The sequence below is a fragment of the Electrona antarctica genome, assembly GCF_951216825.1.
Source record: "Electrona antarctica genome assembly, chromosome: 9".
NCBI classification, from domain to species: Eukaryota; Metazoa; Chordata; class Actinopteri; order Myctophiformes; family Myctophidae; genus Electrona; species Electrona antarctica.
This window is the reverse complement of record NC_136790.1, coordinates 41,840,059-41,984,237: the sequence shown is the minus strand read 5'-3', so window position 1 is coordinate 41,984,237 and position 144,179 is coordinate 41,840,059. Positions and strand designations below refer to the sequence as shown.

Here is a 144,179-nt window from a genome sequence, read left to right as displayed (position 1 = left end):
AGTCAAAGTGATTAATCGCCTCTCGCCCACCCTAAACAACGTACTCTCAAGTCTCAAAGATAATCTCACACACGCACGCACGCACACAAGACACGCACGCACGCACACAAGACACGCACGCACGCACACAAGACACGCACGCACGCACACAAGACACGCACGCACGCATACAAGACACGCGCACACACACAACGCACGCATACACACACACACACACACACACACGCATACAAAACACGCACGCACACACACACTTGCTTATGGTTGTCCATCGAATCCGATGATGACGTCCACTTCTATCGGTGACTGAAAAGTCCTATCCTGGACCCACAAGTCCTGTTGCATGTAGGACATGGATATGTGGTGGTAGTGGCAGCAGCAACTGTAGGTGTCTTCCTTTTGTTTCTCCTCTCCTGCCTCCTGGCTGTCCTTTCCTCCTCCAGCATGTTGGTGCCATCTCGGCACAGCTGACGCCAGGTGTTACGGTCAGTAGCCACATCCTCCAGGGCCTCAGGTCTGATCTTGCACTTCCTTAATGCAGTCTTCATCTGGTCTTTGTACCGCTTCTTGGGTCCTCCAGCAGAGCGCCGACCATGGTGTAGTTCAGGGGTTCTCAACGTTTTTGGCCGGGGACCCCCGGACATGCTTTGGCAATGTCTCGGGACCCCCGCCCCGCCCCCTCCCGACCCCCAATATAAATTGACTGCTACAATAACCTTAAACCATTTTGGGCGGGAACCCCTTTTGGTGTTTTAAGCATTGTTATAATTTAGCTATTGAAAAATAGCAGATCTACAAGCTCATAGCGCGCCACCGAGTGGCGCGCTACGAGCTTGTAGGTCTGCTATTTTTGAAAAATCGCGAAAACCCCTTTTTTTTTTTTTTTTTTTTAATAATTTGGGGACCCCCTAAAATAATTTGGCGACCCCCCGAGGGGTCGCGACCCACGGGTTGAGAACCCCTGGTGTAGTTGACCATAGAGCACTCTGCGAGGCAGGCGGTTTGAGGGCATCCTTACTACATGGCCCAGCCATCGTAGCTGGTGCTGGGTGATCGTGGCCTCAATACTCCTGCAGTTGGACTTTGCGAGTATGTCAGAATGAGGCACACGATCACGCCATGTAATGCCTAGGATGCGCTGAAGGCAGCGTATATGGAACTGCTCCAGGGCCTTGATGTGGCGGCTGTAAGTTACCCAGGCTTCGCAGCTGTAGAGGAGGGTAGTGATACAGATGGCTTGGTACACAGAGACCTTTGTGGAGAGATGGAGGTTCTTGTTTTGGAAGACCCGTCGCCGGAGTCTCCCAAAAGCAACCGCTGCCTGCTTGATCCTGTTCTGGACCTCATTGTCAATGGTGGTATCTTCAGAGAGAATACTCCCCAGGTATCTGAAAGATGGTACAACTGATAGTTGTTCTCCAGAAACAGCAAAGGTAGGTGGTGTAGATTGGATGTTGGAGCTCCACTGGCAAACTACTTCCGTCTTGGTGGTGTTGACGGTCAGTCCCATCCTGCTGTACGCTCTCACCGCAGCAGCAAGAACAGACTGGAGGTCCTGTGGACTGTGAGCTACGAGAGCACAGTCGTCTGCATACTGTAGCTCAATAACTCTCTCTCTCTGTAGTTTGGTGGTAGCCTGAAGCCTCCTTATATTAAAGAGGTTGCCATCTAGCCGAAAGACGACTGCCACACCGCTGCTGTCCTCAATCTCCTTGTGGAGAAGCTGGGTGACACATAGCAAGAATATGTTAAAGAGCACTGGTGCTAGTACACACCCCTGCCTTACCCCTGTATGTACAGGGAAGGGGGCAGACTCTTGTCCTCCTATGGTCACCCGAGCAGTCATTCCATCATGAAACTGGCGGAGGATGTTGACGAACTTCCTGGGACAGCCAAACCTGAGAAGGATTTCCCATAGAAGTGCTCTCTGGACTGTGTCGAAGGCTTTGGAGAGGTCGACAAAGGCCATGAACAGGTCCTGGTGTTGCTCTCTGCACTTTTCCTGCAGCTGTCTAGCTGTGAAAATCATATCCACCGTGCCCCTGTTCTTTCTGAACCTTGCGATTCAGGCAGTATCGACTCAGTAACGTTGTTGATCAGCCTCTGGAGCATCACCTTTGCCAGGACTTTACCAGCGACAGCAAGAAGCGAAATACCCCTGCAGTTGCCACAGACAGCCCTGTCCCCCTTGTGCTTATAAATGGTGACAACATTGGCGTCTCTCCATTGTTGTGGGACGTACTCATCAGTCCAGACCTTGGTGATGTACTTATGCACTGTTCTTGTGCATATGTACCCCCATTTTTCAACAGCTCAGCCGGGATGTTGTCATTACCAGGGGACTTGTTGTTTTTGAGCGAACGGATAGCTGATCGGACCTCCAGGAAGGTTGGGGGCTGGTCTAACTCGTGCATAGGAGGAAGTGTAGGCAGTTCATCCAGAACGGTGGGGTCTACATCAGAGTCCTGATTAAGCAGGGTGCCAAAGTGTTCATCTTAGCAGAATGCTAGGCTGGTCCTTCAGGATTGTCAGACCGTCTGCGGATTTCAGGGGAGTGACGCAGCGGTTTATTGGGCCGTAGATCTTCTTGACAGCATTGTAAAAGTTGTGCATGTCATTCTTATCGGCAAAAGACTGGATTTCGTGTGCCTTTTTTGTCCACCACTCATTCTGCATGACCCGAGTAGCCCTTTGCACTTCCCGACGAGCTCCCTGCCATTTCTGCCTGATGCTGCTGGACGAGGGGTTCGTTAACGCTGCACGATGTGCTCTGTGCATGTCCTTCAGCAAGTCATGGATGGTAGTCGAGTTTTCATCAAACCAGTCTTGGTGGTTTTTGCTCTTATAGCCGATTGTTTGGGCTGCTGCCTCGTAGAGAGCCGAGCTGATAGTGTTCCAATTCTGGTCCATGGTGTTCTCGGATGAACTCAAAGAAACCTCCATCCCCCCTAGTTTCTCAGCCAGGGAGTGACGAAAGTCATTTCTTGCATCAGAGTTTTCCAGGCGGGTGCAATCTAGTCGCCTCCTTTTGGGTCCTCGCAGCCGCAAGGGGGGGGCGCACTTGCATGTGGACCTTGGCCATGATCAGACGATGGTCTGTCCAGCACTCTGCACCTCTCATGGCACGTGTGATGTAGACGTCTTTGATGTCACTACGCCTCACTATGATATAGTTTATCAGGTGCCAGTGTTTGGAACGAGGGTGCATCTATGAAGTCTTATACTTCGTCTTCTGCTGGAAGATGGTGTTGGTTATGGTCAGGTTATGCTCAGAGCAGAGAGTAAGTAATCTCATCCCATTAGCATTAACCTGCCAACTCCATGCCTGCCAATCACTCCACTCCATATCCTGCTGTTCTGTCCCACTCTGGCATTAAAATCCCAGAGCAAGAAGATCTTGTCATTCTTGGGGATCCGTCGAAGAGCCTCGTCCAGTGACTGGTAGAAGGAATCCTTGACCTCACTCTCGGATGGCAGGGTTGGTGCATATGCACTGAGAAGTGTGGCAAAGCGGTTCTTAACCAGCGGGATACGGAGGGTCATTAGTCTCTCACTAATGCCAACCGGTGTTTCAGTGAGTCTTGGTAGTAGTGTGTTTTTGATGGCTAGTCCCACACCATGCAGATGTCCTCCTGACGGGTAGCCCCTCCAAAAGAACGTGTAGCCCATCCCTTCCTCTGTTAGAGAGCCTTCCTCCAGCATTCTGGTCTCACTCAGAGCAGCAATGTCGATGTTGTAGCGACTCAGCTCAGCAGCAACCAAGGCCGTTTTCCTATGAGGTCTGTCAGAACTGCCATACGAGTCCAGGAGAGTCCTTACATTCCATGTTGCCAGTCTTAAGTTACATGCATTTCTTTGTATCCGTCCGTTTAATTTCTTTTTATTTCGACCGCGGTAATGGAATGGCCCGATAGGTGCGGTATCCTATCCAGGCAGCGTTGAGTGGACAATTTTTAGGCCACCTTTTCTAGGCCCTTCCCCACTTGGGGTGAGCAGTGTGGCCCCTAAATAGGGCTGCTCAAACACACAGGGGTCTGCCAAAAACAGCTTCCACTCAATCCACGCTGTTAGCGACCCATACCCTGTGTTGCTGACGTGCAGGGTTCTTAGCTAAGAGCTTCCAGGTCATTACCCTGTGTTGCTGACGTGCAGGGTTCTTAGCTAAGAGCTTCCAGGTCATTACCCTGTGTTGCTGACGTGCAGGGTTCTTAGCTAAGAGCTTCCAGTTCATTACCCTGTGTTGCTGACGTGCAGGGTTCTTAGCTAAGAGCTTCCAGTTCATTACCCTGTGTTGCTGACGTGCAGGGTTCTTAGCTAAGAGCTTCCAGTTCATTACCCTGTGTTGCTGACGTGCAGGGTTCTTAGCTAAGAGCTTCCAGTTCATTACCCTGTGTTGCTGACGTGCAGGGTTCTTAGCTAAGAGCTTCCAGTTCATTCGTACCTGCTCCCGTCACCAGAACCCCAACGCCGCCAGACTTCAACGCGTTGTAGGTCCAGGTACTGTTCACCGTGGTCAGAGGTGGATACCTGCGCAAGGAAGTTTTTTAAGTGCCATAGGGGGTGCGCCCTTCCCAGTAGCACTATCTTCACCACGATGGGGTAAACCCGGTGGCGTGGGAGAGCCCATGACGACCAGTTCCCCATCATGGCTGCAGGAGGCTGCCGGGTCCTTGGTCTTTCAAGGCCCGCCTGTTGCGCACCGCCAGCACATTGCTTTTCTGTCAGGGTGTGCTCCCTTAGCCTTTGCCTAAATAAGCTTACCCACAAGGCAGTGGGGCTATTTACCCATAGCTGGGGCAGGGTTGACGGGCGTCAGGGCGTGTCCACACGATGGTGGGCCTATACGCTGCTTCTCTGGGGCCCACTGCTGCTCCGAGATCTCCTCCAGTTTAGCCTGGGTCCGCAGAGACCCAGTTACCATGCGTGGCCACGAGGAGGCACTACAGGAGTCTTGGTGGTGGAGAGGCTATGTACCAGCAGGAGGAGACTTACATACTCGGCTCCTCTTTTCACCCCCCAAGGGGGGCTAGCTGGCGGCGGCAGCTGTAAGCAGAGAGTAGCAAGCAGAAAGCAGCATGCAACATGCACTATCTACAAACATCTCTATGCTACTATACTACCGCACTAGACGCGTCACACGCACCCTGTGTTCACACACACACACACACACACACACACACACACACACACACACACACACACACACACACACACACACACACACACACACACACACACACACACACACACACACACACACACACACACACGCTAATCACTTTAGTTTCCGCCAGCAGTTCCGCTGAGCTCTGCAACACTTCAGCTTCCTTCCTGTTTCTGGTCACCATGGCGACGGTGAGTGGAGAAACATTCTCTCATTGGTCAACTGGATTATTGGGCCACGCATTATTTTTACCCTCACTTCCCTCTGCATGCCTCCTATACCAGTGTTGTTTTTGCAGCAAATTTTGATTTTAGTCATAGTCTCTTGAGTAGTTTATTTAGTTTCAGTCACATTTTAGTCACCTGGAAGGTTTTTGTGTTAGTCTAGTTTTAGTCGACTAAATATACGATTTTAGTCGACTAAATCTACAGTTGATTTAGTCGAACAAAATGTATTTTGGTGGGCCTTGATGCCGTCGTAATTTTTTTCACTTGCTGAAAATAGCCGATCTACAAGCCCACAACGCGTGGGCTTTTTGACCATCGGCTTTTCGACCATCGGATTTTAGACCATCGGCTTACTTTTTAGATTTGGCCCGGGATTAATTAATAACATGCCAGGATATCGCCCCGGTCAACCCTTATTTTGAAGATCCAAAACACCGCGACCGGATGCTGTGTCAGCTTAATGGTGTGTGTTCGTTGTCGGATCGATTGTTATTGTTTCAGAAGCCGAGGAGAAGTACAGGCCAGCGCCATTACTGCGTCCGCTATGCTCCATACAATAAGGGTTGTTTTGACCTGAAATGCCGCCTGGGAGGGGGATTTGGAGTCTAAAGTGACTGAAAGCATGTGTGCGCGTGCAAAACCAAGATGGCGCAGTCCAGTGTCTAAGCTAACAACAGATAGCCATCCGAAGCTAATGCGAGTAGCCTTTCCACTAGATCGGATCAAACACATTTATACAACTGAATAAACGTATAGGCTACATATTTTGGCAGCGTCGCTTCCCGACACATAACGCATGCTACATTTTTTTGGCGGGCAAATGGTCAATCAAGTGGGTAAAGACAGTGTGCGGGATCTCCTTTTGTCTCATTATTCGCACTGGTTGCCTGTCCCTGTAGATTGACTTTTTTTCCGTATAGGCTTAAAGGGATATTTAACTTTCATCGTCTACTCAGGCTTATGTGATTGTGAACACCCCAGACAGTTTTTAAGTTGTTTCAGTCAGTATTTAGATATGTGATATTCATTTTAGCTGCCCCGCCCCCTTCCATTATAACTTAAAACTCTGCATGATAGATTCATCGAAAACACCCAACCTATTTTCTGTTGACTGATAATGTCCTTCTAATAATTTTTATCCCAAGATTTTGTAACCCATTTTTCACCCCTGTGTCAATTATCTAATGTGATCCTGGGCTCTACACACCCTCCGCCAACCTAGTCCCCATATATGGGGGACATGGGGAGAGCAACGGACTTGAACTCATGCTTCCTTCATGCCTGACTGTCCAAGTTGCTCCTTTACACCTGACAGGGGGGAGTTTCCCTGGTTGGACATAGCGCATGGAAGGAACACGTTATTCCAACCAGTTCCTTTCCCCTCCATCAGGCGCCCTGGCTGGCCAGGGGGAGGCAGTTTAGAGACCAGGATTACTGCATGTTTTTTGTGAGGGTACCTACCCTATAGGGACACGGGGAGAACATGCAAACTCCACACAGAAAGGCCCTTTCGCCAACCCCGCCTCGGGTATGGGCACTGATGACGCGGAGGAGCAAACACGCCGCCAGCACCCACAGCGCCCCGAGCGGGATTTCGAACCCAGGACCTTCTAGCTGTGAGGCGACAGCACTACCAACTGTGCCACCGTGCCCACGCCGATAATGTCCTTCTAATACGTTGGACACTATTCTAATACGTTAGGGGGGCGTGGTTTGTCATTTACTGTTTTAATTTATTTGTAATAATTATTTTGGATTCTGTGAGGAATGACAAACCACGGCCCCCTCACGTATTAGAAGGACAATATCAGTCAACAAAAAATAGTTCGTTTTTGATGAATCTATCATGGTTAAAATTGAGTTTTAAGTTATAATGGGTTTGTATAGGAAGGGGGCAGTTAAAATGAATATAAAATATCTAATTACTGACTGAAGCAACTTAAGAACTGCCCGGGGTGTTCACATAAGCCTGAGTAGACATTAAAATGACCAAAAGTTTTTTTGAAAGTGAAATATCCCTTTAAATTTTGAATTCCGGATTGCAGTATTTTGCGAACTTTACTTTTTTAATTAAAAAAACAGCTGATCTACAAGCTCAATAAGAGTAAAAAACAAAACAAAAAAACAGCGTTACACAATACACAACGACAATGTGTATTTCACAAGCGATTTACAAAACAGCGGGTCTACAACTCTACCCTCACAACAAGTTGCTTTGTGTAGATCTCTTTCAACACTATAGCCGGTCTACAGCTGTGCAAGTTCACATCACAACACATCACAATCGGATGCGTTGCAAAGCTTGTAGATCAGCTGCCTTTGCCCGAATCTTCCCCTATTATTCCATATACCCATATGGACAACATTAGGGATGCTTGGGTTGATGTGTTAAAATCGGGGCAGCTGTGTTGGGACCAAAGTTATAGTTAAAACTATTTTAATGACGTGTCCGTGTGCATGTGGAATATGTGCATGCGTATGAATGTGAGTGCAGGGTGTCCGATGTCACATTATGCGCATGAGCAGCTGTGTGTGCATACTAATGTTGCATGTTTGACTTTGATCTCCTGTGCTTTAAGCAAACACATTCAGTCTGTTCTTATCTGCTGCTCTTTGCCCCCCTGATGTGAACACAGCCAAGAGGGACACACTTATTAATCCTGCATGTTGTCATAGTGTCCAAAGTATTTCACACCGAGCGACACTTGTGTTTATCAGAAGGTCATGTTGGTTGGTGGTGTGCAGGCAATAACGCAAATGGATTTAACCCATGAAGAACTGCATTCTATACACAAATGCCTTCTACATCCTAGTAGTTTTCTGAAAACTAGTGGTTCTTCTCACACGTTTCCAAAATCACGGCACTCCATCTTTAATAAAGAATATAACAATTTGACAAAACTTTGGCTGCAAGGTTGTCCACTCGGTAAAATGTGGACAGTAGCCTAGTAGGTGAGGCACTGGATATGATGATGATGATGATGATGATGATGATGATGATGATGATGATGATGATGATGCCAACAAAATGTGGAACGCCCTACCAACAGTCATTAAGACATGCAAATCCCTTGACTCCTTCAAAACCGCTCTCAAAGGGCACCTACGGACGGCCGCAATTCGAAACTGGCCCCGTAAAACCTGAATCCCCCACCCACCCTTTTTTCCCCTCACTGGATGCGTTTGTTTCTTTCCTTTTTTTACCTCCTCTATGATGATTTCCAGTTTTTTTTTTTTGCTATATAGAGTATATTTGTACGTCTCTAATTGTTATGATGAATTGAACATGGTGCGCCCTCTTGTAAACAAGTGTAATGCTCTATGGTGTCGTCCACAGTTAACAGTTTTGTTTTGAGTTGTGCTTGAAATGTACTGTAATTCTGCAATCTGTTAATAAATTCACCAATCAATCAATCAAAATTACATATTAATCTTAATTGTCCTTTCCCCTCATTATTCTTTTCCTCCTTTTTGTCTTTTACAAAGTAAATTATTTCAGACACAACTGTCCGTTTATACTATCACTATCGCGCTGCGACGCGTTGTGAGCTTGCAGATCGCCATTTTCAGCATGCAACTAATTGTAAAATGACTTATACTGGATCAGATCTCTTGTCCACTAGTCCCCTTCCTAACATTTTAGTCTAGTTTTTATTTGTTGACGAAATTGTCAGCATATTTAGTTTTAGTTTTAGTCATCACAGCTTAGTTTTCATGTAGTTTGTCAGTGAAAAAAGGTATAGTCGGCGAACATTTTTCGTCTTAGTTTTAGTCGACGAAAACAACAGTAGGCTACAGGTCACATGCTGTCCCAGGATCCAGTGATTAGTGCCCAGTCCATATAGGCATCATGAATTTATTATAAACCAAACATGTATACGGTCAATTCTCCCCGGGTTGGATTAGCAAACCATTAGCAGGTTTGGCTCCATTAAAGTCCCAGACTCCCCCAGGAGCACCCGGCCTCTGTCTGCGGTCAGAGCAGTGGTTCCCGTGTGACCCAAAAGAGAAATATGATGTCTCCCAGAGACCCAAACTATAGTGAACATTTTCACTACTATGTACTTAAACATTTTGTTTTCAAATGTATGGAATTTCTTACCAGAAACGAGGAACTTACTTACTTACTTACTTAGTAGGGGTGGGACGATATGGGTTCCTCACGATACGATATATATCGCGATATTAGGCCCTCTATAACGATAATATCACGATATTCGATATATTGCGATATTTGCGATATATCGATATATTGTATGAACGATATATCACGATATCTAAAATACTTGGAACTGAAAAAATGCAGCATTTTGTATTCCCACAAAACTGTTTGGAGACTTTGGACAAATCACCATCCAGTAATTCAGTACTTCTGGTTGCTGTGGAATCTGAGTGGGATTTGCTTTATTTTAGCTGTCATTTAATTTCTTCCTTTTCTAAACATGTTGTTCATCACTTCATTATGAACGATATCGATATTTTAATAATCAATATCGATTATTTATCGCGGGAGGACGTATCGATATATATCGCCATATCGATATTTCAGCACACCCCTATTACTTAGGCCCGTCGCTCCCAGTGGAGCATATAGGCCATCAACGACTCTTCTCCATCCAACGCGGTTTTGGGCTGTCCTTTCCGCCTCTCCCCAGCGGATTCCCTGTCTCTTCAGCTCCGCCTCAGTGTCCCGCCGCGGCCTACAGGTGTTCTTAGGCCGCCCTCTCTTCCGCTTCCCCTGGGGGTTCCAAGTCAGTGCCTGGCGCGTTGTACTAGCTGCCGGTTTCCTCAGGGTGTGGCCAATCCATCCCCACTTTCTCCTTAGGATCTGTTTCTCCACTGGCTCCTGACTCCCTTTCCTCCAGAGTTCTTCACTTCTGATTTTGTTTGGCCACCAGATCTTGAAAATGCGCTTCAGACAGCTGTTAATAAATGTCTGGATCCTTTGCAATGTCCTCTTAGTCATCCTCCACGTCTCAGAACCGTAGAGAAGTATGGATTCGACGTTGGAATTGAAGATCCGCACTTTGGTTGTCAAGGCTATTTGTTTAGAGGACCAGATGTTCTTCAGGATGATGAAGGCTGCTCTAGCTTTACCTACTCTAGCTGTGACGTCACTCTCTGTTCCGCCCTGCTTATCTAAAATGCTGCCGAGGTAGGTGAAGGAGTCGACTGCGACTGCCTGAATTGGTTCGTCGCCTATACTGTAATTGGGTTATTGTTCTGTGTGTTGATTGACATTATGTTGGTCTTCTTCTGGTTGATTCTTAAGCCTATACCCAGGGATGTATTTGCCAGCCTGGTTGTCTTGTCCTGCATCTGCTGGTGATTGTGTGACAAGAGAGCCAGGTCATCGGCAAAGTCCAGGTCATCCAGTTGTGTCCATAGGGTCCACTGTATGCCGTTTTTCTTACCTGCCGTGGTGGTCTTCATGATCCAGTCAATGACAATTAGGAACATGAACGGCGATAGGAGGCATCCCTGCCGGACTCCAGTCTGGACCTCAAAACTGTCTGACATTTGGCCTGCATGTAGCACCTTGCATGACATTCCTTGGTAGGTTTTTTTGATTAGGCTGATGATTTTCTCTGGTATGCCGTAATGCCGCAGAAGTTTCCACAGTGTCTCTCTGTCTATGCTGTCAAAAGCTTTTTCATAGTTTATGAAATGTATGTATAAGGGAGAGTTCCATTCTATTGATTGTTCTATAATGATGCGCAGAGTGCCAATCTGGTCTGTACATGATCTATTACTCCGAAATCCTGCCTGTTGGTCTCGAAGCAGGGGGTCAACTGCTGAACTCATCCTGTCCAGTAGGATTCTGTTGAGAACTTTACCAGGTATTGAGAGAAGCATTATTCCTCTGTAGTTATTGTTAGCCACCGCTCACTAACACAACAACACCAAGTAGGACAGTGGCCGCGGCCATTTTGAAAATGCGCGTGCATCCACTTCCATTCTAAGCCCTGCATTCAAAGCCCTGTATCTCAGAAACGACATTGAGGGGCCGTTTCTCTGGCCCAGACAAGCGTTTTCAACGGCCTGTAGCAGACGCTGTGATACTCGCAGTCGGGTTTTTCCACCACAGACCGAGAGAACAACAACCGGTCAAGACACCACACACACAGCAGTTTGTCACTGTAACATGCGATTACGGATATTTGATTTGGATCTTTAAAGTAAGTGTTACGCGCGATAAAACCTTGGCAGTATGCTATTAATTAATGGTGGGGGGGGGGGGGGGGGGGATTTAATTTGTTTTGAATACATGCAAAAAAAATGTGGAAATGTTTTCAGAAATGTTTTGAAATAATAATAATTAAAAGCAAAATGTGGGGGGACAAAAAAATAAAGGGACCCATAACAATGTGTCCGCGACCCACAAATGGGTCCCGACCCACTGTTTGGGAACCAGTGGTCTATACAGCAGGGGTCCCCAAACTTTTCCATGTCAAGGACCCCCTGACACTAATGAGCCCACGTACTTATTTCTAGTGTACTTATACTTGCTTGTTAGTTTAATCCTATACTGTGCCTGCAAATAGACTAAACAGAACCATGGGAGAAAAGCAACCTATAAGGCCTCATACACACGGATCAAACGGATGTTCTGTGTTCTGTATGTGTTTGATGGCCGCCTCAATGCTTTTCCAGTGGGAGTCACATGCATGGTTTGACCAAACATTTGTGTTTGATTGCTGATTCATTGCTGCTCCCCCCCCATCAAACACAAATATTTGGTCAAACCCTGTGACTCCCATTGGAAAAGCATTGAGGCGGCCAGCCATAAAACACAGACAGAACACATGCTATTCATTTCAATAGAAGTTGCTCAGTGGCGTTTTGAAGCACCCGGAAGACTGCCTGGAAGTGCAATTATAACTCAATGGCTAGAGCGAGCGGAAGTTTAGCCTAGCCTAGCAGGTCCGGTGCTGACGCACGTGATGTCATGAACGTCCGTCGTCCGTCCACCTCCATGAATGTGCTACAGTTCCTCTTTTCGCCAGTAGGTAGTGGCAGCTTCAACGTTGGATAGCCTTACTGGGGGCTTGGAGTGGAGTCACAGAAGAATTATGCAGGAAGTGAGTGGTGGCGAAAAAGAAGATGACGACGACGACGACGATGAAGATGATGGTGGTCTCGTGATGCTGAATCATGATGTAACATGAAAACGTTTGAGCACCGTGCACTGTTCTATATGCATCAGTCTATTGGCCTTCTGCCAGCCTCCACACTTTCACTTTACACTAGGAATGCAAGCCATGACAGGATGAAACACGAAAATGCATGTGTGTCTGTATCTCTCTCTCTCTCTCCCCCCCCCCCCCTCTCTATCCCTCTCTCTCTCTCTCTCTCTCGCTCTCTCCCGCCCTCCCCTTCCAGCCGGTCCCTCCTCTCTCCTCCAACCTCTCACCTAAACCCTTCGAACCTCCCTCGTTCTTTTTCATCCCCCCACCCCCCACTCACTTCTCTCTCGTTATTCTCTTGGTGTTGAGTGCTGCCCGAGAGAGAGAGAAAGAGAGGGAGAGCTCTGCGCTGGTTCTTTATATAACTGAGAGTGAGAGAGAGTGAGAGAGAGACAGAGACAGAGAGAGAGAGAGAGTTGAAAGAGTACAGTACCACTCACAGTGGGAGGACAGTGCTTGCCTAAGTACTGCAGCAGAGCACCGCCAGTGGCAGCCATACCAACCATTTACTGTAATTACAGTCCATTAAACTCCACTCCGCCACCTCTGTATTTAACCCATTTAGACCTGAGGACGATTCTACAAATGTCTTCTAAATCCTGACAGTTTTCTGAAAAACCTCATGTTTCCATGTCAAGGACCCCCAGAATTATATGTAATTGGCCGCCGACCCCCATCTGAAAATATGTTGTTCCAGGGACCTTCCAGAAGCAAAGATTTGAGTTCAAAACGTTCGCTCTGAAAGAATATATATTCAAAGATTTGCGCCACATTTTTACAAAAGTAGCAGACCTACAAGCTCATAAAAAAGCTTGTAGATCTGCTATTTTTCAACAGCTAAAGTATAACATAATGCTTAAAACACCAGAAGGGGTTCCCGTCCAGAATAGGATAAGGGACCTGAGCCTCTAGCGTGTGTTGTTTTCATCGACTAATACTGTGACGGAAAATGTCTGTAGACTACCTTTTTTCACTGATGAAAACTACAAAAAAACTAAATAAAAATGATGACTAAAACTATGACTAAATATACTGACAATTTCGTCAACAAATAAAAACTAGACAACAATGTTAGGAAGGGACTAGTGGACAAGAGCTCCAGTATAAGTCATTTTACACTTTGCGTTGCATGCTGAAAATAGCCGATCTACAAGCGTAAAGTGTAAAAACAGTCGCCATCAACGCCCACCAAAATACATTTTAGTCGACCAAATCAACTGTAAATTTAGTCAACAAAAATCTCATGATATTTAGTCGACTAAAACTAGACTAACAAATGTGACTGAAACTAAATGAAAACTATTGAAGAGACTATGACTAAAACTAAAATCAAAACGTGCTGCCAAAAACAACACATCAAACAACACGAAACATCGTGTTTCAAATGTTTCACTGGTGTGTCAGGCTGACAGGGACGTACCCCAAAGGAACGGCCGAGATGCACCGTGTTACTCTGAGAGCCTTACTTTATGAATTAAGTGTTCTATAGAGCAGTGGTAACCAACCTTTTCAAGCCCAAGAGCCTATTTTATTCCCAATTGTAAGCCATGATCTACCACTAAAATATGTTTTAAAAAAACACTTGTTTTTGGCGATTTCTGACAGGCTCAATGCATGTGCACACATCCAGACAAAGACTATAGTTTAAGAATACATTCTGATAGTTATATAATTAATGCCTAAATATTAAGACAAATGTATTAGAAATATACATAATTTATACAATAAACATATTTGTTATTTTGTTTTTAATAAAACAAAACAAAAAGGACATGAAATAAATTGCTTATACAGCACAATATTTAGTTTCTCAGTTTGATGAATATTCACATTTACAGATGTTCAAATGACAAATGCATACATGACCATATATTTGAACAGATATGGTGACAGATACAATACTCTCAGGGTCAGCCCACCTTTAATGAGACTGCTGTGACTGCACATTATCTGCAAGTGTTTTGAAATCTGGTTCATAGTTAGTGATTGCCAGTCTGAGGGTGTCATTAAGATGTGAGTCAGATCGTCAGTCATACGAGTTCTAATAATGTTATTATTTTCATTTGTAAAAAGGCCATTTCACATAAGTAAGTGGAGCCAAAGTAGGCATGCAGCTTGAGTGCACACGACACAATCAGGGGATACTTGTCTCTGCTCACAATGAAATGAAATGAAATGATTACTATATTTACCCAGGGTATCTGGGCTAAGCTCAAGAACTTGTTTCCAGCCAGGCCCTGCTCATAGAACACATTTCATCGTAGTGGTTCAATGCCTTGTTCAAGGGCACTTCAGCGGTGGTAATTTTAACGTGTCGGACCGCTGATTCGAACTGGCGACCTTCCGGTATCAAGACCGCTCCGCTATCCGTTCGGCCACCGCTGCCACCAATTGACCTAAAGTCCTGGTCTGGCAGTGGGCAGTCATTTACTAGTTCAGAAATCTCCATTTCATCCGAAGTTTTGTCTGGGGCCATCACTGCAAGCTATTTAATTATAAATCCACGTTCTGTGTATTGGTAGAGATGGCTGGCTGCCTGTCAGTCTGACACCCGCTTACTCCGGGATCTACTTGAATGGCTCGTGCGAGCTACTGGTAGCTCGCGAACCCCTGGTTGGTTACCCCTGCTATAGAGCCTATACACGGGGTGGGCAACTGGCGGCCCGGGGGCCACATGCAGCCCCCACATTCACTTGATCCGCTTGTTAATATCAGAATACTTACAATTCCAAACCCGCTTTAATTACTTCATGACTAGTATTAAATGACTATAGTACTTAATGACTAGTATTAAAATGTTATTGTCTTTTTGTGTCCAATGTAGTTATGTTAACAGTTCATAAAGTTAACATAACTATAACTAAATGCATTTGAAATTCAATAAAAAGGTTACTTTTCCAATTCAAAAATAGCAAAAAATGATTCAGGTTTTCAATTCAAATATAGCAAAATATAGCAAATATAGCAAAAATAGCCGATCTACAAGCTCAAAACGCGTCGCAGTGCGACGCTTTTTGAGCTTGTAGATCGGCTATTTTTGCCACGACAGTAATATGCACTGTGGCCCTCTGGAGTGAGTGTGGAAATATATTGGCCCTCACCATCGTCAAAGTTGCCCATCCCTGACCTATACGGACAATACAGAGCTGCAGTGTTGGCTCAGGTCAAATGACTTCAAAGCAGCCTTATTTATGCTCCTTGGACTGCTGGTATAGAAATACATGTCCATTCGCCTTAACATTTTGCATGTGCAAGCGTGCATAGTCGCGCAGTCGCGCGCACACACACACACACACACACACACACACACACACACACACACACACACACACACACACACACACACACACACACACACACACACACACACACACACACACACACACACACACACACACACACACACACACACGCTTGTGAGGACATAATGTTTAGGACAGCATTTGGAAATATAACAGTTGCTTACAAATAGCAGATCTACAAGATTGTAGACTATTTTTTCCATCACTTTCGAGATGGAGCTAAGAATAGAAATAGGGCGGTAGTTGCCGGGGTCTAATTTGCACTTTCTTGTGCAGGGGGGTTACTTTGGCCAGTTTGAAATCTTGGGGGACCTGTCCCTGTTTGATGGAGAGGTGTATTATGTGGGTGATGATTGGAGCTATAGAGATGGCTGAGTCTCTGAGAAATTTGGAGGGAATATTGTCATGGCCAGTGGCCTTGTGGGGTTGAAGGGCACTCAGTTTTTTAAGTACCTCCTCAGTTGTTACCATTGTCAGCTTAAAATCATCTTTACAAACACCTAGGTTTTTGTAGAAGGCTTGGATGTGCTCTACACCGAAGCACCCAGAGTGGGAGGGCAGTTTGTTAACCAGCATTGTTGCAATGTTTGTAAAGAAGATGTTTAAGTAGTTGGCTACATCAAGTTTGTCAGTGATGAGGGTGTCGTTCGATTTGATGTTCATGTTTGTAAACCTGGTTTTTAGTTTCTGACCGCAGCCTAGCTGGTTGTTTAGTAGTTTCCAGAGCTCCCGAGGATTGTTTTTGTTTTCCTCAGCTTTAATCACTGATAAAGTTTTGTTTTGCGGATTTGGTCATGGCAGTTACGACATTTCTTAGCTTGTTTCGTTTGGGTTTTTAGGATGCCCAGTTGGGTTTGGAGATCACTGTCGAAGCGTTTGGCTAGCTTGGACTTGCATTTTAGAAGTTCAGAGCATTTTTTGTCACTGGCTTTCATTGCAGTCAGTATGTCCGAATTCATCCATGGCTCCGAGTGGGTTTTGACCCTGATGGTTCGCAAAGGAGCCATGGTGTTTAGTTTTGAAGCCAAGCCATGCTTCTTCGACTAGTGAGCTCCTGAGCTCATCGGACCAATCCAGACTCTCCAGTTCAATGCATGCAGTACTCCACAACTGTTATCCTCCAAATATGTCTTGGCAAGTGAGCGTACTTCATGACATTATTATTATTATTATTATCATTATTTTTTACTATGAATATTATTATTTATTGTCTCTTTGTCCTTTTTCGTTTTTTTGTTTGTATGTTTTGTTTTTGTCTTGTTTTTGTTTTGTTATGCTTGTTTTGTTTTTGTCTTGTTTTTGTTTTTGTCTTGTTTTTGTTTTTTGTTGGTATTTTTCATCCATTATAGTAGTTATTGAATATTAAAAGGGCTGGCATTATAAGCTGAGGCTTCTGCCAAACATTCCCTTTTGGTCAACAAAAAATATATATACCCTGAATACATTGTATAAGGTGTGTTTATTTTAAATGACCAATAAACTTGAACTTGAACTTGAACATGCACCTCACCCTGGCTGCTCATACTCTAAAAACATTTTAAATGAGTGCAGGAAATGGACCGTGTATGTAATGATGATACAATTCCTTTGTGTTCTTGCAGTGATAATGGACATGTGGGAAAACCCGATAGCACTTTGCCATGAGGGAAGCTTCTCAGAAAGTAGCCTAATCCGGCCAGACCCGTCAATCACCCCGTCCGTGCTCAAGTTCTTGCGAGGCCATTTCTACTTCTCCTTACACTCGCGCCAAGAGACTGCAATATCCTGTTTGACTCAATGGCTCACTCGAAGAGGAGGAGGGCGCGTGCAGGGCACAGCACTTGCGACATCGGGAAAAGTCACAGTGGTATCAAGGAGAGGCATTGTGGCGGGGGGGGGGGGGGACACGGGATGCAGGAGGAGAGAGAGGGGTAGACGTAGGCAAGAGAAGGAAAGGGAGAGAAAGAGAGAGAGGGAGAGCAGCACTAGAAGAGAAGAGGAGCAGAGAATAGAGGATATTTATAGTCAGCCAGCGCGGCTCAGCTCACACAGTGCTGTCTTTCAGATGTTCTCTTCACACCCCCCCCCCCCCCCCTCTCCCCCCCTCCACTCTCGCTTCCTCCCTCGTGTTCTCCGATACAGAAATGTTTCATGTGAAATTCCATTGCCTTGTTGTATATGAAAATTACATTACAAGCTTGGATGTAAAAAAAAAAAATGGGCAAGTTATGGTATAAGGTGTCATGGACGGTCATATCATGATGGCAGAATAATATATGAAATGGATAGTTTGAGGTGGAGAATATATGAATATTATATATTCATATAAAATACTGGCAGGATTCAAATATAAATTTTGAATCTGGGCTCTCTCTCGCATCTCGGATGATGATGTGTTCATTGGAGCTGTGTGTGTGACTCAAGATTCACTCCTATAACCTCGTCTCATTGTTGTGATGTTGCCTGGAGGCAGAGATCATGTTTTTTAGCCTCTGATTGTCTGTCTGCGTGTCTGTCTGTCTGCGTGTCTGTCTGCGTGTCTGTCTGTCTGTCTGCGTGTCTGTCTGCGTGTGTGTATTATCCTGGAAACTGCTGTACCTATCAGCATCAAATGTTTTCTGCACACTTCCAGTTTATCCAAATCAGCCTCATGGTGCCGCTTTACGCTTTGGCATACAACTCTTTAACTACAGTATACCGGTAGCCGCAATTTGCAACTTTTTTACAATGGGATGAATCTAGAGTTGCAATACCCTCCATTGACTCCCCACTCATCCAATTGCGTTTGCGATCTGCTTGTCTTAAACAACGTTAAACTCACCAACATTGCAGCTGTAGTCCAAGCTTGAATTATCCTCTTTCAATCTGCCGAGCTTGTTTTCATAAAAAATCCCCGTAGACATGTTATGAGCTACTTTCTGTCCAAAATATTCCACAAGTGATATTCCGAGCCGCCATTCTAGAGTTGCAAATTGCGGCTAAGTATACCGGTAGGTCATACAATCAAAATGTCCATTCCCCTGGATGTTTTTCCACACACACTCGCCACACACACATTCGCCACACATACTCTAGTATCATTGGTCTTTACCTTTCATCAGAAGCTTTTACATGGCAGCAGCGTCGCGGTACAAAGGCACAATAAATTAAGTCTGAAATGTGGATGGCAGAAAATCCACCAAGGACAGCGATTTTGGAGTCCGATTTATGGAGGGTTGAAAATCCTCCACTGGTTTGCACTGTGAATATAATCCCATAGTTGGAACGGTGGGGCGTTGCTATAGGAACCGGACCAATGTTAAAGGCTTCCGTATAGGCATCAACCATTATATAGACGGAGTCTACGTTGGGGTACGTATATATATACAGACTTGGGATATAACGCCATACCTAGCGTCGACGTACGTATATATACGGACTTGGGGGAAAAAAGAGTTAACAACATAGCAGGTCATATGCAGACAACAGGAGACACAGTAACACTGACTATAATCTGGCAAGGTAACACCATAGAGTATATAAAAGGATAGAGACTGAACTGGCGCGAAGCTCCGCCCCCCCCCCAGCTATTCATGTCAGTGGAAGTTGCTCAGTGGCGTTTTGAAGCACCCGGAAGACTGCCGGAAGTACCGTCTCAGAACGTCTACTTCCGCATTTGACCACCAAATTTTGGTGGTCAAATGCGGAAGTGCAACCGAGCGCTCAATGTTAAAGCCCAGCTGCACGGGGTTTCCCGGTCATGAATCCACGGGTCCGCCTGTAGTCCCTCCTCCTACCACTAGGGCCGAGCGCCTCAACGTTGAATAGCCTCACTGGCCCCTTGGGTAACACTGGTGGTTTAAATACACAAAGACTAACTAGACACAGGTGCAACAGAACTGCAGTCAACACATCATTGGCTGAGACTAAACAGGCAACAGGTGAAATACAATCTGTGAGACAATTAAGGCAGGCAACAACAAACAGAGCAGACAGGAAAACACTAGGGACATGTATACTACACAATAAAAGTACACAGTTCATGAAAATGCGTCTTGCAATTTTGCCCCTGCAGCTTAATTCCTCTGGTCCTTACACAACTCTACAGTAGGTATAGGCTGCTGAGCAGTGTTGTTTTTGGCATTTTGATTTTAGTTTTTGAATAGTATTCATTTAGTTTTAGTCACATTTTAGTCACCTGGAATGTTTTAGTGTTAGTCTAGTTTTAGTCGACTAAATGTCATAAGATTTTAGTCGACTAAATCTACAGTTGATTTAGACTAAAATGTATTTTGGCGGGCCTTGATGCCGTCGTAATGACTGATTTTACACTTGCTGAAAATACCCGATCTACAAGCTCACAGCGTGTGCTTGTAGATTGGCTATTTTCTGCATGCAACCAAGTGTAAAATGACTTATACTGCATCTCTTGTCCACTAGTCCCTTCCTAACATTTGAGTCTAGTTTGTATCTGTTGACGAAATTGTCAATACATTTAGTCTTAGTTTTAGTCATCATAGCTTAGTTTTCATTTCGTTTTCGTCAGTGGAAAAAGGTAGTCAACGAAGATTTTCCGTCTTAGTTTCAGTCGACAAAAACAACACTGTTGCTGAGCCTGGTAAACATTATGCTGTGAGTGTTACAGAACTCGGAATCTGCAGGTGTGTCCTTATGTGTTACTGTACCTCTGCAGGTGTGTCCTTATGTGTTACTGTACCTCTGCAGGTGTGTCCTCATGTGTTACTGTACCTCTGCAGGTGTGTCCTTATGTGTTACTGTACCTCTGCAGGTGTGTCCTCATGTGTTACTGTACCTCTGCAGGTGTGTCCTTATGTGTTACTGTACCTCTGCAGGTGTGTCCTCATGTGTTACTGTACCTCTGCAGGTGTGTCCTCATGTGTTACTGTACCTCTGCAGGTGTGTCCTTATGTGTTACTGTACCTCTGCAGGTAGTGTCCTTATGTGTTACTGTACCTCTGCAGGTGTGTCCTTATGTGTTACTGTACCTCTGCAGGTGTGTCCTCATGTGTTACTGTACCTCTGCAGGTGTGTCCTCATGTGTTACTGTACCTCTGCAGGTGTGTCCTCATGTGTTACTGTACCTCTGCAGGTGTGTCCTCATGTGTTACTGTACCTCTGCAGGTGTGTCCTTATGTGTTACTGTACCTCTGCAGGTGTGTCCTTATGTGTTACTGTACCTCTGCAGGTAGTGTCCTTATGTGTTACTGTACCTCTGCAGGTGTGTCCTTATGTGTTACTGTACCTCTGCAGGTGTGTCCTTATGTGTTACTGTACCTCTGCAGGTGTGTCCTCATGTGTTACTGTACCTCTGCAGGTAGTGTCCTTATGTGTTACTGTACCTCTGCAGGTGTGTCCTTATGTGTTACTGTACCTCTGCATGCAGGTGTGTCCTTATGTGTTACTGTAAGGTGGTAGAGGGTGGTGTCTATATCCTACTGTCTATGAACACGTAACGATTACAGCATGCAAATGATTAGTGGTGGAAGAAAGTATACTCAAATGTTTTACTTATGTAAAAGTATCATTATTGTAGAAATACAGGTATTCTAAATTGACCTGAATAAAAGTACAAAAGTATCATAATGTAAGAAGTGACCAAAATGTATATTGAAGTGGTTAATGTGTTAATTACATTGCAAATTACATTGCAAATTATAATGCATGTTTGTTTTGCAATAGTAATAATCATAATCAATAAAGTAACTAGTAACTAAAGTTTTCAAATAAATATAGTGGAGTTAAAGTACAACATTTGGACCCGAGGTGCAGTGGAGTAGAAGTTAACGTATTGGACATTGGAAATAGTAATAGTTTTTTTCAACCAAGGTTCATATTTTAGGTTGTTATTAGAGAAAGTAAAAGATGAGTGTTCATTTTTTTTTCATTTGCTACTGTCATTTCTTTCGTTTTAGGGATTTTAGCTCTTTTTGACAGGGGGGCGGGGGCATTCGAGCATGGGGCTAAATATGTATTGTTTTACAATTTTTTATGGTGATTTTTTATTTTATTTACTATAGTCCTAATAAACACCAGGAAATTACATCTGGCGACAGAAGATCACAGGATCTACTGAATGTGAAGGTAGCCTACTGGGGGAAGGCTTATACGGTGTGTGTATAGGCTCAATATGTCAGTTTGTCACATTCAATATATCATGCTATCTTTTGTGGCCAGATGTAATTTATTGGGGTCTAGTAGGACTATAGTAAATAATAACAAAAGAAATCGCCATAAGATTTTGTAAAAAAAATACATATTTACTTTATTTAGCCAAATGCTCGAATGCCCCCGCCCCCTGTCAAAAACTGCTAAAATCCCTAAAACGAAAGAAAGCAGCAAATGTAAGAAAACTAACACTCAACTTTTAGTTTCTCTAATAACAACCTAAAACATGAACCATGGTTGAAAAAAACTAAAGTTGTCCTTTAAGTAAATGTATACTTAGCTGCTTTACACCACCAAATGATTTACAGCATCCCTCTTGATTCTTGATCGCTGAAAATATATATAATTTGTGCTTGATTTCCCCACAACATATTATGTGTCTAAATAAATGACACACTATGACCACATGTTGAATGTACAGTAGGCTAGACAACTACACGGTACACACACGCACGGACGCACGCACGCACGGACGCATGCGCACACACACACACACGCACACACACACACGCGCACACACACACACACACACACACACACACACACACACACACACACACACACACACACACACACACACACACACAGTGTTCCACTCGTTGTGGTGTACAAAAAGGAAGGAAGAGGCAGAGTTGCAGTATGAGCAATGAAACGTGTTGTCAGGAGGTTTTGAAACCATAATGGTTCTTCTTCTGAAAGCCACGGAAAGACAAAAGCATAGTTTTCGCGCAAAAGTGACAGAGGAAGTCTTACTTACGTCTAACTTATAGCTAATGTAGGCTACTTTGTTGTAGAATACAACCACAACAGACTTATTTTGTTTGTTGGTTTTGACTATAACTCTTGTGCCTATTCGTTTACAGTGTATACTCCATCCAGTACTGTTATGATATTAGCCCATGCACAGTACATCTTAGTCTCTGCACTTGAACTTGAGATACAGTGTACTTGATATGTATTGTGTACTGCCGGTACTGTAGCATACTTTATAGATAGGCTACGAGAGACATCGCGGCGGCAGCAAGGTCAACCTTGCTGCAGTAGGCACGTTCTTCTGTCTCATATCTTATTGTCACGTCATTATGATCCAGCACTATATAGGTTCCCATCACGCTAAGTTCACAAAGTTTATTACACAAACAGGAAACATATATAGTGCTGGATCATAATGACGTGACAATAAGATATGAGACAGAAGAACGTGCCTACTGCAGCAAGGCTGACCTTGCTGCCGCCGCGATGTCTCTCGTAGCCTATCTATAAAGTATGCTACAGTACCGGCAGTACACAATACATATCAAGTACACTGTATCTCAAGTTCAAGTGCATAGACTAAGATGTACTGTGCATGGGCTAATATCATTAGTACCAAAATCAAATAAATGTAGTGTAACCTATAACCTGAATGCGCTGCAAAGCAACGTGCTGTCAGTGCAATAACCCCATGCAGCACGCTGATAATGCTGCGCTTCCTTGTCTATACTAATAATATAATCCTCCTGCAGCTGCGTCGGCAGCATCCATATAGCACTGACAGTTATGGTGATCATTTACTGAATGAATTCCACAGTCGTCTTGGTTGCAGCGTGTACGTAGGTAGGCCTACCCGTGGCTAAAGCCGTTTCATGTCCTCGTCGACGTAAAGCAGATATTACACATGTATAAACCTATTGATTACATCCACACACAACAGGTAGGCCTATGGGTGCATGGTGGCTGATTGGTGCAGTCAGTCACACATCAGTCACTGTTTAGACTCTGAGCTGGGTGTGTGAAGAATACACACCATGTTGGGCATCAATCTTTTCTATAACTTTTATCCCACGATTTTGTGACGCATTTTTTCAACCCAGTGTAAATGATCTAATGTAATCCTGGGCTCTATACACTCCCTCCGCCAACCTGGGGAGAGCAACGGACTGACATCATGCTTCCTTCTATGCATGAGGAGTCGCTTCTTTTCTCCTGACAGGGGGGGGGGGGAGTTTCCCCAGTTGGACGTAGCGCGTGGAAGGAACACGTTATTCCGACCAGTTCCTTTCCCCTCCATCAGGCGCCCCCGGCTGGCCAGGGGGAGGCAGTTTAGAGACAAGGATTACTGCATGTTTTTTGTGAGGGTACCTAACTACCTACCCTAGGGGACACGGGGAGAACATGCAAACTCCACACAGAAAGGCCCTTTCGCCAAACCTGCCACAGGTATGGGCAGTGCATGACGCGGAGGAGAGAACAAGCCCCCCAGTGTCCCCAGCGAGAATCGAACCCAGGACCTTCTAGCTGTGAGGCGACATGACGCGGCATCAATCTTTTCAATGCACAATAAGGCCCTGGATCTCAGAGGTCTTGCAAAGACCTGTAAGATGGCATGATGCAGCAAACTAACTGCATGGACTTGAGATTCATATTATATTCAAATGACATGTCATGTGTCTTTGTGAAATCAGCGTCGACTAAAACTAAGACGAAAATGTTTCGTCGACTACCTTTTTCCACTGACGAAAACTAAATGGAAACTAAATGGAAACTACATGAAAACTACATGAAAACTAAGCTATATGAAGACTAAAACTAAGACTAAATATACTGATGATTTCGTCAACAAATAAAAACTAGACTAAAATGTTAGGAAGCGACTAGTGGACAAGAGATCCAGTATGTCATTTTACACTTGGTGCATGGCATGTTGAAAATAGCAGATCTACAAGCTCACAAGCTCACGTTGTGGGCTTGTAGATCGGCTATTTTCAGCAAGTGAAAAAACCCAGTCATTACGACGGCATCAAGGCCCGCCAAAACACATTTTTGTTCGACTAAATCAACTGTAGATTTAGTCGACTAAAATATTTTGATATTTACCGGTAGTCGACTAAAACTAGACTAACACTAAAACATTCCAGGTGACTAAAATGTGACTAAAACTAAATGGAAACTATTCAAGAGACTATGACTAAAACTACAATCAAAATTTGCTGCCAAAAACAACACTGTGAAATCCCAGCTACTGCTGTATAGATGCTTCCACGGGGAGGGATGCCCTGGGCGGCGTGGGGCGGGCGCAGCCATTACTGAGGTGTCTGAGGTGTTGGCCGGCCTGCATGGCTAATAGAGGGTATGCGCGTGACATCATCATCATACCCGGAAGTTATGCGGGAACGCCTAGTGAGTGGAAAAAAACTACTTTTCTGGCCTTGACAGCCCATACATCCAAACAGAATCTGATTACATTAAACAACGTTAAACTCACTTTACCACTCACTTTGCCACTCGATTTGCCACTGGATCTGCCATTGACTTTATGCATGCGCATACCCTCTTTAAAAGGGTACTGCTCAACATTAAGTGGCCAGATGGGTTCAGGGCCAGGTGCATTTTTAAGAGCATGTTTGTTTATGTTAAGGGTCAAACAATTGATTGTGTTCAGTCTTGGATCAATGGAACTAACATACTTATTGGTTTCACAAAGATTTTTTTTTTTTATATATACTGTATTAATGTTATTTTTAGGGATGTCGATACCTCAATTTCTGTATTAGCCGATACCGAATACCAGTGTTCTAGCTATATATCCCGTGTTGTGTTTATAGCAGACTCCTCACTCAAATGTGCACTTGCAGTTTGGGCAACTCTAAAGCAAACTCCACATGCCCCACCGGGGCGGCGGTGGCTCAGGGGTAGAGTCTCCGGATGGTAACCACAAGGTCGCCAGTTCAAACCCGGGCTCCCCCAGACTTAGTGTCGAAGTGTCCTTGAGCAAGACACTGAACCCATAATTGCTCCTGATGTGCTGGTTGGTACCTTGCATGGTTTCTGCCGCCATCAGTGTATGAATGGGTGAATGTAATGCACAATCTATGTAAAGCGCCTTGGATAAAGGCGCTATATAAATGCACCATTTACCACCATTATATTTACCTGCCATAGTGTCAACCCCTTACCCCTGTGTCGGATCGGTGGTTAGTATTTGCCGATACCGATATGACCAAATAAGGGCCGATACCGATACTTTTCCCATACCGATACAGTATCGGGACATCTCTAGTTATTCTATCAATCATCAAAAGTGTTGCCCACAGGTTGAGAGCCTTACTGCAAAGCTCTTTGCCCACAAAGCCGATGAAAATACACACATTCATCTCCTTGGTATAAGAAATAATCATGATAGGCATTTTTTTTAAAGAAAAAATAATTCAATATTTATTTGCGGTATAAACAGGTCTTGTGTGGTTTCCATATACTGTACAATACATAGGGTCAATCATATATCCTTCAGCAGACAGAAAAGTGAACTGCCCCCTTTTAACGAGCCCCATTTTTTTATACACATTATGACAGATTGCATCTTTTAAAAACTCCTTTACAGCACAATACAAAACAGCTATTCAACGTGTGTTTGAAGCTGTAACATTGATGCAAGATGCATTGTCAAAAAATTCCCTGAAAAATTCCTCGGTGAGGTAACATTTTTAATCATTCACTTTTTCTTTTGCTCATGTTTTTTTTCCCCCCTCTTCCTTCCTACCCTCCTCACTCACTCTTTCCTCCCCTTCCTTCCTACCCTCCTCACTCACTCTTTCCTCCCCAAGCTCGCGAGCACATTCTTACCAAGATTTAGCTACAAACATTATGACACAGAAACCACCGTTCCTGCGATCTGGCAAATTTACAAACAGAGAAAAGGACTTTAAGTTTCTCTTTCATTTTTGTTACAAAGACACACACAAAACACAAGAAGAAAGCAGCTTGAAATCAACAATGTTTTCTTTTTTAAATAGAAAAGCTTCGTACTGAAATATATTTCAATCCTAGGGTGAAAAGTGATCGAGTCCTTAATAACATGTTCCGTATTGTGAGTGGGATACGACCTCAAACGAGGGAAGTCCATTCAAGCATGGTAACGTTATTCTCATCTCTTGATGCTGTAATAGGACAGGAACAACTTTGCATATAAACTCATAACATATATATTTAGATATATATTCATATTGAAAGGCCACAGGAATAGCATAATAGCACAATATATCAAAACAATACAGAAATTTTCAATGTAGTTATTTTTAAGTCCGGTGGCATAATCATGTATTTGTGAAACATAACTGGCATGCTAAAACACACAGCTCCGGCTGTGTGTGATGTGTATGTGTGTGTGTATGTGTGTGTGTGTGTGTGTGTGTGTGTTGTTTTCATCGACTAAAACTATGACGAAAAATGATCGTCGACTACCTTTTTCCACTGATGAAAATTAAATGGAAACTAAGCTACGATGACTAAAACTAAGACTACATGTATTGACAATTTCGTCAACAGCTAAAAACTAGACTAAAATGTTAGGAAGGGACTAGTGGACAAGAGATCCAGTATAAGTCATTTTACACTTGGTTGCATGCTGAAAATAGCAGATCTACAAGCTTGTAGATCGGCTATTTTCAGCAAGTGTAAAATCAGTCATTACGACGGCATCAAGGCCCACCAAAAACTAGACTAACACTAAAGCATTCAAGGTGACTAAAATGTGACTGAAAAGTGAAAACTATTCAAGAGACTATGACTATAAAACTAAAATCAAAATGTGCTGCCTAAAACAGTGTGTGTGTGTGTGTGTGTGCGTGTCTCTGGGCTGTTTCTCAGGTTGGTATTGGATATAGAGCCCTGTAGAGTTTAGACACCCCAGGTGAAATGTTATACTTCAGTCCACAAGCCATAGAGCATGGGTCTTGTATACAGAGTTATACAGAATAGATATAGTACAAAAAGAACAATTATAAATTCAGAAGTCTCAGATCTAATACAAAATACTGCAAAAAAAAAAGTGTTTGACATATTGCAGAGTAACAAAAAGGACCTCTTGTGACCCGTTACAGTAAAAAGACAGTTAACTGTCCCATTATTACTGTTTTTGATTCAAATAACAGTTAACAAACTTTTTTTCTTTTCTTTTTTTTAATACTCGGCTTTTTCTTTTCCAAAGTGAGATACAAAGAGTATTGAACAGTCAGCATTAGAAACAAGTTAGAAAGATTATATAAGGCCAACCTAAACCAAACCTGGTCAGAATCACCAGCTGTCCCCTCCCTGTGAGACTCGGTTCTTTGTTTCCGTCGTGCACCCTGTCCACACCGCTGCTTTGAAACCATATATCAGCACCTTTCCTCGAAGAAACTGTTATGTAAGCTTGCCAAGATATAGTTAAGGGCTCGCATTTCATCTGCTTGCCAAACAATCTGCACTTCTGTTACTACAGTACTAAAGCCCAGGATGGAATTGTTTGGAAACTCCCCATGGTGTTAATGTAGTATCGGTGCAGTGTCCCAGAGACATAAGAAAAACAATAAGGTTCCATCATTAACCCATTTAGGCCTGACGTTGAAATAAAAAAAATGTCAATTTTCTGAAAACCTCATGTTTCTATGTCAGTGGTTCTCAATATTCATGTCAAGGACCCCACAAATTATATGTATTTGGTCGCCGACCCCGATCTGAAAATATGTAGTTCCAGGGACCTCCCCAGAAGCAAAAATTTGAGTTAAAAACGTTTGCTCTGGAAGAATATATATTCAAAGATTTTCAAAAATAGCAGATCTATACAAGCTCGTAGCGTGGCACTCGGTGCCGTGCTATGAGATATCAGATGTCGATCTGCTATTTTTCTAAGTATAACATAATGCTTAAAACACCATGATTCCCGGCCCTGAATGGTTGAAAACATGACAGCTTTTCGAGGTAACATTTTCTTGTCAGGTTTTTCAAACACTGCTGATGTGGACAGAGTCCCAGACAGAAACCTCCCTGGCTACGTACTGATGTGGACAGAGTACCAGACAGAAACCTCCCTGGCTACTTACTGAATGCCACCAAAAGCTCGGCAGCAAAACAGTAGTTTAAAAAAACTACCCCTCGTCGTTCGTCTTTCAACTGGTAAAGCAACATCCAACCCCCTTTTTCGTCAGAGAGCACACAGTACCACAGCATGCTCAGGTATTTGAAAATAATAGATTTAATTTACACCCAAGGCTTAAAGGGTGAATCTACACAAATGTTTCTTTGACTTTGAGGAAATAGACGTTGATCCTCTTTCGTAGAAAAGATCTCCCCTTCCTTCCGTGTTCTCCGAATCTCCGATGCGTTTGAGGAAACAATAAGCTATTGAAGAAGCTAAGTGCATGTTTGCGTCTGTGGCATGCAGTCCCACCCCCCTCCCCCCCACCACCACCACCACGACACATTACAATCTGAGCCGACAGTATGTCTTCTGGGCCTCGATCTGCTTGACAACCCCACAACAGTCCTGGGGACCCATTATAGAACTGCTGCTTTTCATTAGGGCTTCGTCGATAGAATAATTTTTGAAATTTTGTTTCTGCTTTAAAATATTTTTTTCAAAAATGTTAAAAAAAAGAAAAACCTATTAGATCTACAAACATGCTCACAGCCAGTCGCATTTTTGCGACAGATTGTGAGCTTAATCAGACTAAATGTATTGATTGTGTCGATTATGAAACATCTATAAAAGATCTTTCATTGACATTATTTTAAAATGTTAAAAAATGATCGAAAGAAATGGGCTTTCCTCGATTGTTTGATTAATTTAAAAGTAATAAATATATAATAATCAATCATTAAAAATGATTAAATAGTTGCAGCCGTAATTTCCATGAATCTATAATGCGTGAATCTTCACCAGGTGACTGCAACCGACAGGTAGGGTAGAAAATGATCAGCTATGTGGTGGGTCTTCAGGACCAGTCGAGAACCTCATTACATATAACCATGGCCGAATACACTACAAGTGACATGTTTAGGTTGGTGGTCGTTCCGTTTTTGGTTAAACTGTGGCCGATTATTGTTGGCTAATCGCTGGCGACCATGTTGTGAAAGCAAGAATGCAGGAGAGGCCATGGTATATATCGTACACAACACCTGTAGCACGTTTATAATCAAAGAGAATCCATGTAAATCCATGGGGTTGTGACATACGGGGATAATTCTTTGGGCAAACTGTCTGGTTCTTCGGTTAATGCGAGCTGAAATCCCCCGTGGATAAAAAAAAGTTGCAATGGAGTCAAGAATTCTTTAGGCACTTCCTTGTCAAAATGTTCCTTGGCAATGCTACCCAAAATGTTGCACCAGATGAATAAAAACCATACCATTCCCAACCCAGGAGCAAAACAATACTAGCAACACTAGCTACTCATTCATAGCCCTGCTATTCAATCCAACCCTGGACATGCGGTGGCAGGGTTTTTCTCCCACACAAAAAAAATCTAAATTTTCTCGATCGACAAAGATTTGGCAAACCTGATTTCTATAAGCCTAATATGTTGAGATGGTATAGCCTCCGGGCAGAAGCTTTTTAATTATACATTCTTGACTGAAGAGGAGCTCAGAAGATTAAAGATGGCTGTTAAATAAACAACTGGCAATTCAAACATCAAGACAACTTCAAACTCCCTTCTTCACGGACATGCCATGGATGGTTAAGGGTGTTGGAGTGGGTGTCTCGCATCCAAGCTGCAAAGTCAACTATCTGTTGAACTCTTGTTTCATCCGAAGGCGCAACATCAAAAACTGTCCCCTCGAACCCATGTTCCAAGCAGTGTTGTTTTTGTCGAAAAATGTTCGTCGACTACCTTTTTTTCACTGACGAAAACTAAATGGAAACTAAATGAAAACTAAGCTATGGTGACTAAAACTAAGACTAAATGTATTGACAATTTTGTCAACGGATAAAAACTAGACTAAAATGTGCCAAAACACATTTTAGTCGACTAAATCGACTGTAGATTTAGTCGACTAAAATCTTATGACATTTAGTTGACTAAAACTAGACTAACACTAAAACATTCCAGGTGACTAAAATGTGACTAAATGAAAACTATTCAAAAGACTGACTAAAACTAAAAATCTAATTTTGATGCCAAAAACAACACTGATTCCAAGTCCCGTGCCAATGACCTCAGCCATAACCCATAACCCCCCCCCCCCCCCCCCCCCCCACTGGGCTGCTGTCCAGCTGCTGGGTCTCGTTACAGCCTGGGACTGGCCTCTCCTCTCCTCTCCTCTCCTCTCCTCTCCTCTCCTCTCCTCTCCTCTCCTCTCCTCTCCTCTCCTCTCCTCTCCTCTCCTCTCCCCTCCCCTCCCCTCCTCTCCTCTCCTCTCCCCTCCTCTCCCCTCCTCTCCCCTCCTCTCCTCTCCTCTCCCCTCCTCTCCTCTCCTCTGTGAATGTCTCTTTATCTGCCCTCAGCACTGGTTCCAAGTGCCAACAAGTCAATGGCTACACCACTGTGCAAACTGCATTAGGTCATTGCAAACCCTATGGGGGGGAAAAAAGAAAAAAAGAAAGAAAGAAAGAAAGAAAGAAAGAAAGACTACAAAAGAAAAAGACAAGTAGAAATATCGCAATACGTTCTCTTTTGTTGCCCTAGCGTCCGTCAACCCACATTTTCTTTAGTATTACAATCTCTTAAACCATTATTGGATTGGATTACTTTTGAGTTTTTTCTTCCTTTTTTTTTTTTGGACAAAGATTATTATGCGTACAGTATATAGGTATACATTTGTACGTAAATGTACACAAAATATACAAAATACATAATTGACATACTCACTTAATTAAGGACTGTCCGTACATTACACACGCACGCACGCACGCACGCACGCACGCACGCACGCACGCACGCACGCACGCACGCACGCACGCACGCACGCACGCACACACACACACACACACACACACACACACACACACACACACACACACACACACACACACACACACACACACACACACACACACACACACACACACACACACACACACACACACACACACACACACACACACACACACACACACACACACACACACACAGTGTGTCTGTGTTAATTCCTTGGTTTTTAAAACTCTACATTCAGTAGAGTGAGATTCGCCTCCTAGTAAATCCCAGATTCTCCACTTGGCACCAATCAGCTCAGCGTGAGAGCTGAGCGTCAAAGACAGCGAGGATGTTTGTTTGCCGTCTCCTAAAAAAAATCAAGCGCTGTCGAGATCCCACTACGTTCCTTATCTTTGTATGAAGCTGTCTGGCCTTCTGTCTGTTGTGCCTCGATTTATCTTCGGCCCCACGCGCACTGTGCCGCGCATCGTGGAAATAGCCGATCTGCAAGCTTTGCGCCGCGGCCTCTTCGTAGCTTGTAGATCTGCTATTTCCCCCATAATCCGATGTCGGATACCATACGTGTAAAATCAGGCTATAGCCTTCCATGTTTTGCAGTCAGTAACTCCCCCCCATTGTGACAGAGAAGGCCATTCCCAAAAGGTGGAGTCTGTCCGAGGTTCGTTCCAAAGCAGGACCCCCACCCCACCCCCCACCACCACCATCATCATCATCATCATCGTCGTCTGCGACATCCCCTGTCCTGTCACCACCACCACCGCGGCTGATCGGGGGGGGGGGGGGGGGGGGGTCGCTCTCTCAGACAACAAGCCTCGGGGGGGGGGGATAGAGAGAGACTAAAAACATTCATTAACAAAACGACTGCTTCCTCCATGAGCGCAGCTACCGCAGCTACCGTGGTAACCCGCCCCATCTCCTCCGCCACCAACCAACCAACCAACCAGGAGAGGTGGGGGGGGGAACGGACGGACGGACGGACCAATCCTCATGTGGAGTCCAGCGTGTCCAGCTGAAACACATTGTGATTGGTGGGCGTGGTGAAGAAGAGCTGCTCGTGGTGGCGGTGGTGGTGGTGGTGGTGTTGGTGGTGGCCGGTGGTGGGCGAGGAGGAGGAGTGGTTGTCGCAGGGGGGGCTGTGGAGGCCCAGCGTCCGCTCGAAGTCCAGCAGCTGGCCCATGAAATTGAAGTTGGGCGAGATGTTGGACTTCTTGCGCTTGACGAAGTCGTAGGCGTCGTTGAGGGACAGGTTGAGCTTCTGCATCAGGTACGCCACGGTGACGGTCACCGAGCGGCTGATGCCCGCCAGGCAGTGTACCAGGATGCCACACTTCTTAGAGCGGGCCTCGTCTGGAGAGAGAGAGAGAGAGAGAGAGGGAGAGAGAGAGGAAGAGTACAGATTACTGCCGTGGTTTTTTTCCCCCCTTAACCCATTTTGGGCGGGAACCCCTTTTGGTGTTTTAAAGCATTGTTTAATATGCTTTAGCTATTGAAAAATAGCAGATGTACAAGCTCATAGTGCGGCACCGAGTGCCGCGCTATGAGCTTGTAGGTCTGCTATTTTTGAAAAATCGTGAAAATGTGCCTCAAATTTTAACGATTTTAACTCAAATCTTCGCTTCTGGAGGAGGAGCCCCTGGAACAACATATTTTCAGATGGGGGTCGGCGGCCAATTCCATATATTTTTGGGGGTCCTTGACATGAAAATGTTTGAGAACGACTGATATGACATATATGTGTTTTTCAGAAAACTCATGATTTAGAAGATTTTGTAGAATCGTTCCCAGGTCTAAATGGGTTAAACATGATCATCAGGTACTATATGATTATACTATTTGTTTTTGATGTGGCTACACCCACCAGTTCATTAAGTATGCCTGGTTTTCACCTTACCCACTTGAACTTAAGCCTCGCCCACAGCTGTTGTTGTATGATAATGTGGGAGGAGTTATAGGGTTATGATGTCACTAAAATGGTGTTATTGCGATTGGGCCTTTTGACCCAAAGGCTTTCAGCTTTCAGGAAGGAACCAAAAATACACAGGGAAGACATATTTGAATATTATAACCACACCTGGGGGTCTATTAGAGTAATGTTAACTATAGACACATGCAAAACAGAAAAAGTACAAAAATCACGGCACTCCCTCTTTAAAAGAATGTCTTCTAAATCCTGACAGTTTAACAACATTTGTTTTTTCTATTTCAGTTGTTTTCAAACATTTTCATGTCAAGGACCCCCAAAAATATGTTCCAGGGGGTCCCATTCTCAAATTGTGTAGACTTCTTGTAAATTAAGCAATGCAGATGTTTAACAATAATGTAACTCTTGAGTGTTTACGCTCTCAAGAGTTAAAGATCTAATAAGGGTCCATTTGGTTACCAACTCTCCATCATTTAGCTGGGGACCACCTGGAACCGCCTCAAGGACCACTGGTTGAGAACCACTGCTATATAGTATCGTTTTATCTGTATCGCCCGATATTGGCCTTAAAAATCGGTATCGGATCGATATCGGTTTTAGCAGATATTTTATAATAATTATGTTGAAAATCAATGTTTTCTGGGGAAGCTTTCAAAAGAGTCAACAAGTTGGACTACATTCAAGCTGTTTATGTTGGGATACGGGCCAACATTTCAATAACGGTGTGCCCCTAGTTTTGGAATAAAGGGGCACTGCTATTTTCTAATTCAGTGTTTGTTAATAAGCCTTTTTTTTCAGAATGGACGAAATTATAATATTTTTGTTTAATACAGAATGAGATCATATCGACATCAGTTATATCGGTTATCGGCCATAACAGAAAATAATTATATTGGATATCGATATCGGGCCAAAATGTCTCACCGGTACATCCCTGTTTTGTTTCTTGTTTCTTTCTTTCTTTTTCATTTACATATTCATGTAAAAACTCAAAACATAAAGCTACATTTCTCGATGTGATCCAGAACTGAATAATGACCTTTCTCTCAATGACAGCAGAACGTCATGTGGACAGTTAGGCGCGATTCATACTCCTATTTTAGAGCCGAATAAAAGTCGGTTCGGCTCTGTAGAGCCTACAATGTGACGTCGTTTGAGGTTCGGGGGCGGGTACCGTCCTAAAGTCGGCTCTTCGGTGCTACTGAAAATTTCTTACGAGCCGAAATCATTTCGGGGCTACAGCGGTAAAATAATGAGTATGAATCGGCCCTTATTTCCAGGGGGATGTGGTCTGGTTCTTTCTGCTTCATAAGTCTTATACATCATGGACAGAATCCTCCTGCATTATTAACAGGCTACACATCCATGTGCCTTCTATCAGTTGCAAACCTCTGCACTATCACTTGAATAAGTGTTAAGCCACACACACTCTCTCTCTCTCTACGTCTATCTCTCTCTCTCAGCCCATCCGCACTCTCTGTAACCGCCTCTCTTCTCGCAGGATTGGGGTCAGTTGGCTCACAAACTCTTCATACTGCCATGAGGATGCCAAATTAATTTTACATGTGGTATGTGTGCTCACTCAGCAATATGAAAGGCATACGTAAAAAACACAAGTGCATCCGCATCCAAGTGAGGATGGCCAAAACACAGCTAAATACCTTGTTTCACTTGAAGAATCATGTTTTTTGAGTGGTGTAAACCACTCCTACAACTGGCTTTTGTGTGCAGAAAAAAATGAGCATGGTTGCTATGTTCAAAATAATTTCTGACGTAATTAAATCACACCCGGGTGAACTGGATGACTGTAGCAACCATGCTAATTTTTTCTGCACAAAAAAAGCCAGTTGTGAAATCACATCCGGGTGTGATTTCATTACGTCAGACATTACGTCAGACCACAGCTGATCATGCTATATAAAACCTTACACCACTCAGTTCACACGGGTGTGATTTTTTTCACAATATGCCACCTGGCTGTATTGTAAAACCTGTCTTTTTCTGATTCCAACTGCCAACTATGCTCTCTACGACACTGTATGGCACACACACACACACACACACACACACACACACACACACACACACACACACACACACACACACACACACACACACACACACACACACACACACACACACACACACACACACACAGCTTTGTGTATGTATGAGCACGGAATGTGTGTGTAGCACGGAATGTGATGATTTGATTGGCTGAGCACGGAATGCAATGTATGACGACGATGTATGATGATAAGAGCGCTTCTCACGAGTGTGATTTTTTGTTTAAACAAACATCTTATATGTTTCCAGTTAGCATAATATTTTAAGAGATCAACAACTTACAACAAAGCATAACTGTGCTCTGAGACTAACAATTGGGTCCCCGTTACTGTAAGGATATGGTACAGTATAATCTCTGTATATTACTGCACAAATAGCTACCGTAGATTGTAACATCAACCTTATATACAGCGCTGCCATGACCCGTCGCCCCCTCTTCCCTGACCCCTGCATGTCATTTTTACGCCCACCCAAACGGTGGCATTGCTCTTAACCCATTTAGACCTGAGGACGATTCTACGAATGTCTTCTAAATCCTGACAGTTTTCTGAAAAAACATATGTTTCTATGTCAGTGGTTCTCAAACATTTTCATGTCAAGGACCCCCAGAAATATATGTAATTGGCTACCGACCCCCAGAAGCTTTGACTTAAAAATGTTCGCTGTGAACAAAAATATATATACAAGCTCCTAGCCGCGCTATGAGCTTGTACATGTAGATCTGCTATTTTTCAATAGCTAAAGCATAACATAATGCTTACAACACCAAAAGGGTTTCCCGACCTGAATGGGTCAAAAACAAACAAGCATTCCAACGGTCTGGTCATTCCCCCCAAGAGCCAACTAAAGACCTTTGCGTTCCAGTGTGGACCCATTAAAAAAAGGAGGGGTTTCCCTTCTTCCCAGAGAACTTCCAACAGCAGGAATTATGGGAATCTATTAGAATACTGAAAATAGATTAGTGATTGACATGGAGATCAGGACTCAAAAGCAGAGCAGATTATTATTACTTAACTTGTGCAAGCAGAGCGTGCAAGTACTAGTTTCGCCCAGGACGATGCGTATGCACCGTCCCAGCAAATGACGTAATGACTACTTGTGCCTGATACGGCAGTGGTGCCAGACTACATACATGTATACATAGGAGCATTACCTCTAATCCTCTCAACACTAAAACATATCGTCATTACGTCACCATCGAAAACCAATTACACTCTGGCATTGGGACCTTTAATCCACATCTTTATTACGTCATCATTGAGAGCTAGTCATCATTGAGAGCTAGCATATGACGCCAGTTATACCCTGACGTCATATGCTGGGACGGTGCATACGCATCAAAAGTAACCACAGTATACCACTAATCAACTTACAAATTACATATACATATACATAGAGGCATTTCCTGTAATCCACCCGACATTGATCGAGATATACGCCACCATCGAAGGCATTGGGTCCTTTAATCCACATCTTTATTACGTCATCATTGAGAGCTAGTCATCATTGAGAGCTAGCTATTCCAGTTATACCCTGACGTCATATGCTGGGACGGTGCATAGTGCATACGCATCAAAAGTAACCACAGTATACCGCTAATCAACTTACAAATTACATATACATATACATAGAGGCATTTCCTTTAATCCACCCGACACTGATCGAGATATACGTCTGTCACCATCGAAGGCATTGGGTCCTTTAATCCACATCTTTATTGTCTCCACCAGGCCGAAGGCATGGGGAGAGAGTATGTTTTGCACTCCGTCCGTGTGTGTGTGTGTCCGTCCGTCCGTCCTTCCGTCCGTCTGTTACCAGCTAATCTCCGGCACCGTTAACCCGGTCGATGCCAAACTTTGCACACACACTCCCTGGAGGTCAACGATGAACCTCTGCCCCACATTTTCCAGAATGCCTGTTATAGCGCCACCATGAGGCAGCTTTTCACATTTTTTACCTAAAACTGCACCGATCTGCGTGAAACGTTGCATGCACACTCCCTAGAGGCCAAGGACAAACCTTTGACCTGCATTTTCCGCATCTGCCTTTTATAGCGCCACCAGGAGGCCAACTTTTGTAAAACACATTTTTTGATATTACTCCTCCAGATTCTGTCCAAAAAACTCACAAATCGTTACACAGTATCTCTAGTCATGTGCTCAAGTCGGATCTGTCCGATATTTCATATTCCATCCTAATTGGCTATAATTGGCTTTCACAGTTTGCAAGATTGCCCCGTTTTGAACAAAAGCCTCAAATCATGAACGCAGCATGCAATTTACGTGAAATCTTTCACACATTTTCTTACTAGGCTGAGGAATATATCCCACCCTTTTCACATTGGCCTGTTATAGCGCCACCAACAGGTTGATTTTTGCAAAACACATTTTTGGAACAAAATGCCTCAAATCATCCAATTGCCATCAAAGGCCTATGAAGAAATGGCACCCTTTTCACATTGGCCTATTATAGCGCCACCAGGAGGCCACAACCCGACCTGCCCTGGTGGAGACCTGTTCCCCGAGGGGCACTTTTTCTAGTTACGATATACTTCATAATACTACTTTTTTACGTGCAAGAAGTAGGTACGTAGCAAATAGCTAAACCTAATAATTCAATATTCCAATCGTTCTTTCAAAGAGAAGCTGATATTTGACAGTTTGTAGCGGTCGACAGTACTTGCGCGCTCTGCTTGCGCACTGGCCTACTTGTGTGCAACAAGCAAGTAGGCACTCGACAGAGTGCAGTTCTAGTTATTATTATTATTAGTGTGGTTGCCCAAAGGGTAAAGGGTATAGTTATTGTCACACTTAATTTATTTTCCTTTTTCCAGAGTAACCTACCTAACTTCCGCTGTGATTGGCCGAGCTTTGCATAACGTTTGTAGTAGCTAATTGGCTGTTGTTGGTTACGTAACCAATCTATGTTTTACAATCGTTTATAAAGACATGAATTCCCTTGCATGGAGCAGAAGACCAAACTATTCAAGCGTTATGGAAATGTTCAAATTAGGGAGGGGCCTATGTAAGCGACTGCGGCAACCACACTTTTCTAGTTATTATTATTTTTTTGTTATTCCCCAAATACTGCATGGTCTGGTGCATTTTACCAAAGGAAAAGGAAAATAATACCTACTCAGATTTGTGGTAATAATTACACATGACCCATATCATATCATCTAAATTCAAATAAAGGTCACTCAAATGTTGGTATAAAGGGGAATTCTCCCAAAGCTATTTCTTTGTCAAGACCAATTTCCACAAAACCTTTTGTATGTAAAGAGTAACAATTCCCCATGTTTGAAAAATGCAGGCTAGATGAGCTCTAGACAGTGTTGTTTGTCGACTAAAACTAAGAGGAAAAATGTTCGTCGACTACCTTTTTCCACTGACGTCAGCAAATAAAAACTAGACTAAAATGTTAGGAAGGGACTAGTGGACACGAGATCCAGTATAAGTAATTTTACACTTGGTTGCATGCTGAAAATAGCCGATCTACAAGCTGACAACGTGTCGCAGCGCGACGCGCTGTGAGCTTGTAGATCGGCTATTTTCAGCAAGTGTACAAACAGTCATTACGACGGCTAAACTAACTAACTAACTACAACTAAATGAAAACTATTGTGGGGGGGGGGGGGGGGGGGGGTAGACCACACATAAACACAGCTTTAACAAACACCCACATAACCATAATACTGAATCTACTCATATGGCTGGCGCACACACACACACACTTACCGGACACCCCCCCCCCCCCCCCCCCCCCCCCCCCGCCCCCCCCCCCCCCCCCCCCCCCCGCCCCCGATCGACTTACCGATGAACGAGATGGCCTCTGGGAAAAACTGAGACAGGTTCTGGCTCCAGTGGTCGGATATGGGGATCTGTTTGTACTTGAAGTCTCCGTCGTGCTCGAACATGTTGGGCAGGTTTGGCGTCACGTTGAGGATGTACTTGATGTTGTGCTTCCCCAGCATGTCCAGGTTGGTGGAGTCTTTGGCACAGCCCAGGAAGAGGTACGGCAGGATCTGGACGGGGAACGCCGGCTGGTTGCTCATGGGCAGCAGCGGGCTGCAGCCCTCCGACGACTCCGTGGCGCTGCCGGGCTCGCGGTCCGACTCTCCGTCCGAGCAGTCGGAGCTGATGCGCAGCCCCCCCAGGCCCAGGACGGAGGCCGGCGGTGAGCTGCTCGGACACGAGGAGGAGCAGTCCAGGTTGGTCTCGCAGTTCTCAGGGTACGACTGGAATTTGTTGAAGCCCCCTGGGGGAAGGGGGAGGGAGGACCAAAGAAAATGATTTGTTGAAGAGAATGTTTGTTTGACCTGAGGGACAATTCTACAAAATGTCTTCTAAATCCTACAGTTTTCTGAAAAACCTATATGTTTCTATGTCAGTGGTGCTCAACCTTTTTCATGTCAAGGACCCCCAGAAATATTTGGATTTGGCCGCCGACGCCCAATATGTAGTTCCAGGGACCCCCCATATGCAGAAGCAAAGATTTGAGTTAAAAACATTCGCTCTGAAAGAATATATATTCAAAGATTTGCGCCACATTTCCACGATTTTTCAAAAATAGCAGACCGTCACCTACAAGATTGTAGATCTGTTATTTTTCAATAGCTAAACCATAATCCATAACATAATGTTTAAAACACCAAAAGGGGTTCCCGTCATGAATGGGTTAACCACATGAACCCCTAGCCTCCCTATTTATGGGCATGTCATAGTAGGTGAACATCCTGCGAAAATAGCCGATTAATAGACGCTAGCCAACTCTCACTAGCCAACACACAAGAGGAGGTTGAATGGACTGAAACCAGCGCTCCCCAAAACAACAGGTTTGGAGATCCGTTGGGAATTGATTACATGAAACAGTCACCCGTGCTATACCCAGTCCCAATGATTGTAAACAAATGATTGGTCTATACCAGCTCATGATCGGCTACTTTTTTATTTTTTTATTTTTTATATTATTTATTTACTCAGGGAAGTAGCTGAGCACAGGTGCTCATTTTCAGCAACACCCTGCACATAGAAACACACAGACAGACAGACAGACAGACAGACAGAGACACAGACACAAAAACCTGGGAACTGACCAGTACAACCACAGTCTTATACTGTTGGCCACTAAGCAGCTCCAGGGGGAGCAGTTGGGGGTTCAGTGCCTTGCTCAAGGGCACTTCAGCGGTGTTGGGTGAGTGATGACAATCACTTCCCCACCCAGATTTTTCCTGCCCGTCTGGGGAATCGAACCGGCAACCTTTCGGCAACAAGGACGTTCCTCTAACCCTTAGGCCACCGCTGCCCCAAACAAAGGAAAGGAGGGGGGGGGTCGGAGACCCTGCAGTAAAGTCTATAGGGTTTAAAGGGACACTTAGATATTTTACATTTTAGCAAGTGAGCCCAGTGTCTCTGATGTCATGGGCACTGGGCTCACTTCCTTCCTGGACTACAATTCCCATAATGCTTTGGTGCACTGCTCCTCCTTGTGGATAGGGGGAGGGCTGTCTTACTGAGACAACATGTAGTCCAAGGACTGTCTAAGAAGAAGCCATGTTGCTCACATGGTGCTCCATGGAAGGAAAGAAACATGCGCAGTTGAGACCAGGAAGTTGGATATGACAAATCATAGATATGGCACAAATGGCCCAGCAGATGGCGTGATGCCACTGACAGGAGATATGCTTGTACATATCATGTCACGTCATTGCATTTTACCTTTTATATTAACGTTTTAACAGCAAATGGATAAGTAAGTCCCAGCATGGATCATCACACAGACAGTAATGTTGGTCGGACGTGACATAATGTACAAGCATCTCTCCTTTCATTGGCATCACGCCATCTGCTGGGCCATTTGTGCCATATCTATGATTTGTCATATCCAACTTCCTGGTCTCAACTGCGCATGTTTCTTTCCTTCCATGGAGCACCATGTGAGCAACATGGCGTCGCCCTTACGGTCTTCGCGTCTCGTCCTTCTTAGACAGTCCTTGATGTAGTCCAGGAAGTAAGTGAGCCCAGTGTCCATGACATCAGAGACACTGGGCTCACTGCTAACATCTAAAATATCTTAAACCACATATTGCACACATAAAGACCCCCAGGAAAGTGTTCTAAATCTTCTATAATGCCATTAACATATATTTTTTTTGCAAAGTTTCCCTTTAAGTGGATAATATTAGGACAGTCACCTTGACTAAGCAATATGTACAGTATATAATTTGGTCTTCTACACATACCGGTGTATTTCTTTCTATCATTCCTATTGAATGTGACTGGCTGTACAGCCTGTACATTAATAATGACACCAAAGAAAACTTTAAATCTGCATGAAAAGTATGAAGAATAAATAAAGGCTTGAACCACAAAAGCCAGGAATTAATTAATGCTGGAATTCAATAACAGTAAATGTGTAATTGTCGCAAAACAAAAAATAATAAACTAATATAGTAGGCTATGATGTATATTGAATAGGAATAGAGATGTGAAACTAAACTGGTATTGCAATACGAATGATAGCCAAAGTATCCATATAGGCGAACGTGTACGTACAGTCTTATATTTTATCATTTAAAACAGTGGTTCCCAAAGTGGGGTCCTTGAGGGAGTTCCAGGGGGTCCCCAGCTAAATGGTAGTTATAGGAACCAAATGGACCCTTATGGGTCTGTAACTCTGAGAGTGTACAAACGGACGTTTGGTTCCATTTGTACACTCTCAGAGTTAAATCAACATTGATTTTACAATATAAATTGGGGGTCCCAGAGATAGAAATGCCATTAAATGGGGGGGGTCCCTAGCCTAAATGCATGTAAAACTGGGAGGTCCTTGAAATTAAACTGGTTGAAAATCACTGTTAGAGCCGTAAAAATCTTCTCTTATGGGGGTCACTACATGGCATATCTTTTCAAATGGGGGTCCGTGGGCTAATTAGTGTCATTTTGGGGGTCCTTGACATGAAATGAAAACGTTTGTGAACCAGTGATATAAAACAATAAAGTCATTGTGATACCAGTAACAGAGCAGCTCTGACAGATCATGCTCCATTGAGAAAAGATGAATCATAGACACAAGTCATACATACACACACACAGTATGAAAGACAGTGTCTGCTACAACACTGCGCAGTATAGTGGACTTTTTGTGAATGACAACTCAGTGTGCTTATTGCTGAGACTACTGGCCTGGGAAAGGAACACATTTCTGTGGTCGTGATTCATAAACGAACGTACATTTTTTTTAACTGGTGATTTTTTATTTCATGACACCGACCCGAGTAGCTATATGAATTATTTTTTAGTGTTTTTAGTGTTATTAAGTGTTCTTCTATCGCTGCTGCCTTCTTGCTCGGTAGAGTTTCTAAAGTGTTGCCTGACGGTGCCGTTTCTTTCCCTTCATGTTCATTCATGAAGAAAAAAAATGCACGTCTTTTCCTGAAGGAGCACAACATGGCGGGGCCATTTTGCAGCATTAATTGAAAACATATTGAAGCAGAAACTCTTTTCCTTTGGGAGACATTCCGCTGTATGTGTCGCCCATAATATGAACAACATACGTTACATTTAAATGACAATAGGGTGACCGTATTCTGCTTATTGTCCAACTCAAACTTGAAGTATTTTGACAACCTCTGAAACAGACTGTTGTCAAGTAGCCTATAGCCTAAACCATAGAGACAGTTAAATCTTTACAACATTGCAAACTATAATCCACCGCCAAATGCCGTTCAAGTTCATTCACACTTGATTTAAGATTAGTATTGCAATGACCATTATAATAAGTGACATATTAACTTGTTCTTGTGTTATCATCAAACCGCCATACACTTGTAGGCCTATATAGCCGCAAACTTCCACAAGGAGGGTAATTACAAAGTAACAACTCTGCTCGACTCCTTTAGGTTTGAAGCAGAGCGACCATAGCGCCCCGTGTAAACAACATTTAAAACACTTTATTATTAAACATTTTGCCTTCAGAGGTTGAGCTATAATAACTGATAGCCTGGTTTCAGCACATTGCTGCTGCATGCCGATATGTTGGATTGTTTCATAACTTCCTTCCTTCTCGATAAAACTGGAGACAGATTAAAATAAATAATACTAATAAAAAAAATCCACTCCTAGATAAAAAAACACATCGTTTTGGATGCTATTATTATTATTCCATAATCCTTACCCTCCAGATAAAACGCCTTGCATCCGTCGTCGCGGAGCTTCTGCAGCAGCAAGCCGAGCACGGAGCTCCCCAGCGCCGCGTCCTGCTGTCGCTCGGACGTCGCCTCGTCGTAGAGCACCACCACGTCCGTCTTGCAGCGCCGCGCGAACCGCTCCTTGTCCTCGTTGTTGGGGATGATGGAGCGGATCGGCAGGTTGCCCTTCTTCAGCCGGCGGAGCATGAGGCCCGGGATGGCCAGGTTGATGGCCGACTCGATGTGCGAGGACTCGTACAGCTCGTGCGAGCGGCAGTCGAGCAGCAGCAGCAGCGGCGACGGCGGCGAGGAGGACGATCCGCCGCCGCCGGCCGAGGAGGAGGACGAGCCGCCGCCGCCGGAGGACCCGCCGCCGCCGGAGGACTCCAGCTCCTCCTGCAGCCATTCCACGCTTTTATTCGACATCATCATCGCAGTCACCATCACAGCAGAGCCGCTCCTCCGGAGATTGATTCTCATCGGGGAAAGAAGAAAAATGTAATTCCGATCGCGTCCCGGTGGTGGTGGTGTGACATCAAAAGGGGAAATAATAATAATAATAATAATGTAGAAGACAAAATCACGGGTGCTGCTAAAGAAGTTCCCCTCCTAGTGCTGCTGCGGCGCGGGGCGCACTCACACACGCACGCGCACATTCACATACACACACAGCAGCACCGACCGAAGGCGAACATGCAGAGGTTTCTTCCCCCGGATCCCCCCCTGGCTGGCTGGGCTGGCTGACTGGCTTCAGTCCGATGATGATAGCAGTGGTGGAGGTTTCATGATTCTATTCCATCGACGTCCATTCTTTTTTTTTCTCCTTTTTTTTCTTCTCCCCCTCTCTTTCTTTTTTTTGGCACGCAGTAGCAATACTATATATATACTACCTACCGCCTAGAACGAGAAGAATTAAAGCTACCTATTGATAATATCGCGTTAATTTGTTCTTCTGATGGTCTGGGTTTGCGTTGTTGTTGTTATTGTTGTTGTTGCCGATACAAGCCATGGCTATTCTTTTTTAATTTTTGTTGCTTTTTGTCTAATAATAAGAGGAGCGCCACCAGCCTCTGGTTTTGTCATTTAATTTCCACTGAAGGCGGTGACACACTGGCCGCGGACTAAAAAGAGGCTCTGCGGGCATGTGTCACTGAGTGAGAGAGGAGGAGGAGGAGTCCGGGGCGGGCCGGGACACATTTAAAGATGCAGAGTGTAGGCTACCAGGGACGTGCAGAGAGCGTTAGAGAGAGAGGCAGGGGCTGAAATCCCGTAAGAGGGCACTTTTGGATTGGCGGCCGGACTATAGCCTACCGAGCGATTTTGTGCGCGTTTACGCGTATGCGCACACACGTGCTTTTAGGTCCAGTCCTATTTTAAGTGCGCATTTGCGGGGCTCGCGTGTGCGCGTGAACGCGCGCGAAAAGCCTGGTGACTCGTTGAGAGCTTGTAGATCAGCTATTTCCGGGGCGCAACCCAGCACTCTTTAGCTAGTGGAGATGCGGTGTGTAACGACATTGGATTTCTAAAACAAATGTGTTCAACGCAAAATACTTCAAGTTCAGGAGACTTCAGAAAAAAAGCAATTCTCCTGAATGCTGCCTTCCGGCATGGCATGGAAGGAAAGGAGTGGCATTTGCATTTCTTTCACCATGTAGTAAATGATGCATTCGTGGTCTGGAGAGGGCACTTGTTTCACAGACGGCTAAAAAGGCAGGGGCTGAAGCCCCCTTTGATGTCTATGTGTGCACGTCTCTGTAGGCTGTACTGCCTACTGTACTCTACAGCTCTGTTGCTACCGGTGCAGTATCATGTTCCCATTCACTAATACACCCCCTACACATCTTCTGCAAATATTGATCCTTTGATCCGTCATTTATCACAATCGGTTAACTATTCAGACAGAGTGGACCTTTTGATTTTGCCATTCATTAACCTTGATGTTAGGCTACTCCACACACACACACACACACACACACACATATATATATATATATATATATATATATATATATATATATATATATATATGTGTGTGTGTGTGTGTATGTGCACCATGACCCTGCGGCACCATGACCCTACGGAACCATTGCCCACCACTCCTGAATGAACTGTTTGGTGCTGGGACTCGCAACGCACAGGTCCTCGCTCTACTCCTGGTGAGAGCAGGAGTGGACCTGGTGAGACGTAGGAGGGGCCCGGACAGGAGACAACCCACAGAGCCTAGTCCCTCCATGCGCCAGAAGTGTACCTCCCAGCCCTGGCAGAGTTGTTCTGGAGTAGTTCCAACGGATTGTGTGCCCCTGGTTTTTCCCAAGTGGGTAAGTCGGGACTTGATCACTCCCGGCTGGGTCGCCTGAGTGAGGGGTATGATGTTGAGAGACCCGAAACCCTGTTGACCTCAGGATACATCACTGAGGATACGTCCCAGCTGCATCCATGCAATGTTTTTTAGTTAAATATATAACATAAATAAAATGAAAAATGTAAAAATTCATCAATGAGTTCAATATAAATCAAAAGTTTCTAGTACCTCTACAGTCTAGACCTCTGATCTTTATATTGTATGAATTATGTGATCCACTCTATCCACTCCTGATGAATGACCACTCCCATTGTATTTCCATTCATTTGTGCATTCATCATCAGATCTTATAGTTATATAAGGAGGAAGAATTGTGTACAGTATTTGTTAAAATGTCGTTTTTCATTAAGTATGCCTGGTCTGCCTGCTGGGTGGTGATGGGTGGTGATCCACATGAACTTAAGCCACACCCACAGCTGTAGTTGTATAGAGACACACGGGGACTACAAATTCCACGCCCCCAAATGATACAGCGTCCCCACTTCTGGTCGGAACGGTGTACTGCAGGCCAGCCCATAGAAGTCCATTGAAATTCAACTGTAGTTAGCCTAAAATAATATGAAATTAACTGAAGACTATATTGATTTGAATAAAAATATGTTTCCAAATGTATGAAGTGTCTTTGTCAACATTGTATTGTTGTTTTCTCAATAGAGGATGTATTTCACATTTAATTTACCACTTGAATGAGTTACCCATAATGTTAACGGAGCAGAGGGGAGACGGCAGACAGAGAACCTGTCGCTTTTAGGGGTCGTCACTGCCTTTACGAGGCTACGAGCGCCGACTTTGAAGAGTGGAATTCTCAATATACATCCCGATCCCGACTGACTTTGTTATTCATGTCTATATTTTGAACATGTCACGGGCTTACTATATATGTTCTACCTACCACGGAGCTCCGACGGTGTGTTTTACCGCTGTCAACTTGTTGTATAATTAACTTGGCTGAATAGTTGCATGGGAAAATAACACAGCTAAATGGAGTGACATCCTGACATTTTCAACTACCTAGTGAATTCGCCAGATGAGTATTAACTAGAAAGGTCGCAATTTTGAAAAAAGCGCAGTTGCTCACATAGGCCCAAAATGTGGGATAAAAATGTGGGATAAAAATGTGGGATAAAACATTTAGAAAAAAATGTGGGATACAAATGTGGGATAAAACATTTAGAAAAAAATGTCCCTCCCATTATGTTGCCAGCCAATTACAATGTCACGTCACCCCTGTGATCATGCGTAAGTAAGGGGATTTATCCCCCAAAAACGGTTACATTTCTCGCATTTGCGGCGCCCCCTATGGATGAAAATGGAATTGCTTTTGGAACTTGGTTGATTGAACCATGTGATTCAAATTTGGGATGGATTGGACATTCCGTTCGTGATTCATGGCATTTTTTGTAAAATAGGCCCCTCCTACTATCTTCGAACGACGATTACGGCCAAACGATACGCACTACCAAAATTCTGCAGTTGGTGTTTTAATCGGATAGGTCCGGAGATCATGTGTGCCGATTCTTTTTAGATTTGGACAAAATCTGTAGGAGGAGGAGCCAAAAGTGTGTTTTGGAGAAAATTCAAATTTGCAGGATTCTTTTTCCTGACGAAAATGGGCGTGGCCTATATGTGGAAATGCATCATGACCCAAGGGATCCATGAAAAATTTAAATTTGATTTTACGACTTACGGTTCAAGAGTTATAGGGAAAAACGTAAAGTGGGCTGTTATAGCGCCACCATGAGGCCGACTGATGTAATTCCTTTTCAATTAATTTTCATAATTATTATGAACCTCCCCCAAGTCTTGTAAATATGGCGCTTACGGTCTCCAAGGGAAAAAAATACTTAAATGTAGTCTTCGATTTCCCCATTATAAGTCTATGGAGAACTAATTAATTAATATCAATTAAACTATACAACGGATCTCTTAGCAAAATACAAGCACATGATTCCCGATGAAGCCGGTCGATAGTCTGGTTGCCCTGTTAGGGCAACCAGACTAATAATAGTCTTGCAAGATGCTGTTTAGATCATTTTCAACAAATACATAGTAAAAAAACGAAATACAACAAATATATCTGGGTATTGAAAACCTCAAGGGATGTCTAATGAAGTACTGTCACTTCATAGACACATGAAAAACTGGAAAAATTGTTGCACTCCATCTTTAATGAAAATTAACCTATGACCTTTGACCTTTAACCCTGATAAAAGTAATTAAAATGCCTGTAATATATTGTTTTTGTGATCATTAGAATGTCTAGAACATGTTTTATTTATTATTGTGAAAGATATTCCCCAAATATAAATTACTATTATTTTATTTATTTATTTATTTATTTATTTATTTATTTATTTATTTATTTATTTATTTATTTATTTATTTATTTATTTATTTATTTATTTATTTATTTATTTATTAACATTATTTCCTCTGCAAAGTCCTAGTAGTACAAAGTAGTATAGTAAGGTTGAAATATATCCAGGTCTTACAGGGTTAAAGAGTTGAGATCTTTAGTGGCTCTTGGTAGGTTGGTATAGGTCAACCAAAACCACGTTTTGGTTGAGAATAGCATGCATTTATCACTCATGTTTGAGCCAAATGTTGGGGGAATTAAGGAGGTCAGTTTACCCATGGACATTACTCACTCTAGAGCAGCAGTTTGACATAGCTTTCTTCAGAGTTCAGAGATACCCTCTGAGTTTCCGGGTGAAATGTTTTTTTTTGTCCAAGTCTTTAATGTTGACGTTTCAGTCTGAAACAGCCTCACAACCAATCAGAAGGTTCCATCCCTTCAGGCTATGGCATGGTTATGGAACGGTGGAATCTCCCTGCAGCCGTGTGCAGCAGAGCAGTGTTGTTTTTGGCAGCAAATTTAGATTTTAGTTTTAGTCATTAGTCTCTTGAATTTTTTTTATTTAGTTTCAGTCACATTGTAGTCACCTGGAATGTTTTAGTGTTAGTCTAGTTTTAGTCGACTAAATATAATGAGATTTTAGTCAACTAAATACAGTTGATTTAGTCGAACAAAATGTATTTTGGCAGGCCTTGATGCCGTCGTAATGACTTAATGACTCACTTGCTGAAAATAGCCGAAATACAAGCCCACAACGCGTCGCAGGGGCTTGTAGATCGTCTATTTTCAGCATGCAACTAATTGTAAAATAACTTATAGTGGATCTCTTGTCCACTAGTCCCTTCTTAACATTTTAATTTAGTTTTTATTTGTTGACGAAATTGTCAGTATATTTGTCAGTATATTTAGTCTTAGTTTTAGTCACCATAGCTTAGTTTTCTTCGTCAGTGAAAAAAGGTAGTCGACGAACATTTTTCGTCTTAGTTTTAGTCGACAAAATCAACACTGCAGCAGAGGGCGTGCTGTTTGTAGCCTGCAGGCTCACACGGCCCAATAGAGAGAGAGAGAGAGAGAGAGAGAGAGAGAGAGAGATAGAAGCATGTTCGTTACTACGTTGATTATTACGACTGCACGGTTTGGCCTGGAGCGCAGACAGAAGAAATTATTCATAATTCAAAATAGTGGGTGAACTAAAGGTCAGAGGTCAAAAGTTGTTCGGCATCAAGCGGTTCATGCATGAGCTATGCCTGTTCAAAGTTTGAATTTTCAATTGAGTGCCATACAGTATAGCGCCACCCTTTGGCCAATGGTTGTGGGCTTTCCATCTTCACCGTTTGGCATAATAGCCCTCTACAATATTGCCGCGTTTCGCGATAGGCCCTTCTGGCTTGTCCCCTTAGTAGATCTAATGGCCTATTTTCCACTATTCTTCGCACAACAAAGTATAGGGCTTGAGTGGTTAACCCATTTAGACCTGAGGACGATTCTACGAATGTCGTCTAAATCCTGACAGTTTTCTGAAAAACCTATATGTTTCTATGTCAGTGGTTCTCACACTATTTCATGTCAAGGACCCCCAGAATTATCTGTATTTGGCCGCCGACCCCCATCTGAAAATATGTTTTTCCAGGGACCCTCCCAGTTGCAAAGATTTGAGTTAAAAACTCGCTCTGAAAGAATATATATTCAATGATTTCAGGCACATTTTCACGATTTTTCAAAAATAGCAGATCTACAAGCTTGTAGCGTGGCACTCGTGCCGTGCTAGTGAACAGTGAAATCATAACATAATGCTTAAAACACCAAAAGGGGTTCTTCCCACCCAGACTGGGTTAAACGAACACTCTGGGTCTAAAACGTATTACTACACATGGCGATGACCTAACAGGGCATCAGGAGGTTGTGACAGAAGCAGCGAGGGTGAAAAGAGGAGCATTTGATTTCCCTCACAGCTGCAGGGAGTTAGTTGGAATGAGAGGGGGGTAACACCAGCTGCAGACAATGGTTCTTTATCCCTCCCAATGACTTACACACTCCATGCGCACGCACGCAGCGACACACACACACACACACACACACACACACACACACACACACACACACACACACACACACACACACACACACACACACATACACACACACACACACACACACACTCCAGACTGACAGCTCTTGTGTTTCCACCCCCTCTTTGGACAATAACGGGCTCTCTCAGAGTGTAATGTATTGCCACTGTGTGCGTGTGTGTGTGCGCACGCGTGCGCAAAAATGTGCTCCACCACCAGTACACAAAACTATATCATCACAAATTTCAAAACTCAGGCTGTGAAGGCCTGAAGGTCATATTAACATAATAGTCTGCTGGTGCATACATTATAGCTTATAGCTGTTTTAGCTGAAAAGCTGTGTTTGCCCAAAGGGAAAAAACACACGATAGTTATTGTTACACTTTGTTATTGTTCTTCTTTGGAGTAACCTACCTAACTTCCGCTGTGATTGGCCGAGCTTTGCATAACGTTTGTAGTAGCTAATTGGCTGTTGTTGGTTAAGTAACCAATCTATGTTTTACAATTGTTTATAAAGACATGAATTCCCTTGCATGGGGCAGAAGACCAAACTATTCAAGTGTTATAGAAATGTTCAAATTAGGGAGGGGCCTATGTAAGCGACTGCGGCAACCACACTTTTCGATAGTTATTATTTATTTTATTTTTTTGTATTTCTTTTCTTCAAAAATAGCAGATCTACAAGCTCATAGCGCGGCATGAAGTGACGCACTTCGGGGAGACCTGCAGCTGCATTGTAACATGCTGTAGGTTTTTCAGAAAAAACACTTTTGGTATTTAGAAGACATTTGTAGAATCGGCCACAGGTTAAAGGTTAAAGGTTAAAGGTTAAAGGTTTCATGACATTATTATTATTTATTTTTTTTAGGTTTTATGACCTCAATTACACCACTCAAAAACTGAACTTTGAACATTCAGTGGATTTTCTGTGGTCTGGAGCTTTTTCTGGGGTTTGGAAGTCTTCTGAGCTGCAATGAAAACAAGCAAAACAGTGAAAACAGTGACATCTGCTGGCAAATCCCATTGACATATATGGGATGTTCTGTCTCTTACATCACAAACAGCAGGAAACTCAGAGCACCTGTTTGATCCAGAAAACCCCACACCACAGAACATCTATTGAATGTTAAAAGTTCAATTTCTTCTGGGTGAAATTGAGCTCAGAAAACCAAAAAATCACACCCGTGTGAACTGAGTGGTGCAAGGTCTTATATAGCCTGATCAGCTGTGGTCTGACGTAATGTCAGTGACCATAGTAACCATGCTCATTTTTTTGGGTCCCACGTACAGGTACACACACGTACAGGTACACACATACAAACATAGATACAGACAAAGCTGGTTGTTGGAGTGGTTTGCACCACTCAAAAAATAAAATAAGAAAAATTACAAAAAAAAAAGTTTTATGTCACAATCCCTTTAAGATTAGGGAGGAGCTCGTCATTCATTTTATTGATAACGAGCACCTTATCGATCAGGCTTTTCGAGTCGGGTTCTTATCGAGCCCACTATCGAGCATTTTCTATTATTTTGTGGAAAGACGGGAGACGACAAAAAAATGAATTCTAAACAGAACCAGTATCTTTTACTAGTGGTATAGGCTATATTAGTATAGTACAGGTTCTTCAAATACAGTACTTTAACTGTTAACTGGTTCATATGTGTACTGTAGCGTCATTTTAAAAGAGGGTGTGACCATAGACTGTAAAGGGTGTGACACATGTGACTACTGCACTATACCTCTTTGAACCAAGGAACCCCCCCCCCCCCCACACACACACACACACACACACACACACACACACACACACACACACACACACACGCCAAGTTTTTTTTTAAGTTAAGTTTTTTTTTAAGTTAAGTTTTTTGTGTGTGCGTTTTTCCTTTGTACGTTTTTTTTTTAAGTTAAGGTTTTTTTTAAGTTAAGTTTTTTTTAAAGTTAAGTTTTTTGTGTGTGTGTGTGCGTGCGTGCGTGCGTGCGTGCGTGCGTGCGTGCGTGTGTGTGTGTGTGTGCGTGCCGTGCGTGCATGTGTGTGTGTTTTTGTGTGTGATATAGCTGCGCCCTCTGGTGGTGGGCGGGTGGTGTTACAGCGTGACACACAGACACACACACACACACACAGACACACAGACGTGATCTGCTGGGTCTCATAGTAAATGCTCACTGCGTTCGCAATAAACACAAGTAGATTGCACCTATAGCCTAGCTCTATGATGGTCTGGAGGAGCGGCTGGTATTTAATGACTTTGGTCATAAAGGCTTCCTCTAAGCTAGAATCAAAGGTGCAGGCCACTTCAAGAATGAAAACTGACCTGTTCTCTTCATTGACCACAACAACATCTGGTGTGTTAGCAGAGAGATGTGCAAAAATGTCAGGATTTTCAGTACAGAGTTGAAACATGGAAGGTTTGACACAGGAATGTTTGTAGATTCTCACAGACAGTGCAACAATGTTTAGATATGTCCTTTGTTATGCGATCAACTATTCTGTCGTGGCGTGCTATGTAAAGCCTTTTATAGACAGCCATTCAGAATGTGTGACATATAGTTTCTGTAACGTGCCCTGTGGTGTGATGCAAGCAATGAGGTGCATGGGTGGAGGGGAACTAGAGGGAAAGGTTGAGCTCGGTGGGAAGGATCTGTAACCTGGCTTTTACTGTAAAGGTGGGGCGGCTGTGGCTCAGGAGGTAGAACAGGTCGTCCAATGATCCCTGGGTCGGCGGTTCGAATCCCGGCTCCTCCTGTCCACATGTCGAAGTGTCCTTGGGCAAGACACTGAACCCTACATTGCCTCCAATGAGTTGGTCGGTGTGAGCTTGCCACCATTAGTGTGTGAATGTGGGAAGTGAGGACGCTATGGTGTCGACTGTTCGCCGCTTCACCTCCCAATGAATGAACCATTGTAAAGCGCTTTGAGCACTTGGAAAAGCGCTATAAAAATGCAATTCATTATTATGTCCTCATTGAGAGCAGTGTTCCTTAGAAATGAATGGGAAACAGAATGGTCAGCATGGGGAAGGCAAGCCAGTTTCCCCTGGAGTTTGACGCGCACGCGCACACGCACACGCACACGCACACACACAAGTCAGACACAAATGACTCAAATTACTAGTACCGGTATTTATTTCCAATTTGTATAATTCTTTTTTTTCAAGATTGTGTACTGTAGATTCAAATTAACCCTGCAGTGGGCAACGAGTTACGAATGCATCCAAAGGATCACGCTTGCCTCGGTCTTCATTCTCCAGGGATTCTCCGGAGGGGAATAACATGGACTTCTAGTAGTACTGCCTGCTCAGAGCGGAGCACACTGCGCCCAGGAACTTCTGCCAGGCCGCCTGCATTTCAGGCGTGAAAGTTTGGATGCCCAGCTTGCCGGCAACAACGATGGAGAGCACGTCGCAAAACAGCTGTGGGGCATAGAAAAAAACACGGCTACTGTAGATATGTATATGTATGAGCCTCTTTGTGCAGTATTCACACTAAATGCATGCGTATATACATTTGTACCAGTGTTGTTTTTGTCGACTAAAACTAAGACGAAAAATGTTCGTCGACTGCCTTTTTTCACTGACAAAAACTAAACGGAAACTAAATGAAAACTATATGGTGACTAAAACTAAGACTAAATATACTGATAATTTAGTCCCAAAAAAAAACTAGACTAAAATGTTAGGAAGGGATTAGTGGACAAGAGATCCAGTATAAGTCCTTTTACACTTCTACAAGCTCTTCTACAAGCTCACAACACGTCGCGCTGCGGCGCGTTGTGAGCTTGTAGATCACATCATCATCTTGTAGATCGGCATCAAGGCACCGCCAAACATTTTAGTCGACTAAAATCTCATATTTAGTTGACTAAACACTAAAACATTCCAGGTGACTGAAACTGATTTGTACACCTGAGACAACGGCTGAGAAAACAGTGAAAAAGAAGAGTAAGTACGTTGTAATAAATAATAGATAAACTATTATTTGGTAGCAAAAAAAGGGAGTCAAAGAAATGGCTTGTGCCCTAAAACATCTTCGCCATAGCGTTTGTTCAGAGCCAATACACTGTACGTGTCTCTATGCATTTCATTGGTGACTTTGAAGGTGTAGAAGTTCATAGCATAACCTTATTATAAATTATAAATGTGGGTATAGGTACCCTCACAAAAAACATGCAGTAATCCTGGTCTCTAAAACTGCCTCCCCCTGGCCAGCCGGGGCGCCTGATGGAGGGGAAAGGAACTGGTTGGAATAACGTGTTCCTTCCACGCGCTACGTCCAACCAGGGAAACTCCCCCCTGTCAGGTGTAAAGGAGCAACTTGGACACTCAGGAATGAAGGAAGCATGAGTTCAAGTCTGTTGCTCTCCCCATGTCCCCCATATATGGGGACTAGGTTGGCGGAGGGTGTGTAGAGCCCAGGATCACATTAGATAATTGACACACGGGTGAAAAATGGGTTAGAAAATCGCAGGATAAGAAAATATTTAAAAAATATATATATATATATAATATATATATATATATAAATGTTATACCCTGAAGTTGTCGGGATCGACGTGCAGCGTCTCGGAGTGCAGGGTACTCAGCTCCTTGTAAGTATCCTTGAGGTTGTCTAAGTTCTTCAGAGCCCTGTCCAGACCGTGCACGATCTTGACGCCGTGCGCTGCGATCCTCGGGTTCTCGATGATGTCCTTGGCGGAGTACAAGTTACCAAAGTCGCCAAAGTACCGCAGGCACCAGGGGTACACGATCAGACACCTGCAGGCAAGGGGAAAAGATTTCAGAAATTTGCAGATTGGGGGTTGAAATTATTAAGGGAATGGTCATAAAACATATTGTTATAACCCATTTTGGGCCGGGAACCCCTTTTGGTGTTTTATGCATTATGTTATACTTTAGCTATTGAAAAATAGCAGAACTACAAGCTCGTAGCGCTACAAGCTTGTAGGTCTGCTATTTTGGAAAACGTGACGCAAATCTTTGAATACGTATATATTCTTTCAGAGCAAACGTTTTTAACTCAAATCTTTGCTTCTTGGGGCGTCCCTGGAACACGTTTTCAGATGGGGGGTCGGCGGCAAAATTCATACATTTTTGGGGGTCCTTGACATGAACATGTTTGAGAACCACTGACATGGAAACATGAGGTTTTTCAGAAAACAGAATTTAGAAGACATTTGTAAAATCGTTCCCGGGTCAGAATGGGTTAACAAAGACATAACAGCTGATAATGATACCTGGACAGAGCATCGGCTCCGACTTCTTCATAGTTCAGAGTGGTGAAGATGTACTGAATCAGGGTACGCTCTTGGTCCGACCACAAGTCCTTGTCCATGGTTGCTCTGAGGTGATTTCCTTCAGTCTCGGAAGAAGAGAAATGTAGACCTGCTGCGTAGTAACGATGGTACCTTCTAGTTATATACCCGACATGTCCCCCTGTCCAACACCAGAATACTGCCTGCGATAGGTTGGAGATGAGCTTTTCCGATATGTCTTTTTCTAGTAGCTTCTAGGAGCTTTTGGAAGTTCTATTTTGGTCTACATTTGTGACACTCCTGTGGTCTGTTTATCTTTGGCTGGCTGGATAGAGATAATGTTTGTTCAAAAGTCAGGTTTTATCACACCCATATTATTGGCTGTTTTTAGTTTTGTTTAGTTTTTTCTCATATGGTTGTATCTTTAATTATTTGACACAACTTTAAAATAGGGGTGCACGATTATAAAATTATGACCGATATCCGATCTTCGAACCCTAACCAATGTTAAAACTCCCCCCCCCCCCCGGGAACCCCCACACGGAGTTGCACCACTCACTTCATTTTTCTATATAGTTTATAGTATACTGTAATTTATACGGCTGTGTGTGATGGTGCCGTGAGCTTGAAGATCGGCTAGATGGGTAGACTGCAGTTAGTATGACCTAGTGTTGTTTTTGTCGACTAAAACTAAGATCGGCTATTTTCAGCAAGTGTAAAATCAGTCATTGCGAAGGCCCGCCAAAACTATGATGACTAAAACTAAAATCTAAATTTGCTGCCAAAAACAACACTGGTATGACCAAGTATAAATCATCAGACTCAAAGCCTTCTTATTCTGCTTGATGATTGAGAAAACGGGTATATAAAGCAGACACATTCCTCCATTCCCTCCTTACACACCGACAAACACATACGGTGCACATACACGTCAGCTGGTGTGTAGTGCTTGTAAGAATAATCTACTTCTACTATAAAAACAGAATCAACTGATTCTAACATAAATCGCATAATATTACGATACAGACGTAAAACAAAAGGTGACAGAGCCTTTCAGGTTGTAGCGCCCACACTGTGGAATGTCCTTCCGCAGGTGTTGAGATCCGCAGCCTCGGTGGACATTTTTAAGAATAAACTCAAAAACTTTGCTATTTGCACAAGCATTTCCTGATGCTACATGATGGTTTTCCATGTGTGCGTTGTTTATTTTGCTGCGTTGTTCTTTTTTCTTAGATCAATTGTATGTTCCTGTTTTTTGTTCAGTACTATTCTGTTGTATTTAGCTTGTCTTTGTTTTTATTCTCTGCATGTAAAACACAAAATGTACTTACTTACTTACTTACTTACAGAGGGATTCCTAACAACCCACTCCTCCTGACTCAGAAAAAACACCTATGAGGCTCAATGATGGAAAAGTCCCACTCTGCCAGATGGAAGGAAGAGCCCTTTACTCCTCTCTCTCTAGGTCGTCCTCAGACGAGCCCCCTCCATCGTCGCTTCCAGTCATCCCGGTCCTCCATACATCTGGCCAGCTCGTTGGTGCTTTGCGCTCCTGCGTTATTCTCGAGTATACGTCCAGATATGTTAATGTGGGATGTGTTGGTTCCCACAGCACTAGTTTGCTGGCCGGCACCTCTTGGTGTCTTTGGCAGTGTCCTGCTATAGTCTCATTCTCCTGGCTGCTATTTTCTGGCTCACCCTTGGCATTCCATCATATATAAATTCTTGTTGATAACGTGTTACGTGTACTCTTAATTGACTCTTAATTGCTCCGTTGAGTTGACCAATGAGCCCAGGTACTTGAAGGTACTTGATCCCCCCAGGGATCTTTGAGAGGGTTCCACGGGCCCCCCAGGGATCTTGGAGAGGGTTCCAGGGGCCCCACAGGGATCTTTGAGAGGGTTCCATGGGCCCCCCAGGGATCTTGGAGAGGGTTCCAGGGGTCCCCCAGGGATCTTGGAAAGGGTTCCAGGGGGGGCCCAGGGATCTTTGAGAGGGTTCCACGGGCCCCCCAGGGATCTTTGAGAGGGTTCCAGGGGCCCCCCAGGGATCTTGGAGAGGGTTCCAGGGGCCCCCAGGGCCCCCCAGGGATCTTTGAGAGGGTTCCACGGGCCCCCCAGGGATCTTTGAGAGGGTTCCAGGGGGCCCCCTGGGATCTTTGAGAGGGTTCCAGGGGCCCCCCAGGGATCTTTGAGAGGGTTCCGCAGGGGGCCCCCTGGGATCTTTGAGAGGGTTCCAGGGGCCCCCCAGGGATCTTTGAGAGGGTTCCATGGGCCCCCCAGGGATCTTTGAGAGGGTTCCATGGGCCCCCCAGGGATCTTTGAGAGGGTTCCAGGGGCCCCCCAGGGATCTTTGAGAGGGTTCCATGGGCCCCCCAGGGATCTTTGAGAGGGTTCCATGGGCCCCCCAGGGATCTTTGAGAGGGTTCCATGGGCCCCCCAGGGATCTTTGAGAGGGTTCCATGGGCCCCCCAGCTAAATGATTGATAGCACGTTTTAGCAAATGCAACAGAAACAAGGCGGAACAAGGCAGAAAGAGCCTGCTGGTTACTCAGTCAGGGACCAATCAGAAGGCTGACAAAAAGGGTGAATTGCAGCCGTCCGTAGGTGCTCTTCCAGAGCGGTTTTGTTTTGTGATAGGAGACTCTCAACCGAGCGGGAAACCCGAGAGCTGAGCGTCTGTAAAGCTTTTCAAGAGACAAAGCAGACTCTACTCTACTCTACTTTGGAGACACTGATCGTTGTGTGGGCTCAAATATACCGCCAATGGGAACGCTTCAGGCCTTGCCACCTTTTGTCTTGATATTATCAAAGTAGACCTGAGAACGATTCTACAAATGTCTTCTAAATCCTGACAGTTTTCTGAAAAACCCATGTTTCTATATCAGTGGTTCTCAAACTATGTCATGTCAAGCACCCCAAAAATTATATGTAAACGGCCGACCCCCCCCATCTGAATGTTGTTCCAGAGACCTCCCAGAAGCAAAGATTTTAGTTAAAAACGTTCTATGTGAAAGCATGTATTCAAAGATTTGCGCCACATTTTCACAATTTTTCAAAAATAGCTACAAGCTCGTAGCGCGGCACTCAGTGCCACGCTATGAGCTTGTAGATCTGCTATTCTTCAAAAGCTAACCCTAACACCAAAAGGGGTGGGACATATTCCTCAGCCTAGTAGGAAGGTCCGTGAAATATTTCACGTAAATTGCACGCTGCGTTCATGATTTCAGGCTTTTTGTTCAAAAAATCCTGCAAACTTTGAAGCCAATGTTAGCCATTTCGGATGGAATATGAAATATCGGACAGATCCGCCTTGAGCACATGACTATATAGATAGTGTGTAACCATTTGTGGGATTTTTGGACAGAATCTGGAGGAGTAATATCAAAAAATGTGTTTTTCAAAAGTCAGCCTCCTGGTGGCGCTATAACAGGCCGTTCTGGAAAATGTGGGGCAGAGGTTCATCGTTGGCATCCAGGGAGTGTGTGTGCAAAATTTGGCATCGACCGGGTTAACGGTGCCGGAGATTAGCTGTACACAGACGGGCGGGCGGGCACGCACGCGCGCGCACACACACACACACACACAGACAGAGTGCAAAACATACTCTCTCAATAAATGGAACACTGTTAAATCAAAGCTGATACATTTGTGGGTTCTCTCCCCTAATCTCCACTGCTTCACTATTTCAGTACATATATGCAGATATATGCAGTGTCGACTGTTGGATTCTATATTTTATAATATGATCTAGTGATATTAATATCTACTCCAAATATGGTCTCTACTTGCACAAGAAGCATATCTTGCCTAATTCTTATTCCCATTTTGACCAGGCATATTGTTTATTTGACATTCTCAGTTTTCAATGTAATGATTCCCGGGACGTTAGGAGTCATATTTTAACATGTTTTACAAATTGCAGCATTTAACGCCCATTTCATTTTATATTATGGTTATAATGTGGTTATATTCATGTAGAAAACAGAAGAAGAAGTGATTATTATAACTAAAGCTAGCAAAATAAACTAGAATAAAAAACAGTACAGCAGTACAGTAGTGCATCCCGTGGAGGCAGAGGTCGTTGTTTTATTGCGTCCCTTGACTATAAACTGCCTTTTGGGATGCACCCTAATTTAATCTCTGATTCTTGTTACATGGCTGTTGTTTCTTTCTCCATTTTGTACCCTTGAAAAGGCAAAAAACATGGGGAGCAAAACTAAACTTCACTCTTTTTTCACCTGTAAACGTGTGATGTGACACCAAAGTTAAAGTTGATTGGATAAAATTGGTATCCCGACCTAAAACATTTATTTTCTGTTTACCAACGAGCTGGATAGACAAGGAGGCTCCTTTCACTGAACAAACGCGACAATGATTACGGATGATCGGAACAAAGAGCCATTTGACACTTATTTTAACTAACCTACACCACCCTTAACTCTAAGAGCGTCCATATACATACAGTAAATTTTTTACACTCTCAGAGCTACACGAACACTGGAAGTTTCAGTGTTCCAACCTGGCAATATTAACACCCCGAACGCCCAGGGTTATTTAATCCATTAAATCAGAGCGCCCAGCGATTTATAGCAGCGGAGAACATTTAGCGACGGGCCGGATGTTATCCCGGATGACAACAACGGGAGGTATGATTAAATCTACCGTGACTAGCGACGGGACCGCGGTGGGCAGTCTAACACATAATCTTTGCTTAGATTTTGACGGAATGATTTAGATCAAGAGTTATTCACGTTTTAAGATTTTCGATCTCGTCGGTTAAAATGGGGGGGGGGGGGGACATCTTCGATGACGTCCCACCGGAAAATAACATAGTGTTGCGCAACAGACACTCCCATCCTGTAGGAGCGATGCGATCGGTTTTGATATCAATAATCTCCGTCTTTTTGATCAATCTCCGTCTTGAGCGCTGGGCGTTACTAATTGAAAGGGCCGCGCAGAACTCCGTCCTGTGCGCTCAGGGTGTTAAGAAGCACTCACTCTTGTCTGTGGTCTCTTTAATTAAGGCAGACTGTGGTTTTAAACCCACTTACTATCAGTGACTGTGAGGCGAGATACGGCCTCCCCTCTTCCCATGCTTTACACTGGCATTTCCTCTGCTGCCTCCTTTGCCCCCAAACACGCAGGTCGCCTTGCACATAAAAGCATGCCTGGAAAAAGTATCATCCGTTTCATGTGGGCTCGCCTCCGCTGTGTCTCATCACTGTCTGTCAGTCATCGTGTTCATGAGATGTACACCATGAATGAGCAAAAAAGATTTTTTTTTGAGGTGTGCTAGGTTTAATGTTTGTTGAGGGGTGCTAGCCCCTCCTATATACAGGTTTAATGTTTGTTGAGGGGCGCTAGCCCCTACTATATACAGGTTTAATGTTTGTTTTTAGATTTTTAAAAACGCCATTGACAATGAAGAGAAAATGTATGTCATCTTGTCCCTAACACAAACATTAAATGCCATTAACAATACATACAATGTAATGTTTGTTTTGACAGTGTTTGTTTTACATCACCATTACATCACCTAATCATAGCAACATGACTTTAATATATTAGCGCCCCTCACTTCACACGGGTGTGATTTTTAACCAATTAAGCCCTATTACACTTTGTCGTACTACTATTGATATGAAACATGTGATAAAGAAATAATACCCTGGTATACAGTGAAATAATACCCTGGTATACAGTGAAATAATACCCTGCTATACAGTGAAATAATACCCTGGTATACAGTGAAATAATACCCTGCTATACAGTGAAATAATACCCTGGTATACAGTGAAATAATACCCTGGTATACAGTGAAATAATACCCTGCTATACAGTGAAATAATACCCTGGTATACAGTGAAATAATACCCTGCTATACAGTGAAATAATACCCTGGTATACAGTGAAATAATACCCTGGTATACAGTGCACTGTTAGTTTATCCAAGCTGAGGAAGGGAGGTAGTGCAGAGGGAGGTAACGTGCACACGCACGCACGCACGCACGCACGCACGCACGCACGCACGCACGCACGCACACACGCACGTGACGCACGCACGCCCTGTGCAATACAACTCCAGTAGTAATATTGACCCTATTCAGCACAACTGGAACAATCAGGGGGGTTTAACGTTTACTAGATCACTGGTTCCCAAACACTGGGCCGGGACCCGTTTGGGGCCACAGACCGATTTGTATGGTTTTAAAATGGTTAATGTATGTTTTGTAAAAGCGGCATAATAATCAAAATCTACTAACTAGTACAAGTTTTCAAACCAAATGTAGTGCCGTAAAAGTACAATAATTTGGATCAGAGATGTAGTGGAGAAGGAAGTACTAAATACCTAAAAATGTATACTTTCCACCACATACTATCAAGCATCAGCATTCTACGTAAAAAGGCATGCAGCATTGGCACTGTTTCAATGGAAGTTGTTGGCTGATGAATATTTCAGGAAACCCAGAGATTGCTTGCCTGTGTGTGTGTGTGTGTGTGTGTGTGTGTGTGTGTGTGTGTGTGTGTGTGTGTGTGTGTGTGTGTGTGTGTGTGTGTGTGTGTGTGTGTGTACAGTATGTGATGCGCTGCAAACACGTGCTTAGTGGTGTGAACTCTAAGCAGTCCCTAAGCCACGTAGAAACCTCTCAGCTCAATGCATTATTCAGGAGCGAGCAGAGTGAGACTGAGACTGAGGGGCAAAGCCAGTTTGAGAGAGAACGACAGAACGAGAGGGAGAGAGGAAACCGATAACATTAGTGTTAGCGCCGGGGACTCAAGGGACAATCTTTAGGAAAAGAGAGCAAGACCTCAAGAAAATATCTTTTTGCTCTCTGTCTACCGAGCAATCTCCGTTCCTACTCTCACCTATGGTCATGAAGTGTGGGGTCATTGTTCGATTTATAGCTGAGGCTATGGAAATAGCCAAGAGAGAAAATACCTCGACCTTATAAGACTTCACTGGAAAAGTGAGAACACCAAGTATCAAAACCCAAAAGATGAACTTAGAGTAATGTAAAAAAACCTGAAAGGATTTTTTGACACAAGACACAAGTTCTTAAAGTATTTCTCATTTTTCTTTAGTTTCTTTCTTCAGATTCAGAGCGTGTACAACGGTAAAGGATAGAGGAGAGAGAATTCTCCTAAGTGCTCTGAATGTCATCATATCATTTTGCACAAACATATATACTGAAAAACATGTCATTGATTAGGATTCAGCTGTCACATTTCAATAGGTTGAAAGGTCCCATCAGTGTAAGATGTCATCAGGCTGTCATGGGCGTCCGATGGTCTGAATCCTGTTTTCGACTTTAATCACGTTCCGTGATTAGGATTCTGTTGTTGTCCATTTATCTCATAGGGTGAGAGTGTATGTTTATCCTCATCTTTAAGAGCAAGGTTGTTGTCGTGTTGTTTTCCATTTAATCTTATTTCCCTTTTGGTATAATGACAATGACAATCTGGAGTGGGCGACAGCTGATAGTGGAATTAATACACACGCAAATATTGATATGACATCACTGTGTGACAGGGCAGTCCTGTGCACCAGATACAAGAAGATTTACAAGGACTTTTTTAACATAGTAATAAGATGTGAACATAAAATATGAAACAATAAATCATAATGTAAGAAAATACCCATCAGTCATGACCGAAAGAATAAGGTCACGAATACAAGCGGCCAACATGAGTTTTCTCCGACGGGTGCAGGCTCCCTTAGAGATAGGGTGAGAAGTTCAGTCACGCGGGAGAGACTCGGAGTAGAGTCGCTGCTCCTTCGCATGGAAAGGAGCCAGCTTATAGGTGGTTCGGGCATCTGGTTAGGATGCCTCTCGTGCGTCTCCCTAGGGAGGTCCTCGATGCACGTCCCACTGGGAGGAGACCCCTGGGCAGACCAATGGAGGGATTACATCGACTCACTTTTTTTTTTTTTTTTTTACCTGAGGCCGATTCTACTTTATGCCTTTTATATCGGTGGTTCTCAATTCAATTTCAATTCAAAGGAGCTTTAATTGGCATGGAAAAAACATATTTACATGGCCAAAGCAAGTGTCAAAATATAAGTACCTTTTTTAACTGAATGTTCAAAAATGTACAAGCTCGCAGCGCGGGACGAAGTGACGCTCTGTGAACTATATCTGCTTTTTTGGAATAGCTACCTTTAAAATCTAAAATGACACGGATGCTTTCCTGCTTTTAATAGGTTTTAAAGGATGGCTTTAACCCATTCAGGACGGGAACCGCTTTTGGTGTTTTAAGCATTATGTTATACTTTAGCTATTGAAAAATAGCAGATCTACAAGCTTGTAGCGCGGCACCGAGTGCCGCGCTACAAGCTTGTAGATCTGCTTTTTTTTTTTTTGTGAAAATGTGGCGCGAATCTTTGAATATATATTCTTTCAGAGCGAACATTTTTAACTAAAATGATTGCTTCTGGGGGAGGTCCCTGCATGGAACAACATATTTTCAGATGGGGGTCGGCGGCCAAATACAGATAATTCTGGGGGTCCTTGACATGAAAAAGGTTGAGCACCGCTGACATACAGTAGAAACATGGCCTTTTCAGAAAACTGTCGTGATTTAGAAGACATTGTTTTTAAATTTCGAATAATGATATAATTCTGCAACCCTCCCATGAACGCCGCCAATATAACGACAGGGCAATACAGTAGGTAATTTGAAATGCCTAAACCATTTTGAAAAACAATAAGTATGTTATATAAATTCTGGGAATGGGTACTTGAACAGCTAAAGCCATCCCGCCCGCCCCCACATTTCCCATACTCAAGGCTGTGATGTCAGGACTCAGGGGTGGATGAAGTCCACCCTGGCAACTCACTAATAGGTCTGGATAAACGAACACAGGGATACTGTGCTTTATATCATTGATATTAATCTAATTTCACATCAGTGTTGATACCGTCGACTAAAACGAAAAATGTTTGTGGACTAACTTTTTTCACTGATGAAAACTAAATGGAAACGAAATGAAAACTAAGCTATGATGACTAAAACTATAAGACTAAATATATCAACGATTTCGTCAACAAATAAAAACTAGACTAAAATGTTAGGAAGGGACTAGTGGGTAAGTCATTTTACACTTGGTTGCATGCTGAAAACAGCCGATCTACAAGCTCACAACGCATCGCAGCACGACGCGTTGTGAGCTTGTAGATCGGCTATTTTCAGCAAGTGTAAACTCATTACGACGGCATCAAGGCCCACCAAAATACATTTTTGTAGACTTAATCAACTGTAGATTTAGTCGACTAAAATCTTATGATATTTAGTCGACTAAAACTAGACAACACTAACACATTCCAGGTGACTAAAACGTGTCTAAAACTAAATGAAAACTATTCAAGAGACTATGACTAAAACTAAAATCAATATTTGCTGCCAAAAACAACACTGTTTCACATCATCATGCATAGCAAATATATGTGGTTTTAAATGCAAGACATTTACAATCAATGTGCATTTATCGAGAGGGGTTTAAATAAATAAAAAATAATAATAATACATTTAATTGGTTGATTTTTATAGTAGATTGATTTTTATAATAGATATTATTTTCTTTCTTTTATAGGGAGGGGGGGGGGGGTCACCTTCGTAGCCGATCTAGAAGCCCACGACACATTGTGAGCTTTTAGATCTGCAATTTTTTGAAAATGTATAGGATGCCTGGGGTCAGTGTTGTTTTTGGCAGCACATTTTGATTTTAGTTTTAGTCATAGTCTCTTCAAAAGTTTTCACTTCGTTTCAGTCACATTTTAGTCAGTTTAGGAATGTTTTAGTGTTAGTCTAGTTTTAGTTGACAAAATATCATAAGATTTTAGTCGACTAAATCTACAGTTGATTTAGTCGTAATGGCTGTTTTTACACTTGCTGAAAATAGCCGATCTACAAGCTCGCAACGCGTTGTGAGCTTGTAGATCGGCAATTTTCAGCATGCAACCAAGTGTAAAATGACTTATACTGGATCTCTTGTCCACTAGTCCCTTCCTAACATTTTAGTCTAGTTTTTATTTGTTGACGAAATTGTCAGTATATAAGTCTCAGTTTTAGTCACCATAGCTTAGTTTTCATTTAGTTTCCATTTAGTTTTCGTCAGTGAACAAAGTTAGTCGACGAACATTTTTCTTCTTAGTTTTAGTCGACGAAATCAACACTGCCTGCATGGGGTTCCTGTGGGTAAATGTGTGAGACTTGACTCTAGGCTTCGGTTGGAGAGTTTCAAAGACGTCTCCACCCTAAACCTGAGTAACCACAGTGACAATCTTCTATTCATTATCAGGGCAGAGAATGTGGCTTAGAATGACATCGCACTCTAGTCTCTGTGTCTTTGTTGCTTCTCCTGCCGCTGTGTACACAATACCACTGAAGCACTACTGTGTATGTTACAAGAACAACACGCAGATTCTGAGGAGAATCTGCGTGTTGATAATCAGCAAAGACCTCTGAACATTGCACGTTTTATCCAAACCACGGAGAGCTCCGTAGATTACGAGTTATTCAGCTTTTTAGTCAACCTGTATAAAGGGAGGTGACCGGCAGCGCGGTTTGAGCGATCCGGTCTAGGATCGCTAAAGAAGGAAAGGCCAAGAAAAAAAATAAAAAATAAATCAGCTATCCGGTTTGATATCAATAATAAAGCTTATCAGACGGAACGTTACACCAGAAGCAGTTGCCGGTTGGATTCCAACTGGAACCTTCCGTCAGGAGCAGTTAATTTGTTAAGACCCTGATGCCTATTCTACAAATACCTTCGAGCAGGCAAGTTCTCACACTAAGATTCTTCATTAAAAAAAAGCTTGGCTTCTTCATCAGGTCTTCGAGTATAGATTCAGCCACCAGATGGCGGTGTCGGCGGCAAATGAGTTAAGTTAGACCGCCCTCTTCACCACCAATACGCTCTTGGTTGCTAGGCGATCGATGAACAGGAAATGAACCGGAAGTGGAAAAGTCTTCCTATGTCCACTTCAATGTAAACTGACATTTTAAAATCCATTTATCTCGGATTCATTTCCCAAATTGCATTTTTGAGCAAAACAAGCTTTATTCATGGCTCATGACCAAAGCGTTTTTTAACCACTGGTCGCGGTAAAAAGAAAAGTATGTTTCGGGGTGAATTAAAATAAGATTACGGGACACTTTACACGGCCCGTTTTTTCTGGTTCAGGGCCCGCTCATTTTCTTGCCTTTAAAAAAGGTGTATGCACTAAAAAAAAAGAAGAAGTAAATCTGGCAGCCAATGAGTATTAATGGGTCAATACAATAATAAAAATGACAATAACGGAACAGAAATAAAACCTTCCTCTCCCACTGTTACCAATCTACTGTAAACACTGTATCTACCGCACGTAGGCACGCATGGCTGCAGTTCGGATCATAAATGACAAAAAGTGAGTCGCAAGTACGTGCACGCGCGCACACACACGCACACAGTGATATAATGAGGCGAGGGACACACACGCACGCTCGCACGCACGCACGCACGCACACACACACACACACACACACACACACACACACACACACACACACACAATCTTTCTCCTCACCCTATTATATCACTGCAACAGCTGCTGACTGGCAGCTTCCATAAAGTGGTGGTCAAAGGTTTGCCGTGTTCGTGTACACATACTGTACTGTCTGTGTCTCATTAACACAAGAGTTTCATTTCTGTCTTCCAGGCAGCAGCAGTGGAACAAGTATACTCTCCTCAACTCTCTGAGTTAAATTAACACTGATTTTACAATATAGGTTGGGGTCTCAGAGATAGAAATGTCATTAAATGGGGGTCTGTAGACTAATATGCATGTCAAACTGGGGGGGTCCTTGAAATTAAACGGGTTGAGAATCATTGTTAGAGCTGTAAAAATCTTCTCTCATGGGGGTCCCTATAGCTGGCATATATTTTCAAATGGGGGGTCCGCGGGGCTAATAAGTGTCAATGTGGGGGTCCTTGACATGAAAAAGTTTGGGAACGATCGACTGGTATAGAAGACGGAAAACATGTTTTTTTTTGGAGCAGGAGTTGGAAGCGTGGTCAGGTCGGATGTCAAACAGCGGCCAACAGACTGACTGAGGGGGCGGAGGAGGGGGAGGAGGAGTGGGAGGAGGAGGGAGAGGAGGAGGGGGGGGGGTCTGAGACAGGAAACGAGGCACTGGGGAGTTCTTCCAGGGGAGACCTGCGGAGCTACAGAGCCGATTTAATCGACTAAAATGTATTTTGGCGGGCCTTGATGCCGTCGTAATGACTGTTTTTATAGTCATTACGACATAGCCGATCATATAGCCGATCTACTGCGATGCGTTGTGAGCTTGTAGATCTGCTATTTTCAGCATGCAACCAAGTGTAAAATGACTTATACTGGATCTCTTGTCCACTAGTCCCTTCCTAACATTTTAACGGCGAATATTATAGCGATCCACAAGCTTGCAACGCACGACGTTGTGAGCTTGTAGATCGGCTATTATCGCCAGATTTTCACCCAACCACAGATACGCTATAGGAGGTATAAGCAGTTAAGTGGTCAAACTCTTTCTAATTTGCCATTAGGAAAAAAATAAGTAAAATAAATTAATCTGGCATGAAAAAAAATCACATCTGGGCTTGTAGGTAGTGTTGTTTTTGGCAGCAAATTTCTAATTTAGTTTTAGTCATAGTCTCTTGAATAGTTTTCATTTAGTTTCAGTCACATTTTAGTCACCTGGAATGCTTTAGTGTTAGTCTAGTTTTAGTCGACTAAATATCATAAGATTTTAGTCGACTACATCTACAGTTGATTTAGTCGAGAAAAATGTATTTGGCGGGCCTTGATGCCGTCCTAATGACCGATTTTACACTTGCTGAAAATAGCCGATCTACAAGCTCACAACGCGCAGCGCGACGCGTTGTGTGCTTGTAGATCTGCTATTTTCAGCATGCAACCAAGTGTAAAATGACTTAGCCTATACTGAATCTCTTGTCCACTAGTCCCTTCCTAACATTTTAGTCTAGTTTTTATTTGTTGACAAAACCGACAGTATATTTAGTCACATAGTTTTAGTCATCATGGCTTAGTTTTTATTCAGTTTTCATGTCGTTTTTGTCAGTGAAAAAAGGTAGTCGACGAACATTTTTCGTCATAGTATTAGTCGACGAAAACAACACTGCTTGTAGGTCTGCTATTCTTAGCGCAAGTCACACGACACAGTACGAATCGGGAGATAATCAGTACAAAAACATTATACCATGACCAGACAGTGGCCAAGTGGTTAGAGTGTCCACCCTGAACCTGGGAGGTTGGGGTTCGATCCCCGGCCGGGGCATACCAAAGACTGTAAAAATGGGACCCAATGCCTCCCTGCTTGGCACTCAGCATCAAAGGGTTGGGTTGGATTGGGGGGTCAAATCTACTAACCCAATGATTCTCGAGTGCGGCACGGCTCACCGCTCCTTGGCTGCAGCTCACCGCTCCTTGGCTGCAGCTCACCACTCCTTGGCTGCAGCTCACAGCTCCTTGGCTGCAGCTCACCACTCCTTGGCTGCAGCTCACCACTCCTTGGCTGCAGCTCACCGCTCCTTGGCTGCAGCTCACCGCTCCTTGGCTGCAGCTCACCGCTCCTTGGCTGCAGCTCACCGCTCCTTGGATGCAGCTCACCACTCCTTGGCTGCAGCTCACCGCTCCTTGGATGCAGCTCACCGCTCCTTGGCTGCAGCTCACCGCTCCTTGGCTGCAGCTCACCGCTCCTTGGATGCAGCTCACCGCTCCTTGGCTGCAGCTCACCGCTCCTTGGATGCAGCTCACCGGTCCTTGGATGCAGCTCACCCTCCTTGGCTGCAGCTCACCGCTCCTTGGCTGCAGCTCACCGCTCCAAGAGATGGGTCAAATGCGGAGAACAAATTCCACTGCGGTAACGTGTGTGACAAATCGTACGACTTTGATCTTTGATGAAAATGTTTTGCGGAGGGAGACCCAGAACTGGTTCAATCTTGTAGCTCATGTGAAACTACTAAATGTTACAGTGTCAGTCTACACCTGTTGCCATAAAAAAACAAAAAAAACAACGCCATTCCAACCTATCAAAGTCAACGGATAATCATTTCATTTTCTCTAAGTATATACAAATAATGGCCGAGGGAAACGAAATAAAGCCAAGGGGATCACAAAGACCAACGCACGCACGCACGCACACACACGCACACGCACACACACACACACACACACACCAGGAAAAACACATCCAGATGTGCTCCTCATCTCCCAAGATCACCAACCCCCTCCTACACGCACGCACACACACACACACACACACACACACACACACACACACACACACACACACACACACAGAGAGAGAGAGAAAATTGTGGGCCACACATGGGCTACATATTACAAAGAGTCACTCTTCAATGTCTCTTCTCTCCCCTCTGCCTTCATTCTCAAACTCACAAACATACAGTACATATCACACAAACACACACACACACACACACACACACACACACACACACACACACACACACACACACACACACACACACACACACACACACACACACACACACACACACACACACACACACACACACACACACACACACACACACACACACACAGTCTTTTAAGCCCCTCCTCCCCTCTATACTCCATGGCAGTGAGTCTGGTTGAGGCCCAAACGAAGGGGAGCTCTGGCACAAATATGTACGCGTGCACGTGTGTGTGCTTGTGCGTGCGTGCGTGCACGGCTGCACGCGCATCCTCCTCGGGTCCCAGACAGGAAGGAAGAGAGTGGGCCGGCCCGGCCGCGCAGCTACAGAACTCCGGTATTGTTTTTTCTCCTTTTTTCCCCTCTTTTCCATCAGCCTCTGAGCTCGGCGCTTAAAGAAACAGACATCAATAATGAATGACAGCTCCTCTGGCCCGGAGTGACGTCGTCTGCAACATGACTCACTTATGATTCATTTGCATTCAGACGTCTAAATATATACCCCAGTTTCCTCACAGAGCAGTCAAATATATACCCCAGTTTCCTCACAGAGCAGTCGAATATATACCCCAGTTTCCTCACAGAGCAGTCAAATATATACCCCAGTTTCCTCACAGAGGTCAAATATATACCCAGCAGTCAAATATATACCCCAGTTTCCTCACAGAGGTCAAATATATACCCCAGTTTCCTCACGGAGCAGTCAAATATATACCCCAGTTTCCTCACAGAGAGGTCAAATATATACCCCAGTTTCCTCACAGGTCAAATATATACCCCAGTTCCCTCACAGAGCAGTCAAATATATACCCCAGTTTCCTCACAGAGCAGTCAAATATATACCCGTTTCCTCACAGAGCAGTCAAATATATACCACAGTTTCCTCACAGAGCAGTCAAATATATACCCCAGTTTCCTCACAGAGCAGTCAAATATATACCCCAGTTTCCTCACAGAGGTCAAATATATACCCCAGTTTCCTCACAGAGGTCAAATATATACCCCAGTTTCCTCAGAGGTCAAATATATACCCCAGTTTCCTCACAGAGCAGTCAAATATATACCCCAGTTTCCTCACAGAGCAGTCAAATATATACCCCAGTTTCCTCACAGAGGTCAAATATATACCCCAGTTTCCTCACAGGTCAAATATATACCCCAGTTTCCTCACAGAGCAGTCAAATATATACCCCAGTTTCCTCACAGAGCAGTCAAATATATACCCCAGTTTCCTCACAGAGCAGTCAAATATATACCCCAGTTTCTTCACAGAGCAGTCAAATATATACCCCAGTTTCTTCACAGAGCAGTCAAATATATACCCCAGTTTCCTCACAGAGCAGTCAAATATATACCCCAGTTTCTTCACAGAGCAGTCAAATATATACCCCAGTTTCCTCACAGAGGTCAAATATATACCCCAGTTTCTTCACAGAGCAGTCAAATATATACCCCAGTTTCCTCACAGAGAGGTCAAATGCAGTTTCCTCACAGAGAGGTCAAATATATACCCAGTTTCCTCGCAGAGAGGTCAAATATATACCCCAGTTTCCTCACAGAGAGGTCAAATATATACCCCAGTTTCCTCACAGAGCAGTCAAATATATACCCAGTTTCCTCACAGAGCAGTCAAATATATACCCACTTTCCTCACAGAGCAGTCAAATATATACCCAGTTTCCTCACAGAGAGGTCAAATATATACCCAGTTTCCTCACAGAGAGGTCAAATATATACCCAGTTTCCTCACAGAGCAGTCAAATGAATTAGACTTTTTTAAAGCATTTTCAACCTGGCGTTCCTATTCTGGGCATGGCCTTATAGTTTTTAAAATGTTGAAAAAATAAAAAAATAAACAATTAGCAGATCTACAAGCTCACAAATCGGGAATTTACACTATCCGTCGTACGGCGTGGTATATATGGCACAAGTGGTTAGACTTGTTCATGTTACCGGTCCAGCTCAAACTCTCTCTGCGAGAAATGAACTGTCTTCTGAAAGTGAAAGGAAGATGGTTAGAGCCAGTGGTGGAAAAAGTACTCAATTGTTTTACTTCAGTAAAAGTACCAATACTGCAATTTAGAACTACTTCGTTACAAGTAAAAGTACAGAATTGAAAATGTACTTGAGTAAAATAAACTAAATGAACTAGAGTAAAATGTCAGGAAGGGACTAGTGGACAAGAGATCCAGTATAAGTAAAAGACAAGTCATTTTACACTTGGTTGCATGCTGAAAACAGCAGATCTTGTGAGCTTGTAGATCGGCTATTTTCAGCAAGTGTAAAATCAGCCATTATGACGGCATCAAGGCCCACCAAAACACATTTTATGCGACTAAATCACCTGTCGATTTAGTCGACTAAAATCTCATGACATTTAGTCGACTAAAACTAGACTTAACACTGAAACATTCCAGGTGACTAAAATGTGACAAAAAACTAAGTGAAAACTATTCAAGAGACTATGACTAAAACTAAAATAGAAATTTGCTGCCAAAAACAACACTGACGCCACGTTGAGATTGACGAGCTGAAGATTCCCGGACTGAACTTATTACGACGAGCTGCTGTGTGGAATGAACGACACGGAGGAACCGAATCTTCTTTTGTGGAGGACAATAAAGTCAGTCAGGGCTTCTCAGGCGGCTACTCCGGCTCGGCAGGGCCCAATCAGAAAGAGGGGGGGGGAGGCAGGGCCCAATCAGAAAGGTGGGGGGGAGGGGGGGGGACAAATCAGAGGGGGGGGGGGGCAGCCTCTTAGACGGAACGCGGTGAGATCACCAAATTGGCAACGACTATGAAAACAAATCTCGCTCACACAAATACCACAGACACGCGCACTCCCGCTGACACGCACAAATAGTTCACAGACAGCGTGCGCGCGCGCACACACACACACACACACACACACACACACACACACACACACACACACACACACACACACACACACACACACACACACACACACACACACACACACACACACACACACACACACACACACAGAAAAAGAAAAAAAAAACGGAGAGGTCATGAGGGTGAGAAGGATTTTATTATAAAAGCACAACAACATAACTCCTTAAGATAAAAAAAGCTTTCAATAGACTATACGTCATACAAACAAGTGTCCTTAACATAACATAACATTCTGCAAATTCAAGCATAGATACTGTACACAAAGTCACGCCTTTACAAGCAGAGCAACCGTGATTAAAACTTTACAAGAGTGTTATCACTGATGCCAGTATGTGGACAGGAGGGCCTCGCGTCCCGTCACCACATGCAGAGAGACGTGCACACATAGACATCAAAGGGGGCTTCAGCCCCTGCCCTTTTACCCGTCTGTAAAACAACTGCCCTCTCCAGACCACGAATGCATGTTTACTATGGTGAAATAAATGCAAATGCCCCTCCTCTCCTTTCCATGCCATATACCGGAAGGCAGCATTCAGGAGAATTGCTTTTTTCCTCCTGAACTTGAACACAGTATTTTGCGTTGGAACTCAACTCAATCGCGCGACGCGTTGAGAGCTTGTAGATCTGCTATTTTTGTCCAAAAGTGCCCTCTTAGGGGATTTCAGCCCCTGCCTCTCTCATGCACCCGACTGGATGTGTGACTAAGGCTCGGATCGGTTGCTTTTGACAGCATGGCTCCTTTTCACTGACGACAGCAGGCCGGCGACTGATAACGTGTCCTGGAGACAATGAATTCGGGGGAAGTAAATGTTGGATTTAGTTTTAATAGCCAAATGGATAAAAAGCTTGTCTCTTAAAACTACTGACCGGCCGGCGATGACCTCAACCTGTTGTTGATGACAGCGTGATACGAGTTACAATTCCTTTCACGGCCTGAATGCGAACCGTGTGGCACTACATAGTCCCCAGAATAATGCCTGGGTTAAAGAAGAATCCCATGCTAGAAGGCTTTCTTAGCTTTATTTGTAGTTGTTACGTCCCCACCAAAGAGGTCCAGGTGTCATTTTGTGCAAAAGCACATTATTGGCTATTTCCCCTACCATAAGCCCTCAATGAATTGAATTGAATTGCAGTGAATTGAATGGGGCATTGGGGTGTTGTGCCAATTCCCTTATTTCCATCACTCAAAAATCATTTTTTTGTATATATCCTCTCTTCATAATGTAAATAGTATCCCAAGCGGCACACTTTACTACTTATTTCGATGGAAATAAGCGAATTAGCACAAAAACCCAACCCCCATTGAGGGCTTATATTAGGGGAAATAACCAATAATGCACTTTTGCACAAAATAACACCTGGACCTCTTTGGTGGGGACGTAACAACTACAAATAAAGGTATAAAGAAAGCCTTCTAGCATGGAATTCTCCTTTAAGAGTGGCTCACACCAAGCACTAAAAATCTGTGGTGGGGAAAGTTATACCACATTTATGTTTTACTTCAGTAAAAAGCATCAATACTGCAATCTAGAAATATTAATTAAAAAATAAAAATACTCATGCAGAAAGTCCAATTTCAACTTTTCAAATGTATTCAAATGATCTAAATGTATATATAGGGCTGAGATGGGTTATGATGTATGTTTTGTAGGGCTGAGATGGGTTATTATGTATGTTTTGTAGGGCTGAGATGGGTTATTATGTATTTTTTGTAATAATGATCAAAATCTACAAAGCATAACTAGTACTAAGTACAAGTACAATATTTGGATCCGAGATGTAGTGGAGTCGAAGTATTGGAAGTTGGAATTACTCAAGTAAAGTATACAAATACCTAAAAATTGTACTTAATCCATTCTGGGCGGGAACCCCTTTTGGTGTTTTAAGCAATATGTTATACTTCAGCTATTGAAAAACCGTGAAAATGTTTTGAATCTTTGAATATAATTCTTTCAGACTAGTGAATGTTTTTAACTCGTTAAATCGTTTCTTGGGGGGTCCCTGGAACAACATATTTTCAGATTGGGGTCGTGGCCAAATTACATATAAGTTTGGGGTTTCTTCACATGAAATAGGTTGAGCACCACTGATACAGAAACATAGGTTTTTCAGAAAACTGTCATGAATTAGAAGACATTTTTGGAATTTTGACCCTCAGGTCTTCATAGATTAAGTACAAGGTACAAGATATTTTACACCACTGATAACTAACTATGAAGATATTATTTTCAAGTCAAGGGGATGGCAAAGTCCACACCACACCACTACATCAAAGACAATGGAGAACAATATCATTAGCATTGTAGTTATAGTGCTTGTTGTGAACAGCCCTTTATACTTGGCTGAGCATGTGTGTCGCGCACCGAAAATAGCCCAACTACAACAACGCGTCCCGCTTGTATAGTGGCTATTTTTGAGTTTGATATGACGTGTGGGACTTTTGAGAGATATTTTTTTCATGTAAAGGACACAGTTAGTGGCGCAAATTAAAACCATTAATTAATCCCTCGATCGTGTACTGCCAGGGTTTTATCGCGCGTAACACTTACTTTGAAGAGCCAAATATCCGTAATAGCATGTTCCTGTGACAAACTGCTGTGTGTGGTGTCTTCAACGGTTGTTGTTCTCTCTAGCAACATCAGCTAGCCATCGAAACCGATCAAAAAGCGATTAAACAATTCGAACACGAGAAATTCGCGTTTGGCGGAGCAGTTAGAAAGAGTAGGTTCTCGTGTTCCATGTGTTCGGCAGGCAGCCGGTTAACACTTGACACAGGCAAAAAGACAAGAACACAGTGTGTGTGTGTCAACTGTAACATGCTCCACTAGTACACAAAACTATCACCACTAATGTCGACACTGTTGTACTAAGATCTTCCTATATGTGAAAAATGTGGTTTTGACTTGATACTGTATCGGTATCGGAAAAGTATCGGAATGGCCCTATATTTTCACAATATTAAAAACAAAATAAATAATAATCTCAACTAAACTCCTACAAGGCTATGGTCCGTCAGTAAAAAGGTTCCCCTCTGCCCACTTCGATGTTAACCAACATTTTAAAACCCATTTTCTTTCTCCGAATTCTTTTTCCCAGATTGAGGTTTTCGTATCAAAACGGCAATTGTGGTTCCAATAGAGCACTGAAGTCTGACGTCAATATCGGTAGAGGGCGCAAATGTATACAGGAGCCCTGTACAAGGGCTCCTGTTAAGGTCTTCAAGGTGTTTTTGTTGACCAGTGAGGAGATCCTGTAGAGGAATCTTGTTCTATGGTTGACTTTTTTGATTACGTTGGTGGCCATTTTATCACCGGAAAGATTAGCCTCCAGGATGGAACCTAGGTAGGTAATTTCATCTTTACGTGTGATAACATTGTCACCCACTCTAACCAAGAAGCCATTTGCCTTGCTGAGATTACTAATAGAGCCAAAGAGAATGGATTCAGTTTTTCCCAGGTGTAAAGATAGTTTGTTATCAGCGAGCCAGGTGCAGATTCTACCGAGTTCAGAGCTGAGGGCATTTTCAACCTGCAGTTTGTCCCTGTCCGAGACCAGCAGTGCTGAGTCATCTGCGAACAGGAACAATATAAGGACTGTGTTTGAAAAATAAACAAATCATCCAGGCCGCTTCACTCATGGATATGAAGAATCAACTGACAGAGAAAACGCTAATGTTACTGCTACTGAATTAGTTACATTTTCGCTAGAAACAGACTGTATCATATATGAGTGACTGACTGTTGCAAACGATACAGAGACACCTCCCCGACAATAACACAGATACAGCTTGTTCATTTTTGGACCACAATGCTTATAGTAGACGATTTTAAGATTAGCCCATGTTATTCTCCATAGAGAAATTACTTCCGTGAACCAGGGGAAACCAGGGGATGAGCTAGTGACACCAGGACTTTGGCGCTCTATAGTTCAGTGCAGTGTCTCTACAGCCATAACACAAGTTACACAACACCTTGTATTAAGTGGCTGTGTGTGGTCATTAATCCCTGCTCTGTAGATGGAGGCCCATCTTCATCTGCTGCTCCATGCATTCCTTCAGCTTGTCCTCCGTCAGAGTCAGCCTCTGCTCCAGGATAGACACGGTCTGGAAGGATGGAGAGATGGAGAGAGAGAGATGATGTAGGGGTTAATTAAGGAGTAAAACACAGAAGAGCAGAGGGGATTAAGAGAGGAGAGAGAGGGAAGGAAAGAAGGAAGGCAACGGGGTAGGCACTAGAACAAACATTTTAGAGCTGTCTGTCTGTCTATATAATACATATACTGTATACGGAATAAAACTCAGCAGCATAGAGCGGCGTCGCAGTCCCGCCACAGAGGCTGCTACTATACTAGGGTTCCCCAATTAATTTTCCTCAAGGGCCATATTTTGACTAGGGTACCAGGCTGGGGGCCGAGTCCGCACGCACGAGATCAAGGTCTTGGCCTGAAATTTCATTTTCAGGGCAAGACCCCATTTGAAAAGGATGCCCAGTTTGACATGCATAGGCTACTGACCCCCATTTAATTCCATTTATATCTGGGACCCCCCTTTTTTTTTTTTAATCTTCCAGGGGACACAAGGAGGCGCTCCGCGGGCCGCAAATGGCCCGCGGAGCGCCTATTGGGGAACCCTGTACTATACCAAGGTGATTTAAACTGAGTCTCTTGTAGAAGTTCACACTGCGTGACATGACACTATACGTGATTTAATGTCAGTGGTGGAAAGTAAGTAAGTACTTTTACTTAAGTATTGTACTTAAGTACAATTTTGAGATATTTGTACATTTTATTTGCAATTTCCAGTACTTGTACTTCTACTCCACTACATCTCGGAGCCAAAATTTGCACTTTTACTCGACTACAATTCATTTTGATTAGAAAACATACATTAACCACTTCAACCCTATAAATTTCGGCCATTTGAAAATAGCCGATCTACAAGCGCACAATGCGTCGCAACGCGGCGCATTGTGAGCTTGTAGATCGGCTATTTTCAATAGATTTTCTATACATTTTGAATTCATGAAATTCTGCAATATGACTACTATTACTTTTAGTACTTTAAGTACATTTTGATGCCGATACTTTTATTCAAGTGCATTTTCAATTCTGTACTTTTACTTGTAACGAAGTAGTTCTAAATTGCAGTATTGGTACTTTTACTTAAGTAAAACAATGGAGTACTTTTTCCACCACTGCTTAATGTTCAGAAGTGCCAGTCAACATTCTATTATTAGAGTGAGTCTTATAGGTCTTTGTGCCGTTCTGTGGGAGGTCAAGCAGTTCGTTGTGAGAATGAGTACACGCACAAAGAGCCACCATTCATTTTTCCGGGAAGGCTCTTTCTGTGTTCCACGGCCTTTAAAATTCATTTTAGATTGTGTGATGATGCCCTTAAACAGCATAATTATATTATAGTCTTTTTTTTCTACCTTTTTTTAATGGTTTCGGTACAGAAAAGGTAATTGCTGGGTTGATTCCCCCCCCCCCCTCCTCCATCCTCCTGTAGATGTCTGTGTTCCTTTGCACTGACAGGCAATCAGAACATGTTTTATTGGCAGCCATGAGTGTACAGTTTAGGCCAGGGGTCAGCAACATGTCCTACAGAGGTCAGGGGTCACCAACACTTTATACTGTATTGTTACTAAACTAAAAATAATCAATGAATTGAAACAAAAATAAAAACAATTAATTATTAATGCAACTCAATTTAAAATAAAAAAACTAAATAAAAAAAACACATGCGCAGGGGGGGGTGGGGGTGTACACGTGACTTCATTAAAAATCCACAGCACACCACTGCGCACGTACACACGCACACACACAGGTTAGCGAGGTAGTGTGTTGGTGGGTGGTGTATTTTTCTGGGTCATCAAACTGTGATAACCATCTACTTCTGTTTCATGCTGCAGGGGAGAGAGAGAGAGAGAGAGAGAGGGAGGGTTTCCATTTCCTTTTTTTCCCGCCCCTCCTCGCCCCAGCCTTATCTCCGTTTTCAAGATCAATACTACCCTGTTTATCTTGCCAACTTGATATGGCTATCCAGTATCCATCCAGTCCTCCTCGCTGATGCTGTGTCTGTGTGCGCACGCACGCACGCACGCACGCACGCACATGTGCACTTGTTCTCTGAGCAGAGGAGAACTTCATATGGGCCTATATAGCTTTCATCTAGAGTAGAAACCAAAGCGTTATTATTCTCCTAAAAATAGACATTGCTGTATATTCTTTTCTTCTCTAGAGCACATCCTATACTCTCCATCGCCCCCCGAGGCGTTACTGGACTGAATGTGCTGTGACCAGTACTATGTATGTAATGATGACAGCTTGGAAGTAAGACCAGTACTATGTATGTAATGATGACAGCTTGGAAGTAAGACCAGTACTATGTATGTACTGATGACAGCCTGGAAGTAAGACCAGTAATGATGACAACATGGAAGTAAGACCAGTACTATGTGTGTAATGATGACAACCTGGAAGTAAGACCAGTACTATGTATATAATGATGACAACCTGGAAGTAAGACCAGTACTATGTATGTAATGATGAAGTAAGACCAGTACTATGTATGTAATGATGACAGCCTGGAAGTAAGACCAGTACTATGTATGTAATGATGAAGTAAGACCAGTACTATGTATGTAATGATGACAACCGGGAAGTAAGACCAGTACTATGTATGTAATGATGACAGCTTGGAAGTAAGACCAGTACTATGTATGTAATGATGAAGTAAGACCAGTACTATGTATGTAATGATGACGTAAGACCAGTACTATGTATGTAATGATGACAGCCTGGAAGTAAGACCAGTACTATGTATGGAATGATGACAGTCTGGAAGTAAGACCAGTACTATGTATATAATGATGACAGCCTGGAAGTAAGACCAGTACTATGTATGTAATGATGACAGTCTGGAAGTAAGACCAGTACTATGTATGTAATGATGGACAGTCTGGAAGTAAGACCAGTACTATGTATGTAATGATGACAGCCTGGAAGTAAGACCAGTACTATGTATGTAATGATGAAGTAAGACCAGTACTATGTATGTAATGATGAAGTAAGACCAGTACTATGTATGTAATGATGACAGCGTGGAAGTAAGACCAGTACTATGTATGTAATGATGACAACCTGGAAGTAAGACCAGTACTATGTATGTAATGATGACAGCCTGGAAGTAAGACCAGTACTATGTATGTAATGATGAAGTAAGACCAGTACTATGTATGTAATGATGAAGTAAGACCAGTACTATGTATGTAATGATGACAGCGTGGAAGTAAGACCAGTACTATGTATGTAATGATGACAGCGTGGAAGTAAGACCAGTACTATGTATGTAATGATGACAACCTGGAAGTAAGACCAGTACTATGTATGTAATGATGACAACCTGGAAGTAAGACCAGTACTATGTATGTAATGATGACAACCTGGAAGTAAGACCAGTACTATGTATGTAATGATGGACAGCGTGGAAGTAAGACCAGTACTATGTATGTAATGATGGACAGCGTGGAAGTAAGACCAGTACTATGTATGTAATGATGGACAGCGTGGAAGTAAGACCACCCACGGCACATTGGGACCATGGAACAGTTAAAGGGACACTTCATCATTTTTGGGTTCGAAATGGCAACCTTACGGTTACCATCCAGGCACTCTACCCCTGAGCCACCGCCGCCCTTTATGTGTGTAATATGTGGTTTTAGATATTTTAGATTTTAGCAGTGAGCCCAGTGTCTCTGATGTCATGGACACTGGGCTCACTTACTTCCTGGACTATATGTTGTCTCAGTAAGACAGCACTCCCCCTATCCACAAGGAGGAGCAGTGCACCAACGCATTATGGGAATTGTAGTCCAGGAAGTAAGTGAGCCCAGTTTCCATGACATAAGAGACACTGGGCTCATTGCGAAAATCTAAAATATCTTAAACCACATATTACACACATAAAGACCCCCAGGAAAGTGTTATAAATCTTCTAAATGTCATTAACATATATTTTTTTGCAAAAAGGGTGAAGTGTCCCTTTAAGTGAGTGTGGTGTGCACTGCAGTGTTGTTTTAGTTGTAGTCATCATATTCTCTTTTTTTTGTTTTCATTTAGTTTCAGTCACATTTTAGTCACCTGTAATGTTTTAGTGTGTTAGTCTAGTTTTAGTCGACTAAATATCATAACATTTTAGTCGATTAAAATGTATTTTGGTGGGCCTTGATGCCGTCGTAATGACTGTTTGACTTGCTGAAAATGGCCGATCTGCTATTTTCAGCATGCAACCAAGTGTAAAATGACTTATACTGGATCTCGTCCACTAGTCCCTTCCTAACATTTTAGTCTAGTTTTTACTTGTTGACGAAATTATCAGTATATTTAGTCTTAGTTTTTGTCATCATAGCTTAGTTTTCATTTAATTTCCATTTAGTTTTCGTCAGTGAAAAAAGGTAGTCGAAGAACATTTTTCGTCTTAGTTTTAGTCAACGAAATCAACACTGGTGCACTACTGTTTTCACAGTATGTATCAAACTATAATGTAATCCCTCAACTCCTGCAATTCCAAGTGCTTCTCATGCAGGGTGGGGTGTGGGGTGGGGGGGTGATGTGAACATGTGAAGGTACCTACCCTAGGGGACACGGGGAGAACATGTGAGGGTACCTACCCTAGGGGTCACGGGGAGAACATGTGAGGGTACCTACCCTAGGGGACACGAGGAGAACATGTGAGGGTACCTACCCTAGGGGACACGGGGAGAACATGTGAGGGTACCTACCCTATGGGACATGGGGAGAACATGTGAGGGTACCTACCCTAGGGGACACGGGGAGAACATGTGAGGGTACCTACCCTAGGGGACACGGGGAGAACATGTGAGGGTACCTACCCTAGGGGACATGGGGAGAACATGTGAGGGTACCTACCCTAGGGGACACGGGGAGAACATGTGAGGGTACCTACCCTAGGGGACACGGGGAGAACATGTGAGGGTACCTACCCTAGGGGACATTGGGAGAACATGCAAACCCCACACAGAAACATGTTGTGAGCTTGTAGGTCGGAGATCTTTGGTATGAAGTATGAATCAGTCACATGCTCTCACTAGTGGAGCTAAAGTTACAAAAGGATAAATGAGAAAGACGGAAGGACGTAAATAAATAAGGAAATGTTGGCGATCCTATATGTGATCGGGCGGCACCTCGGTGATGGATACACACAGTTCTGACTGTACATATACCTCAATTTGGTGTCTGTCACGCACGTTTTCCACACGTGAGCACTGAGCACTGCAAAATCTAAATGGTCAAACCTGCTGTCTCGCGAACCAACAGGAGGTTATTTCCAAATGACTGCAAAGCTGACATTTTTCTTTTTAGCGGAGCATGTGACTTAAAAAAAAGTTGGGGAAGAAATTGGGGAAGAAAAAAAGTTAAAGAAAATAGCCATGCTGAGCCTTCCCTCTAATCATACAAATGGGTTTAATCCCTGTGGAAATAAAAACAAACGAGTGAAGCCTTTCGTTAAGCTGAACTTCTTTCCTTTCACTTTCTCCTAATGTTTCTTACAGCTGCCTGTAGTTATAGTTGCTGTAATGGGCTTTTACAGACCAGCTGGTCTCGTTTCAGATCTATTCCGGTACGCTACCAAGTTAACACACACATGCACGCACACGAACCGACACACGCACAGAGTATTTTTGTGCAAAGCGTGCCCCGTCCTCTCTGGGCCAAGTGGTTTTGGGAGAATTACAGAGCAGGCCCTGCATGGTCGTGTACCGTGTGCCATTCTGTTCTGGCGAAACTCCATCTCACAGCGCTGAAGCATGTAATTTCATCTCACAGTGCTGAAGCATGTAACTCCACCTCACAGTGCTGAAGCAAAACTTCATCTCACAGTGCTGAAGCATAACTTCATCTCACAGTGCTGAAGCATGTAACTCCATCTCACAGTGCTGAAGCATGTAACTCCACCTCACAGTGCTGAAGCATGTAACTCCACCTCACAGTGCTGAAGCATGTAACTTCATCTCCCAGTGCTGAAGCATGTAACTTCATCTCACAGTGCTGAAGCATGTAACTCCATCTCACAGTGCTGAAGCATGTAACTCCATCTCACAGTGCTGAAGCATGTAACTCCACCTCACAGTGCTGAAGCATGTAACTCCATCTCACAGTGTTGAAGCATGTAACTCCATCTCAGTGCTGAAGCATGTAACTCCACCTCACAGTGCTGAAGCATGTAACTCCATCTCAGTGCTGAAGCATGTAACTCCACCTCACAGTGCTGAAGCATGTAACTCCACCTCACAGTGTTGAAGCATGTAACTCCATCTCACAGTGCTGAAGCATGCAACTCCACATCACAGTGCTGAAGCATGTAACTCCATCCCACAGTGCTGAAGCATGTAACTCCACCTCAGTGCTGAAGCATGTAACTCCACCTCAGTGCTGAAGCATGTAACTCCATCGCACAGTGCTGAAGCATAACTTAATCTCACAGTGCTGAAGCATAACTCCATCTCACAGTGCTGAAGCATAACTTCATCTCACAGTGCTGAAGCATAACTTCATCTCACAGTGCTGAAGCATAACTTCATCTCACAAGGGGCAGCACTGAAGCATGTAACTCCATCTCACAGTGCTGAAGCATGTAACTTCATCTCACAAGGGGCAGCACTGAAGCATGTAACTCCATCTCACAGTGCTGAAGCATGTAACTTCATCTCACAAGGGGCAGTGCTGAAGCATGTAACGTTCTGTAATGCATGTTTTCAATGAGTCACATCACAGAGTGGCTGTCGTGTAAACTAATGTCTTATGGGTGGTGGTGGTGGTGGTACAAGCACTGTCATCATGGCAGCTAGAATGACTTATAATTGACACAGAGAAGAGAGCGCATGATGGGGGGGATCGCTCATAATTGAGGGAGACATGAGGGATGGTTCATAACCAACGGTGAGAGAGAGGGAGATGTTCATAATTAGGGGGGGGGGGGGGGTGGAGAGATTATTAATCTGCGTGCGTGCGTGGGCCTTGATGCCGTCGTAATGGCTGTTTTTTAACTTGCTGAAAATAGCCGATCTACAAGCTCACGACGACGCGTTGCGAGCTTGTAGATCGGCTATGTTCAGCATGCAACCAAGTGTAAAATGACTTCTGGATCTCTTGTCCACTAGTCCCTTCCTAACATTTTAGTCTAGTTTTTATTTGTTGACAAAATTGTCAGTATATTTAGGACAAGAAGGAGAATCTGCAGGATTTCCACGGCAGAAATAAATAAATAGTGTTGTTTTTGGCCGGGGCCAAACCAGGCTGGTTGGTGGTGAAGTATGATTTAAAAGAACAGGAACATGAGCAGCTTTTTAAGTCACAGTTTATCGAGAAATGTGAAATATTGAATGGGTTCTGGGAAGAATATCAAAGGCATGTGACGTGACAGAAATGCGTTCAGCCTGCCATATGTCTTTTTGGAACTAACGCACTAGAAGTTACTTTTTGTACACTATAGCCTACTAAAGCATGTGCACAAGTATTTCAATCTGGGTAAATTAACAGTGCTACTGCGAAACACGCGTTTAGAGCATACGCTGAAATATTTGCAGCTTTCAACCACGAAAATCCGGCGAAAAATGGTCCGTTGGTTTGTTATGATCAGAAGCACCAGCGGCCATGACAATGCGAAACGAAACCACAGTGCACAGCATGTTGTAGTCTAAACAAACGGCCCGTCCACTTGCATTGGGCTCAATTTCCCAGAAGCCCTAGCAGCCCAGCGGATGACTTGATTTCCGGTTTCGTCATCATAACGCGAAGGCCTCGTCACCAGGTCCGGGACAAATCCGTTGTTTCTTTTTAATTATTTTAAAACGACGAATTAAACGCATTAAGTTCTGTCAGAGTCACAAGTTATGCATGAGAGACAGTCACGTCGTGACTGCTATGACTTTGAGACTGATATTTGTAAGGGACCAAGCCCGAAGGGCCTGTGGTCCCTTATTGTATTTGTCTGTTTTTTTCTTCTTCTCCTTCTTCCGCCAAAAGAGAAATGCTGTGGCACTTGGCAGAGAGTGAGAGAGCTGATAAATGGATAGGACAAGAAATAATAATAATAATAATAATACAACTTTATTTGTATAGCACCTTTCACGACATGAAATGCAGCTCAAAGTGCTTTACAGAGCAATGGAGAAAGAAAGAAAAGAAATAATGCAATACAGTGAGGACATGAATAACAAAAAATTAAAAGCAAGTGTGTAGAAGTGGGTCTTGAAATGAGTTCAAGTCCGTTGCTCTCCCCATGTCCCCCATATATGGGGACTAGGTTGGCAGAGGGTGTGCAGAGCCCAGGATCACATTAGATAATTGACACAGGGGTGAAAAATGGGTTACAAAATCGTGGGATAAAAAAAAAAGTTAATCTCTAATTTGCAGAATTTGTGCCCAATATGACAAAACCCAGACAGCTATTTTGACTTGTATAGTTCATAGCGTGTTCATAGTGTATTGTTCATAGTGTATTGTTGGTTGTGATGATGGAAATGATAAATTAGCTTTCTGGCACACATCGTTTCTGGTCTAGGCGAGGCTGTCCACTGAATGCTTAAATGCTCATTTGTCAGTTTTGCCCACTTTCAGAGTGCGGTTGCACCACACAGTGCGATGATAATGTATTGTGCTATGCTATACCCCAGTGTTGTTTTTGGCAGCACATTTTGATTTTAGTTTTAGTCATAGTCTCTTGAATAGTTTTCATTTAGTTTTAGTCACATTTTAGTCACCTGGAATGTTTTAGTGTTATAGTTTTAGTTGACTAAATATAAGATTTTAGTCGACTTAATCTACAGTTGATTTAGTCGAACAAAATGTATTTTGGCGGGCCTTGATGCCGTCGTAATGACTGTTTTTACACTTGCTGAAAATAGCCAATCTACAAGCCCACAATGCGTCGCAGTGCGACGCGTTGTGAGCTTGTAGATCGGCTATTTTCAGCATGCAACTAATTGTAAAATAACTTATACTAGATCTCTTGTCCACTAGTCCCTTCCTGACATTTTAGTCTAGTTTTTATTTGTTGACGAAATTGTCAATATATTTCTTAGTTTTAGTCATCATAGCTTAGTTTTCATTTAGTTTCCATTTAGTTTGTCATCAGTGTGTAAAAAGGTAGCCGACGAACATTTTTCGTCTTAGTTTTAGTCGACAAAAACAACACTGACTGTCACTGTAACATGCGATTACGGATATTTGGCTCTTCAAAGTTAAGTGTTACGTGCGATAAAATCTTAAAATCAGTACGCTATTAATTAATGGCGGCGGATTAAGAGTTAAGTGTGACTCCGGTTTTGGAGAGGCTAGCCGCCCGGAGGGAGCCCTGACGGAGAGGGCAGAGCCTCCACCAGCAGGTGGGCAACATGCAGGGACAGAGTCCCGTATTGGGGGGACAGACAGACACGGCATTATTGGTTCCTTACCTGAGTGAGAACGTCCAGTTGACCTACAATGTGCTCCAGGGTGCTGGCCAGAGCAGGGGACAATCCACCGTCTGAGGATGGAGCCTGAGACTGCTGCTGGGCCTGAGACTGCTGCTGGGCCTGAGACTGCTGCCGTGGGGCCTGGGACTGCTGCTGGGGGGCCTGGGACTGCTGCTGGGCGGATGTTTGGGACTGGGACGTCCTGCTGCCGCTGCGGCTGCCACTACGACTCCGGGCCTGAGCAGCACAGGAGGAGGCCCTGATCTGGGAGTCCTGTTGTCCATTACAGAGATCATCCTCCGGCTCCAGGCTCTGGAAGGAGAGCGGTAGGTAGAAGAGGCAATGGAGACGTTATAAAAAGGAGAGCTGGGGTTTGTTATGAGCCGCGTTGAGAAGAAGGGCGCGGGGCCGTAATTATTCATTCATTCAAGTTTTATTTATTCTCGAAATTACACTGAGTAATCACTCATTTCAGTGTCCTGTGATACGGCCTTCTCGGTGTGCAGTTGCAACCCAGTTCATACTGTACGATGTCCAGTCGGCGATAGAGCCAAATATCAAACCTGCTAGATATTCAGAAACGGTCGGGAAGGCGTCGGTGAGTGCTTTTATCGGCGCTATATCTTCTTGCAGAGCCTTCCACTCACAGCGAGCAAAACCTCAGCGATCAAAGCCCGACCTTGCATCAGATCGGGAGTTTTATCGGCAAGCGCCCAAAAAAAAGGTCTGCGACAGCATAATCGGAGCAAATATCGTGCAGTGTGTACGAGCCATGAGGATAATTTCCACAGCATGGTTCTCATAGAATGATGCATCAACTCTTACATGTACCACAGGACGCACGCACGTGCACACACACCCCGTCAGTCTCCCACTGTGATTAATAGAACAATACAGAAACACATGGTCTCATATGAGCACATCTTGTCTCTCATGTCTTTCCACTACCATGCCTACATGACTAAAGTGTGTGTGCGTGTGCGTGTGCATGTGCGTGCGTGCGTGCGTAAGCACGAGCCTCCCAGACAATCCAAGCTTCTCCGTCACAGCTGGGGAGACGAAAGCTGTTTTATTCATCACCACCACCACCACAAGCACAGGATATACGTCTATTAATCACCCACAGCTGAGGAGACGTCCACGAGTCACAGCTTCACACCGCACCCAGTTAAACTGAAGCCAGATGAGCTGCGGGGATGTCTGCCGTATAACCTGGAGATCAGCAGCACATCTGGCACAGAGTGGGATGATCCAAGCTGACACACCGACTAGGAGGTATATAGTCTACTGTACCTGTACTGTACGTTTTACAGCCACGCATAAAGACTTAGGTTCATTGATATCATTGAGAGCCTTATACTGTACTTCATTGTGCGCCGGGGGGGGGGGGGTCTCTCTAGCTGAAAAGAGTAGATATACTGTACCCTATTGGCCTGAATATAAGCAGCAGGTATATAGGAATATAGGCAGGTTTGCTTGTTCTGTGATCTTGATGAAATTGAAAACGAAGTTCACTTTTTGTTTTACTGCTCTAAATATGATGACATAAGGGATATTTTTATTATTTTGGTTAATAAGATGTCTTCTATCTGTGGGGATTTCCTAGATTTAAATGACTATGTAAAAATGGAATGAAATATGTTTTGCCAAAGGGACTTTTGTTGTGGCAGATTGTATTTGTCAAGCTTGGGAAAGAAGACACTTTAGTACTCTGTATAAATATGAGTTGTAATGTAATTAATTATGTAATGTAAACATTGTGAAATGGTGTCTTATAAACCCATGAGGGTTGGGCACATTGTGTGCAGGACACGGAAATAAATAAACAATAAGACTACGTTTTATTTCCAATGGAAATATCCTAAACAACAGGGTTGTATTGTAATCAGAGACTAGAGACTATTTGACATTCAAATGTTCTTTTTCCACAAACGAGTCTTGGAAAAATGGGGGTTGTCTCATAATGAGAGACGTCTTATATATATAAATGGTAAATGGTAAATGGTGCATTTATATAGCGCCTTTATCCAAGGCGCTTTACAGAGATTGTGCATTACATTCACCCATCCATACACCGATGGCAGCGGAAACCATGCAAGGCACCAACTAGCACATCGGGAGCAATTAGGGGTTCAGAGTCTTGCTCAAGGACACTTCGACAGTAACTCTGGGGGAGCCTGGGTTTGAACTGGCAACCTTACGGTTACCATCCAGACACTCTACCCCTGAGCCACCGCCGCCCCTATATATAATAATATATATAATATAATAATATATATAATATATAATATGGGTACAAGTTCACAACGTGTCACATTGCAATGTGGTGTTGTATGCGAGCTTGCAGCTCGTAGATTTTTTGGCACGGAAATAGGTTTTCCATCATGCTCGCTTGAAGCACAATTTATATTGTGCTCCTATTCAAAATATAAAAGGCACACCATTTAGATGGCTTGGTTGAATGCTTCTGATTCTGAATGTTCTTCTGATTGTGATTCTATTTCATCAATGTTCAAGTATTTTATTTCAGTATATGGACTGCTGAGCTTAATAACAGCCCTGAAATTCAGAGCACCTGATTGCACCTCTTGAAGTGTTAAAAGGTGACCCCAAGTTACAAGAATCAGTTGAGAAAAAAAACTGTATTTGTGCGGCCCTGCAGATGCCTAAACAAGGTAACCTCTGGTGAGCGTGGGGACTCCACCTTGAGGCCAGTGAAAATGTGGCTGAGGATCACCTCACCAATGTGATGCTGGCACCGGGCCAGAGCAGTGGTCTACCAAGTGAGAGCTGGATGGCAATGCAGGCTGCTGTGAGATGGCCTGTGTTTGATGCAGTGTTGTCAAATGCCATGTTCACAACCTGGTCGGCACAGCACCACTCCTGCAGTAGCTTACATGTCAGCCTGGCAATGATCTCTACACACGCCTCGTGTGTAGAGATCCCTTTGTATATGCTGGCACGCCAAGCAATTTCAGCTGCTCTGCATCTCCAACCACCACTGTCAAACGCTCCTCCAACTGGCGCACATTGCTTAGCGTTGGTGTCAACTTGCCGTCCCAGTGCAGGGTGCACATAGGAGGTGGGGTCCACTGCTTGTGGTGTTCTTTATTGACAGCCTCCAGCACTTTGCACTGTGATCGATCTACTGTTGTGTATGATGCTGAAATCATTTCACAATTACTGCCCGACTCTGTGATCAGGGCGCACATGAAGGCAGCCTGCTGCTGCATTGGTGTGATCTTCAACCGCATAGCCAGTGACATAAGACTCGGCCGTAGATGCTGCATGGAATGCAGCACCTCACACTCTACCACAACCTGCACACTTGCTTACAAGTCTGTTGACGAGGGCATTGCAATATCAGCCATAAAAGCACTGCAGAGGCACCTCTGGTACCTGACTGCTGAGATGCTGCCCCTGGCACTCTTCAACACCAACGTACCAGCTGAAGAGTGACGTGTACTTGCGGATGCCATCTTGGATAACAAGCCGGATGATCTTCCCATGCTAACAGCAGCGCTTTGGCACTGGTGCAAGCCAAAGTTTCCAGTCCTCTCGCCGACCACCAGGCTGTCCGACATTGCCAACCCAGACTGCTGGTTCGGTATACACCGGCTGCAGATCGATCCAGCATTTATCTCACTCAATGTAGAGGATTGGGCTACCAGAGGATTGGGCTATCATTCCAGGCAGGTGTGGTGACTGGTGAATGTGTGTGCTATCAACGTTGTCAATGACTGCGCCGAGCATGGGGTCAAACTCACAACAGTTTGTGGCAGCAGTGAAGAGTGAGCAACATCTGCAGAGGTCCTGCAAGCAGTTGAGCATTATCGCTGTGAGCAGCCCAATCTTCGCTGCTGCAAGCGCCAGTTGAACATGAACACAGTGAAGGACTAAGACTCCATTTTCAAACATTTTTCAGTGATGATTTAAATGAAAATGTAATGTTTGTTCTTAAGTAAACACATTTAGCTCTTTCCAAAAACATCTTCTCAAAAACTATTTGTTGTAAACTTGATGAATTGACATGTTATGTTAATAGAAAATGGGAGTTATAAAAGGACCGAAAATTGCACTTTTACCCAAATTTGACATGCTGCGTAGGACCTGTAAATTACCATATATTGAAAGAATATTTTGCACATGTTCTTAAAACATGAAGTGGCACATTTTATCAAAGGAACAGATTAAGAGGTTAAACTTGCAAATTTTGATGCACCCTAATGTATAGGGTTGAAGTGGTTGATGTATGTTTTCTAATCAAAATTAAAATCTCCAAAGTAACTAGTAACTAAAGTTTTCAAATAATTGTAGTGGAGTAAAAGTACAAATTTTGGCTCCGAGATGTAGTGGAGTAGAAGTAAAAGTACTGGAAATTGGAGAGACTCAAGTAAAGTGAAGGGCTGGAGCGGTGGCGGTAGTTCGGTGGTCACCCCACCACCGCAAATCCAGACTATGTATGAGTCTTAAGGGAGATGCCAGCCACCCGTCGAAGAAAACTCATTTCGGCCGCTTGTATTCGCGACCTTATTCTTTCGGTCATGACCCACACTTCATGACCATAGGTGATAGTAGGAACAAAGATGTTCAGTTCCAGAAGCAAAGATTTGAGTTAAAAACATTCTCTGAAAGATTTTCAAAGATTTTGCGCCACATTTTCACGGTTTTTCAACAGCTAAAGTATAACATAATGCTTATAGAACACCAAAAGGGGTTTCCCGTCCTGAGAATGGGTTAATCTCGTCATGTTGCTGGATGATGTAAAACATCTGAATAAATCCATCACATTATCATTAAAATAAACTGCAACATTTTAAAGATGTGTGAAGACGGGATGTGTTGAAGAATTTTCTTTTTGTCGAATTCTGATGGGCCTAGAGTGAGTGTCCAAGTGTCCTTGAGCAAGGTGCCTTGCATGGTTTCCTACTACCATTAGTGTATGAATGTGTGTGACAATGGGTGAATGTAATGCACGATCTATGTAAACCCATTTAGACCTGAAGATTTATAGAAGACATTTAACACAATCGGTGCCGGGATGCATTCAAAATAGGAGCTCTGGAATATTCTTCTCTCGCCTGATATCATTGAGGATGCGCTAGGACGTGTACACACGTCCTATGTACGCGTCAATTGGGTTCCCTAGGACGTGTGGTCTGCTATTTTTCTATTTTCAAAAAATAGCAGACCTACAAGACCTACAGAGCTTGTAGATCTGCTATTTTTCAATAGCTAAAGTATAACATATTGCTTAAAACACCAAGAGGGGTTCCCGCCCAGAATGGGTTAGAGCGCTTTGGATTAAAGTGCTATATAAACGCACCATTTACCATTTGAGCGTGAGATTCTGCAGCCCTTCTCTTTTTTTTATCGTAGTTATGCAACATTCTTTTTTTTTACACGCAAGTGGTTGCAGTGAACTACATGGTTATTTGATCATCAGCACTAGTTTTTTCCCATTCCTTAGATTTGATACCCTGTCAGTTTGACATCCTCACTGAAGATCCAATTAGTCGTTCACTCGGCTCATATCGCCCATTAGCTTATACTAGGCATTGTGCTTCTAATGCTACTAAAAAGCTGTCTAAAATCATTGTATCCGTTGAAGAAGGGGGGGGGGGGGCTCTGGAAGTGAATACTTTCAGAATGTTCAACCCATTTAGACCTGAGCTCGATTCTACAAAATGTCTTCTAAATCATGACAGTTTTCTGAAAAACCTGTTTCTATGTCAGTGGTGCTCAAACTATTTCATGTCAAGGACCCCAACATTTTTATTTGGCCTCCGACCCCCCCCCCCCATCTCAAAATATGTTGTTCCAGGGACCCTCCCAAGAAGCAAAGATTTAAATTAAAAACGTTCGCTCTGAAAGAACATATATTCAAAGATTTGTGCCACGTTTTCACGAAAAAAAATAAAACAAATAGCAGATCTACAAGCTCGTAGCGCGGCACCGAGTGCCGCGCTACGAGCTTGTAGATCTGCTATTTTTCAATAGCTAAAGTATAACATAATGCTTAAAACCCTCAAAAGGGGATCCCGTCCTGAATGGGACGCATTAAGCACTATCCAAAGAAAGAGGTTGCAAAGCTCTTTTTTTAGGGAAAACAAATGTAATCCACGCGCAAAATAGAGCGACTGGAATGTGGATCTATTAGGACTTCACGTGGCCGGAACCTGTCAGTCATCTCTGCTGTCTGAAAGAAGAAACCACCATGGTTCATTTTTTCAGAAAATGAAAAAAATAGGTCTTTGTGAAAGCGCTTTCTTAATACTTTCCATTGGTTCAATATGTTTTAACCAATAGCACTGATTTATGGAAAGAAGAATAAATCAAAAGAAACCCTCAAAAATATAGACTCGGGTGGTTTTCTTCCGCGGACAGCAACGATATAAATCAAAATTTGGGCAAGCCCGATCAGAGCCCCCGCCAAATGACAAATGACACGTCGGCATACAAACGACGTAACAACAACGCAACAGGTACCCGTCGCCATGCCAGACGTATTGGTCGGATCGGTGGTTGGGGTGTGTGTGGGATGGGGGCACATAATTAGTAATTACAATATCCATGTCAAATCCAATAATAATTAGAAGATCTTTTTTTCTTTTTAGGGAATTCCTTTGATTATTTTTTATTATATTCAATAAATTATTTTTGAATTTGTTTTCAACTCATGGAAATCTTTAGAAAATATTAAAAGAAATCACCATAATTAATGACAACCTTTAAAATATAAAATAATTAATGGCCAAATTTAAGGAAACGAAAAATTAAACAGATCAGTCACTCGGGACCCACAGAAATGAATTTGAGACCCGAAACACTGAACTAGAATTAGGTTATATACCTTGTATTATTGACCCATTCAGGACGGGAACCCCTTTTGGTGTTTTAAGCATCATGTTATATACCTTAGCTCTTGATAAATAGCAGATCCACAAGCTCATAGCGCGGCAGAGCTTGTAGATCTGCTAATTTTTGAAGAATCGTGAAAATGTGGCGCAAATCTTTGAATATATATATCTTTTCAGAGCAGATCTACAAGCTGTTGCTTGTCAAAACGCAGCAAACAGCGTGTATGTAGAGTATTTGACTCATGGAAATGCACAAAGCCTTAACTTTAATGTGCTCCTTATAATGACTTCATTAACAAGTCAGTTATTTGATCTCAGACCACTCCTTGTTTGGAGAGAGAGCGAAAGGCAAGAGGGGTCTAGTTTTCATAAACCAACCAACTCTGGCAACATCCAACATTATGACCAGATTATTACCTTTGAGTGTTGAGTGGCTTCTAGCTTTGTATTAAAACAGCTGCTCACACACACACACACGTGGACGCAGACACCGGCCCAGAGAGAGAGAGAGACACACACACACACACACACACACACACACACACACACACACACACACACACACACACACACACACACACACACACACACACACACACACACACACACACACACACACACACACACACACACACACACACACACACACACACACACACACACACACACACACACACACACACACAATTACCACCCTCCTGATGAATCACCTGGTGTGGAAAAACCAACAGTGGAAAATTTCCTGAGGCCCAAATGAAACTCTTGGTCTGACACATGGCTAGCTATCAATACACCCAGCTAGCCGCACACAAAACTATTCATCACCCATCGCACGCACGCACGCACGCACGCACGCACGCACGTACGTACGCACGCACGCACGCACACATAAGACGCCACTTGTTTGGATCTGTCTTTTTTACGCTGTAAGCAAGGGCTACTGTATTTATGGCACAGTACATAAGCGTGTGTACATAATGAACAAGTGAGTAACCGAAGACAAGAGAAGACCAAGCTGAGATGAGCAGAGAGGAGAAACAACAACAACAACAACAGAGAGCATGAACAAGGCACCAGTCAAATCATTTGAGGCCTCACTCACAATGTTGCAACATGCATACAACATTTGTCTTGTGTCTTGTCCGTGTTTAATGGCTGCCCCAATGCATTTCCAATGGAAGTCACATGGTTTGACAAAACATTTTTGTTTGATGGCTGTGTTGTGCCCCCCTCCCCCGCATCAAACAAAAATGTTTTGTCAAACCATGTGACTTCCATTGGAAATGCATTGGGGGTGGCCATTAAACACGGACAAGACACAAGACAAATGTTGTATGCATGTTGCAACAGTGTGAGTGAGGCCTTACATTCTGGGACTATCGCTCTGAGATATACATACAAGTGAGTTACATAATATGGTGTGTTGCTGGACTAAGCTGTCAAGACAGTCCTATTAATAAGACAACGGCACTGCCTTAAAGAGGAAGATAAGATATAAAGGGATGGTATAGGAACGGTTTTAAAAATCTGAATGAAAACTGAATCAAAATGTGGTATAGCACTCCATTGCCTTATCGCTACAACATTATTCACGTTTTGTGCATGTGGAGGTATACTCACAACCAGTGGTGGAAAAAGTACTCTGTTTTACTTAAGTAAAAGTACCAATACTGCAATTTAGAACTACTTCGTTACAAGTAAAAGTACGTAATTGAAAATGTACTTGAGTAAAAGTACAAAAGTCTAAAAAAATCTATAGTTTGCATTAATGAGGATTTAGTTGACACAATGAAATAAAATGGCGATAGTATTCCGTGTGGGTGTGGGGCAGACGGCCTGTCACAGCCAGATTTGGGAGAGCAGCAGCTTTGTTGTTGCAAGGAAAGCGGTAAAATTAGACTTTGTGGTTGTTTTCATCTCAGAATTTAGTCTGACGGAGGGACACAGTATAACTCTATGGGGACACAAAAGCGACACAAAAGTAGGACCCGGAAGTATCTCTGGAGGGGGCGCTCACGTCACGGCTAAAATACTGAATACTTTATGTCAATCAGTCCTATACCAAACACCTGGGTCAATATAATTTTTAACCCATCCAGGACGGGAACCCCTTTTTGGCGTTTTAAGAATTATGTTATAGAGCACCTTAGTCTGACGTCAGTAGAGGGCGCCAGTACACAGGTTCATGTATTTTTTTATTTGCATTGAAATCCCCATAGGGGGATTTTAGGTCGCTTCATATAAGAACTGTGTTTGAAAAATAAACTGATCATCCCGGCCATTCATATTTGATACAGCCAGTTTCTGGAGAAAATGGAATTAATGTGGCCGCGAAACTACAAGGGTATGAAAGCAATGTCGCTGCTAATATACGTCACGCCCAGCTGTCAATGCATTGCGTTCCTGAGATTCCTCGTTGACGTAAGCTCAGCTGGCAGTGACTCAACTCGTAGTAACCACAAAACATTAAATATCAATTAAAAAAATAAAAACTAGAAAAGTGCCCTTCTGGGCACAGGTCTCCACCAAGGAGGACAGGGGTGTGTGTGATGTTTGGCAAAATGTTTAGGAGAAATATAAACATGTATTGTGTGTGTGTGACGCCACCATGAGGCTGATTTGAAAACTGTCAAGTGGCATTTCTTCCTCAGCCTAGTGGGAATATGCATGCACAGTTTCACCGCGGTCGGACGCTGCGTTGAGTAGTTGTGGCGATTTGTACAAAACGGGTACAAAGCGGGCTACTCCTAAAAAGTTTAGAAGCCAATCTTAGGCAATGAAGGTGGATTATGAGAAATCAAACAAACCCGGTTTTTCCTTGGCCTCTAGGGAGTTGGCATACAAAGTTATCCACAGATCCGTGCAGTTAGAGGTAAAACACTTTTCGGCCAGTTATAGCGCCACCATGAGGCCGAGTTGAAAATGTTCATGTGGCATTTCTTCCTCGGCCTAGTGGGAATGTGCGTGCACAATTTCACGGAAATCACACGATGTGTTCATGATTTGCAGCATTTTCATCGTTCAGAGGTTCATCGTTGGCATCCAGGGAGTGTGTGTGCAAAAGTTGGCATCGACCGGGTTAACGGTGCCGGAGATTAGCTGTTCACAGACGGACGGACACACGGACGGACACACGGACGGACGGACGGAGTGCAAAACATACTCTCTCCCCATGCCTTCGGCCTGGTGGAGACAACTACTCTCTCCCCATGCCTTCGGCCTGGTGGAGACAATAAAAAGTACACAAACCTGTGAACTGGCGCCCTCTACTGACAGTGACGTCAGGACTTCGGTGCTCTATACTTTAGCTGAAAAATAGCAGATCTACAGGCTCATAGTGCGGCACAGAGTGCCGCTACAAACTTGTAGATCTGCTATTTTTTTAAAGAAAATCGTGAAAATGTAACACAAATCATTGAATATTATATATTTTTTTTTTAACTCAAATCTTTGCTTCGGGGGGGGGGGGGGGGGGGGGGGGGGGGGACACGACGACTACAAATCTTCAGATGGGGGTCTGCGGCCAAATATAGATAATTCTGGGGGTCCTTGACACTCGTTGCGCAACAGTGAGACGTCATCGAAAATGTTCCCCCCCCCCTGTTTAGCCGACGACAACGAAAATGACTCGCGATCTAAATCATCCCGTCCAAGGGCTACAGCAGTGTTGATTTCGTCGACTAAAACATGCTTGTCGACTACCTCTTTTTCACTGACGAAAAGTAAATGGAAACTAAATTAAAACTAAGCTATACTAAAGCTAAGACAATATTTATCGACAATTTTGATAACAAATATAAACTAGACTAAAATGTTAGGAAGGGACCAGTGGACATTAAGAGATCCAGTAAGGATTTACACTTGGTTGCACGCTGAAAATAGCCGATCTATATGTGTATACTGACGGACGGTGAGGTTTTGGGGGGATGAATGGAGCTCGTAACGTGACTCAGAGATGACTTACGCCTCATGGACCGTAGCCCCGACAGACAGGAAGTGCAGCGGGGTGCATCCGTGGGAAAGGTATAGGGAGGGGGCTCTCTCAAACTAAGCCATTTAGTAACGGCTCCGCGTTCCCCCTCGCCCCAGATTCCTGCTTCTCTCCTTTTTCTCTGTACAACCCCCCCCCCCCCCCCCCCTCCTCCCACGTGCACACATAAGACATCAAATGGGGCTTCAGCCCCTGCCCCTTGGCTTTTACCCGTCTGTATAAAACAACTGCCCTTTCCAGAGCACGGATGTAGCATTTACTACATGGTGAAAGAAATGCAAATGAACCCTCCTTTCAAATTTGTTTAGAAATCCATGTTGTATACACACCGTATCTCCACTAGCGAAAGAGTGCAGGGTTGCACCTCAAAAATATAGCTGATCTACAGCTGCGACCCGTTGAGAGCTTGTAGATCTGCTATTTTCACTACTATTATCCAAAAGTGCCCTCTTGGCAATGAGACGGGCTTCTTCTGAAGTAACAGCAAGGCTGGGGCGGTCGCAGAGCAGGGACGTGCACACATAGACATCAATGGGGGCTTCAGCCCCTGCCCCTTTTACCCCGTCTGTAAAACAACTGCCCTCTCCAGACCACGAATGCAGCATTTACTACATGGTGAAATAAATGCAAATGCCACTCCTTTCCATGCCATGCCATGCCGGAAGGCAGCATTCAGGAGAATTGCTTTTTCTCCGAAGTCTCCTGAACCTGGAACGCAGCATATTTTTGCATTGAACACATTTGTTTTATAAATCCATGTCGTACACAGCATCTCCACTAGCTAAAGAGTGCAGGGTTGCGCCTCATAAAATAGCTGATCTACAAGCGCTTGTATCTGCTATTTTTGTCCAAAAGTGCCCTCTTACAGGATTCCAGCCCCTGCCTCTCTAACACTCTCTGCACGTCCCTGCCCCTACCCCCCCCCCCTTCCACTCCTCATTCGTTCCTCTCCCAATCTCTTGGGCCTTTTCCCCTCTATCTCTCTCTCTCTCTATCCATCTCTATTGTCTCTCTATCAGGGCCCCTGCCCCTCTCTCTCTCTCTCTATCCATCTCTATTGTCTCTCTATCAGGGCCCCTGCCCCTCTCTCTCTCTCTCTATCCATCTCTATTGTCTCTCTATCAGGGCCCCTGCCCCTCTCTCTCTCTCTCTATCCATCTCTATTGTCTCTCTATCAGGGCCCCTGCCCCTCTCTCTCTCTCTCTATCCATCTCTATTGTCTCTCTATCAGGGCCCCTGCCCCTCTCTCTCTCTCTCTCTCTATCCATCTCTATTGTCTCTCTATCAGGGCCCCTGCCCCTCTCTCTCTCTCTCTATCCATCTCTATTGTCTCTCTATCAGGGCCCCTGCCCCTCTCTCTCTCTCTCTATCCATCTCTATTGTCTCTCTATCAGGGCCCCTGCCCCTCTCTCTCTCTCTCTATCCATCTCTATTGTCTCTCTATCAGGGCCCCTGCCCCTCTCTCTCTATCCATCTCTATTGTATCTCTATCAGGGCCCCTGCCCCTCTCTCTCCCTCTATCCATCTCTATTGTCTCTCTATCAGGGCCCCTGCCCCTCTCTCTCTCTCTCTCTATCCATCTCTATTGTCTCTCTATCAGGGCCCCTGCCCCTCTCTCTCTATCCATCTCTATTGTATCTCTATCAGGGCCCCTGCCCCTCTCTCTCCCTCTATCCATCTCTATTGTCTCTCTATCAGGGCCCCTGCCCCTCTCTCTCTCTCTCTATCCATCTCTATCAGGGCCCCTGACTGTCCATCTTTAATGTGACATGGATGAACAGGTGTCTGTTAACGGCTCACAGCTTCTCTATCTCTCTCTCTCCGTCTCTCATGCTCTCTCGCTCACCCTCCCTCCCATGCAGTGGATGCTCTCTCGCTCACCCTCCCAGTGTCTTATCTTCTTCTTTCTTTTTTTCCCTCTTTGCTCTCTAGGCTGTGTTCACTCCCCCATCTCATCTCACGTGCCCACTTCTCTCTCTCTCTCTCTCTCTCTCTGATGGTCTCTCGCTCCACTAGACCATTAGTCCCCCCCCCCCCCCCCCCCATGCTGTTAAATACACTCAGTTCCTGCTGTGAGAACACCACCACCTGCCCATTCCATATTACCAGTGTGCTGATTGGCTGAATGCACGTGGTCGGTGTACAGTACAGTACAGTACAGTACACACACACACACACACACACACACACACACACACACACACACACACACACACACACACACACACACACACACACACACACACACACACACACACACACACACACACACACACACACACACACACACACACACACACACACACACACACACACACACACAATGATTACACGCAGAGTGGATGGATGGATACAGCAGCTATGACAACCACTGCAGCGTCGCCATATATATATATATACAAACCCCATATTCTACCCTCCAAATCCTCCACACTTTGTGGCAGCGGTGGCCGAACGGATAGCGGCGCGGTCTAGATACCGGAAGGTTCCCAGTTCGAATCAGCCGTCCGACACGTTAAAATTACCACCGCTGAAATGCCCTTGAACAAGGCATCAACCACTACGATGAAATGTGTTCTATGAGCAGGGCCTGGCTGGAAACAAGTTCTTGAGCTTAGCCCAGATACCCTGGGTAAATATAGATTTCATTTCATTTCATTTCATTTCACACCCCGCGGCTGAGCTGAGCTGAACCGTGCGTGCGTGCGTGCGTGCACTTGTATTACTATACTTGTGTGCTATATAGGCTTACAATTAGGAAATGATGATTCAGGTCGGAGTTATAAAAATGATCTGATCTATACTAGGTTGTACCAGCGGTGTCGCATCATCCACTGCATGAGAATAATAGCAGTTGTTGTACGAAGCTATCACGTGCTGCAGAATGTTGTGGGCGTCATGTGTAGACTGGGCTGTTTCACTGTGCAGAACTAAATATAACTCGGCCTTAAGAGTTATGCTTAAACATTGCAACAAAGAAAAAGAAAAAGAAAAAAAAGGGGGGGAAAAAGCATTTATAAAATTGCCATTCTCAAATGTTCCCCGAAATTATATATATAGCTGCGATGCAAACGTGGGCATGTTCGTTGTCGAGCCGCGAGTGTGGTGCAGGGAAGCCTGCTGTGAGCTGTACAGCTCGTCTGCCTGCACACGTTAGAAAGACCCACATGTGAAGCTATAGGGGGGGGTGAAGTGACATGGAAGGATTAGGAGGGGGCGGGAGGCGATCAGAGAGAGTTGATCTGCGCTGCACGCGGTACACACACACACACACACACACACACTTTTTTTATAAAAGGACTTTCGAATGATTTCCATTGACTACATTAATTCCCTAACCTCTCTATATAAGATAAGGGATGTGTGAATGCATCGTAGTATCGTCTACACATACTATAGTGTCCTGATGAATGATCTTTCTATAAGGACCAATTATAAGAATCTATCCATCTGCTCTAACTCTTAATCCTATAAAATATGAGTCGTATAGCAGGATACATTTCCTCACTTTCTTCCTTGGGGAAGTTTGGTTCTCACAAAGTCAGTAATGCGTGCATGAGCCATGCACGCACTGTAGACACAAACACATGCACGCACTGTAGACACAAACGAGGGTCAATACAAAAGTTCAGCAGAGACAGACAGCGTGCGTGACTGAGCCGCACGCACGCACGCACGCACGCACGCACGCACGCACGATAATTCTAAGGCTGGCTCATTGTGCATAGCAAACAGGGCTTCCATATAATCCTGTTATATGCCCATCGTGTGTGCCCATCCATCAATGGCAAAAATTATGAATGGCTTTCACTTCTGAGCACACGAAGGGATCAGCATCAAATTAGTTGCTTATGAAATCCAAATGGATTTAATTCTGACGAGGCAGTGGCAGAGTATAGGGCGGCCTCTCCTTATGAAGGAACACAGACAATTACAGCCATTAGCTGATTTATTCTCCTTAGGATGAATAACACACAATGACTTTGTTCTACATATGTGAACAAAAAGTCAAAGTCGAAAAATAGTTTTATTTATTTATTTTATTGTCTCCACCAGGCCGACGGCATGGGGAGAGAGTATGTTTTGCACTCCGTTCGTTCGTCCGTCCGACCGTCCGTCCGTCCGTCCGTTACCAGCTAATCTCCGGCACCGTTGGCCCGATCGATGCCAAACTGTGCACCCACACACACACACACACACACACACACACACACACTACCTGGATGCCAACGATGAACCTCTGCCCCAAAACGGCCACGCCGATTTGCGGCCTCGATTTATCGATTTGCCAAATATGAGTCGTTTCACATCCCTAGTTCTACAGTGGTTTTTGATGGCATTATCGTATAGAGAATGCCATCTGTGTTGTTTTCGTCGACTAAAACTATGACAAAAAATGTTTGTCGACTACCTTTTTCCACTGATGAATGTTAGGCAGGGACTAGTGGACAAGAGATCCAGTAGAAGTCATTTTACACCTGGTCTGAAAATAGCAGATCTACGATTCTACGTGCTATTTTAGATCGGCTATTTTCAGCAAGTGTAAAATCTGTCATTACGGAAGTTCCAGACCCCCAGGAACGCACCCAGGGTGCCGGCCCTGTTGCGCACAGATGGTGAAGAACAATGCTGTTTTTGTGCTCAGACCCAGCACCACACACAGACCCAGGCAGCCAGCCAGCCAGCCAGCCACACACATAGCTCCGCAAGGGAGTGGTTGCAACACTCAAAAATAAATAATAAATTACAATACAGGTACAAACTTAAAGCCTTTGATAAAATAAAGGAATTATTTCATAGAATCTGAACCCACTTTTGAAATCGTTCGTACACACCAGTGTCGTTTTTGGCAGAACATTTTGATTTTAGTTTTAGTCATAGTGTCTTGAATAGTTTTCATTTAGTTTTAGTCACATTTTAGTCACCTGGAATGTTTTAGTGTTAGTCTAGTTTTAGTTGACTAAATATCATAAGATTTTAGTCGACTAAATCTACAGTTGACTAAAATTTATTTTGGTGGGCCTTGATGCCGTTTAATGACTGATTTTACACTTGCTGAAAATAGCCGATCTACAAGCTCACAACGTAGATCGGCTATTTTCAGCATGCAACCAATTGTAAAAGGACTTAGTGGATCTCTTGTCCACTAGTCCCTTCCTAACATTTTAGCCTAGTTTTTATTTGTTGACGAAATTGTCAGTATATTTAGTCTTAGTTTTAGTCATCATAGCTTAGTTTTTATTTAGTTTCCATTTAGTTTTCGTCAGTGGAAAAAGGTAGTCGACGTACATTTTTCGTCTTAGTTTTAGTCGACGAAAACAACACTGGTACACACAACCGACCAAAAAGGATTATTTGTATCAGAGAGCATTCTCAACCTTCTGTTCTCAAACCTTCCTTTTCAGATGGAACAGCATGTTTTACAGAATGTTCTCTCCCCTCTCTTTTCATACCAGTGATGAAAAACAAGCAAACGACCTGAAAATAAACCAATTTGTCGCGGCACATTCGCTCCACTTTTTGTCTACACAGAGAGCAGCGTTCTACCTCTTTCACGCAGCTCTAGAGAAGGTTTTAGATATTCATTTAGCTAATGGGTATAGGGAACGTGTTTAGGCAAACCATCTGTAACATATTTCTCTCCTCTGCTTCCTTTCAGGCGTCACGTGTGTGTGTGTGTGTGTGTGTGTGTGTGTGTGTGTGTGTGTGTGTGCGCGCACGCGCGCGCGCGCGCGTGCGTGCGTTGTGTGCGCACATAACTTGAGGCAGTGTAAGAGACATGAAAGAGCCCTGTTATCAATAATGAAATGCGACCGGTTATAAATTATACACGAACACAGGAAAATCTAGGAAGTGGGCACTTCCAGGTGTATCTGCAACCAGCTGCCAAAGGATAATCCTACTATAAATGTGCCACGTCTCTGCGTATACGTGCGTGTGTGTGTGTGTGTGTGTGTGTGTGTGTGTGTGTACGGTTGTAATGCACGTAACTCGAGAACCGTTTGCCCCACCGACTTCACATTAGACACACGCGTTCCACACCCCCGCAGGGAGTGCAGTGCCCGGTATCGAGGCGGTTGGACCCACGGTTCTCCAGAACCACCACAAAAAGGCTCTGGTCAGGCTCTGCCAGTGGGCCTAATCAGCCTAAATACCCCCACCTGTGCAATAGGCCTATCTCACAGCCCGCTTTCCACGCCCACTTCCGGTAAATAGTGGTGTCTTTAACATGAGCATTTACACGTTTTTTTCTCTGGAGAATCTAAGTACATTTTCTAATGTAAAAATGTGACAGACCAATATTATTATGAAGCAAACAAGATGGTAAATCAGGTCGAACAGATAGAACAAACCTTACCTTGAGAAAACAAAAGTTGTAGACTTCTTAAATTACCTCGGTTAACATGTAGTGTCTATGGAGTGACGTCACGCTATCACCACTAACCCCGAAAGGGGGCGTATTTAGGGGGGCGGGGAAATTCTGTGAGATAGGCTTATTCCCAACCTCTGCCTCAGCCAATTGATTGCCATGGCAACCCCACACCTGACAATTGATTACTTAACCAGTACACTTTTCACAGTCAATCAGTTTGCCCTCTTCACACACAGGCAGACAGAAAGATACAGAGATCTCCATTAGGGATGCCAGAAAGTGACCATCAGCCAAATCGAATAATCGACAGCTCTGCCGATTATCAATATCAGATCAAAACTTTTAAGATTTTATATTATGCACATGCCATGGTCACATAACCATTATATGTTGAGTGCATGCTATGATGGTTACAGTTTTATAATCAGTTTTGATGAGTAAACCTTTGTGGAGATCTTCTCAGTTCTCATATGCTAGTTACTGCTATTCAGGATGGACAATGAAATCCATTTGGATTTGGGGAGAAGTAGTTTCATAAGGGGCTAGTATGAAGTACTTGATATAAACAGAAAACGTTCAGTTCACTAGTCTACACTCTACAACTGCCTTCATTTCATCTGATTGTCTGTCTGGCAGGCACTTAACAAGCGATCGTTAACTGTGTCTGTTAGAGAGAGGGGCAGAGAAGAGTGGCTTTGCTCAACTTGATTTATACTTATATTCTCCACTCTGATGAAGGTACATGTTCGATATATCATGCAGCCTTAATTACTTATTAGACTCTGACGATTAATCGGAGTAGTACACAACCAATGTAAAGGTACTACAGTATATGCACCATTCAGTAGTCAGTAGTACACAACCCAATGTAAAGGTACTACAGTATATGCACCATTCAGTAGTCAGTAGTACACAACCCAATGCGGTGAGTGTGGTGAGTTGTGTTACAATTTTTTGCTGTCACGTACTAGCAGTGTTGTTTTCGTCGATTAAAACTAAGACGAAAACTGAATAAAACGAAATGAAAACTAAGCTATGACGACTAAACCTAAGACTAAATATATTGGCAATTTCGTCAAAAAATAAAAACTAGACTAAAATGTTAGGAAGGGACTAGTGGACAAGAGATCCAGTATGAGTCATTTTACAATTGGTTGCATGCTGAAACAAATTTTAGTCGACTAAATCGACTGTAGATTTGGTCTACTAAAATAGCATGACATTTAGTCGACTAAAACTAGACTAAACACTAAAACATTCCAGGTGACAAAATGTGACTGAAACTAAATGAAAACTATTCAAAAGACTATGACTAAAACTAAAAATCTAATTTTGCTGCCAAAAACAACACTGCAGTATGAAGAAAGTTGAGACAGGTGGGAGAGAGATGTCACAGAAGGTGTGACACTGACACCGTGTCATAACTATACACTGACACCACGGCGCGTAAACAGCGCCTCAAACTGTGACTCCGCCCACAAACGGGGGAAGTTGTGATTTTCGCTCGTTCACTGCAATGCAATTTGCGGCATTTTCAAAACAATATTGAGCAGAGTAGCGATTATCAATTGAAAGATCTGTTGCCCGTGGACAAGGCAAGCTACCTCCGCAAGTTAGATAGCATCGGCATAGATGTTTGTCCGTATGTGATTAAGGATTGGACCAAGTTGCATTGGCAGCCATAGAAATTTCCGGGGTAAATTCTTACCCCGGATGTGACGTTTTTGGGCGTTCCTGTCTAGCGTGGTGTCAGTGTATGGGAAAGATGTCAAAGAACTAAATAATTGTGTCTGACAACACCGCAATGCACTGTGCAGCATCGCTCTCTCTACCCGCAGATCTGTAAATGGCAAAATGGTGCATTTATATAGCGCCTTTATCCAAGGCGCTTTACATAGAGCACATTCACCCATTCACAAACACATTCATACACCTTTACATAGATTGTGCATTACATTCGCCCATTCACACACACATCCATACACCGAACCCTGCAAGGCACCAACCAGCACATCAGGAGCAATTAGGGGTTCAGTGTCTTGCTCAAGGACGCTTCGACACTAACTCTGGGGGAGCCCGGGTTCGAACTGGGAACCTTGCGGTTACCATCCAGCCACTCTACCCTTGAGCCTCCACCGCCCCTATGTGATAAAGATATTTTACAAATAGTGAATGAAGTACCTTCTCTTTCCTCACAACTTTGAAAACACAGCAATTCCGAATGCATGCACATACAATACAGTAGTACTAGGGCTGCAACCAACGATTATTTTCATAATCGATTCATCTGCCGATTATTTAATTAACGATTAATCGGATTATGGCACTTATTTAGCCATCACCTTATCAATTAGATTTTAGGTTATTTTAGACATGTTCAAACTAACACAAAAGACATTAAAGATTAAATATGCATTAAGTATTCATGCTTTAATGTAATGTATAATATAACTATGAAAAAACTGGTTAAGTGGGAAAAACACCAGTGATTAGTTGCCAATTAGATTACGATTACTAAATTAGTTGGCCAATAATTGAATAATCAATTCAATTTACGATTAATCGTTGCGGCCTTAGTATGTACACCCTCATGCACACGCATACACACTCACACAATGTATTTTAAATAAAGATCTTTCTGACTATCGTTTATTAATTGAAATCCACTCCCAGTTGGTTTAGATAAACAAGCTTGGAGAGTGAAACACTGGTATGCATAAAATAAGTAAATGCTCAACAATACAATATGCTGCTACAGTACCCTATCATATAGTAATGAATTATATCATTTAACAGGTTCAGTCCATCCGACGTGTCCACACGTCATAAGCAATCCAACCGACGGGTTGCTAGGACGTGTGTAGCGCATCTTCAATGATATCAAACGAGAGAAGAATATATATATATATTTCTTTTTTTAGTTGGACTCCAAGGCCACCATACGCTTTGCTCTTCGTTCACCCCCGGTCCCGGTCACTTCCTAGTTTACAGCTGCAGAAAGAATGCCTCGTCTCTCCTAATCTAGGGCGCTCTCCGTGGTTTTGATCTGATGGATATACTAAGCTCTTCATTTCTGACTTCTCATCCGCCTCTCGTTCAAAAATATGAATGCGAGGGACTGATGGATAATTTGGAATTATTAAGATTTAATTGTTTGTGGATGGAAGTTTACATGTTCCCAATGACTTATTCTTCATATGCCCTGTATCCTACTGATTTTAATTCTCCCCCAGCCAGCGTGTATAGATAAATAATTGTTTGGTTTCCCGATTGTCTGCCTCCCTCTGATGAAAAACATGTTATTTTGGCCTTGGTGCGCAAGGCAGCCGTCTCCAACTAACTAGAATTAACTAGTCCCGGAACCCAGTTAGGGACTACAAAGTCACCCTTAAACTACATATCCCATGCATTATGCTTCCTGGTTTTGACAGGATGTGATTGTATGAACTTCCTTTGGCTGTTTGACACTGTGTGCCTTGTGGGCTCTGTGTGCCTTCTCAAATCTTGATCAAAATTATATATATATACCGTCTCCATTTTGCGAGACGGGGAGAGACATTTTGTAATTGGCTGTATGTGGATCTGTTCTGTGCTCTCCGAACTAAAATTAATTGGCAAAACCATATCTGCTCCTGACTGGACCTCATTTCTTTCTGTGGACTCATCTATTCTATTGGGTATTTAAAAGGTATTTTTCTAAGTATTTTCTACTTAAGGTAGCATTTGGATATTGATCAAAGTATTCCTGTTAAAGCTAATTATTAACTTTATAATCTAAAAGGTTTACAACCATTTTTGTAAATTGTTAGAGGCTCTCTGCCTAGGTATTTTTTGTACTCTGATTACTTTCAAAAGTATTTTTATAGTTCCAGAGTTTCAGCTCTGCTATCGAAGTATTACAGTACAGTCCTTTCTTATTATCATTATTAATTAGGGTAATTATAAATTTACATAACAGGGACCATCAGTGATTATTATCAGATTCTTAGCGAGGTAGGCAGGGCAAAAATATGTCTCCGATTCTTTTCCGGAACCGGAGAGGGGGGGGGGGGGGGGGGGGGGGGGGCGCTTTACAGAGTAAAGGGCCATGTCTTCCCGGCACCCCGAGCTTCTATTTTGAAGGACTCCCGGCGTTGATTGTGTTAAAGTAGACACTTCAAATTTGTCCCGCTTTTGAGAACTTCAGGAGGACCATTGATTTCGTTGAGCGCTGGGTTTTTAAAAATCGCAATCAAGTTCAAGTTGATTAACATCTGGAAAAGTTATGATTATGATAATGAATTGTATTTAATATATTCAAAACAACGTTCCGACGTGCTGATTAGGTATGCTCCGTCTGCTGTTGTCTCGCTGATGATGCATCAAGATGAAGACAGACATGGCGTTCAGACTATTACTAAATTAAACAAAATGTGCTAAGTATCTCTCTCCATTATCCTTCTTCAGCTCCCTGAAGCACAGCAATCAGACAGACAGCTGTCTTCATGAAAGCCATATTTCCAACTGAAGGGGAACGGGAGGGGATGGTGGGGAGGGGCGGCGGCGTTTCAAAGGGTTTGTTGGAGGAAAAGCATTTCTCAGAAGAAGGGAATAAAAGCTTTTTCATATTCGCTATAGCGCTCGTCATTACACTTCAGATGGTCTGCCTGTGTGTCGCCTTAACCCGTTGATGCCTGGTGCAACCTATACGTTGTTCTACCCTTGATGCCGGCGCTCTCTCTGTGTCTCATCAGCTATTGTTATAATTTAGCTATTGAAAAATAGCAGATCTACAAGCTCATAGCGCGCCACGAGTGGCGCGCTATGAACTTGTAGGTCTGCTATTTTTGAAAAAACATAACTATTTAAAAAAATAATGAATCAAAATTTGAAGGTTTTCAGAAACCTTAGGTCGACAGGCCCTAGAAGGCGTTCCCAGATTCAGCCTCAGGTATCAATGGGTTAATCACCTGATGCATGGGGCGGGTGGTAATAATGGCTGTCAATGGGGAGAGGGCCATTAATCCATTCTGGACGGGGAACCCCTTTTGGTGTTTTAAGCGTTTTGTTATACTTTAGCTATTGGAAAATAGCAGATCTACAAGCTCGTAGCGCAGCACCGAGTGCCGTGCTACGAGCTCGTAGGTCTGCCATTTTTGAAAAGTCGTGAAAATGTGGTGCAAACCTTTGAATATATATTCTTTCAGAGCGAACGTTGTTAACTCAAATCTTTGCTTCTGGAAGGAGGGGGGGGGGGGGTCCCTGGAACAACGTATTTTCAGCTGGGGGGTCGGCGGACAATTACATATAATTCTGGGGGTCCTTGACATGAAAATGTTAGAGAACGACTGCCACAGAAACAGGCTATTCAGAAAACTGTCAGGATTTAGAGGACATTTGTAGAATGGTCTTGGGGTCTAAATGGGTTAAAGAGTATTTACAGCCCTGGTCGTGATGACCGTGTAAGAAGGCCGGGGCAAATTATAACAGTTATCATTAAGTAACCAGGTGGGCTCTGTGTGAAAGCTCTTATGCTGTTCAGTCCGGCAAAGCTTGATTTATTCTTGGTTGCATAACTCACTTTTGGGTTTTTTTGTGTGTGCATTTTGCCTTTTAGAAAACTGACTAGTGTGGTTTTCATCGACTAAAACTAAGACGAAAAATGTCCGTCGACTACCTTTTTCCACTGAAGGAAACTAAATGGAAACTAAATGAAAACTAAGCTATGATGACAAAAAATAAGAACATTCTAACATTCCAAGCATTCGTTTTGCGCAAAATCACTCCGTGGGCTAAAAAACGGCCATAGCCACCCACGCGCACGTGCGTGCGTGCGCGCGTGCGTGCGTGCGTGCGTGGGTGCGTGCGTGCGTGCGTGCGTGCGTGCGTGCGTGCGTGCGAATGGGTGAATGTAATGCACGATCTATGTAAAGCCTTTTGGATGCGCTATGTAAATGCACCATTTACCAAGTGCCAAACCTACGGTGATGGGGGGGGTGGGTTTATATAAAGATTTTATCTTTATTTCTCCCTCCTGGTGAAGGAACTTGGGAGTACTTACAAAGGCGTTTGTAAGGTGTTAAATTTGAGGTAATTATTATTTTTGTATCATTCTTCGGTCAATGTACTACTATTAACATTTAATTTACTACTATTAACATTTAATTTACTACTACAACATAGTAGAAGTGGAGTTACTGATATACAATGTTATAGAGTCCTGGTCTTCTAGGCATCTAACCACTTAACCCATTTAGGACTGAGGCAGATTCTTAAAAAAAAATGTCTTAAATCCTAAACGTTTTCTGAAAAAACCCTATGTTTCTATGTCAGTGGTGCTCAACCTATTTCATGTCAAGGAGCCCCCTATCTGAAAATATGTTGTTCCAGGGAAACCCAGACGTTTTTATAGGGAGGAAAAAAAGTCTGGGACCGAGTCCACTTCAATTCGGCATACAGTAGCGCAAACGCTGTCACGCTGATCACTCTCGACTGTGGATCAAGAGGTAGAGCAGGTCGTCCAATGATCCATGGGTCGGCGGTTCGAATCCCGGCTCCTCCTGTCTACATGTCGAAGTGTCCTTGGGCAAGACACTGAACACCAAATTGCTCCCGATGTGCTGGTTGGTACCTTGCATGGCTTCCGCCGCAATCGGTGTATGAATGTGTGTGTGAATGGGTGAATGTAATGCACAATCTATGTAAAGCGCCTTGGATAAAGGCGCAATATAAATGCACCATTTCTCTGCTGATTTCTGATCGTCTGCACCTTTGCTAAATTGACACACACACACACACACACACACACACACACACACACACACACACACACACACACACACACACACACACACACACACACACACACACACACACACACACACACACACACACACACACACACACACACACACACACACACACACACACACACACACACACACACACACACACACACACACACACACACACACACTCTCTCTCTGTTGCTCTAATGAATTAGTCTCATGTCGCGCAGCTGCGTCTAGATTCTCCCGGCGGATCCTGCCGCATAGGTGGACCCCAGGCTACTTATCCACTATAGTCCCTTCGTAACATTTTAGTCTAGTTTGTATTTGTTGACGAAAATGTGAGTATATTTAGTCTTAGTCATAGCTTAGCTTAGTTTTCATTTAGTTTCCATTTTAGTATTCGTCAGTGGAAAAAGGTAGTCGACGAACATGTTTCGTCTTAGTTTTTAGTCGACGAAAAACAAACACTGGTGTGTATAGAGGGATAGCTGCAGCCATCGATCAGCCTGCAGAGGAACCGGAGACACAGGTGTGGTGGTGAGGTCACACACTGGACGGAGCCAAACAGAATCCCCCCAGGACTCTGTGTGTGTGTGTGTGTGTGTGTGTGTGTGTGTGTGTGTGTGTGTGTGTAAGGACCTTGGCCGTGCCCTTGTTGATGTAAGTAACACGGCAGCAGTCAAAGGGCTGAAATCCAAACCGAGTCCCCCCCCCCCCGGGTTGTGGGCCGGGCTGTGACGCCTCGTCCTGTTTGTGTGTGACATCTGACAAGGCCTTTTAATATTTAACCACCACTAATGGCCTCCTCTTCATCCCTCTCTCTTTTCTCACTCTCTTTTCCCCCCCGTTTGTTTCAAATACTCTCATACAGCTTTGACTCCTCATGCGTCAGAATCGTGGGAAGAAATAAATAAATAAAAATCGATCGGAATGAGTTTACCGATATTGGGGAGGGGGGGACTTTGGGAGTGACACAATATTTTTCAATTCATTGACATATACATATGTGTTTCTCGTTTATTCGATTAATCAAAATAATCTTAAATCGACAGAACAATAGCTAAGAAACGGATTGATAGTTGCAGGGAGATGCAGAAAAAACGGACGAACAGTTAAGAAGGCTTTTTTTACCTTTAGGGAGGGAGAAGGGCAGTGTTAAAGGAGAATCCCATGCTAGAAGGCTTTCTTACCTTTATTTGTAGTTGTTACGTCTCCACCAAAGAGGTCCAGGTGTTATTTGTAGTTGTTACGTCCCCACCAAAGATGTCCAGGTGTTATTTGTAGTTGTTACGTCCCCACCAAAGAGGTACAGGTGATAGTGATAGTTTTTGTGCTAATTCGCTTATTTCCATCGAAAAAAGTAGTAAAGTGTGCCGCTTGGGATACTATTTACATTATGAAGAGAGGATATATACAAAAAAAATGTATTTGATTTTTGAGCGATGGAAATAAGCGAATTAGCACAACACCCCAATGCCCCATTCAATTCAATACAATTCAATTCAATTCATTGAGGGCTTATGGTAGGGGAAATAGCCTATAATGCGCTTTTGCACAAAATAACAACTACAAATAAAGGTAAGAAAGCCTTCTAGCATGGAATTCTCCTTTAAGAGCAACAACAATAATAATGACATGAGCAAACTTCACATCCTCAATCAATCTGCGGCTTCTCAAGGACGAGGTCAGGAGAACCACTCCAGTCTAAGCTTTTGTTCGATCGGCTATTTCTGTCTGTAACGAATCTGGATCGTTTATCTAAGATGATGCTGCAGCTCCAAAGACTGGCCTTCACAAGACCAGAGGTAAATGGATCTAGAACTCTACAAACACAAATAACCACCAACACAAGTAATTTATCCCATTTAGGCCTGACGTCGAAATTTTAAAAATGTCTTCTAAATCCTGACAGTTTTCTGAAATACCTATGTTTCTATATCAGTTGTGCTCAATATTTCATGTCAAGAACACCCCAAAAACTATATATAATTGGCCACCCACCCCCATCAGAAAATATGTTGTTCCAGGAACCCCTCAGAAGCAAAGATTAGTCAAAAACCGTTCGCTCTGAAAGAATATAATATTCAAAGATTTGCACCACATTTTTGCGGTTTAAAAAAAATGTGCAGACCTAGAAGCTCGTATCGCGGCACTCGCCGCGCTATGAGCTTGTAGATCTGCTATTTTTCAATAGCTAAAGTATAACATAATGCTTAAAACATCAACAGGGGTTCCCGTTCAGAATGGGTTAAGTCTCAAGTCCTGAAATAACCGAAATGATCTATCTTGGGACAGGTTCTCTGCTTTATTAAAAACAAATGAGTTTTAGAAGGTTTCTGTCATCTGAAAATAAGGCTGATCACTCCACAAGAGTAAGATAATTGATTAGTAAAAATTAGTGATTGGGGGATTAATCGCAAACACATCGGTATCGGACGATTGTAGTTGTTTTTAGATTACTCAGCATCGGTTCGATTAAATAATCAGACCGATCAATTAATCAGTCCGATTGATCGGTTTGTCTTTACAGATAAACAAGCCCAAAGTACCAGCTTGAACAGATCTACAAGCTCACAATATTAGATATAAAGGTATTTAAGTTAAATCTGACTTGCCTATAAGCCTGCCGTGAAGATACCCTGTTACATGTATTTTTCAGAATGGACAAAATGATTATAATTTTTCAATACTTTTTTTCAATACAATCACATCGACATCGGTAATATCGGTTATCGGCCATAACAGCAATTAATTATATCGGAGATCGATATCGGCCAAAATGTCTCATCGGCACATCCCTAAACTTAATACAAAATGTTTGCAACTAATAACTTTACTTGATTGTTTTATCCTATGGATGTTTTGCTCAAGGAATCCTATAGTCAGCCAAATGTGTGACTTGTCAAGGTTTGAGACTGCCAAAATAATTTAGGAAGGGATATTTTCCATTATGTTACACTACTTTTATGCCATTAGAATAGTGCCCAGAAAAGTCCCCACTGCCTATAGTAATCAACATAATTATTATACATAAATATGCATTTAATTGGTTTAATAAAGTTATGTTCATTTCATCCAATAAATGTTGCATACATCTCATGTGTTCTCCCATTGTATTAACCCTGATCCTAGCCTTGGAGACTGCAGGCGTTTTGATTTCAAAGGAGATTATTTAAAAAATAAAAAATGGCTGGGCGAGACATGCATGAGACCTGGCATACGAGTGGGACTGAACCTTGTATTTTTGCTATTCTTTCACAGCAAAGGTTTTAACTCAAAGCTTCTTGGGGGGGGGGGGGGCTGAAACTACATATTTTCAGATGGAGGTCGGCGGCCAAATACAGAAATTCTTTGGGGTCCTTGACATGAAATAGTTTGAAAACCACTGACATAGAAACAGGGTTTTTTTTCGGAAAACTGTCATGATTTAGAAGACATTTGTAGAATCTGCACTCAGGTCTAAATGGGTAACCACGGGTCTCTGTGTCCCAATGAACATCTTACAGAGGAAAAACACTAAAATGCAAGGCCCCATTCAGATCATTCTTCATGAATGATCCATGATGCTAACGACAATCAGAACTTTAACAGGATCCATTTGCAAAGATGCGCTGCTGTTGTTGCCAGGCTACATTAGCTAAACCTACATTCTGGTGAGCATTATTTGAGGATGAAACAAAGTTGGAGAGCTGGAGATGTTGAGAAACCTCATGAGCTGCTAGACATATTTCTGGTAAGCATAAGAGAGGGCTTATGGGTTGGAGGTCGAACAAACGCTCATATACACTTTGAAGTGGTAGTATTTTCCAACATGAAGAGTGCCTTCAACATCTGTTCCATCAAAAAACACAACTGGGATTCATCGTAGCAGCTCAAACGGAGATTAGTGACTCAGGATCATTCAAATGTTACCATGGCTTCTAAATGTACAGACTCAAAGTGTACCCCTCAACCTGGTCAGATTTGTTTAACCCATTTTGGGGCGGGAAACCCTTTTGGTGTTTTAAGCATTATGTTATACTTTAGCAATTGAAAAATAGCAGATCTACAAGCTCATAGCGTGGCACCGAGTGCCGCGCTATGAGCTTGTAGGTCTGCTATTTTTGAAAAATCGTGAAAATGTAGTGCAAATCTTTGAATATATATTCTTTCGGAGCGAACGTTTTTAACTCAAATCTTTGCTTCTGGGGGAGTCCCATTTTCAGGTGGGGGTCGGCGGCCAATTACATATAATCTTGGGGGTCCTTGACGTGAAAATGTTTGAGAACGGCTCACATAGAAACATGGGTTTAGCTAATAGCTAAACAGCTAAAGCCATTATTATAATAGTTTTCTGAAAACCCAGTTAATAGCTAAAGTATAACATAATGCTTAAAACACCAAAAGGGGTTCCCGCCCAAAATGGGTTGAAGTCAAACGATGGCTTGCCTTAAAGTTACTCTCCCTTAATCAGCGTTGAAGATGGAAAAAGGACATGTGTCGTGAAAATATTCCCCATCTGCTGAGACTAATGCTTTATTTGCATCATTCATAATACTGAATCACATGTTGCACCATCATAAATTAGCCAATCTGTAAGCCCACAACGATACGTCGCAAATGTTCATAATACATGGATTAATGTGGTTGAAGCTGCTCTTAAGAACTTTTGATTCATTTTTTGCCTGTATTTTGTTTGTGTGGTGGAACCCATTTGATGCATCTACATTTTGAAAACACATAACTAAGAGCTTAAAAGCAGCTGTATATATATATATATATTTTGTGTGTGTGTGTGTGTGTGTGTGTGTGTGTGTGTGTGTGTGTGTGTGTGTGTGTGTGTGTGTGTGTGTGTGTGTGTGTCGGGGACTACTACTATTTTGGCATTCAATGTTGTATTTCCACAAATGAGTCTTGGGGGTCGTCTTAACCCTTTCTGGGGGGGAACCCCTTTTGGGGTTCTGCACAGTATGTACAGTATTCAAAAATTTAGAAGCATTTGATGCTGCTATAAAAATGTTTGACGTTTTTTCAGAAAACTTAGGTCAGGGCGGCTTTAAGGCGTTTTTTTTTTAGAATCGGCCTCAGGCCTAAATATAATCAGAGTGGTGTCAGAGCCATCAAATAGAAGAGTTACGATACGGGCAGAAACCGAGCGCTGGAGCGCTGTGCATGCAGCCTGAACGGAGACAAGGTGGAGTTGGAAATACATCGTTTTCAACAAGGGCGGCGCAAATAAGAGCTATTTTAAGCAATGTGTGCAACATGACAACTGTAACGCAGTTTGCGTAACTCTGTCTATAGAGAGTATGCGCATGCTTAAAGTCAATGGCACATCGAGTGGCAAATCGAGTGGCAAAGCAACATGCAAAGTGAGTTTAACATTGTTTAATGCAATCAGATAGGACTTTTCTGTGTGGATGTATGGGCTGTCAAGGCCAGAAAGTAGTTTTTTGCCACTCAGTAGGCCTTCCTGCATAGCTTCCTGGTTTGATGATGATGTCATGCGCATACCCTCTCTGAATACGGTGAACAAATTCCAGTTGGTTACCTGTCTGTGATGCAGCTGGACCGTTGCACCGCTCGTTGAGACAGCGGCCTCTTGTAGGCTGGAGTTAGAACCATGTTGTGGCCGTCCGGCAGCATCTTCATACTCGATACAATCAAAGTTGGTCTTCCACACCATCACCTAGAAGTATACAAGCATATCATTGTTAAAACCCATTTAGGCCTGACGTCGAAATAAAAAAAATGTCTTCTAAATCCTGACAGTTTTCTGAAATACCTATCTTTCTATATCAGTGGTGCTCAATATTTCATGTCAGGAAAAAATATATATAAAAATGTAATTGGCCACCGACCCCCATCTGAAAATGTGTTGTTCCAGGAACCTCTCAGAAGCAAAGATTTGAGTTAAAAATGTTCGCTCTGAAAGAATATATATTCAAAGGTTTGAGCCACATTTTCAAGATTTTTCAAAAATAGCAGACCTACAAGCTCTGAGTGCCGCGCTACGAGCTTGTAGATCTGCAATTTTTCAATAGCTAAAGTATTACATAATTCTTAAAACACCAAAAGGGGTTCCTGTCCAGAATTGGTTAACGTCTGGCCAAAAATAAATTGTCGAAAAATCGAAAATGACGCACCGTCCTTGTTTTTGTTTTTTGTGAGTGCTATCCCACATGCTTCGATGTCGAGTACATGTTTTGGGGGATTTAATACCACAGAATTGTTTCATTCTGGGAAGGCGCATCCAACAGCCCACAGGCGTTGACACTAAGGGTTTCCCACCTGCCCACCTGGCAGGTAAATAAAACTTTCGGGCAGGTGGAGTTTACTTTCAATTTGCCCGACTGAGCAAGTGCTTGCTTGAGAGCAACAGTCTATAAAACATCTTTCTAAACACCTGAACGTGGCCAGAGTGTTCCGGTCTGTGGAATGTAAGAGCACGGTTTACCTATAATGTGCTGTTTTCACTGTTGCTACACTACACAAGAAAGACTAAGGGCTCCATTCTCGTCACGCTAAACCCCTTATCCCTAAACTTTTATTATTATTTTTATTATTTTGCAAAACATTTTTGAATAGTTAAAATGGCCAGTCTACAAGCTCACAACGTGTCAATGTAGATTGGCTAGTTGAACTATTAAAAAATGTTTTTCAAAATAGTAAAAAAAAAAAGGCAAAGAAGTTTAGGCATAAGGGGTTTAGCGGTGATGGAGCCCTAAATGTGAACTCATAGTCATATTCATAGCTAGGTATCTGGCACACAAATTGAGGTATGATTTTATTTTATTTTATTTTGCACAGCCCCCAGAAAGTAATAAAACGTTACATTAAAGTGTTAAATTGTTAAATAGTTTTAGTCACATTTTACTAGTCACCTGGAATGTTTTAGTGTTAGTCTAGTTTTAGTCGACTAAAACTAGACTTAGTCTTAGTCTTTGACTTAGTCGACTAAAATGTATTTTGTCGGGCCTTGATGCCGTCGTAATGACAGCATTTTTCAAACTTGCTGAAAATAGCCGATCTACAAGCTCAGCTCGTCCACTAGTCCCTTCCTAACATTTTAGTCTAGTTTTTATTTGTTGACGAAATTGCCCATATATTTAGTCTTAGTTTTAGTCATCATAGCTTAGTTTTTATTTAGTTTTCGTCAGTGAAAAAAGGTAGTCGACGAATATTTTTCGTCTTAGTTTTAGTCGACGGAATCAACACTGGACCATACCGGTAACAAATTTCACCCTCAGTCAAAACGGTAACTTTTTGGTCGTTACCTGTTCATCGGAGCCTCCGGAGGCAAAGAGCTCTCCCGTCCTGGAGAATGCCACGCAGGTTGCCGAACCCTGCGAGGTGAGGGGTGGTGAGGGGAGGTGAGGGGTTGTGAGGGGTGGGTAGCGATGCAGGAACGCGTGCGGGGAGAGAAGAACAACAGGAATCAACAGACAGATCACATCAGAGAGCATTATACAAATGGCATTCAAGAAAACAACTGTGCAATGCTGAGCGCTTTAAGAAAACAACAATGCTGAGCGCTTTAAGACAGAGACGTAGAGCAATAAAAGAATCAAAGTAACACCAGCAAAGTTGTTAATTTAAAACTTGTGGGTAAAGATTGAACCACCAGAGTCACACCCAGAGTTACCCTGGGTGTATTTCTTAACGAACATTGAGTGAAAAAAGCAGAACTACAATGCCACAGTGCGTTGCACTGCAACACGTACATTTTAAGAAATGTTGTGCAGTAGTATAGAGCATTGGTTCCCAAAGTGGGGTCCGGGGACCCCCAGGGGTCCTTGAGGGAGTTCCAGGGGGTCCCCCAGCTAAATGATACTTAGGAACCAAATGGAACCTTATGGGTCTGTAACTCTGAGAGTGTACAAATGGACCCCAATGGGTCCATTTGGTTGCATTTGTACACTCTGAGTTAAAGTTAACATTGATGTTACAATACAAAATTGGGGGTCCCAGAGATAGAAATGCCATTAAATGGGGGGTCCGTATAGACTAAAAGCATGTAAAACTGGGGGTCCTTCACAACGGGTTGTGAATCACTGCTAGAGCCGTCAAAATCTTCTCTTATGGGGGTCCCTGGCGTATGCTTTCAAATGGGGGTCCGGGGGCTGCTTAGTGTCAATTTGGGGGTCCTTGACATGAAAAAGTTTGGGTACCACTGATATAAAGCCCCGGGAACCCCGGTCAACAACATATGTGTCTAAATTTGACTGAGGGACTGCCATTGTTTTTTTTTGAATTTTCGTTTTTTCATGTCATGTGAAAGCAGGGAATCATAGCTTCAAATTGACATATTGGTTGTTCAGTTTGACCCATCAGTTTTGGAGATATGGCTCATAGAGTAATGTCTTGCAGAAAACAGCGAGTTGAGAAAATAACACACCATTTAGTCTTATTTAACAAGGTGGTATTTAGTTGCCAGAACAGTGGCGAAAAGCCACAGTATGCCTATAAATGCTGTCCGTCACCACCCCCAATACGAAGGACTATTGAAGACTCTTGATTGGTCTGCGAGTGCGTGCACTCTAACCCTCTAACTTTTCCACCCAGTTCTAGCGAGGAAAGCTGTGAGACTGTCCTCGGTCTCTCTCTAATGAGCAAAAAAGGTATTTAGACTGACCTGTGAGTCTATTCCTAGTTATAATGAGCAGAATTTAGATTTTACTTGTATGACCCTCCCAGGGAAATGTAAGCATTGTAGGAGTGATGTAAAATGAACCTATCCCTTTTACAATCCTAAACCCACTGCTGCACACTTCCACGGACACGACCACATGCCACGGAGCATGCGGCCAGCCTCCCGGGGACCTCATGAAAAAAAACACCCTCCGCCCCCGCACCAATGTGCGCGGCTGACCTGCAGCAAAGACTAGCGTGAAATACCCAAATTTAATTTAACGCGTGCGTGCGTGCGTGCGTGCGTGCGTGCGTGCGTGCGTGCATGCGTGCGTTTTTCCCACCCAATGCATGTTACAGTCAGAATTTGGGACACTGTCATTGCTCCAAAAAAAATCACTAATCAAAATAATAAAAATCAACAAATAATAATAATAACCCATCCGTTACTACATGTGAAGGGCACAATAACAGGGTTTAAAAACACAGCTGAAACACGAGGTGGAGGCTGTTCAAATGCCGCAATTTCCTTCTTCCCATTGCGCTGCAACGTAACATTTCTACACGGAGAACTTCACTGTGCGGTGGTCATGTTCTGTTGTGATCTGTTGTTCTATGGAAGTGATGCGATTAAAACCATCGGTGGTCATGTTCTGTTGTGATCTGTTGTTCTATGGAAGTGATGCGATTAAAACCATCGGAAGAAAAATTATAAGCATGATCCACATCCGTTTAACAGTACAGTACTGCAGGCCCCCAGGCAACAAGGCAAGCATAGCGTGCGTGCGTGCGTGCGTGCGTGCGTGCGTGCGTGCGTGCGTGCGTGCGTGCGTGCGTGCGTGCGTGCGTGCGAGAGATGACTCATATTGAGTCACAGCACTGACACACAGGCACAAACATGTATGGTTAATACAGTGGTATAAACGGCCTTCATGCTCGAGTCAGTGAACTGGCAATGTATTGTCTGTCAATCCAACTTTGTGCCTGTACTGTACCCGGACATAAGCATCAAGAAAGCAGAGCAGCAGGAGTCTCTTCTGGCTTTTTAAACAGCTGGTGGATGGACACAATGCCTGCCCTAGACACATTCTTGACGCCTCTTGGCGCTTATGTATCCATGGGTTGGCTGACGTACACACACACACACACAAGCCTTACTCGCATAAAAGTGAAAATAATCATCTAAAATGTTCTCTGGTTAAGTACAATTTAAATTTGCTATACTCAAGTTAAAACATAAAAGCGCAATTAATTTACTTAAGCAAATGTTGCCCTCTAAAAACGCATGTCTAATGCCTGTGCAGAGCAGAGGACATTCTGTCAACTCTCCGATCGGTCTGTGCACGACAACATTGCTCAAGTCAGCTTCTTTCTAACCCAGCAGGTTTCACCGTTCATCCTGCGGTGTCGTTTCTCCCTGCATTTGTCCTTTTTCCTGATAAATTGCAATAATTAGAATAAATTACGTACTTTTGAAGCCAGACTAGACAGACACGCTGGTCTGGCGGGGTGGGGGGGCATGACATTTCCCAGAAGCACCTGGGAGAAGCAGACAGCGTCACTATGGCAACGTGACGACCTGACAGACAACATGTGCTGTTCTCTGCTCTGACTAATGTCCAACGCCAGCCTGGCACTGGCCATGACTGGCGCACAGCCGCACACACACACACACACACACGCACACACAGTCACACACACACACACACACGCACGCACAGTCGCACACACACACAGTCACACACGCATGCACACACAACTATACTATACTGGCGAGTACATGGACATTTTAGGACGGCATTGGATATGGCTGAAAATAGGCAAGAAGTATAGCAGATCTACAAGCTCACAACGCAACGATTGGAGGTTTGTTTAGGTGCATGACATGGGCGCACGACTAAGCATAAATACAAATATTGAAATCTCAATCCCCGCAACGAACGCCCCCACACCTAACTATATCAGTATACACATCATTTCATTTAGCCTTAAAATAACCATTTCTCTTGTGAGGAAGATAAAGGAAAACGCTCCTCAGAATCAGGATGTCTATTTATCAAATTCTACTATACTGCAGTGTTGTTTTCGTCGACTAAAACCAAGACGAAAAATGTTCGTCGACTACCTTTTTTTCACAGACGAAACCTAAATGGAAACTAAATGAAAACTAAGCTATGATGACTAAAACTAAGACTAAATATACTGACAATTTCGTCAACAAATAAAAACTAGACTAAAATGTTAGGAAGGGACAGATCCAGTAATTTCACAATTAGTTGCATGCTGAAAATAGCCGATCTACAAGATCTACAAGCCGATTCAAGATCTACAAGCCGATTCAAGATCTACAAGTGAAAAAACAGTCATTACGACGGCATCAAGGCCCGCCAAAATAAATTTTGTTCGGCTAAATCAACTGTAGATTTATTCGACTAAATCTAGACTAACACTAAAACATTCCAGGTGACTAAAATGTGACTAAAACTAAATGAAAACTATTCAAGAGACTAATAATGACTAAAACTAAAATCTAAATTTGCTGCCAAAAACAACACTGCTATACTGGATACCTGGCCCTCACAAGAATAGTAATACTAGCATGCACACGCACACATGCACGCACGCACACACACGCACGCACACACAATGTGTTGAGCAGATGAACAGTGGCCTCAGATACCAAAGTAAAGCCCATTATACTTTCTCTTCAGAAAACAAAACCTGATGCAATCATGACGTCTCGACTGGTTTTCATAAACCACCTTTCTTTTAGTTCAAATATGCACCTAAAAAAACAAGTATAACTGGAGTACTAGTAGTTCCAACGGATTGTGTGGCCCTGGTTTTTCCCTAAATGGGACTGATCGAGGGTAGCTACTGGGACGTAAGTCGGGACTTGATCACCCCGGCTGGGTCACCTGAGTGAGGGGTATGATGTTCGAGAGACCCATGACCTTGGGATACATCACTGAGGATACATCCCAGTTGATGACCTTGGGATACATCACTGAGGATAAGTCTCAGTTGATGACCTTGGGATACATCACTGAGGATAAGTCTCAGTTGATGACCTTGGGATACACCACTGAGGATACATCCCAGTTGATGACCTTGGGATACATCACTGAGGATAAGTCTCAGTTGATGACCTTGGGATACATCACTGAGGATATGTCCCAGTTGATGACCTTGGGATACACCACTGAGGATAAGTCTCAGTTGATGACCTTGGAATACATCACTGAGGATACATCCCAGTTGATGACCTTGGGATACATCACTGAGGATAAGTCTCAGTTGATGACCTTGGGATACACCACTGAGGATACATCCCAGTTGATGACCTTGGGATACACCACTGAGGATAAGTCTCAGTTGATGACCTTGGGATACAATCACTGAGGATACATCCCAGTTGATGACCTTGGGATACATCACTGAGGATATGTCCCAGGTGATGACCTTGGGATACACCACTGAGGATGCGTCCCAGTTGATGAACTTGGGATACATCACTGAGGATATGTCCCAGTTGATGACCTTGGGATACATCACTGAGGATACGTCCCAGTTGATGACCTTGGGATACATCACTGAGGATATGTCCCAGGTGATGACCTCGGGATACATCACTGAGGATACGTCCCAGGTGATGACCTTGGGATACATCACTGAGGATAAGTCTCAGTTGATGACCTTGGGATACATCACTGAGGATACATCCCAGTTGATGACCTTGGGATACATCACTGAGGATATGTCCCAGGTGATGACCTTGGGATACATCACTGAGGATACGTCCCAGTTGATGACCTTGGGATACATCACTGAGGATACGTCCCAGGTGATGACCTTGGGATACATCACTGAGGATAAGTCTCAGTTGATGACCTTGGGATACACCACTGAGGATACGTCCCAGTTGATGACCTTGGGATACACCACTGAGGATAAGTCTCAGTTGATGACCTTGGGATACATCACTGAGGATACATCCCAGTTGATGACCTTGGGATACATCACTGAGGATATGTCCCAGGTGATGACCTTGGGATACATCACTGAGGATACGTCCCAGGTGATGACCTTGGGATACATCACTGAGGATACGTCCCAGGTGATGACCTTGGGATACACCACTGAGGATACGTCCCAGGTGATGACCTCGGGATACATCACTGAGGATATGTCCCAGTTGATGACCTTGGGATACATCACTGAGGATATGTCCCAGGTGATGACCTCGGGATACATCACTGAGGATATGTCCCAGTTGATGACCTTGGGATACATCACTGAGGATACATCCCAGTTGATGACCTTGGGATACACCACTGAGGATACGTCCCAGGTGCATCCATGCAATGTTTTTTTGTTATAGCTAGTTTCTGTAATATATAAAAGATAGAATAGCATTTCTGCAATGATGGATTCCTTTCTGATGAGTACCATTTAAACCACCCCTAGCATCTCTCTGTGGGGGATGTCATGGTGGGCGAGGGGGGTCAGTGAACATAGAAGATCTACAAGCTCACAACGCATCGCAGAATGACGCGTTGTGAGCTTGTAAATCTACCTATTTTCACAGATGAGATTGTGTGTAGAGGGGAAAAAAAGTAGAGGACCAAGTATAGACCCCTGTGTGACCAAAACTAGACTAAAATGTTAGGAAATGACTAGTGGACAAGAGCCGGACAATAGCCGGTCTACAAGCTCACAGCGCGACGCGTTGAAAACTAAATGAAAACTATTCAAGAGACTGTGACTAAAACTAAAATCTAAATGTGCAGCCGTCCACATCAGCACTGCTCCAAGGTGGTGGCATGGTGCGACAGACAGTATTCCACAGCTGCCACACTCCTAGACTTATACATTTTAAACTTTCTTTACTTCCTTCCGAGTTTATTGTCAACAAGTGCTTTTTTTTTTCTTCAAAACGATGCAGGCATTTCTGCTCTGGTACAAAATACAATACTGCCGTCGTCAGTTTTGAGCTTTCTGTTTCTCCGGCTTACATTTCACTCGTTTGAGGATTCACTCCAGAAAAGAGAACTTGCATTGGTACAACCTTGAAAGGGCGGCCGTGACCGTCTCTGTACGAATGAAAACAAACTGACACACGTCTCACCAGCCAGGTAGGGTGTTGTTCATTGGGCCGCGTAAACAACACATTGATCCCTGCCAACAGCAATACAGCACACTCTTTTCAGAGTACACACACACACACACACACACACACACACACACACACACACACACACACACACACACACACACACGAGATACTCAACCACACACAAATGTGTTTTTTTTAACACATACTAGATGTAGAGGCACGCACGCACACACACACACCCCCACACACCCCCCCCCCCCCACACACACACACACACACCAGATGGGGGTTTCTCCCATCTCTAGCTACGAGGGCTGTACTAGAGAGAGAGAGAGACAATTAACACCCTAAGCGTTCCCAGCACCAACAGATTGGTCGAATCACGACTGGGCCAAAAAAAATAAAAAAATAAAAAAATGAAGAGAAAAAGAGATCACAGGTAGAGGTGTGAGAAGAGGAAAGAAGCTTTGCTTAAGTCTTAACAGAAGATGGCTGATTTACAACAGATGTAACCAGACCTTAGAGTATATATTAATAGAGACGGCACCGGGAGGAAACCCTGAGGCGAAATGGACATAGTGGCCGAATTTGGTATTGCAGCTCGAGCCAGCGCTGGGCCGTTGACTATCATTGAGCAACGTTCATGTTATCGTGGCCCATGACACGTGAACGCTGTTTCATACGTGAACGCGCGCAATGATAGTCAACGGCCATGCAGCGCGTTCATGTGTTTGGGCCCAATCCAAACCAGAATGCACTCTGTTCCTACCCGGAAGGAGGAGTGAAATCGCCTCATGCGCTTTTGAGCAACTTAATGCAAGTGGATGGGAGGAGAAATCCGGTGACGACGTCTCTATTAATATATACTCTAAGGACCAGACGCAGTGAAAGGAAGACGGGACAGAATGGGAAAAAAAGAGAGAGTCAGAGAGAGTAGACAGACATCGGGACGTACAGACATGTGGTATTAGTAATCAAAATGTTTACATCAGTGTAACTGACACAACACATCACATTTAGACACATTTCGAGCTCATAGATAAATTTAACAATGACGATGGCGACAATGCAAGAGGATGTAGAGAGGACTGATTGCCGCGCTATGAGCTTGTAGATCTGCTATTTTTGATCTTTGAATATATATATTCTTTCACAGCGAACATTTTTAACTTTAATCTTTGCTTCTGGGGGGGGGGGGGGGGGGGGGTCCCTGGAACATGACATTTTGAGATGGGGGTCGGCGGCCAAATACCACCCGAGGACCGCTGTCATGATTTAGAACATTGGTTCCCAACCTTTTTATACTGAGGTACCACCTCAGAAAATATTTGGCTCTCCAAGTACCACCATAAATAACTGATGTTAAAATACAGGAGCGTATAGACCTGCCCTTTTTGTTCCATTCCTATAAGCCAATAATGCTGCTGCTCTGATAGAACTCAGTCTAATCAATAATCGGCACAACTGATATTATTTCTAATGTGATTGATTAATCCGTTCTCAAATCTTCTATTAACGGCTAGGTGTGCTGTCATGCCGCATTTCAGCACGGCTGGATAGCCTATTTCAACCAATTGCTTGGTCGGAAGAACTACCTAATAGTAGTAATATAAATATAAATCTGTCTTTTTTCTCCTTATTTGGGCGACTCCTCTGTGGACCACCAATGGTCCTATAGTACAAGTGGCTGGGAACCTCTAATTTAGAAGACGTTGTGTAGAATCTGGGCTCAGAACTCAATGGGTGAATACTCGTTTGTGAAGTAAGAGCAAAATGGCCGGGGCATGACCCGTTGATTGCGGTCTCTAGAGACGTTGAACGGGGAGGAGGAGGAGAAGGAGAAGATGCGGTGCGACCGTAGACGCTGAGGAGGAGACAGAGCAGGAGGAGACAGAGGAGAAGGAAGAGGAGACAGAGGAGAAGGAAGTGGAGGAGGAGGAGAACGGGGGGGCAGAAAGAAACCAGAGTTCTGTTTCCTTCCAACAAACGCTGGGATGAGTCACCGTGAGTGGGCCGACTGCTCTCCTGGCGAGTACCAAAATACACTGTGCACAAAAGGCAAGTAATGTGTGCGCGCGCCATACACAATCGGACAGTCGCCACACGCGCGTACGCACACGCACACACACACACACACACACACACACACACACACACACACACACACGTCCGCAAAACTATAGAGCCGACTACACTACATGGTTTGATCCACAAGTATGTATCCAATAGAAACACATTATGTGAAAAGAAAGCTACTTTTTAACAAAGCAATCGTGTGAGCGTGAGCATGCGTGAGTATGTGTTTAGAGTGTGTTTAGCAGGTGTGTGCATGTGTGGAGACAGAGAGAGAGAGAGAGAGAGAAATTACATCAAATTGAAATTAAGGGTTATGTAAGAGTTACGATAATATTCTTGTCGTTCATAACATCAGTTTTATGTTCTCATGAGCCTATAGACAGAATTTTCAAGGCAGCTACTAAGACAGTACGTTTTAACAGCGGGCGACAGCCAGACGAATTTTCCGGAAGTGCATTTTTTGTTTATGGGACCCGGCGACTACCGGCGATAGCAGGCGAACGGGCGATGGTCGAAAAGTGGGCGGAGCAACGTCGTCTGAAAAGATAGAAATAATTCATCTTTTCGGCCGATGACGGGCGATTGGGCGATGTGTCGGCCGATGCTCGCCCACTGTTAAAACGTACTGTTATATGTGTGCGCGTGTGTGTGTGTGTGTGTGTGTGTGTGTGTGTGTGTGTGTGTGCGTGTGCGTGCGCACTGTGTACCTGGTGCCCATGTAGTGTGTAGAGAAGCTTGCCCTCCACCAGGTCAAGTATCTTCAGCGTGGAGTCATTGGACGCGGTGATGAGGAAGTTGCCAGATGCATGGAAAGACAAGCTGTTCACCACACCACTGTGGACTATAGAACACACACACACACACACACACACAGTTATGCATGGTACCCGTAACGGTACAAATGGGGTCCATTGTTGGACCCCTTCTCTATTTCCTTCAGAGGTGTTACCGCTGATACTAATGAAGGCTACTGTTCCATTCTGGTCAAACAGAGTCAGGGTGCTGCACTGCTGCTATTGTGTGAGATACTGTTGGCTCACTGGAAACACACACTGCTACACCAGTGGGTCTCAAAGTGTCCTTGTGGGTTCCAAATGTCCCCGTACAGACGTGTAACTCTGAGAGTGTACTGTACACCCTGAAAGTGTACACTCTCAGAGTTATGGGGGTCCTTGAAATTAAAAAAAGTTTGAGAACCACTGACTGCACACTAAATGGAACAGAGCCTTAAATAAACACTAAAGGTTTTCGGTGTATCCCTGAATCATTTAGGACAAAATGTAAAATAAACAGCAGCAGAGGTTCATCGTTGGCATCCAGGGAGAGTGTGTGCAAAATTTGGCATCGACCGGGTTAGCGGTGCCGGAGATTAGCTGATCACAGACGGACGGACGGACGGACAGACGGACGGACGGACGGACACACGGACGGACGGACGGACGGAGTGCAAAACATACTCTCTCCCCATGCCTTCGGCCTGGTGGAGACAATTAGGGAGATATGGAGAAATGTTTGGTCACAGTTGTAATGTAAAACTCCTTGGTGTATTCTGGATGCTAATCTGAGTAGTGAGGGGAACTTATTTAACAGGTGGCAGGCTCCCTCTGCTGGCTACTATCTGTTATAGCTACTGGGACACTAATGAGAAAAGAACACCGTTTTTGAGTGGTGCAACCACTCCAAGGAACTTAGATTTAGCTTAGAACTTAGCCTTAGATTTTCCAAGACGTCCCTGTTTCCCTTACCGTCAGGGCGGCGGTGGCTCAGGGGTAGAGTGGCTGGATGGTAACCGTAAGGTTGCCAGTTTGAACCCGGGCTCCCCCAGAGTTACTGTCGAAGTGTCCTTGAGCAAGACACTGAACCCCTAATTGCTCCTGATGTGCTGGTTGGTGCCATGCATTGGTTTCCGCCGCCATCTGTGTATGAATGTGTGTGTGAATGGGTGAATGTAATGCACAATCTATGTAAAGCGGCTTGGATAAAGGCGCTATATAAATGCACCATTTACCATTTACCTTGGTAATGTTGCAGCAGTTTATGGGAGCGGATGTCCCATACTTTGACTGTGTTGTCAGTGCAGGCTGCAGCAATGCACGTCCCACTGGGGTGAAAGTCCACAGCGGTGGCATAGCTGGAAGAAACATGGCAGAACAGAGGAGACACGCATTGAGATAATGGCAGTCCAAATCAGACTTTGATATTTTTGACAAACCGAAACCAGCACATGTGGGGAAAGCCAAACGAGGCCCACTGGTTTTTCCAGCACGGAAGACCGGGACCGGGCCCGCCAGTGTTGTTTTTGGCAGAAGATTTAGATTTTTAGGTTTTAGTCAATAGTCTCTTGAATAGTTTTCATTTAGTTTTAGTCACGTTTTAGTCACCCGGAATGTTAACCTAGTTTTAGCCGACTAAATATAACAATGTTTTAGTTTGGCGGGCCTTGATGCCGTCGTAATGGCAGATTTTACACTAGCCGATCTACAAGCTCACAACGCGTCGCGCTGCGACGCGTTGTGAGCTTGTAGATCAGCTATTTTCATACTCACCCTGTGTGTTCGTAGAAGGTGTGGATATACTCACCCTGTGTGTTCATAGATAGAAGGTGTGGATATACTCACCCTGTGTGTTCATAGATAGAAGGTGTGGATATACTCACCCTGTGTGTTCATAGATAGAAGGTGTGGAAATACTCACCCTGTGTGTTCGTAGAAGGTGAGGATAACTGGATACTCACCCTGTGTGTTCATAGAAGGTGTGGATACACTCACCCTGTGTGTTCATAGAAGGTGTGGATACACTCACCCTGTGTGTTCATAGAAGGTGTGGATACACTCACCCTGTGTGTTCATAGAAGGTGTGGATACACTCACCCTGTGTGTTCATAGAAGGTGTGGATACACTCACCCTGTGTGTTCATAGAAGGTGTGGATACACTCACCCTGTGTGTTCGTAGAAGGTGTGGATACACTCACCCTGTGTGTTCATAGAAGGTGTGGATACACTCACCCTGTGTGTTCATAGAAGGTGTGGATACACTCACCCTGTGTGTTCATAGAAGGTGTGGATACACTCACCCTGTGTGTTCATAGAAGGTGTGGATACACTCTCGGCTGTTCTTGTCCCACAGCTTCACAGTTTTATCATCGCTGGACGAAACAATCACACGGCCATCTGGAGAAAACCTGAAACAGATATTATGGGATTGTTACAGTACGTTTTAACAGCGGGAGACCAACGGCGAGCATTGCTTGAATTTAATTGGCTATCGCCCAATCGCCGGGCATTTCTTCTTCTGTTTTCTACATGAATATATAACCACATTATAACCATATAAAATGGAATGGGAGGAATATATATATATATATATATATATATTATAAACAAAACTTGCTTAAATAGCAGATCTACAACTTATAGTTACAATGAGAACATTGCAATTTTGGCTATTTTTGAAAAATGTCACCTATTGCAACTTGAAAGTGGTTAAGCGGTAGACACGTAAAGAATTGCGTGCGTGCGTGCGTGCATGCGTTACCTGGCACAGCGGACCCAGTTAATGTGCTGGTTGAGAGTGAAGAGAAACTTTTGCCTGTGGACGGTCCACACCTTGATGGTCTTGTCATCTGAGGATGTGACCAGAGTCTGACCGTCGCAGGAGAAGTTCACGCTGCGCACGGTGGCCGTGTGTGCCCTGAACACGGTGGACTCGCCCTTTCTACAGAGGCAAACACACCAAAAAATGATCACCGGTGCAACACCTCTCTAGCCTGGCTAATAAGCCAGACTAATATCACACAACACTGTCGCGGTATATTATTCTGGGCTGGCTCCACTTGGATTTCATTTCCCGGGGGGCGGGTTCAAACATTTTCTCTTTGACGCAATTGGTCAGAGATACTGTCAGTCAAAGGTCTCAAGCATTGAACGTCACTGTACCAAAGCCCGCCCATATTGCATACCGTGTCCCGATTGGTCCGACCTGTTCTCGGTTGTAGGAAAGAGGCGTGCTACTGAGCCTCGCCAGACCGTAATCCGCTGGTAGGCAATTTTTTTGCCAACGGCTGATTCGGTCTGGTTTATTAACCAGGCTAACACCTCTCACCCCCCCCCCCCCCATCTGAAAATATTATGTTCCAGGTCCCAGAAGCAAAGATATGAGTTAAAAACTTTAGCTGGAAAAGAATATATATTCAAAGATTTGCACACACTTTCATGAACAAATAGCAGAAAAATAGCAGATCTACCAGCTTGTAGCACCTATGAGCTTGTAGTAGATCAGCTATTTTTCAACAGCTAAAGTTTAAAATAATGGCTAAAAAAACTAAACAAAAAAAACGAGTTAGTGGATTGGAACTCACACGCTGGGCACCCACAGACGAACGGTCTTGTCTCTAGAGGCGGACGCCACCAGATGACCCGAGGGAGAGAACTGTGCGGACGTGATGGCGTCTGTGTGTCCGACAAAGCGATACGCTCTCATCTGAGGTTTCATGTTCCAGATCATCAAACAGGAGTCCATAGAACCCGTGGCTGGGGAAAGACGTACAACAGCAATGAAATGTACTCATACAGACATGACATAAAGCAGTGGTTTTCAACCCTTTCCATGCCAAGGTCCATTATTTATTCGCCATTTGAGCCACAGACCACCAATTGATGTGACATTTAGCCTCTCAAGACCCAAAACTAGAATATTTTGTCATCGTTGGATACGATTTTGTACCATAGTAGGAGAGTAAACAGGCAAAGGTTGATCAAAATGACAACTCTTCTACATTTCTCTAAGACTTCTAGTAAATTAAGTAATGCAGATGTTTAACAATAATGTAACTCTTGAGAGCGTAAAATGAAACCAAATGGACCCGTATGGGTCCATTTGGTTTCATTTTACACACACTCAAGAGTTAAAGATCTAATAAGGGTCCATTTGGTTACCAACTCTCCATCATTTAGCTGGGGACCACCTGGAATCCCCTCAAGGACCACTGGTGGTCCCCGGACCACTGGTTGAAAACAACTGTGATAAAGTCATAAATAAAATCATGGACATGGAAGGAAAGATACAGACGAGACAGGCACGCACAAACATAAAACGTGGCAGCGTTGTTTTTGTCGACTAAAACTAAGACGAAAAATGTTCGTCGACTACCTTTTTCCACTGATGAACTAAATGAAAACTATGCTATGGTGAAAACTAGGACTAAATATACTGACAATTTCGTCAACAAATAAAAACTAGACTAAAATGTTAGGAAGGGACTAGTGGACAAGAGATCCAGTATAAGTCATTTTACACGTGGTTGCATGCTGAGAATAGCCGCTCTACAAGCTCACAACGCGTTGCGCTGCGACACGTTGTGAGCTTGTAGATTGGCTATTTTCAGCAAGTGTAAAAACAGTCATTACGACGGCATCAAGCCAAAAATAATTTTTAGTCAACTAAATCAACTGTAGATTTAGTCGACTAAAATCTTATGATATTTAGTCGACTAAAACTAGACTAACACTAATACATTCCAGGTGACTAAAATGTGACTAAAACTAAGTGAAAACTATTCAAGAGACTATGACTAAAACAGAAATTTGATGCCAAAAACAACACAGCCACACACATTCACACAGCATATTATGTACCGATCTGTTTCAGGTTGCAGTTGAAGTCCACACTGGTCACGGTGTCCCTGTGTCCCTTGAAATGCCTTTGCAGGGTTGGATCAGCCTTTAAAATAAGATTAAGAAATTAAAAAAGGTCACCCATTTACAGTCGCTTGTCCTAAACATGAACACATCATATGAATCTCTTAAAACAAACATTGTGCAAAACGCAATACTGCCGCATTCTAGCAAGACGTAAGATAAGCAGGCTTGATGATTTTTAATAGGTCAGTATTTATGACTCTAATTAAATAAAGTGTGCACACTTTTTTTGATTGATTGAAATATTTATGAACAGTTTGCAGAATTACAGTACATTTCAAGCACAACTAAATACAAAGACTGTTAACTGTGAGTTAAAAGCATTACACTTGTTTACAAGAGGGTCCACCTTGTTCGATTCATCCAAAAAAACACTGCTAGATGTGTTCCCAGTTTATTCTAAAGCTCAGTTCAACGTGGATCTTCATCTGATATAGTGGATAGCTTTATTTTATTTCATGTATTTTTATTTCCATTCATTCGCCCCATCAGCAGGCGGCGCTGTTTCATAGTCTGGTCTGTTCAGTCTGGGGTCTGTTTACTGCGCACGCGCAGGGAGAGCGTATAGGAGACGGAATGAGCTCACTTCCTTTTTTTCGCAGCGTTAGCAACAACAGCTTCCGTTACCAAGGAAATAACAACAACGGTCAAGACAGTGTTTACGCGCCGGCGCCACTTAAAAACAAAAACCCCAAGAAAAGAGGTTGAAACAAACAAATCGCGGTTACTTGTTGTTTTCACATGAAAGGACACTCGTTGTTGTGACAACAAACATGGCAGAGCTGCACGTCATCGGACAGATCGTGGGAGCCAGCGGCTTCCCGCAGAGCAGCTTGTTCTGCAAGTGGGGCGTCCACGCCGGCGGCGCCTGGCGACTACTGTCCGGCGCCAAGGAAGGTCAGACGCAGGTGGACGTGCCGCAGACGGGCGACGCGGCGTACTGGAGCCACCCGCTGGACCTGCACTACACCACCAAGGGGGTCCAGGGCTGGCCCAAGCTCCATCTGCAGGTAGGGTGACTGACCAGGGGGTCATCCATATGTTCCCCACTTACCTTAGGTTTAGGGCAGTGGTTCCCAAACCTTTTCACGTCAAGGACCCCCAAATTGACACTAATTAGCCCCGCTGACCGCCATTTGAAAGGATATTCCAAGGACCCTTATAAGAGAAGATTATTACGGCTCTAGCAGTGATTCTTAACCCGTTTAATTTCAAGGACCCCCAGTTTGACATGCATTAGTCTACGGACCCCCCATTTAATGGCATTTCTATCTATGGGACCCCCAATTCATATTGTAAAACTAATGTTAATTTAACTTTTGAGTGTACAAATGGAGCCAAATGGACCCGTTAGGGTCCATTTGGTTCCAAACTAAAATTTAGCTGGGGACCCCCTGGAACTCCCTCAGGTACCCCTGGGGGTCCCCAGACCCCACTTTGGGAACCACTGGTTTAGGGTTAGCACTTAGCATAGGTTTAAGGACTTCAGTGTTTTGTACTATACACAATTGTATGTACAGAACAAAGAATGTTTGTTTTTGCCATCTTTGTTGAAGAGTCTGAGTAATTATGTTTGTTTATTTTATGCCAGTGTTAATTTTTAGTTGGCTAAGACTAGATAGTTTAAGTAGCCTATTAGACCTATGGTCGAATGTGACATCAATTAAAGGACCTATAACATAAAATTCAACTTTTTCAATTTCTTTTGTGTTTTTGGGGCTCCCATATGTGTTTTCTATCCCCACAAATAACCAATTTTGAACAATCAGGCTTTCATATCATATGGGTGTTTTAATGGAAATTGCTCTCAGGAACAGCTCAACTGATTTTGGCCTCATCGTGATGTCATCAATGTCACCCTACTTTGTATAATTCCTCCTCTTCTTCAGTCTTCAGTTCCAAATTTGCATTTCCACTTTGTTTACAATGTCCACCATTGTTGATTTTCCAAGCTGGCATGGCATGGAAACAAGCCTTGTTTTATCTAGCATCAGTATTATAATGACTCAAATATTAAATAATCTGCATATCAGCACCCCCACCACATCAGAACATTGTGGTACTGCAGCCAAAACTGCTTTCAAAGTCCAGAAAGAAGAAGGCCTGGTTATATCAGAGTGGTGATTGAGGCTCAAACCATTAGAAATAACTTTGAGGGACATAGACAATGATATTAAATATTAAAAGCATTTTTAAAATGCATGTTATTTGCGCTTTAAGGCATTCCAACGATGCTTCTTGGTAACATTCTTATTTTAATTAATTACTTAATTAATATATATTTGTTCTGTTCTTTTTTCACCTAAACATCATCATTGATGTTCATTGTTTAGTCTTGCAATGCCACTGGTCATATTTGCATATAAATACCCCCCACAGAGGCACACATTTACATTTTTTAATGAAAATTAACCTATAACCTTTGACCTTTAACCCTGATAAAAGTAATTAAAATGCCTGTAATATATATATTTTTGTGATCATTAGAATGTCTAGAACATGTTTTATTTATTATTGTGAAAGATATCCCCCAAATGTAAATTATTCATTTATTATTATTATTTTAATAATTATTATAAATGTGCATAACATTTGCATAAAACTTTTTATTTTATTTTGTTTACATCATTTCCTCTGTTAAGTCCTAGTAGTAAAAAGTAGTAGTAAGGTTGAAATCTCTTTTTTGCAAGTAGAAATGAATTCGGGTGTTACAGGGTTTTAATAGCAACTTAAGTAATAAGTTGCTAAACCCCGTCCCGTCCCACACAAGATACTTCTGTCCCTCAAAATGAACAGTTTGGATCTGGTCACCCCTATCTGCAGGTGTGGCACCAGGACGGCTTTGGACGGTGCCAGCTGTACGGCTACGGCTACTGCCACGTCCCGTGCGGGCCCGGGCAGCACCGCGTGCGCTGCGCGACGTGGCGGCCGCTGGGCTCCTGGCAGGAGCAGCTGGCGCAGCGGTTCGTCGGCGGAGGGCTCCAGCTGCGCAGCCCGGACCTCATCTATGGCGGGGCGGACCGGTACCGGCTGCACACCGAGGCCGCGGGCACCGTGGAGCTGGAGCTGGCCGTCATCATGAGACACTTTGACAAATACGGCGTTGAATATTAAATTAAGCCCCTAACCCAGGGGTTGGGCAACATTGACGATGGAGAGAGGGCCACTATAATTCCACACTCACTCCAGAGGGGCCACGTTGGTGACGTTGCATATTACTGTCGTAGCAAAAAATACCCGATCTACAAGCTCAAAACGCGTCACACTGCGACATGTTTTGAGCTTGTAGATCAGCTATATTTGAATTGAAATCCTGACATTTGTTTTGCTGTGTTTGAATTGGAATCCTGAAAAGTAATTTTTTTTAATTATTTCAAATACATTTATACTTATGTTAACTTTATGAACTTAAATACAAATGCATTGGACATAAAAAAGACAATACAATTCAAATACTAGTCATTCAGATACTCTAGTCATATAGACTGAAGTAATTCAAGCGGGTCATGTTTGAAATCAATAGTAGATCAGTATTCTGATAAGGGCTGAGGGCTGCATGTGGTCCCCGGGCCGCCAGTTGCCCATGCATGCCCTAAGCACTGAGCCATAGTAAGACAAGAGGTACGACAACTCCGTTTACTCCATGGGGCCAGTCTGGCTCTTCTACATAGACTTCTATTGAAAAAGGACAACCGGACGTTTACAGAATACAATGAAGTCTATGGGCTCGTGCTCGAGTACATGAACCATGTGACCAGGCTGTTTTCTGCCCCCTCAATGTCGTAACTCTGTCTCACTCTATGGCTCTGGCCCTAACGGCACCAGAGGGTCGCCATGCAACTACTTGGAACCATTATTCCCCAATGGCAGTTGCAAAGAGTTGCATTGGTTTGGTTTGGACCTTTAGGGCTGTGAGGCTGTCACATGATTAATTAACAGTTTGTAGAATGGGTACAGTTCAACGAAAGTATAAGGCCAATCTGCTAACAGGATAAAACCAGAAAAAACACTAAGACGTGTTTACATCAGGGTCCTCAATTTTCAATTCATCAGAACATTTAAAGACATGCAGATAATGATATGCACTTCTATGCAAAAAAAAGGAAATCATCATATACACTTAGAAAATAAGGGAAAACATGTACAGTAGCCTATAGAAAAATAGGGAGGGACTTTGGGCCGATTCATACTCCTATTTTAGAGCCGAATAAAAGTCGGTTCGGCTCGGCTCTGTAGAGCCAATGTGACGTCATTTGAGGTTCGGGGGGGCGGCATTGGCATTGATACGTATGAATAAAGAATGCATTTCTGTTTGCCTGGTAATCAAAAAATGCACAGGGCAAATAACTGAAATATACAAAAATTACTGACATTCATTATTTTTATATAAAAAAGGTTAAAAAAATAGTGTAAATAGTTAATCTTTGTGGCGTGTTATAAGCTTGTAGATCAGCTATTTCGGCTTTTTTTAATGTGTGACTTTTTTTCCAACATGGAAACGATTACAACGAAACAATGACAAAATAATTGCGATTAGACGATTTTGGAATAATCGTGATGGCCTATGAGTATTGAAATGGTCAAATACACTATGTGTAGAAATAATTGACTGTTCTCTTTTCTGTTAGATACGATTTTATACCTTTGTTTTAATGCAATGATATGAATTTAAAAAAAAGTTGTCTAAAGTCTTGAAGTCTGTTTCTTAATAAAAAGGACTGTAAAATGTTTTTGCCATAAAATATAATCATTATTTCTCAACTATTGCCAATGCATGCACATGTCTTTTGTGGACTTATTTCAAGGCACAAATTCAACAACTAGAGGCAATGTATTGAAACTTAAAGAGAATCTCAGGGCCACTTTCACACTATATGCGCTCAAAATGTTCCTGTGTGTGAAAGCTCAAATATATGTCAAGTAAGTAAGAGGCTTATTGTCGGTATCAGCCAGGGAGGGTGCAGGGGAGTCTATCTCCATTTCAATGCGCTAGACCTCTGGGAGATGGATTGCTGAGGTGGAGCGCAACACCTACCATTGCTCTACTTTAATGATGCACCGGATATTCGGCTGCACCTGCAGAAAATATTCGGCAGAAAATGGCTAAAAATGCATTTTTGGCCTATTCGATTTCGGCCCGAATAGGCAGAAAATATATCACTGAATAGTGTATGCAATTAATGCATTCAAAAGAGCTGAATAAATGTTTTATGAGCCCATAATAGTGATTATTATTTAAGTTAAGTTTTGCCATAATTTATTTTGCCATAAATCAGGTAGCTTTAAGGTACGGCCATGACACCAATGGTAGAAAAAAAGATATATAATATTAATCATATTTGGTTTTCGGCCAACTGTTTCCTATAATGGTTTCGGCCAAGAATTTCCCTTTCGGTGCATCCACCACCACACGACTTCAAGCCGTGCTGCTCATACGCTGAGTTGGCGGTGCCTCAACAGGACATAGCTTACAACTAAAATGTCTGAAAATGGGACATGTCAGTCATGTCACACATGACATTACATGTCAATGTATAGTGAATGTCAAACTATGGAATTGTGCATTTCCCATCAGTGTGCCATGCAGGTCTCGTCAGGGATAAAGATGTGGAGATCCTGATGTAATAGTAAATGTGACCTGCTGTCGCAGTTAAGCCCATATATGGAGATCCCTCATGTCATCAATATTGGCCAGCAACTCTACATCTGACCTCAAACCCTTAGATCTCCATAGGCCTATATGGATATAACACATATAATATATCTGACATATTATGTCAGAACCTGTTTTGTTCTGTTCTGTTGATCCTTCCCCATCCATCCTTCGATGTCTCCCTTTTGACTGATACCTGTCCATTTAATCTAGACGGGCCTGCCCCAAAGTTATTAGTGCAGCCGTGTTCTCAACAGGCCCGAAGATTAAGGCCCGGCCCTACCTGGGCCCTCATCAAACCCTGTACACTCAAGAGAATGTCCCCGCTGCCACCCTTAGATCTCCATATATGGAGCTGACCTGTTCTGACATTCCATATGTTGATCTGACCTCATCAAACCTTGTACACTCAAGACACGCTCCTTATATGGCCAGTACAGAATTCATTCCATATGTTGATCTGACCTCATCAAACCCTGTACACTCAAGACACGCTCCATATATGGCCAGTACAGAATTCATGGATGTGCGCACGCACCCTCAGGGTGTCTTACTGGTGGTATTCACTGACAGTATGTGGTGGTATGATAAACAACACACACAAATGCATTAGAGCTATGGACCAGAGCTACACACACACACACTATATTTATATTGCCCTTGTAGGTACCACTTCTTAGGGAGTTCCTTCCTAATATATGTCATACATTGTATGACTATTATTATTATTATTATTAATATTAATATTATTATGTTTCATATCATGCTGTATTGCTTGCTACGAAGAACAAATGTAAGCTAACATAAGTTAATTGTTAATAAACAAGCAGCAATGTTAACGTTAGCAGTGCACTCACCATATTGTTGTTGTTCGACAGGACAGGCACTGCCACTGGGGTCTTAAAACGCTGTTTGAAATGTAACCTATTTTTAATAACAATAGCCTAATTAATAAATTAACCACACAGAGAGCTAGCTAATGCTAGCCAGTTAGCACAGACACACACAAGTCACACAGCAACCATCTGTTGCTGCTGACAACAACAAATTGCTTGGTTTTCAGTTTACGCGCTGCTGCGACCGCGTTTCCGGTTAAACGTTAAAGCGCACATTCCCATTTATGATATTTAAATGTCGTTTGGTTTGAGTCGACAAGACGTTAAATGTCAAGAGAATATATATCTATAGCGTTGTTGGGGTCTTTAAAAGGCTACTGTGCACCGTGAAAACAATGGTATTTTAATTATTAAACACAACACAACAAGACTGCTGAACTATAGCCTATGAACACAATCATGTTGTTACATTTCCCCGCCACCAGATGTCACCAGTGTGACACAGATCAGATTACATTTTATTCTATACCAGAGAATAACTTGTTTACTATATCAGATATCAATTGATTGATTGATTGATTGATTGATTGATTGATTGATTGATTGATTGATTGATTGATTGATTGATTGATTGATTGATTGATTGATTGAAATGCAGTTCAATGCTAGGTCTGCTCAGAGGATTGAAAGCCCCAGAAAGCCTGTTGACTTGTTGGACCATTGGGGTCTTTCATGCTCAATTCATTCAAATGTAATCTTGTGAGTAAGAATGTCTCCCACATACACCCAATCTAATGAATGAATTAATGAATTAATGAATAAATAAGATTGCCAGGATGAATAGATCCATGTTAGGCCCCTGCCAGATGACCTATAGGCCAGTGTTGTTTTCGTCGACTAAAACTAAGACTAAAATGTTCGTCGACTACCTTTTTCCACTGACGAAAACTAAATGGAAACCAAATGAAAACTAAGCTATGACGACTAAAACTAAGACTAAATATACTGACAAACCATAAAAGTCAAAAGAATGTATCAGTATCAGCATGACAATCTTCTTAAATTCTTCCAAGATTGTGTTAACTTTATATAGAGAAATGGCATTGGCATCCAGTGTTGTTTTTGGCAGCACATTTCTATGTTAGTTTTAGTCATAGTCTCTTGAATAGTTTTCATTTAGTTTTAGTCACATTTTACTAGTCACCTGGAACTTTTTAGTGTTAGTCGACTAAATGTCATAAGATTTTAGTCGACTAAACCTACATGTGATTTAGTCGACTAAAATGTATGTATGGCTGATTTTACATTTGCTGAAAGTAGCCGATCTACAAGCTCACATCGCGTCGAAGCAACCATGTGTAAAATGACTTATACTGGATCTCTTGTCCTCTAGTCCCTTCCTGACATTTTAGTCTAGTATTTATTTGTTGACGAAATTGTCAGTATATTTATTTAGTCATAGTTTTAGTCATCATGGCTTAGTTTTCATTTAGTTTTTATGTAGTTTTTGTCAGTGAAAAAAGGTAGTCGACGAACATTTTTCGCCATAGTATATTAGTCGACGAAAACAACACTGTTGGCATCCCAGAAGTATAGCTGTAACAACGTTCTGAGTTGTAAGCACCATGACAGCATGACAACGATAACAATAGACCAGTTTATTTATGTGGGATTATGCTGCTTTCTAACAAGCACCCTGCTGTGAGTAGATCACTTCTATATACAGACTCTTGTGGGCTTTGTTCAAATCTCATAATGTCTCACACAAATCTGTGTGTACTCCTAAAATATGGCCTTGACTCCTGTGGCGTCAACAATGGTGGCCTATACAAATGCTAACCGGTTATATATAGTAACCTAGTAAGCTACCATTATTATTACTCACGTAATAATTGTGTTGTTTTTACAGTGTATATATTTGGCTACATCTATAACCTCCCACGGGGCAGCACACCTAAACCTAACCTTAACCCATGTCTAACCAATGACTAGTCTAAACTAAGTATGCACCCCCATCTGTGTATGTCATAAAGCATAGGCCTAGGAGGCTATTACATAAACAATGGACAAGAGTAACTATTAGCCTTCGAGAGCGCTGTTCTTTATAGGCTACAGCACACATGGGCAACTGCGGCGGCACGGGGGCCACATGAGGCCATGAGGCCACATGGGGCCACAACATGGCCCCCACCATCACTTAATGCGGCCTGCAGGTTAATATCAGAATGCCGATATATTATTGTAACTAACCCTAATGCAAACATGACCCTGCTTTAATTACATCAGTCTATATATGTGACTTAATGACTATAGTATTAAAATGTTAGTCTTTTTTTCATTGTCCAATGCATTTGTATTTAGTTCATAAAGTTAACATAACTATAACTAAAAAAATGGTTTTATGTATGTATGTATGTATGTATGTATGTATGTATGTATGTATGTATGTATGTATGTATGTATGTATGTATGTATGTATGTATGTATGTATGTATGTATGTATGTATGTATGTATTTATTTATTTATTTATTTATTTATTTATTTATTTATTTATTTATTCATTCATTCATTCATTCATTCATTCATTCATTCATTCAATTATTATTATTATTATTATTATTATTATTATTGTATTTATTATTTTATTTTATGTAGGGGTAGGCAGTAGGCTGACAGGAAATGGGGGAGTGAGATGGGGGGGGGGGGGGTGACATGCAGTAAAGGATCAGGAGTCGAGCCCGAGGCACACTGCCAGACTTGAACTACCAGCCAAGGTGCCTGCATGGACCGCTGACCCACAGCCCAGGGGCTATTTTTTGCTATGACAGTAATGTGGCCCCTCTGGAGTGAGCCCGACTCAAGCTCAGCCTGTAAGGCTGGATCTTCCTGGTAAACCAGATGGCTGAGAACCTCTGCCCCTCGTCAACACAGGAGCCCCTCAGGTGTGTGTCCTGTTGAGACCTGGCGTACAGTGCTCCAACTTAATTGGTGATTAATGAATGGTCAACAACTCTCTCTCTCTCTCGCTCTCTCTCTCGCTCTCTCGCTCTCTCTCTCTCTCTCTCTCTCTCTCTCTCTCTCTTAAGTCAAAATAACTAGACTCTGAGCTTGGTGTGACAGCACACCTGTGGTGCAGAAGGAAAAGCCTAGACGATGCCATGACAACATGTTTCCTCATGGGCTTCTCCCCCCGAGCCTCAGTTTGGTGTAACTTGGGGTGATGTTTGGTGTGGCTGGTGGCTGATTTAACACCTGGCCTGAGTCAGTCAAACTAATTAGACTCTAGCTGGGCTGGTTGTGAGTTGTGACTATTAGCCTACACCTGTTGTGTAGGCTAATAGTCACATGTGTCACACGGGAAAATCAGACAGCCTCTGTCATCACAGCTTGTTCCATCTGGCTTGTACCATCTTGCCCCTCTCTTCAGAGACCTGAATCCCTGAGAGCAGACCTGAATTGGGACTTTCTTTGTTTACCAGAATTATACCAAAAGAGCATCGAGGTTTGGGATTTTCCTTTGACACCATGCAGGATTTCTTTGTGGCAACTTCTACTTTGTAATTACACCTTTGTATAGGCCTACACATGGCAAGCAGCTACATTTTAGGCTGTTTAAAAACAAATGGACTCTTTGAAAATAAAAGTAATTGGCCTGACTCACACCTTCGCATCTAGCATACAACATTGTTGGATGCTAGATGCATGAGACTTGTTTACTGATGCAAGCTCGCAATGCATTTCCAATGGAAGTCACATGGTTTGACACAACATTTGTGTTGTACGGCTTTCGGCTGTGTTTCGACCCCCACCCCCTCATACAACACAAATGTTGTGTGACTCCCATTGGAAATTCATTGTGAGCTTGCATCAGTCAATAAGTCTCATGCATCAGCTATACATCAATCTGTTGTGCGCGTGTGAGTCAGGCCATTGTGATCTCGGCCCAGATCGTGAACAAACTAATGTCATATTTGGCCCTTTCATTTGCCAGCATCATTCTTGTGAGAGCAACAGCGGGTTGTGTAGTTGTCTGTTGGTTTGTATCATTTATGTTGGTCAGTCTGGGCCAAACTCGCGCGAAAATGACCGGGCCGAATTTCTGTCCCATAGTCCAGCCCTGCATGGGGCCCAACTTGTGGCAGTGGCTTAGTAGCCTGGCTAATAAGCCAGACTCAAATAAGCCAGACTCAAATCACACACGGCTGATTCGCGTCTGGCTTATTAGCCAGGCTAGTGGCGTATAGGGCAGAGTGGCCGGTAGAGCAGCCGGATGGGAACCGTGAGGTTCCCAGTTCGATCCCTGTGGGCTCCCCCAGAGTTGGTGTCGAAGTGTCCTTGAGCAACACTCTGAATCCCTAATTGCTCCCGTTGTGCAGGTTGGTGCCAGTGTTGATTTCGTCGACTAAAACTAAGACGAAAAATGTTCGTCACTGATGAAAACTAAACGAAAACGAATTAAGCTACGATGACTAAAACCAAGACTAAATATATTGACGATTTCGTCAACACATAAAAACTAGACAAAAATGTTAGGAAGGGACTAGTGGACAAGAGATCCAGTATAAGTGATTTTACAATTGGTTGCATGCTGAAAATAGCCGATCTACAAGCTCACAGCACGTCGCGCTGCGACGCATTGTGGGCTTGTAGATCGGCTATTTTCAGCAAGTGAAAAAAACAGTCATTACGACGACATCACCGCCCACCAAAATACATTTTGTTCGACTAAATCAACTGTACATTTAGTCGACTAAAATCTTATGATATTTAGTCGACTAAAACTAGACTAACACTAAAACATTCCAGGTGACTAAAACTAAATTAAAACTATTCAAGAGATTATGACTAAAACTAAAATCTAAATGTGCTGCCAAGAACAACCAGTGTTGTTTTTGCCTTGCATGGTTTTCTCTGCCATCGGTGTGTGAATGGGTGATAAATGCCACATTTACCATTTACCAAGATCCTGTTGGGCCTTCTATACAGAGGCACGACTGAGAGCTTCCTGACTGGATACATCACTGCCGTGCCTGCTATGGGAGTGGTACTGTCCTCAACCGCAAAGCAGAGGGGGGTTCAGAGCCCAGAAAGCATCAGTGGATGATGTGAGCTGGGAGCTTCCCCCCATCATCCAGGATGTATACATTGGTTATTGTCAATATAAAGCCTGTAGCGTTAACAAAGAGTCCAGCCACCGTGCACCACTGTTTCAGCTGCTACTGTCTGGCAAGTGGTACCACGGCCTCAAGGTACCACACAGTGGTACCACGGCCTCAAGGCCCGGATGATCAGGCTTATCAAGCTTATGAACAATGGACAATATGACAGCTTGTTGCTACTCTGCCTAAACACATACACACGCACACACGCACGCACGCACGCACGCACGCACGCACGCACGCACGGACA

General features: G+C 43.3%; 4 protein-coding genes and 1 long non-coding RNA gene across 7 annotated transcripts; 1 reads left to right on the top strand and 4 right to left on the bottom strand.

The window, feature by feature from the left end:
• Window positions 1-26,195: 26,195 nt before the first annotated feature.
• On the bottom strand, window positions 26,196-29,190 carry LOC306929749. 2 transcript variants are annotated; one of them, XR_013790836.1, is made up of 3 exons: window positions 28,848-29,190; window positions 26,580-28,803; window positions 26,196-26,539 (listed from the first exon to the last, which is right to left on the bottom strand). It is a non-coding gene; the product is annotated as an uncharacterized lncRNA (long non-coding RNA). The 2 variants fall into 2 exon arrangements; XR_013790837.1 differs by having other exon boundaries at window positions 26,196-26,551; window positions 26,593-28,803.
• Window positions 29,191-32,520: 3,330 nt separating this feature from the next.
• On the bottom strand, window positions 32,521-44,958 carry dusp7 (dual specificity phosphatase 7). The gene is given in 5 exon segments (XM_079510396.1): window positions 32,521-32,751; window positions 32,754-32,788; window positions 32,790-33,042; window positions 39,497-39,940; window positions 43,859-44,958. Coding segments are annotated over 5 exon segments (1,296 nt in total). The 5' UTR covers window positions 44,352-44,958; the 3' UTR covers window positions 32,521-32,680.
• An 8,982-nt stretch (window positions 44,959-53,940) lies between these two features.
• LOC306930006 (hemoglobin subunit beta-2-like) lies at window positions 53,941-55,996 on the bottom strand (the record flags this gene model as incomplete). Its single annotated transcript, XM_079510743.1, has 3 exons — window positions 55,893-55,996; window positions 55,191-55,413; window positions 53,941-54,072 (listed from the first exon to the last, which is right to left on the bottom strand). Exons 1-3 carry the CDS (start codon window positions 55,988-55,990, stop codon window positions 53,941-53,943), a joined length of 453 nt encoding a protein of 150 aa, XP_079366869.1. The 5' UTR covers window positions 55,991-55,996.
• A 17,442-nt stretch (window positions 55,997-73,438) lies between these two features.
• Window positions 73,439-138,990, bottom strand: poc1a (POC1 centriolar protein A). Of its 2 annotated transcripts, XM_079510395.1 has the most exons (12): window positions 138,791-138,990; window positions 132,218-132,302; window positions 130,942-131,113; window positions 130,119-130,298; window positions 129,658-129,765; window positions 128,599-128,714; window positions 127,291-127,424; window positions 118,038-118,106; window positions 116,312-116,449; window positions 86,788-87,099; window positions 77,283-77,414; window positions 73,439-74,091 (listed from the first exon to the last, which is right to left on the bottom strand). In XM_079510395.1, exons 1-11 carry the CDS (start codon window positions 138,791-138,793, stop codon window positions 77,310-77,312), a joined length of 1,422 nt encoding a protein of 473 aa, XP_079366521.1. In that variant the 5' UTR covers window positions 138,794-138,990; the 3' UTR covers window positions 73,439-74,091; window positions 77,283-77,309. The 2 variants fall into 2 exon arrangements, with proteins under 2 accessions (XP_079366521.1, XP_079366520.1); XM_079510394.1 differs by having other exon boundaries at window positions 73,439-77,414.
• On the top strand, window positions 132,893-136,983 carry b9d2 (B9 domain containing 2). Its single transcript, XM_079509343.1, has 2 exons — window positions 132,893-133,290; window positions 135,104-136,983. The coding sequence occupies exons 1-2, from the start codon at window positions 133,054-133,056 to the stop codon at window positions 135,392-135,394; spliced, it is 528 nt and encodes a 175-aa protein (XP_079365469.1). The 5' UTR covers window positions 132,893-133,053; the 3' UTR covers window positions 135,395-136,983.
• Window positions 138,991-144,179: the final 5,189 nt, after the last annotated feature.

Coding starts and splice junctions, on each gene's coding strand:
- b9d2 (XM_079509343.1), top strand. CDS start 133,054: ATGGCAGAGCTGCACGTCATCGGACAGATCGTGGGAGCCAGCGGCTTC. Junction 133,291..135,103: donor GGCCCAAGCTCCATCTGCAG/GTAGGGTGACTG, acceptor CCCTATCTGCAG/GTGTGGCACCAGGACGGCTT.
- poc1a (XM_079510394.1), bottom strand. Junction 131,114..132,217: donor CTGCAACCTGAAACAGATCG/GTACATAATATG, acceptor GTCTTTCCCCAG/CCACGGGTTCTATGGACTCC. Junction 127,425..128,598: donor ACTGCTGCAACATTACCAAG/GTAAATGGTAAA, acceptor TGTGTTCTATAG/TCCACAGTGGTGTGGTGAAC.